The sequence below is a fragment of the Indicator indicator genome, chromosome 34 (genome assembly GCF_027791375.1).
Source record: "Indicator indicator isolate 239-I01 chromosome 34, UM_Iind_1.1, whole genome shotgun sequence".
Lineage (NCBI taxonomy): Eukaryota > Metazoa > Chordata > Aves > Piciformes > Indicatoridae > Indicator > Indicator indicator.
In genome coordinates, this window is record NC_072043.1 from 3,875,315 (window position 1) to 4,017,318 (window position 142,004).

The following is a 142,004-nucleotide window of genomic DNA, read 5'->3' on the forward strand; positions in this document are numbered from 1 at the left end:
GGGGGAGGAGGGGGCTGTGCTATTCACTCACTCTTTTCTTATGCTTATCTCCTGTCTATCCCTCCCCTCCTAGCACAAAGTCATTGCTTCTGCTTTCAGTTCCCCAGTTTGTAAACCCAGATCCTGCCCTGCACTCCCCAAGCAGCTCCTGAAACTCTTAGAGCTCTGCAGATGACCCTGGGATTTGGGTGAACCTTCTGGGGCTGGGGTGAACTCTCCTTTTCCTCCTAGAGCACCTTTTCCTGGTACCATCCCTGCCAACTTGAGCATCCTGAGGCCAGGGTGAACCCTCCTGCTCCTCCTGGGACTTCTTCTTTGGGTACCACCCCTGCCAGATTAAGTGTCTCATGGCTGGGGTGAATCTTCCAGGTCCAGGATGAGCCCTCCTGCTCCTGGAGCTCCTTTTCCAGGTGTCAGTCCTGCCAGTTTGAGCATCTTAGACCAGAGGTGAACCTCCCAAAACTGGGGTGACTCCCACTTCTTCTCCTGGACTCCCTTTTCTGGGTGCCAGATGTGCCAATTTAAGGGCAAAGTCCCTTGGTCTGTGGAGGAGAAGTCAAAGGAGAGGGCAGCAGCACTCCCAATCTCACAGGAGCAGGTATCCTGGCATCATCCCTGCTTTTCCCTTCCTTTCCACCCTGCCAGCACAGGTCTCCTCGCTTTCCAAACAGATTTCACACAGCCATAACGTTTGTGGTGGAGCACAAAGGAGCATATTCATGGAAGCACAAGAGTCTGGGTGGCTGGAAACAATATTTGGGTTGTTCTTGCGTTCACTCTGCTTGGAAAGTTGACAGAAGCCCTGAAGAGAGAAGGATTTTTGTTTTGTTTTGTTTTTTAAGGACAAAACAGTGGAATTTTCTTTGGAGCAAGCAGCACTGACAAAGCCTGACAGGGACACATTATCTTTCCCACCGAACAGGTTGCAAGGGAAGAATATCCTGTTATTCCATGGTGGGGTTTTGTGCAACAGGGATGATGCCTGGTGAATAAGCCAAGGGGAAAGTGCAGCAGAAGGACCTGTGCCCATCCCACAGGTGTTCAGGGATGCTGGGAGCATGTGGAGCCGACCCAAACCTGCTCTTAGGAACAGCTGCAGAACCTTAGCTTGGTAGAAAAAGGGAAAACAAAGCCCCAAGGGACTGGTTTTATCTCAGCTTAGCATTTCAGCTCCTCCCACCCTGGTTTGGGAGACCTGGGAGCCGGCACCTCCAGAGAAGGTGGAGTTTGCAGTAGCTCTGTGAGCTCTTAGGTCGTGATGATTAATCGACTCCTTTTCCTTTCCCTTTTTTCCTTTGGCGCTCGTTTCTGGAGGCAGAAAGTTGTTGGACTTTAGCAGGTCGTTGATTAATGCTTTGTGAAAACTCGGGACTTGAGGACTTAGCTCTTGTTTGCACCTCCCTCTCCATTTCAAACAGAAAAAAAATCCCTTTCCATTTCCCACTGTCCAGCCAATCCTGCCTTTCCCCCCCACACTCCACTCTTAACGTGAGGAGGGGCTGGAATCGTTTCATCCCCTCTTTACCTCCAAGACGCTGCTTGGATTTGCCCTCTCCCCATGCTCGAGGTTGGAAAGGGCTGGGCTGGATGCTTACCTCTTTTACTTCCAGTTGGGATTGTGTGGAGAAGAGGGAAAAACGTTGTTTTCCCTCCTGGCAATGCAGCATGTTGGAGCTTTCTAAAGGAAACCAGGCTCTGGGGCACAAAGGGTGAGCTTTTGGAGTGCCTCTGCCTTTAGACAGCAGCAACCAACTCCCTTCCCCAGCTTCTGGCTCTGTTTGTAGGAAAGCACCCCTGAATCCAGGAAATTTCATGGAATCATTTTGGTTGGAAAAGGCCTTTAAGTTTATTGAGCCCAACCATTCTCTGGCTCTACCAAGCCTGGTGCTAAACCATGTCCCTCAGCACCACATCTCTGCTACGCATTCCAACTCTGTGTCTAGAAAGAGAGGAGGGAAAGGGTAGAAAAAAAAAAAAAAAAAGAAAAATTAATTCTGAGAGGGGGAATTTAAAAAATCTTCCCTGCAAATAGCTGAAGTCTGAGGGATCAAATTCAAAGCAGGCTTGGAGGCCTGAAGAAGAGAAGTTGGAGGGAACGATTCCATTCCGTTCAAGCGCATCAAGGGTCTCGCTGGAGTCCTGTTTAGCTAAGGTCAGCCGGGACTGGGCTTCTCCAATAAAAATAAATCTCAAATTAATTATGGCCTCAAGCGAGGGGCCAGACATTCAGAGTGAGTGTGCTGCAGCCTGTTGGGTTTGTGTGGGGTTCTTTTCTTTTTTTTTGGTGGAGTTTCTTTTTTTTTTTTTTTTTTCCTGGCCTTCCAGTATTTTTGTTTGTTCAATAATTGCAGGCTGGGGGAGGAAAGGAGGGCAAGGGGCTGGTTTGCTGGGACATGGAAGCTCAAATAAAACCAGCCAGGATGCTGCCTACCCCACTCTTTTGAGAGGCAGCTTCAAAGCATCTTCTCCCCACTGCTTTTCAGACGTTATGTTTTGCTTAGTAGTGATCAGCAGGGAATAACTTCCCAGCTTGAAGCTCTCAAATCCCATGGGTTGTTCCTGTAGGTCAAGAAGCTGGAGGGACCCAATCCTTCATTTGTGGGGCTGGACAACTCCACTGCTCCATTTTAGTGCTCTAGCAGAGCAGAGGTTTGCCCAATTAGTTTTGTTTAGAATCAAGATTCATTTCTGTGGATCAGATCCCAGAACTGTAGGTTTGGGGTGATTTGTTTTGTTGGTTTTGGTTGTTCTGTTTTGTTTTGCTTGTGAGAATGTGAGGTTTAGAAAATAAACAAAACACATCGAGTTTTTCATTCCACCACGGAGCTGGTGCTGGAGGAAACTCAGATCTGAATGTTTTAAATGTTTTCTGAAGCTGGTGGAGTAAAGACTGGAGCAGAATAGACCCTGACCTTCTGAAGATACAACTCTGCGTGTGTGAGGGAATGATGGTAAATATTGCAAATATGATTTAGATGAGACAATATATGTGAGATTTTATATATATATATATAAAATACACACACCATATACCTAGCACAAGGTATGTAAGTGCCTGTATAAAGAAAACTAATTAAGAAAAGCACATATTTTGTCCCACTTAGTGGCTGATTAATGGGAAATGAGCCATTTTCTAGCTATATAATCAAGGTGTGGTTGGTTTCTGGGGCTCCCCCTCCCTTATTCACCCCCTTAGCTCAAACCACAGTCCCAGGCTGGGGGTTAATCAGAGCTCAGCTGGTGCTGTTTGGGTAAGAAATAAGCCAAACTCTTTTCCCATCCTCCGAAAAGGAATCTTTCTGAGCTGCAAGTGAAGCCCGGCAAGGTTTGCATTGATGTTTGTTCCACTAGAATAAGTAGTCTGCTTTAATTATGACGTGATGATTGCTAATCCCGCCTGAATTGGTGAGGGAAAATCCACATCTCTGAGTTTAGGTAGTCCCAGGAAGGGCTGAGGTTGAACTACACCGAGAAATTAACTCCTTTGATACTGGATGTGAAGAGTCCTGGGTCAACCCCCCCCCTAAAATCCTTATTAATTTCAGTCTGGTGACACAGATCCAGCGGTTTCATCTCCTCTGTGTGAGGCTGCATTTGGTGTAACACAATGAACAGGAGGTGGGGACGTTGCCAGATCTCCGGCTAATTGAAAAGGTGGCTGGAGGATTTCGTTTCATTCATAAACGGAGTGAAAAACAATAACAACAATTGAGGACTAACCGATTCCTACCAGCCTGTCCCAGTGGAAGCGTCTGAAATCTTCCGTGGCTGCCAAGATCAAATGGTTTCCCAGATGTCTGGTGGTAACCACATGAAACAGATCTTGATTCCTTTACATATGCATCCCAAAGTCGGGCACTGCTCAGCATCCCGTGCCCAGCCACGGTTTTTACTCTCCCCTCTCTCTATTCCCTCCCACTCCAACAGTTAACTGCCCCAAATCACCCAGCAATCACCTTGCATGATTCAGAGCTTGGCACACGGAGGTTATGAATATTTCAGCCTTTCCCAAATAGTCTGAGATAAGGATTTCTTGTGTGTGTTTTTTTTTAAGGCGAGGAAAAGCTGGAAAGATGAAGCAAAGCTTCTATTGTTCCGTTATTTGGGAGGCAAACAGATTGTCTGATACAGTGTTTAACAGCTCCTCTCGTCACCTTATCTCTTGGACTCGTCGCAAACAATATTTTAGACCAAGCACAAGAGGTAAAGCCGGGATCAGTCTCGGCGGACCCCATAGTCTAACAAGCGACCCGAGGTCGCTTCGTTTCGAGTCATCCTCAGACATGCAAAATACCCCGCAGGGGGGTCAAGGTGCCCGTCTGGCTATAAAATGCAGTGTTAGGTTCCTTAAAATATCTCTAGGTGGGCTGGAGAGGCGGGGGGTGTCTTTTTGACATCTTCCAGCCTCTGGGATCCACTGGGCTGGAGAGGCGGGGGGTGTCTTTTTGACATCTTCCAGCCTCTGGGATCCACTGGGGATGCAAGGCTCGGGCTGGAGCTGGGAGAAGAGGGTTTGGGAAAGCTTGGGCACGTTTTCAGGTGGCTTCTCCCCCACTTCCATCCCACCCAAGATCTGTCAGTCACACAGCCTAGCCCCAAAAACCTTCTGTGAGGTCCAGAGGCTCCTTCCAGGGTGTATTTTCCTTTGGTGGTTAAAATTCTCAGCCTGTCCTCTCCTTCACCCCCCCACCCCCGTTGTTTTTGGGGTTGTCTAGAGAGGAAACTATTTGGGGTTTGAGAGGATGCGTTTCACTCTCTTCCCTTTAACCTCTTTGCTTTTCTGCTTGCTGCAGCAGCCTGCCATGTGGTAAGGGTGGAGGGGGAGTGGAGAGGAGACTATTTACAGGGGGTGGAGGGGAAGGGGGACGACGACGACACAGAGAGCAGGGGAAAAAATAAGAAAATAGTAATGAGGAAAGCAAAGGGTTAACCGTGATTTCTTTTAATTGAACTCCAGTTCTTGTGGCCCTAGGCAAGGGGGGGACCTGACCCCGCTAGCAGCATCCAGATGTGCTGCTCTCCGGGGACCCCAGCGCAGACCCCTGGATTGTAAAGCAGACAGGGGGGAGGATGAGGAGGGGACGCTGTGGGGGAGGGAAGGAGGGAGGTCGGGCTGTCCCCTCTGCTTCATCCCCCCCCAATTGCCCCCCCCTTCTCCCGCCCCCCCCATCTCCTTTTCACCTTCCTGGTTGCAGACGGCCTCAATCGCTGGCAAGCAGCAAAAACCCCAAACCTCCAGGTCTGGTCACGTTCAGTCCCCGTGTCTGCAGCTGAAGTTAAAAATTGTGGCTGAATTGATGAGGCTAATTTTGGAGAAAGAGGGGGGGGGGGGGGGGGGAGAGGGAGGGAAAGAAGGGGAGGGGAAGGAGGGGCGAGGGGGATCTACAGCTCTCTCCTGCCAGCGTCGGGCTGGGAGAAATCAAGTTATTAATACAGCATCTCTGCCGCAGCCGTGTTAGAAACACTAGTGGCATTATTGCATTTCCCTTTTTGAAGGGGCGGGTGCAAGATAACTTTGGATATAATTTTTATCCCCCACCCCCTCCCCCCCACCTCCATTCCCCGCTTCCCCTTTTCCCCTCCCCGTTGTTGGACTAAAGACCAGGGGGGAAACAAACAAACAAACAAAAAAGCCTGGACACAACTGGCACTGGACAAGGTAATCCTCTCCCTCCCCCTCCTTGAGATATTTGCCGTGCAGGGGTGTCCTCCTCCTGCCTCGCCACTTTTCTTTCCTTTCCCTTCACCCTGCTTTTTCATCCCACCCTCTGCTCCTCTCCTCGGGCTCTTTGCAGAAGTGAGGAATAAAGGACGCCCAGAGCGTTGCACGATGTGTTCCGCTGTTATTTTTGCAAAGGGGGCGGAAGGGGGTGAGCTGGACAGGCGGGTATTGTCTCCTTTCCTCGCGTCCTTTGGAAGGTTTCAGCTTTTCCCGGAAAAGAAAAAAAAAAGAGGAAAATGAGGGAAGCGAGTTGCTTTGCTGCTGGTCGCTCCCGTTGGAATGGGAGAGCAGCGCCCGGCAGGGGCTTCTCCAGGTCTAAAGTGAGATTTAGGAGCTGGTGATTGGGGTTTTGCTGCTCCCATTCTGACGCTGCAGCCGCGGAATGCAGCTGATCGGACATTTTCGGTCATTTTTTGGGTTAGAAACTTTTTTCTTTTTTTTTCTTTTTCCTTTTTAATCTCACCTCAGTGGGGTTTTAACAGCTTAGCGAGAACCTTATGAGAGGAGGCTGGGGAGAAGCACTCCCAGCCCTGAAAGCGAGATGGATGGACTTCTAGGATTCCATCCACCCACCTCCTTCAGAGCCCGATAGCCGAACCCGGGGGACGACTGGAAGTGCAGGGAGTGGGATGAGAGTGGAGAAGACCCTCCACTAGCCCTCAGCCCCACTTCCAGCCTGGGTTCTAATTGCTGGGGCCGTTTGTCTGTCCCGCATTATTGCACTTACCGCTCCTTTCTGGCAAGGACCGGACGCTCCTGACTGGGAGGCATGAAGGAGAGGGGTTGAAATATGATTTAAATAAGGTTTTAATCGCCAAACTTCTTAATTTTCGCCTGCCGCTACCGAATTGTATTTACGGGCTTGTGGTTTGTTGGGTTTTTTTCCCCCTCTCCTTGAATATATATATATATATATATATATATATATATATATACAAAATTTCTTTTTTTTGCCTGCGACTGGAAAACGCATTAATGAAAAAATCTGTGGGAAGAGACGGAAATTCAGTGAGTCAGGCTAAAGCTGCTCCAGCCAAAAGAAAGTTAAAAAAAAAAAAGGAAAAAAAAAGCACAACCAAACCAACAACAACAACGAAAAAATTCCTCAAAAAACCCACGTTAAAATAAAGTGTAGGATGACACATAGCCCTCACTAATACAGTTTTGGGGGGCAAAGCAAAAGGTCTGCGTTGGGCTGGCTGCTCCGGCGACAAATAGAGGTAGTAGCTATTGTTCTGCCCTTTTCTTATCTAAATGGAGCAAATATCCTGTCTGTAAAATAGATATATATATTTATTTAATTTTTTTTTTTTTCACCCAGAAGGCAGGACCAGCGGAGGGACGAAAGTTTCCTCCTCGAGTGACTTCACTTCCCAAAATTAGCAGAAAAAAACGTTTCATCCGGTTAACTGTCTCTTTTTCGCTCCGCTGCGAGAAGCAGAGTTTAAAAGAGAAAAAAAAAAAAAAAAAAAGGAGAGAGAGAGAGAGACCCGGAGGGAGAGGAAGGAGAGAGGAGGAGAGGGGGCTACAGGGAGGAAAGCAGAATCTCCGGCAGGGCAGGGAGGGAAGCGAACAGGGAAAAGAGGGATAACAAACTTCAGGAGGCTTCGGTTGCAGGCTAAACCGGGTCAATGTGTGGAATATTGCTGGTACCCGCTGGAAGTTGTTCTAGATGGACGGCACTATCAAGGTAAGCGGGGAACAGGAGGCCTTGGGAGACCCCCTCCAGCCCATGGCGGGGGGCTGGGGGCTGCGGTCCGGCTCCGTTCCCCCTCCCCGAAGCGGTCGATCTCTTCTTCCTTCTCCTCTTCCTCCGCTGCAGCATATCGAGGGGTTTGGGAGCTGATCGACCCGCTCGTACTCTGCTTGTAGGGGGGCAATGTGTGGTCAGCAGCCTGCCTTCCCCCTTTCCCCCCCGCGAAATAAGGATCCGGGGACCTGTCCGGCTCGGCGGTGACAGCTCCTGCCCCGGGGCTCTGCGCTGCCCCGGGTTGAGAGGGGGAGCAGCTCGCAGGAGGCAAAGCGGCTCCGAGCTGGCCCCAGCTGTGAGCCCCTGGCTCTGATTTCCTCACCCCAGCCCTGCTTAAAATTCATTGCTGGTTCTGGTGGTCGCCACTGTGTTTCCTCCAGTAGCAGTTTGGTTGTTGGCGTTTTGTTTTTGTGTTGTGTTGTGTTTTGTTTTGTTTTGTTTTGGCGGGGGGAGAAAGCAAAGGACGAGAGAGGTTTGGAGGAGAAACATCACCCCAAGTTGGGGCGAGGCAAGAGGAAGGGGAAGCAAAGAGTGTGGCAAAAAAACCACCAACATAACCAACCTCTGGTGGCCTTGAGCAACCGAGGACGCTGCTGGGGCTTGGAGAGTGGTTCCCCCTCCTTTCCCCACCCCGCATCCAACCGGCTGATCCTTCAGCCTCTGCAAAGCTAAACCAGGCTTTTCCCAAGCACCTTGAGGTGGCTCGTGGTGATTCTCAAAGCCCAGCAAGCTGAGGGCTGGCTTTCTTGGGGTTGAGGGGGGACCCTTGTGCAGCCTGCACAGGCTCTTCTTGAGGGAGCTTTATGGTACAAGAAGAGAAGAGGCTCGAAGCGAGAGAGTCTGTGGGTGTGTTTGGGCTGGAGGATTTCGAAAGATGCCTATCGCCTGGGTGGGGTGTTGATCTCTTCTTAAAAGTCTTCTGGTTGGTTTGGGTTTGGGTTTTTTTTTCTTTGTTTTTTTTTTTTTTTTTTTTTTTTGGTTGGATTATTTGTTGGTTTTTTGGTTGTGTTTTGTTTGTTGGATTTTTTTTTTCTTTTTTTTCTGCTGACCTGGGGAGAAAGAAGCTGCAAAGTGGCAGGAACTGAAACTTTCTCTGTTAGGTTGCTGCTTTCTGACAAGTGTGCTGTTTGGAAAGGGTCTAAGGAGGAGGAGGAAGGAAGGAGAGTGGCAGGAAGAGAAAAATGGAAAAAGGAAAGAAAGAGGGTGAATATCAGAAAGGAGGAGAGAAAGCAAGCAGCTGAAGGCAAAAGATTTGGGAGGTATGGCAGGAATAGGACATTTCCCTCTCAGATGTGTAGGCCTCAGGGTATGATTAGTGCACCACAACCTTCATTGATTTGTGGAGCCCTAAATATTTTGTGGTGAAAGTGGGGAAATCTCCCATCTGCACCTTTGCTGCTGGTGCACACATGGACTTGCTGTTCTGCACAGGCCATGAGAGCCCTGCCTCATCCTCTAAAAGGTGCTGGAGTATTCCTGTGATCCATGGAGCTCATGGTGCCTACTGGGAGCTCCTCCTCTCCCTGGTCCCCCCATGCTGCAAAGTATTATAGTTAACTCCCTCTTTCAGCTCCCCCACCCTGGGTTTGGAGATGAGGAACTGCAACACTTAGCAGCCTGGCCTAGAGTCACGTTGGGGAGGCTGTGGTGAAAGGAGGAACTCAGCCACATCCCAGGTCACTGCCCCAGCTTCTGGATCTGCCTGCTGGCTGCTCTGCAGCCTTTTCTCCTATTGTCCTGCTTCTCATGTAGTCCAGGAGTAATTTCACTGTTTGAGCTAAGAGAGATGGGATCTGTGGACTCCCAGCATGGTGAGGATTGGAAAGGACCTCTAGGGATCACCTAGTCCAAATCCTCTGCTGTCACCCACAGCAGCTTGCCCAGGATCACAATGTCTAGGTGGATTTGGAATTTCTCCACTGAAGGAGATTGCACAACCTCTTTGGGCAGCCTGCTCCACAGCTCACAGCAAAGAAGTTTCTCCTCATCTTTAGATGGAACCTCCTGGGCCCCTCAGCATCATTCACAGCCTCAGCTGGACTCTCTCCAGCACTTCTAGATACACCAGAGTCTCCTCTTTTGTTCATTTGCTGAGCAGTTCCAGAATCATCAGCAAGTTGCTGCAGGTCCCCACCTCCCATTTGCCACCTCCTCTGCTTTACCCTTTTCTGTACCAGGCATTGAGATCAGTGCCCTTGGCATTAGCTGCCATTTCTTGCAAGTTTTTTTTTTTTTTTTATTAGTCAGAAAAAAAAAAAAGTAGGTTTCAGAGGAGTGTCAGACCCACACTTTGACAGGTTTGCTGCAGTTCACCACCAGAAGGAAGGGGTTAGGCCACCTTGCTTGTCTCTGGTGAAGGGCAATGAGAGAGTATGTGGCTTGAGAGGCTGCAGCGTTTTTTTGGGGTGCTGAGCTCTCTCCATAAGCTGTGCTTCAGGGGAGATTTTCCAAATTCTCAGGCAGAGGAAAGCCAACCTGTGCTGCACCCAGAGGAAAGTGAGCTTGAAAGTGGTTGTACCCTCAGGTGTGCTCTCCCAAAGGTTGGATGCATTGATTTGGCCCAAAGCTGTGTGTTTATGTTGGGAAATAACATGACAGAAAGATGCTTGGAAGTGAGTAGAGAGCACTGAAAACACGAGAAAAATCTCTTTCATTATCCAGAGTGAAAACGTGGGGAGGGATCAGCTGGAAACTGTGTGTTAGCATGGTTAAGAAGTTCTTCCCTCCCCAAACTCAAAAATACATCTGGCTGTAGAAGATGAGTGCTGTGCAGCACAGAATAGATACAGGAGAGGGCTGTGTGTGATTCCTTTAACCCAAAGAGGTTTCTAACTCAAAGCTCAGGGAATTCCAGGGATATTGAAGTATATTACAGGCTGCCCAGAGAGGTGGCAGAGTCTCCACCTCTGGATTAATTCAAAACCTGCCTGGATGCCATCCTGTGCAACCTTCTGTAGGTGAATCTGCTCAAGTAAGGGGAGGTGGACTGAAGGATCTCCAACCCCTATCATTCTGTGACTCTGTGCTTAGTTCAGGACTGTGAGTTGTCTTTCTCCATCATGCACTGACTTAGGTCACAGGTGATGTTGCACCAGGTCTAGAACAGGTCTTTATTTCATCAGCAATACTTATTAATTACTTATTTTGCTGCCTTCTGGAAATAATCTCTTCAATTCCTGACATGGGAGCTTGAAAAGCGACCACCAGAGAAATGCTTTGAAGGAGTTTTTCTTTGGAGGAGAGAAGAGCAACAAATCTTTGCTTTTATTAGTTCATTTCCATATTCAGTTCACATTCTGTGAGTGATGCAGAAGGTGGTCTGGAGCCAGTGGAACCCATCACAGCTTGTGCTTGCACTAATTTTAGTTGAGAACATTTTGAGTGTATGCCTCCAGATACTTCAGCTCACATCTTCTTTGGGTTGGCATCCCACTTGGGCTTAATTCATACTGGGGTTTGGGGGGTGGAAGGGGAGGGAGGGGGATTTTGAGTTTTATTGCTTCAGATGAAATCAAAAAAGGGCACAGCTAATCTCAGCAAGATGCCCAGGTGCGGGCTTCCCTCCTAAGAGCAACTGGTGCAGTTTCAAACTGCTTTAATTATTTCAGTTCCACTTTGCATGAGGACAATGATTCAAGCCAATGCACTTGCCAAAGCCTGGCTACTAATTAAAAAAAGCTCCTTGTGTGTGCAACTGCTGCCTTCCTTCCGGGGGAATTTATTTAACCTCATGCTCTGGATATTAGCTGTGGCCCATCTGAAGGCCACTCAGTGACAGTTTTGCCTTGTTCAAGTAGGTGGCACCCAAATGTGTCTCCAGCCTGTCTGTTGGTGTTGCTGCAGCAAAGGGTGGGGTGGGGTTTCTACTGCAATCTCTGTTTCTTGTCGGTTGTGAGCTGCAGGCATTCCCCTCTCACTCTGAAACTTGGCCATCAAGATCTCCACCTAAGGGCAGGTTTCCTTTTTTGGGCCAGTTTAAACACCTGCTTTGCCATTTTTAAGTTGCCCTGGCTTTCACCCTCTGGAGGTGGCTTTCCCTGGCAGAAAGGCTTTGACTCCTAGGGCTAAGGCTTTGCATCACCAGATTGAAAAGAAGAACTCAATCACAAGGATGTTTGCTTGCTGGAGACTTCCCCAAAATTCCCTCCAAAGCAATTTGGAGCAAAACCATCTGGAATGTTGAAGGCATAAATGCAGATATTCCTTGGTACTCAAGTCCTTATTCAGGAGATGAAAAGGTTGGAGAGCTGGGGCAGAAGAGCCTTATGAAGTTCAAAAGGGCAAGTGTAGGGTGTAGGGTCCTACCCCTGGGCAGGAATAACCTCCTGCACCAGTACAGATGAGGGAGAGACCTTCTGGGGAGCAGCTCTGCAGAGAAGGACCTGGCAGTGCTGGTGGACAACAGGTTGCTCATGAGCCAGCAATGTGGCCTCATGGCCAAGGAGGCTGATGGCCTCCTGGGATGCATGAAGGAAGAGTGTGGCCAGCAGGTCCAGGGAGGTTCTCTTCTCCCTCTACTCTGCCCTAGTGAGGCCACATCTGGACTGCTGGGTCCAGTTCTGACCTTCCCAGTTCAAGAGAGACAGGGAACTAGTGGGCAGAGTCCAAAAGAGTTGATGAGGGAACTGGAGGGCAGAAGGCTGAGATCACACTGTGGTGATGCTGACTCAAGGTGTTCTACACTAACTCCTGTTTGCCTCAGAAGTAAAAGACTTGGAAAGTCTCTCCAGAGCTGGTGAAGTGAGTAACCCAGTAGTAGAATTGTCCTTGCTGCTGGAAGGAAGACAAACTAATACGCAACAAACCAGCACCAACTGCTTAGATTTTAGGCACTTGGGGTTTCACTCAGAGGCTTTAAAGAGGTGCTGAGAGCCTTCTCTAAGTTCTTTCTACCACTGTGGATTTTACCCTAACAGGATGTGGTCACTTTAAGTAGTAGCATGCGAGCCTTGAGGATTTCATGTTTTTATTGAAGTTATTTATCTTAATTTCATGATAATCCTGCTGTGAGATGAGGGTGGGAGGAGGCTCAGCTCCTCGCAGCTTTTCTTCTAAGGAGAGTTTTGCTGGAGCTGTGGTGTGTGGAAGTGGAGCCACTCACAAGAGTGCTATGAGAAAGGGGCAGAAATCAAGAGGAGCAAAGGTTGCACCTTGAAGTGAGGTCTGATGTGAAATGCTGATAAGGTGAACTGTGCTGGGGGGGGAGGGCACTTATAGCAACTTTTGCAAGAAAGAGAGTTCCTTAGCTTCAGGTCTCTCTTTGCTGCTCTTACAGAAGGCTTTCTTCTTGGTTTCTCTTCACATCTCACAAAGATCAGGCCTAGAACTTAGAAGCACACAACCAGAGCATCTTCCTTTCTTTTCTCCTTGCAAAACCTCAGTGTGTGAAGTTCTTTTCCAGCACCTCATAAGCTGCCTTTGAAAACTTAAAGTTTCTCCTTCTCCTTGACTTTACTTGACCACTTAAAGAAAGACCCAATGTCCCCTCCTGGCACAAACATAGATGAGCAGGCAAATTAAAGGAGCCAGGGGAGCCTTAACGTCAGCTGTTCAGGCATTTGTGGATTTGCTGAACACCTCGTGCTGCAGAGGCACAGTGTGAGAACTAGAGTGTGCATGAATGTGTGCCTGGCTTGCTGGGAAAAGACTGGCCTAATACATTAAGCCAAGCTCTACAGCTGGGTTTGGAGCCAGTTAGCATAGAATCATAGGATTGTTTCAGTTGGAAAAGACCTCTAAGATCATCAAGTCCAACTGGTTTTTCCCCTCCTTAAATGCAATTTGCTTGAAGTTTTTCATTCTGAGTCAAACAACAGATCTTTTTCCAGTGTCTGTGCCTCCCTTGCCCATGAACATGAGGGCACCAGGCACGTGTAGCACTGGCATGCAAAGGCAACTGCCTGCCAAGCCTTGCCACGCTTCCATGGGAGCTGCCCAAGTGCATTTTGTGTGAATAGACATTTTCTTAGGAGGCTGTGAATGTCTATTTATAGCTGGTTTTGCAAAGCAGACTAAAATATCACCAGCAAATGTGGCTTTCTGCCTCCTTCACCTGATGGTGGACCCAGGTCTTTGCATCCTGATCAAATAACTTCTCACCGACCTAAACTGTACAGACAACAACCTGCAGCACAGGACAAGGTGGAAACCACCCTTACAGAGTTGCAAATATCAAAGCCTCCAAAGCATTGCTGCATCTACTGCTTGTTTTCTTTCTTCCTCTCCTTACCCAGGCCATGTTATTACTGATGGGTATCTGCACAGCTAGTAACACTGCTCTAGAAACCTGGCTCTTGTAGTAAAGCCACAAACGTTCCCTCCCTCCTCCCCCACCTCCCCCACCAGAAGCTTTTCCTTCAGCTCTAAGACAGAGACCTAAACAAAAGCAGTGCACATTACTCTGTGCTGCTGCTAAGGACATTTAAGTGTGTCCTGATAAAGCTCCTGTTTTTATTTTTTTTTCCAGTGACAATCAGCACCAAAAGCAAAATTTTGGGACAATGAGCTGCCAGGGAGCATCAATATTTGATACCAGAAACACACTAATTCTCACTGGAAATATGTGGGAGAGGGAAGGCTAAATCCCACAGGCAGGTTGTGAAATCATAGCCTTCTCTTCAGCACTGGTCTGATGCTGTGAAGAAAATGACCCTGGCTCTTTGTGTCTATCTTTATTTTCCTAATTTTGGACCAAAATGTAGTCAGAAATGCAGCTCAGTGGAGGCTCCTGCAGTGGATACAGCTAAACTTGCTGGTTTATTGCCACCTCTATGTAGTAGAGGGCAACTGGCTGTAAGTGGCCCTGCAGAGGTTCCTTCCAACCTTCTGATCTTAGAGTCACAGAAATGTTTTGGTAGGCAAATACCTTTAAGATCATCCAGTCCAACTGTTCTCTAACTGCCACAAGGCTGGTGCTAAACCATGACCCTCAGCATCACATCTCTGCAGCTTTTAAGCATCTGCTGGGATGGGGATTCAACCACCTCCCTGAGGAGCCTGTTCCAGGCTTTGAGAACCCTTTCAGTGGAGAAGTTTCTTCTAATATCCAACCTAATTCTCCTCTGCTGCAACTTGAGGCCATTTCCTCTCATCCTGTCACTTGTTACTAGGCAGAACAGAGTGACCCCCACCTGGCTCCAACCTCCTTTAAGGGAGTTGTAGAGATCCAGAAGGTCTTGTTGCTCTTCTTCCAGCACAGACTAACCCAGACCTCAACCAACCACAAAGGACTGAGAAACAAAATACTTACAACCCACCCCCACTCCAGCTGGACACAGGAACCCCCAGGAACTGAACGTTAAGGTGCTGGCTCCATCCTGCAAAGGGAGTGAAAATCACACAACAAGCAGGAGAGGCTTTAATTAGTCATTTGCTGACTTCTCACTCAGAAAAAAACGCCAAAGAAACCAAAACCCTGCCCTTCTTAACTGGTTTTGATCTGAGGGGAGGAGATAAAAACAAGAATCCTTTTTTTTTTTTTTTTTTAAACTGATGAGTGAAAAAGAGAAACTGGAGTAAAGGTTGGTGGGGTCAGTGGAAGGTGTGGTGAGTTCAGCAAACTGAATTTTGCACCATGAGAAAATTCTTCTTTGGCTGTTTTTGATAGCAGCTTTCTTTTAAAACAAACCAAACCAAAAATAAATAGAAGATAAGAACAGATTAGGAGTGGTTAAAATATCTCTTTTACAGCTAAAAGCAGAATTTGGTGCTCTGGTTGCTCCTGAATAGCTCTTCTTGTTGTTCCACGCTTGATTGACTTATAACTGCATCTGAACCAACCTCACATCAGTTCCTTTTTATCAGCCAAAGTGAGACTTCCTGTGCTCCACAGTCTGGTTTCCTGATGTGTTTCCTTTTTCCTTTTAACAGAACAAAGGAAACTGTAACTCCTCCACTGCTCCTGTTCCAAATCTCCTTGGGACTTGGTGTGATGTTAGCATCGAACTTTTGCCTTTTGTGTGGTTCTTTGCTGCCCAATCTCTGAGTGGAGCTGCTTAGAGTGACAGTGCCCTCTTCATACCTCCTTGAGTTTTGTATTGCCAGAACCCTCTTTGCAGTTGAAATGGAGCAAATTCCAGAGCAGCAGGGCAGCCACCAAAGTAAAGCAGAAAAGGAAAATCTTTGGCCAAAGGCTTTGCATGTTACTGGAGAGAGAGGATTTTTAAAGGTTCTGCTGAAAATTAAGTGCTGGGATCACATTGATTTGCATGGGCTCCTATGTGTGAGCTAAATGTGGTAGCTGAACTTGGGGGTGGAATTTTGGGTCCTAAACTAGGTATGAATATGAGCCAGTGTGTGCCTAGGGGGCCAAGAAGGCCAGCAGCATCCTGGCTTGGATCAGCAATGGTGCAGGACAGGGATAGTTGGACACTGGTAAGACCACACCTTGAGTATTGGGTTCAGGTTTGGGGCTGGAGCATGTCCAGAGAATGACATTGAAGCTGGTGAAGGGTCTGGAGAACAGGGCTGGTGAGGAGCAGCTGAGGGAACTGGAGGTGTTTAGTCTGGAGAAGAGGAGGCTGAGAGGAGATCTCATTGCTCTTTACAACTCCCTGAATAGAGGTTGGAGCCAGGTAGGGGTCAGTCTGTTCTGCCTAGTAACAAGTGACAGGATGAGAGGAAATGGCCTCAGGTTGCAGCAGAGGAGGTTTAGGTTGGACATGAGAAGAAAATTCTTCACTGAGAGTGTTCTCAAACACTGGAACAGGCTCCTCAGGGAGGTGGCTGAATCCCCATCCCAGCAGGTGTTTAGAAGCTGCAGAGATGTGATGCTGAGGGCCATGATTTAGCACCAGCCTTGGTACAGTTAGAGAATGGATGGATTGGATTATCTGCAAAGCCTTTTCCAACCAAAACAATTCTATGATTCTGTGTTTTTCTCCCAGCTGTTCTTCCCCACGTTGTACTGGTTTGCTGAGGTGCCACCATGCTTTTGTAATCTCCACATGTCAGAGCTGATGCTTTTTCTTCACAAGAACCCCAAGTTCTTGTTCTCCTGAATGAGAAGATTCACTTGTCCTGTGATCTCAGGTCAGGACTGAGTAGAAGCCTAGAGAAGAGCTTTGGAACACAATTAAAAGCAGCTACAGAAGCGTGGAGTATGTTAGCTCAGAGTTGAGTGCAAAAATGAGCCTGATTCTGAGGAATATACAGTGGGGAGCAGCAAATTCCCAGGGAAATTGGTGCTGTTTGTCCATGGTTAGGGTTTATCCATTTATCCAAAGCAGCAGAGCTCAGCAGGCTTGGATGGGAGTGAGGGAACTGCAGGTTGTGCTGCTGCTGGCTCTGCCTGGCTGCAGGTTTCAGTGTCCTGCTTTGAGATTTTTTTTCCCCAAGTCATAACAAAACCCCAGGCCTTTCCTTTAGGAAAAATGGCATTTTTAATCCCACAATTTCAGATTACCTAGGGAAAGGTACCAGCAAATCCTCTCCCTCCTGCAAAATCCAGGGCAAAATCTGGGAAGTTTGGCCTTTTTTTTTTCTGCTGCGTTCTGTTTATGGAAAGATTTCTATACAGTGTAATTGAATTTCCACAGAAACTCCATTGATTTAATCCCTATTAAATGCTGAGGATTTGTCCAGGAGGGTTGTGTTGCAGATCAGCCTTTAGGACTGACTCCTGATTAGAACCAGAAGTCATGACTGGTGTGATTAATTCCTGGAATTATGGCAGTTGTCCCCAGAGGCTCCCACCATGCCGAGGCATGGCACGTAGATGGAATGAGAACCCCAAATCTAAGCAGGCAGGGGGGAGGGAAAAAAAAAAACCCTCACAACAACCAAGAGATGAAATGCAGGAAGCAACCAATCACTCAGCAAGTCACCATCAGAGCTGCAAGGGGTTCTTGTGCTTCACAAGTCCCTGGAGCTGGAGTTGCCCAGGGATTTGTAGGGGAGGGTAGAACTTAACCTTCGATGAGTTTTGCCACCAATAAAGAGCAACATTGGTAAAGTCAGAAATGATTGACTTGTGTGTGAGCTCAAAAGTCACATAGATCTCTCAGCAATTGATCCCAAAAGTTGTTTTGAGGAGGTATCACGGTCGCTCTGGGTGGTTTTGAGGTGTTCTGAGGATCTCAGCTACGGTCTGTGCAACTCATGGTCCTTCACAGGCTGTTTGCTGCAGCAAAGAATTTTTCTGCTAATGACCCTCCTAACCTGAACAGGCTCTTAAAATCCATGTGACATAGAATATCAGAATGGTTTGGGTTGGAAGGGGCTTGGAAAATCATTTATTTCCAATCCCCTGCCTTGAGCAGGGACACCTCCTCTGAGACCAAGTTGCTCAGGGCCTCATCCAAGCAGGCTTTTGAACACTCCCAGGCTTGGAGTCTTCACAGCTTCTCTGAGCAACCTGTTCCAGTGCTGCACCACCCTCATGGGGAAGACTTTCTTTCTAATATCTAAGCTAAATCCAGCTTCTTCCAGTTTGAAGCTATCAGCCCTCACCCTGTCACTTCATGCCTTTGTACAAAGTCCTTTTTCAGCTCTCCTGTGCCCCCCTTCAAACACTGGAAGGCTGCTCTCAAGTCTTCCTGGAGCCTTCTCTTCTCCAGGCTGAACATCTGTGGTGACATCCTTTGTTAATTAGCTCTAACATGCAGGGGTCCATCTTTGCCCGGCACAACTATTTATGTTCTGGTGATATTTCAAAGAGCCATGGACAAGAACTCTCAGAATCCCCCCAAATTGTCTGCTCCAGCTCCTGGGACATGTGGGTTCTGCACATCAGTGTTGGAAAGGGCACTGACCTCTGTCTACTTTGCCTGATTTCTACAGGGCATCCAAAGCTCAGCTTTTGAAGTTCTAGAAATCCTTTGCCCTCACAGCACATCCAGAGGGGTAGGTAAAGGTTTTAGCAAAGAAAGAAGCAGGAAGGTGCTGAAGTTCAAGCTTGCTTCAGTGAATCCTCAGGATTTGCAGCCTGGTGCCTGGGAGCAGATGTTTTGTCATCCTCCCAGAACATCAGGTGGTCATTAATGGGTGGAATAAGGCTGCAGTTAGTTCTCTGCTCTTTGTTTTTTGGTGTTCTCCTGTGTCATCTGCACTTCAGGAAGGATGTAATTATGGTTGATGTAACCATATGAAGTATTTGTGCTACAGTAGCACCTGGAGACCAGAGTGCTCTCTGTTGTGCTCAGCGCTGTATGTAACGAGAGATTCCTCCTCAGAATTCCTTCGGAGTGAAGAAAAGTTAAGGCACTTAATTGGAATTCCAGAGTGGGAGCAATTCTTGAGCTCCTCTGTCTGCTGTCAGACATGTCCATGCCCCTTCATTCTTCCCCCAAACCCTGCAAGGTTTCTGGAAAGCAGGGATGGGGTTTTCTCTCCACCACCACTGCTCCCCACTGGAAAGGACTTCTGCACCTACCTTGTTCTGAGCTTCGAACACTTCCTTCTGGTTTTGGACTGACATTTGCTCATGGATGATTTTTACCTCTCTCATGCCAGCACTACTCACTTAAACAACACTTTTTCTTCCCTGACACCATGTCCTGGTGTATCTACAGACCACTTCCATAGCTCTCTCTGTTTTGCTGGGAAAATGAAAAATACTCTGATTTCATAGAATCATAGAATGGTTTGGGTTGGAAGGGACCTCCAAAGGTCATCCAGTCCCCTGCAGTCAGCAAGGACATCCTCCACTAGAGCAGGTAGCTGAGAGCCTTATCTGGCCTGATCTTGAACATCTCCAGGGATGGGACCTCAGCTACCTCCCTGGGAACTTGTTGCAGTGTTCCACCACCCTCATGGTGCAGAACTTGTTCCTAACATCCAATCTCAATCTGCTCTTCTCTAATTTCAAACCATTGCCTCTCACCCTTTCACTGCAGGCCTTTGCAAACAGTCCCTCTGCAGCCTTCTTGTAGCCCCTCCAGGTACTGGTAGGTCATTATTAGTTCTCTCTGAAGCTTTTTCTTCTCCAGGCTGAACACCTCCAGCTCCCTCACCCTGTCCTCATAGCAGAGGTGATCATTTTTGTGGACCTCCTCTGCACCCTCTCCATCAGGTCCATGTCCTTCCTGTGCTGAGGTCTCCAGAGCAGGATGCAGTGCTCCATAACTCCCCTTCATATCCCTTTTCTCCTGGGTACTCCTCAGCCCTCAGCTGCACCTGTTCCCATTTGAATTTCCCTGTTCTCAGCATGAGTCACTGGAGTGGCACACACTGTTCCCAGCCCTCAGCACTAACAGACTGGAAGAAGCCTCCATGATGCAACTCTGGGAATGCAAAGCCTTTTTTTTTTTTCCCCTTTTCTGACTCTGGTGAGTCAGAAAAATCTGTGAGCAGTTCATTCACTCCAGTCTTTGTCCTCAGCAGTGCCCAGCTTGGTTCAGCTGTTTCTTCTGCTACAGGGTATCTGTATGAGTTCAGACACTCCACCTCCTCTCCCTGTATCTCAGTTTCTCATCTCTGGAAGTCAGCAAATGTTTCCCTTCCTCTCTGCCTTGTCTGGTCAGTTTGAAGTAAAAGTTGAAGTAAAGGACTGACCTTGCTTCTATTCACAGAACCACAGAATCCCAGCATCGTGGGGATCAGAAGGGACCTCATCTGCTTCAAAACCACTCCTAAAGAAGGGTAATCCAGATTGAATCTCCTGGCTTCCAGTTTGTGCCCATTGCCCTTGGTCCTGTCCCTGGGCACCACTGAAAAGAGTCTGGCTCCATCTTCTTGCCCTCTGCCTTTTAGCTCTTGCTGAGCTTTGGAAGATCCCCTCTCAGGCTGCTCTTCTTCAGTCCCAGGTCTCTCAGCCTTTCCTCCTCACAGAGATGCTCCAGACCCCTCACCTTTTTTGGTGGACTCTTCAAGGGGGAAGCCCAGAACTAGACCCAATATGGCCTGACTAGGGCAGAGTAGAGGGGAGGAGAACCTCTCTCCACCTGCTGACCACACTCCTCTTCATGCCCCCCCAGCAGACCATTGGTCTTTTTGGCCTCAAGGGCACATTGGTGGCTCAGGGGCAACTTCTTGTCCACCAGCACTACCAGGTCCTTCTCCTTGGAGCTGCTTTCCTGCAGCATGTCCTGCAGTGCCATGTAATTGAGCAGAAAGAATCCCAAAGGTTCTTGCCATTATGTTTTTCATTAACCTTCTGCCATGTTCCTGAGCTACAGGTACAGCTCCCAGGCTTTTGGGTCAGGTTTTTATTTGTTCTGTGGGTTTGTAGCACTGCAGCTGTGTCAGGCAGGTGTTTTCCCTTAGATCAAGCTGTCCAGAAGGAGTAAGAAGGGTGTGAAGTCCACTAAGTTTGCCAGATCTTTGCTGCAAGTGCTCTGGGTTGCCTGGTGAAGGAGTGGAGCAGAGTATGTGTGTGAGGCTCCATTATCCATCCACAGAGCTCCACACACACACACATACAGTTTCAGCTGGTGCTAAACACCAGATGGCTTCTTCATAAACTCAACTTTTATGTGTCTTACAAAATAGCAGCCAGTACACGTGGTCAGGAACCCACTCAGGTTGTCCAGTTCTTCCTCTTCATTCATTTCTTACCTCCTTTCAGACTTTTGCAGCTCTAGATTGGCTGCTTCAAACCCAGCAGCTGCAGACTTACAAAAAACAACAAAGAATTAATTAGTTAGCATAACCCTGAACCACGGAAACCCAATCTGGTGAGCAGTAGCTTTCCCACCAAGCTGTTCTGTGCCCAGTCTGAAGGAGCTTAGCCAACACATCGTGTTTGGAAGTGTGTGTGATGTGGAAGGTGTGTGGAGCCCAGCAGAGAGGAGAAATGTGTATGATACAGGTCTGTGTAGTCAAGGAGCAGAATCAGAGCTGGCTGTGAAAAGAAATCCTTCTGAGTCCTGAGAGACCACTCCCCCAGGTGCTGCCAGGTCTTGCTTTACTCAGATCTTGTCCAGCTCTTTCCTTACCCAATCTTGCCCAGATCTTTCTTCACCCAGGTCTTGCCTAGATCCTTCTTTTTCCAGGTCTTGTCCAGGTCTTCCTTTACCCATTTCCTGCCCAGAAAATGACTCAAGTGTCATCAGCTACTTTCAGGTCCCAAGGGCTCAGCTCTTGCAGGACATCCCTCCCTTCTTGAGATGAACCTCCATGGTAGGGACGTTCATGCTCCTTTTACAGCCTCTTTTCCACACCAGAACCACCCTCACATCCCTGCTTCAAAATGTGTCTTTCCAAGCCATCCTCTACCTGGCACATGCACACATCCACAAATCCTCTCTACCTCCACAAATCCTCTTCTCTGCCTCTGTGAACTTTGACAACAAGAACAAGCATGTGGGTGTGATTTTTGTAACAGATATTGGAGGTGGAGGTGATCACAAACTGGCCAGAAGGCACAAGCTGTGCAAAACCTCCAGAGCAGGTCTGCCACAGTTTTAATGCAGGTAGCCAGGCCCAAAGCTGTCAGGAATGTAACTGTGTGGAATGGGCTGTACCTGAGAGCTGGGTCCATCTGCAAAGGAGCTTTGTCCAAGAGGCAGAATTTGATCCAGCTGGTGTCAACACAGGTGGTGGTTTGTTGACCCAAGGCTCAGTGAATGTGCAATACCCCCAGCAAGCAAAGTGCTTTGGAGTATCATCAGCCACAGGGGATAAAAGCAGTGAGGTGCTTCTCTTCCTCAGTGTAAACTGCAGGTGAAACTGATGGAGCTAAGCAAACAGCTGGACAATGGATCTGGCTCAGGCAATGGTGATTTCATATATCTGTAAATATACATCTCTGACACCTTTGCTGTTCCACTGACCTGGATTCAAAGTGGGGCCAGGGGCTCACTGCTTATCAGGATCGATTCCTGCCACGTCAAATATTCACAACTCATTTTGCAGGACAAGTCCTTGGCTCTAGGCTTTCATTCTGCACTCCTGCTTGTGTGCAGAATGCTTCATCTGCAGCTGAGAAGGTGTTGAAGTGGGGCAGGATGGGTAGCCTGAGGGAATCCTGCAGGGGAGCTCTGAAAGATGATTTTGCTGTAAGAGCAACAAATATGTCAGGAAAAAAGCAACCCCAAACATGACATTTTGTGCTTAAAACATGAGATTATGACCCAGGACACTTCCAGTTTTGCCTCTGTACAACCACAGGAAGCCACTGAATGCCAAGCAGGATGGATCATTCCCTGTTTTCCTGTCTTGCCTTCCAAGACCTTAAGCTCTTTGGGATAGGAACCATCCTCCTGAGTGTATTCACCCAGCACTAGTGCAGGGACAGCTCAAGGTTTGCTCCTCCTGAGTACTTCAGCAGGAATTGTGTCTAAGACATGAAGTCAGTTATTCACTCTAGGTTGTGACTAACAGAGTGTGTTATGTAGATAAGGCTACTTCTAGAAAAGACACATGTTCAGAAACCTGAAATGATCTGTAACAACGTTCTCTCAGCATCTAAGATCATAATCACTCATCTATTATTTAGTAAGAAGAGGAAAGATCTCTCAGCTGGTATCTGCTCAGCAGATAACAATCACCCTCACGTGTCCCCTCTCTCCAAAAAGCTAAACTGCTAAAAGCTGCTGCTCAGTCATTAGAGCAGAAGCCTAGAAATGAAGTATCCTTTGCTTTATTCCTCTTTCTTACCCAGAAAATCTGAGCAGAGGTTTGTCTGCCTTGATTTCATAGAATCATGGAATTGTTTTTGTTGGAAAAGACCTTTCAGATCATCAAATCTAACCACTCTCTACCTGTCACAAGGCTGGTGTTAAACTGTGTCACTCAGCACCACATCTCTGCCTCTTTTAAACCCCTCCAGGGATGGGGATTCAAACACCTCCCTGGGCAGCCTGTTCCAGTGTTTGAGAACCCTTCTGGTGAAGAAGTTTCCTCTAATATCCATATTAAACCTCCCCTGATGCAACTTGAGGCCATTTCCTCTCATCCTTTCACTTGTTCCTAGAGAGAAGAGACTGACCCCCAGTTGGCTCCATCTATTCCAGCATCTCCCATGCTTTGTGGAATTGTAAAGTAGCTTTCCTGCCTGAGTGGCCTTTCCACCCAGCCCCACTTGCTTGCTCACCAACTTGCTCTCTCAGCGCCGTCATTGTTTGATCTGCCTGCTGAGACAGGTGCAGATCTGCTTCCAGCTCACACTCAGACACGTGGCAGGCAAATTTTCATTAGAGGCCACAATAACAAGCAGCAGCTCTTGTCTCTCAATGCTCTATAGAACTGGGAACCTCTTCTGCAGGCACCTGACGGGGGCTGGCTCGCTATAGACAAGAGCTTTCCAGCTAGCGGGGGGCAGGCAGGGGGCTCTGCACCATTTTCTCTCCTCAGCCAGTCATTTAGCAAGTGCCAGTCGTTGCAAGCTGATTCTTCCAAAAACAAAGGGGCAGAGAAAATGCACTTTGAGATGAGTTTTGCCTTTTGAGCAAGCTCAGAGCCTTGCCCTGCTGCACCGAGGGCGGTTGGGTGTGGGGGTGTTGCAGGAGTGGAAACCCTGAGGGTAGAGGTGAAGGTTTTGCTTAGTGAGGCTGGTTCCTTACTCCTCTGAATCAAAAAGAGGCAGCAGGTAAATAAAAGGTGCAGAAGGCAAATAAATTGATGCAGAAGGTAACTTAAAAGGTGCAGAAAGTGAATAAAAAGGATACACCAGGTAAATAAAAAGAGGCACCAGGAAAGTAAATTGATGCACAAAGCAAATAAACAGAGGCAGAAGGTAAATAACAAGATGTAGAAAGCAAATAAAAAGAGGCACTATGTAAATAAAAAGAGGTACAAGGTAAACAAAAGCTGTAGAAGGTAAACAAAAGATGTAGAAGGCAAACAAAAGATGCAGCAGGTAAACAAAAGATGCAGCAGGTAAACAAAAGATGCAGCAGGTAAACAAAATGGCACAGAAGGTAAACAAAAAGGTGTAGAAAGTAAATAGAAAGGTGCAGAAAGTAAATGAAAAGGTGCAGAAGGTAAATGAAAATATACAGAAGGCAAATAGGTTGATTCACAAGGTAAAGAAATTGACTCAGAAGGTAAATAGAAAGAGGCATAAGATAAACAAAAAGGTGCAAGGTGCAAGAGGTAAATAAAAAGGTGCAGGAGGTAAATAAATTGATTCACAAGGGAAATAAAAAGATGCAGAAGGTAACTGCCAGGCAACCTGAGGCATGGAAGGCTTGATATGGTCATTCACCTGATCTGAGCATAAGAATTAGGCTGGTTTGGATGTGTCCTCCTTACCTTACTTGCTCAAGGCACTTCAGGTAGTGCAGGAGCTGAGCAGTGTGCTTGGAGCCCAGTTTTTCTCTCTCTATCTGTACTTTAGTGGGGTGAGGCAGGGTGGGATGACTTGTGGAGGTGTTAGGGAAATCAGGTGAGCTGTAGCTTCAAGTGTTGTAAAACCATTCTGGTGAAGGCAACAAAGATAGCCTGGGGTTTGCCTCCTCTGTTTGTAGATGGACTGATTAGAGGTATGGCAATCAAGGAAATGAAACATGGAGAAAGAGCTGTGTGAGTGGAGTAGCACAAAGAGACAAGGGAGATGCCCCTGAAGCAAGCAAGCAGGAAGGCTCTGCACTCACCCAAAGGTTAAGAGGGCAGCCCTGGAGGGGCTGAGGGCCCTGGGACTGCTGAGCCTGGAGAAGAGCAGGCTGAGAGGGGATCTGATCAATGCAAGCGCTAAAGGGCAGGGGACGAGATGATGGAGACAGACTCTTCTCAGTGGTGCCAAGTGACAGGACAAGGGGCAACAACTACAAACTAGAATCCAGGAGGTTCCACTTAAATATAAGGAGAAACCTCCCTATGAGGGTGCTGGAGCCCTGGAGCAAGCTGCCCAGAGAGGCTGGGGAGTCTCCTTCTCTGGAGAGATTCCAAACCCACCTGGACATTGTGATCTGGAGCAAGCTGCTGTGGGTGACCCTGCTTTAGTGGAGGGGTTGGACTAGATGATCCCCAGAAGTCTCTTCCAACCCCTACCACACTGGGATTCTGTTTCCTCTTAGCCAGAAAAGCCCTCAGCAACTGAACTGAGGATCAGGCAGGTGAAAACAGCAAACAGGGCCCATGCAGTGGTGCACTGCCTCTGCTCTAATACCCTCATGTCACCAAGCTGGGCTCACAATAAACACTCTGTGTGATACCAGAGCATGTGTCAGAGGCATTTGGTTCTGGCTACCACATGGGCAAGGAGGCTCTGAGAAATAGCAGTGTATGAAAGAGAAGCAAGCAACAGGATGGTGTGGGGCTAGATGAGATCCTTTGGTTCACAGAGCTGGAAATCATCTCCTAAAAAGGTTTAAAAAAAAAAAAAAAACAGAGTTCTAAATACAATTAGACCTTTCAAGAAGACTATGTTCAATTGAAAGGCTTTTGGTGTATGTCTCCATGGGCACTCCCAGCTATTCTGAAAGCACTGAAGTGTCAACCATGATGCAGAAGGTCTTGTGCTGGGGCTTATTACAAAGCAGGGATATTGCATGAGCTGAGATGTTTGCAGACCTAAGGTGGTAAATTGGGATGGCACTGCTGGGAAGCATGTGGCTGTAGACCAAACCCCTTCATTGCTTGCTGTGTACATCCTTCCCCTCCTCCTCTTCCTCCTCCTCCTCCTCTTCTAAATTGCTAGCAGGACCAGGCCAGTGACCTTCCCCCAGTAGTGGGTACTGATGAGGACAAACCTTGAGTGCTGGGTTCAGTTTTTGGACAGCTACAACATGGAAACAGGGTCTAAATACCAAGGCTGTGCAATGATGGCTTTAAGGGTTACAAAAAGATCCAAGCAGGTCCAAAACCAAAAGAGCTGGGGCCTGCCTTGTGCTCTATCAGTTCACATGCTGGAAAAAGAAACCTGAACACAATGCCACCATGCCAACTTATCCTATGGGTAAGGTATGGGGAGGGGAGGACATGGAAGTGATTTAACAGGTAGGGGTTGAAGGAGAAGTGGCATGTGAGCTCCTCAGCTTAAAATTAAACCTGGCACAACCCCAGGCAAAGCCTTTTTGGGAGATGAACTGGGAGAAGTCATTTTGCACCCCCCTTCCAGCCCATTCCATTTCTATTATTCCCTCTAGCACGCAGAGGATAAAAGGAGGAGGGGGTTGAATCATGTTTATTAATTCAGAATGACAATAGGACACCTGGACCAGCACCTGTCAGAAGATGATGCAAATGAGCTGGGGAAATCTGGTCTCCATCAGTGCAGCCATAATGAAGCTGATAATGATTTTGAACAGTGCTCACAGGAAGAAGCTTCGCTGGGCTGTGGGCTCGGTTGCATTAATTAATGTGGCACACATGTTGCTCCCATTCATAAGGACCTCCTGATGCTTTTCTCTTGCTGTTTGTTTTTCAAACAGGCAAACCCAGGGACTTATTATATTTGCAAACAAAACATCACGGAGATGGCTCTGATTTGCTGCAGAGATAGGCTGGGATGCTGTTTGGAAGCTTGAATTCGAGCAGGATTTCCTTCTGCTGTCTCAAAGGAAAAGTTAATATTTGCTAAGAAGTGCCAGAGGCTGCCAACTGCCTAAATGTCATATGATGGAGTTTGTTTCTGATTGCTTTTGATCAAGGGTTTTAGAGATCATGGGGTGTAACACCAAAATGAGCTGTTCTGGAGTGGAACAAACCTCAGGAGATGTGACTGAGATAAGGAGGAAAGAACTGCTCTGACAATGAAGTAATAGCAGGTTCTTTGCTTCCTGAGTTGCACCATTCTTTTATCACCATCATTTGAATGTTGCTCCTTCTGTATCTCTCACTGAGATAAACTGGTCTGAGCAGATGGATGTAGGCTTGCATAGGTTTTTGTGGGGTGGGTGGAGGGTTTGTTACTCTGCTGAGATATTAAGTTGTTATGTTATCTATTTCATCTCCCATCTGCATTGCTTCTGTTCTCCTCCATCAAACTTCAAGCCAAATTCAGATGATGGGCACAAATTAGAAAAGGTCTCAACGTTGTTCAGATCAGCAGAAAGGTGGCAAGACTGAGGCTGGGAACATGTAGATCATCCTTCCATGAAAATTGTTTTTGCTGAATGTCTCTCTAAGAGAAAGGGAAAGATGGAATTCATGACCCCACCTGAAAAGAAAAGACACGGAAGTGATTATCCACACCCAGGTGTAGATTAATCTGTCCTGAAGAGGCAGCCCTAGGTGATGATAAAAAGGTTTTGGTGTCTTGGTGTAGCATGGGTGGCATTGTGCAGATGCAGAGCAGTCTGAGAAGTGGAGCCTGGAGCATCTCTGAGGAGGAAAGGCTGAGACCTGAGGGTGGAGAAGAGCAGGCTGAGGTAGAATCTTCTCAAGCAGGAACTAGAGTGCTGAGGGGCAAGAGGATGGGGCCAGGCTCCTCTCAGTGATGCCCAGGAACAGGACAAGAGGCAGTGGGCACAAACTGGAACCCAGGAGGTTCCATCTGAACATGAGAAGGAATTTCTTTGGTGTGAGGGTGCTGGAGCCCTGGAGCAGGCTGCCCACAGAAATTGTGGACCCTTCTTTGGAGAGATTCCAAACCCACCTGAACAATGTGATCCTGGGCAACCTACTGTGGGTGACCTGGCTTTAGGAGTAGGGTTGGACTGGATGATCTCCAGAGGTCCCTTCCTACCCCTACTGTTCTGGGACTTGGGGATTCTGTGAAACTCAGGACCACTGATGTGTGTGGATTTGGTTTTCTTCTCATGACATCTCACTGTGGATTTGTAAATCTGGTAAAACAAATGGGTTTAGGCCACACATTACTGGCTACCAGGGCTGCTGTTTGCTCGGTGGAGGGTGGCCCTTAGTGTCAGCTGCAGAGACATCTCACTGCACAGCAAGGAGAGGTAGAGGGTGGACTATGGAGGTGTAGCAGGGAGCAGTCTGGGTGAAGTGCATGCAAATGTCCAGCTGACACAAGCTGTGTCCTCTCCCACGAAAAGCTTCATGGTAATCTGTGCAGAACATCACTTGAGGATAAACACAATAATGCTATAAATACCCCAGGCCATTTCCTGTTGTTCTTGCTGCAGCTCACCCAAGGTTTGTGTCTGCCTGAGGGTGTGACTGTAACCCACATTGTGACACACACGTTAACCTTCTTCTCTGCTTCTCATGCTGATGGGTTTAGGAGCCTTGAGTGAAAAAGTGGTTTTCTTCCCCAACAAATCCATTCTTTCGTAGTTAACTTGGCCTTTGGGCCACGAGGCAGAGCATCATTACTTTGGTGAGGCATTAAAGAGGCTGCCCAGGGAGGTGGTGGAGTGACCATCTCTGGAGGTGTTCAAAAACCATGTAGATAGGGCACTTCAGGACATGGTTTAGTGGTCATGATGGTGTTGGGTTGATGGTTGGACTTGATAATCTTAGAGGTCTTTTTCCAACCTTAATGATTGATTGATTACTGAATCCAGCAACATTCTCTTCTTTCTGTAAAGAATCTCTATGTTAAGGAAAAACTTTCTCACTCTGAGGGTGTTGGAGCCCTGGAGCAGGCTGGCCAGAGAGGTTGTGGAGCCTCCTTCTCTGGAGACATTCAAAACCTGCCTGGATGTGTTCCTGTGTGACCTGCTTTAGGTGACCCTGCTCTGGCAAGGGAGTAGGACTAGATGATTTTTCAAGGTCATCAAAACCTGCCTGGATGTGTTCCTGTGTGACCTGCTTTAGGTGATCCTACTCTGACAGGGGAGTAGGAGTAGATGATCTTTCAAAGTCCCTTTCCAACCCTTAGCATTCTGTGATTCTGTACTTCAGGGCAGCCAAATGATAAACTCTTGTGTGAGTGAGCTGATGAGTTGACCTGAATATACTGAGTCACAGTCATCCTTCTTCCTCACACTTTCCGTCCCACCTTACTGCATTTTATCTACATTCTTGATGTCATCTCTCAGTCTTAAAAGGAATTAAACTCACCTTCAGTCACAGAACCTGCTGGGATTCTGTGAGAAACAAACCTAGATTTGCCGAATAGCTTACACAGGAAGGTGGTGGAGTCACCATCCCTGGAGGTGTCCAAGAAATGTGTGGACAAGGCACTTGGGGACAAGGTTTGATGGCCATGGTGGTGTTAGGTTGACAGCTGGACTCTTGGAGGTCTTTTCCAACAGAAACAGTTGCATGCTTCTGTGATTATTCAGATCTCCTCAAGTCAGATTTCTTTTCCAAGCACATGGTCAGTTTTATCCACTGAGCCAATCCCATCTTCATTTGACAAAAGCCATTGTAAATGATTCCTTCACTTTATATGAGGAAATGGTAAAAGAATCTTTCTAGGATCACTTCAGATGGACAAATTGAAATGAAACTGCCCCATAGAATCATAGAACAGTTGGGATTGGAAGGTACCTTCAAAAGTCATCTAGTTCCAAGCCCCCTGCAGTCAGCAGGAACATCCTCCACTACAGTAGGTTGCTCAGAGCCTTGTCCAGCCTGACCTTGAATACCTCCAGGGGTGGGGCCTCAATAACCTCCTTGAGCAACCTGTTGCAGTGTCCCACCACCCTCATGGTGTAGAACTTTTTCCTAAAATCCAGTCTAGATCTCCTCTTCTCTAATTTGAAGCCATCTGTGAAAGCAGCCAGCATCCAACAGCTGATCCATTTGCTAATGTCCATGAGAAGAGAGAAAGATGCTCAGAAAAAAACCCAAAGACATGTTTCTAAAAAGATCATTGGAAAACTACTCGCTTGCAAATGTGGACAGAGGAGGTGGGGTGGGAGTGTGCATGGTTAAGTTTCATGTGAAAGGCAGGGAAGGAAATGGGAATAGCAGGCAAGTAGGGGAGGAAAAAAGTCCTGATGAATCAAACAGAGCCAGAACCACTCTGCTCCTGCTTCTGGAGATTTTACCTCCCTGCAGTTTCTGTATTAACTGAGGGAAGGCAGAGGTGGGGGCGGTTTCAAAAGCTTTAAATGAGGGCTAAAATGTATCTCACTTGTCTGGTTTGTGATTTGAAGGTGTCCCTCAAGAAAACACTTTCCTCACATGTCACACTGTAGCTCAGCACCTAAGGCAGCATTGCGAGAATCCACAGATTTCCTTTCTTAGCCTGATTTATTGCAGTTGTGCTGTTTGATCTTCAGGGAGTAATGTCTTTGGGTCTTGTTTGATACCCTCTTAAGGACCAATTTTTCCTCAGCTGAGAGAAGTGATGTGAAATCTGCCCCTTCAGTAGGTGAGCTAAAGCAGCACAGCATTTTGCCATGTTTCCCAACACCCACCAAACATTTTTCTTTGATGATGCTAAAAAGTTTGCTTCCCTAGTGGTTAACCCCAAGGTCCTTTGGCATTCCTAAACATGTGATGTCTACTGTGACATGAAGAAGCAGCAGGAGTGTGTAGAGCATCTGTAATTACATCACTGTAAGTGTCTTGTACTCAACAGTGGTGAGGACACATCTTGAGTAGTGGGGTCAGTTTTGGACTCCCCACTCCAAGAAGGACATCGAGGTGTTGGAGCATGTCCAGACAAGGGCAACAAAGCTGATGAAGTGTCTGGAGAACAGGTCTGGTGAGAGGCAGCTGAGGGAGCTGGGGTTGTTCAGTCTGGAAAAAAGGAGGCTGAAGGGAGAAATCTCTGAAAGGAGGTTAGAGCCAGGTGGGGGTTGGTCTCTTCTCCCAAGGAACAAGCAATAGGATGAGAGGAAATGGCCTCAATTTACACTGAGGGTGGTTTAGCCTGATCACGAAAAACAATTTCTTTATGGAAAGGGTTGTCAAGCCCTGGACCAGGCTGCTCAGGTCAGTGGTGGAGTGACCCTTCAGGACAAGTCCCCATCCCTGAAAAGGTTTCAAAGCCATGTAGATGTGGTGCTGAGGGTCATGGTTTAGTGGTGACCTGGCAGTGCTGGGTGAATGGTTGGACTTGGTGATCTTAAAGGTCCTTTCCAGCCAAACCAACTCTAAACAGCAAGACAGAAGATTGGCTCACACATCACCACAAAGACAATGGCAAAGCTTCCACTGGTTTTGCTGACATGGTGGCAAGCCCAAACCAGCTCCATTTGGCCCTGTTTCCAAAAGTTGGAACAGAATTCACCCTGTGTTTGTATCAGGAACATATTAAAGAAGGTTGATGTTAGATATGATCTGACCCTTTTTTTTTTTTTTTTGGCTTGGTGTTTTTTAATCAGAAAAATGGAAATTTATCAGAGTCCTACCTTTTCACTGGAATTGTTGGACAGTTTGCTGCCAGCACTGCTTGATTTCCATGCTTTGCATATTTCCATAAACTGCATATTTCAAGTTTTCCACATTTTGCTTTGAAACTCCTCTTTATTTATTAACAGCACAAAAATAATTGCAGGCTTTTAACACAACTGAATAACTTACACTGCAGGGAAATGTTCAGAATACCTGAACCACAATATTTCAGTTCACTTAAGGCAATCATTTTAACTTGGTGTCCAACAGCAGGAACTTTCATAGAATCATAGAGTCATAGAATCAAGCAGGTTGGAAGAGACCTCCAAGATCATCCAGTCCAACTTATCACCCAGCCCTATCCAATCAACCAGGCTTTCTTACAGTCTCCATAGTTTTCTCAGAGTAGGAAAAGTACACTCTAGGTTTGTCCATCTCTTACCCTGTATCCCTGACAGCCACTTTTACCCTCCCATTTTACACAGAAAACTTGAGCTGAACAAACAATTTCCCTTCCTACACAATAAATGAGCCCAAACTTCCCAAATATCAGCCTGCTATTGAAACCCCAGGGCCATCATTTCTGTGCTTCCTGCATGCTTCCTGCTGACTTGGAAGCTGAGGAAATGAGGTATGTTGAGGTGTGAACATTATTAGTGTGTTTGTTTGTGTTGGGGAACCACTAAGAAGGCAGAGATACAGAGCATGACCAAATATGGACCAGTACACCAAGGTATTGGGCTCAGAAAAGGGAAAAACACCCCTAAAAGCCCATTCCCCTGAGATATTTGCAAGCCAAATGTTAATCAAGCAGCAAAATAATCCTTGCACTGCCTTTTCTGTCTGTGCAGGTAGTGCCTGAAACTCTTAGTCAGGGCAAGACATGAAGTTAGGGTTGGTTTGGGACTGTGCCAACGTCTGCCTCAGTTTGTTTTCTCTCTCTCTCTTTTTTTTTTTAACTCTCATTTCCACTAACAAATCAGCAATGTGTCTTTGAAGCGTGGTTGGGTTGGGTTTATTTCTGCAGTGCTCCCATTTTCTTCAGAGAGAAGTGAGCAGAAGACAAGGGCAGAATTGTACCTGGCTTTGAGCCAGCTAAAGACAGTGTTAAAACAAGCACAACAGAGATGGCACCCAAATTCCTTGAGCTGCTGGGAAAATTCCAGCTGGATTGATATGCTGAGTATGAGCCACTGTGTGCCCAAGTGGCCAAGAAGGTCAATGGCATCCAGGCCTGTATCAGAAACAGTATGGCCAGCAGGACCAGGGGAGTGATTGTCCTGGACACTGGGAAGGTCACATCTTCAGTACTGGTTTCAGTTTTGGGGCCTTCCTCCAATAAGGACATTGATGGCCTGGAAAGGGTTCAGAGAAGGGCGACAAAGGTTGTGAAGGGCTGGTGAGGAGCAGCTGAGGCACCAGGAGAAATGGAGGCTGAAGGGAGACATTCCAGCTCTCTGCAAGTCCCTGAAAGGAGGCTGGAATGAGGTGTTGGTTTCTTCTCCCTGGTGACAATTCATAGGGTGAGCAAAACAGCCTCAAGTTGTCCCAGGTAGGACATTAGAAGAAGCTTCTTCACTGAAAGGGTTCTCCAACACTGGAACAGATTCCCCAGGAAGGTGGTGAAATCCCCATCCCTGGATGGGGTTTAAAAGCCACAGAGACGTGGTGCTGAGGGCCGTGGTTTAGCACCAGCCTTGGCAGAGTTAGGAAATGGTTGGCCGGGATGATCTGGAGGGTCTTTCCCAGCTGAAAGGATTCTGCTTGCCTTTTTCCAGTCCTCCCATGAGTTTTAGCAGCGAGCTAAGGCAGGTCCCCGCTCTGGCCCGGCAGCGGCGATCGCCTCTCTGCAGGGTGGCTGCCTGCTGGGCAGGGGCAGCGGGGGTGCGCTGAGGCTGCTTGCCGAGCCGCTGCAGCCCGATTGATTTATGAGAGCAGAAACCTCCGGCTCGCTCCGGCCCAGGTTGCTCTCCAAACGCAAACTCCATTTCACTTCGCGCCCGCCGGAGGAGCCCCAGCGCCGCTGCTATGAATAGGCCTCTTTGTTAGGCGGCGAATCGACAAGACAGACTGTTTAGTTCATGTCTGTACATTAGCGAAGGAGGACGGGGTCTGGGAGACAGATGTGGCCTTTAATTGCAGGGAAATATTAGAAGATCGTTAAGCCCTTTCTGACAGGGCTTTCCTCCGGCTGCGGGAGCAGAGCCTCGTCTGAAGGGAGGCGCAAGCGGCAGCCCCTGTCTTGCCGGCCCCACAAACACAACCTTGTCCTGCTCCCTCACCCTGGTGCTAAACAAAACCAGAGGAGATGCAGTCAGAAGCCCAGCGCTGCAGAACTCCGTCTCAGAAAGCGCTCTCTTGCAATTGCATCTGATAAAAGGCTTTTCAACACAACTCGGGGGACTTGCCCGGGTAGAGATAAGAGCAGCCCCTATCAGCCCTGCTAAGAACATGGAGATGTGCCGAGGGGCCTGCTTCTTATTTATGTTAGCATGCTCTGAGTGCAAGAAACCCTTCAGCAGAAGGAAAACACGCTGCAGTTGTTTAGATTGGACATGAGAAGAAACATCTTCACTGAAAGGGTTCTCAAACACTGGAACAGGCTCCCCAGGGAGGTGGTTGAATCCCCATCCCTGGAGGTGTTGTCAAGATACAGATATGTGATGCTGAGGGCCATGGCTTAGCACCAGCCTTGGTAGAGTTAGAGAATGGTTGGACTGGATGATCTTAAAGGTCTTTTCCAAACTAAATGATTCTGTGAACCTCTGGAGATCATCCACTTCAACCCCCCCTGCTAAAGCAGGGCACCCACAGCAGGCTGCCTAGGTTCACAATGGCCAGGTGGGTTTGGGATCTCTCCAGAGAAGAAGACTCCACAACCTCTCTGGACAGACTGTTCCATAGCTTTGCCACCCTCACACCAAAGAAGTTTCTCCTCCTGTTTAGATGGAACTTCCTGGGTTCCAGTTTGTGTCCATTGCCTCTTTGTCCTGTTACTGGGCACCACTTAAAGCCACTATATCTCAGAGGTGTGAAAAACTCTCCCTCAACACAAACCTTGGGGTAGCATCAGCAAGAGACTTCATTTATCTAAGCAAGGCTCAGTACCATGTTGATAACACCAACAGACTTTCTGTTAATGGTTACTGATAAGAGATTTTGATATTTTTTTTGCTCAGCCTCAGAGGAGAGCAAGTTTTGGGTTTGTCTAGCAGCTCTAGCCCCAGGATAACACTTGTCACCTCTATGACCTCTTTCTTCCCAAGGACATTAGAAGCACAGAATCTTGTTGGTCAGAAGAGACCTTTAAGACCATCAGGTCCAGCCCAGCACTGTCCCTCAGAACCACATCTCCACAGCTTTGAAACCCCTCCAGGGATGGGGACTCCACTACTGCCCTGGGCAGCCTGTGACAGGCTTCTTTTGGAGAAGAAATTGTCCCTCATGTCCCACCTAAACCCTTCCTGATGCAATGTGAGGCTGTTTCACAAGGAGGCTCTTTAACCTCTCCGAGCAGCCTGTTCCAGTGCTCTGTCACTCTCAAAGGAAAGCTTTTCCTCCTGGGATCACCAGGGAGAACAGCACCTCGCCAGCTCTTTTTCTGTAGTGATGTTAACTTTGGGTTCCAGCCCAGGTGCCAGTGTGGCATTTAGACCTCTAACTTTTTGTGCAAGAGGTAAGAGCGATGGCTGTCCCCAAAGCCTTTCTTCTGCACCGAAAGGAAAACATCAGTGCTTCTTTGTCAAGAAATTAAAAGCTCCTGGGAACTTCCAGCGGTGTAAACTGGGTTTTCCTGTTCAAACCTCTCGATTGAGATTGACAAAGAAAATATCTCAGTGCAATCCTGCTGAGCTGTTTTCCTTGGAATGCCATGGGCAGGCTTGTTCACAAAATCTCTGCTTTTCCTATAGGCGTATGCAGAAACAATCTCGTCACTGGAGCCGCAGGGGCTGGGCTCGGTGCACAAGAAAAACACAGCTCCATGCCATCCCAGCGGGGTGGCAGCCTTCAGTTCCACTGCCAAGCAGAGGAGACCAGTTGGGAACTGGATGAGGAGCCAGCAGAAGCTGGGGACGCTGCAGAAGGCATCAATGCATGGCTTTATTTAAGGGCTCAGCTGGGCAGTGATGGCATCTGTGTTTGCAGCCAGTGGGCAAAGGCAAGGGAAAACCTGGTCTGATATTGTTTTTTAACTGCTCCTCTTTTTGCTGGTCTGCCTCATGGGGTTTAAATCTAATATTTTTGAGGGATTCAAGAGACTGTGGCTCCCAACCGCTGCTAAATGTGAGCGTGATCTGTGTAACTTTAGCCTCTGCTGGAAATCTCAGCCTTGGGATGTGTCCATGCCAGTAAATGCCAGCATTTTCTGGTTAGAAGGCATTTTCCCAGCATCCTATCAAGTGTATGCAGATGCTTCTTGGGGAAGAAGTAGGTTCCTACAAGTCCTGAACCACCTTCCCTTTACTTCTTATCTCTGTACTTCATGTGACGCACTCTTGACACCCAGCCTGAATAACCAGCTCTGGGCTGAAACACTGAAATTCTGCTGTGAATATCAGGAGCCCTGAGCCCCTGAACACAGATTTAATCCAAACACAGCTCAGGGACCGGGGCCAAACCCAGAACACAAATAGACTCGAGCCCTAATGCTTGAAATCTCAAGCCACATCTGGTTTAGGATTCAGCTGCATGACTACGTTGGGCTTGTGCTTGCCCAACTCTGATATAGTGTCCAGCCCCTGCAGTCTGCACCGTGGATGTCAGTGATGGATGATCCTTTTGATTTCCTTTTGGCTGAACCTTTCCATTCCCTAGGTGAGAGGCGCTGAGCCTTGCTCGGTTCTCCCCAGCCCCGTTTCAGGGGTGAGCACACAACTGCTGGAGCACTCTCTTGGAGAACTCTGCTTTGATTCTTTCACGCTGTTGTTTTTCCTTCGTCTGGAATAAAGTCATCTTGGGCTGAAAGTGCATGTTTTGTTCTCTGCGGATGGAAACATAACAGCACCCGGTGAAGGTTTCCTGATGGGCTTCCTGCGATTGTGAAGGGAATGGTGTCAGAGAACAAAACAGGATACTGAGCGCCCTGTTTGTGAATGCAGCGGGGACAATGGTATCAAAGTGACATGGAAAGGACTGAATGGGCATTGCTGAGGTGGTGAGTCAGAGCTCAGGGGAGCCTGGAAGATTCGGGGCTCTCTAAGCTGCCACCTCCCAGGTGGCAGATTCCTGGGAGAACAGGGTTTTCACCATTTCCAGTCCATTGCTAGCAGGAACCTAAAGGGAAAAGATAAGATTTTCCCTGGTCTAGTGGGAGGTGGCCCTGCCCATGGCAGGGGGTTGGAACTAGATGATCTTTAAGCTCCCTTCCAACCCAAACCATTCTGTGATTTTTGTGGTTTGAACCTATTCTTTCATGCTTTCCAGTCTCCACTTTACCCTCTTCCAAAGCAGCCTGTTAGAGAGGCAGGTTGTGACAAACATCACAGATGTTGACAAACAAAGACATGACAAACTGTCTCTTGTCACAGCCCCTCCACTGCTTTTGGGCTTCTCCTTTTATTGTTTTCCTTTCTGGGATGAATCAGCTCTATTGAAAAGATTCGATTGCTCTTTGCACGTGGCAAACAACCTCAGCAGGATCATTATAGAGCCTCATTTTCTAGTATGAGTAAAAATACCACCAAAACCCTCCTCCTTTGAGTGGCAAACACAATTTAAAGCAGGTTTTCTGAAGCAAAGTGCTTGGTCAGTCTGCAAGCTTCTGATGAAATAGCTGCCTCTGAAAAGCAGCCTCTGGCATGACATCAAGGAGAGGAGCTGTGCAGTGGGTGCTTCAGGACAAAGCTGAGGTCAGCACAGAGTTTCTGCATAGCAGTGGAGTGCATTCATTCCTCAGGATAGTTTGGGTTTGTCAGGAAGCCAGGCTCTGAAACCATCTCTCCCTTTCCCTCCATGTGTCTTCAGCAGAGACAAAAAAAAAAAAAAAAAAAAAAAAAAAAAAAAAAAAAAGAAGGCCATAAAAACGCTACAATAATATTTACCAGAGTGTGTATGTTCGCAGTTAGATCCATGTGTCTCTGTTTACAAACACATCTGCTCTGCACAAGGCTGTTTCACAGGGCTGAGGGGAAACCAAAAAAAAAAAAAAAATCAAAATCAAGAGGAAGGTGAACTAGAGCTAGGTGGATTTGACTGCCCAGCTCTGAGAGCAGTCACCCACGCAGCAGCAAGTTATTCTTGGTGAGCAATATCGGAGCAGAAAAGCCGTGGGCAGAGATCAGCGGTGATAGGAGCACAGCAAATTGCTTGAGGAGAGTGTTAAGACACAGCAAAGGCTGAAAAGATTTTGAGAAGATCACATAGTCCTCCTGCCACAGCAGAGCCACGCTGATTAATTTGTGGAGGCGAATCCTTTTGTAGTTAAATTAGCTGCCAAAAACCCGAAAGCTGGCTCAAGCCCTGCTGATGGCAAAGCTTCCAGGCACTTTAAACAGGCTCTGTGTTGCACACCTAAGGCTCAATACTCATCCTAAATCATCTCACTTGCCTTGGCTGGTAGAACTGGGGAGGAATTCCCCCAAGCCCTCTAAGAACAGAAGGCAGAAGTTGGGATTTGTCCCTCGTTTGCTAATGGACAGACTCCCAGCATGGATCAGTAGGACAGGGTATGAAGTACTCAAGATGGGCAAAGAACTTAGGGACATCCTTGTCTATAGGCCCAGGGATGTTCCCTGCTCCAAAGTACAGCTGCTGAGGTCTTTAAAGGAGGAGCTGCAGCACACTTCCAGGATTTAGGAACTTAGCTGATGGAGCTGTGATCATCTATCAGACATGTCCAGTCTCCCTAGGCTCACATGTCACCACATTACTTTCAAGAGGTCAAGAGGCCACAGCAATAATTTGGGCTGCTGGTTCTTTCTTTTCCTTCTCTCTTCTTCTCCTGGTCCTGTGGTCTCCCGTGGGAGGTTTCCTAGGAGCTGGTGGCCCTAGGCTTCCTTACCACCAACCATAATACAGCAACTTGTACTGTGTCCTTGCAATTCCCACTTGAGATTTAGCCTGAAACAAATCAAGATAGGCTCTGGACCAATATATGTGAAGATTAGACTGAGGATTATAAAAAAGAAAAGAGAAAGTTGTTGGTCCAGATCCCATAAACATGTGCATGAAGTGCTCTTCTGAAAAGTGAAGGAGAAAAGCAAGGTCTAATTTTTGTTTCCTTTTTGAGTCAAGATTTGGGAATCTTGAGATCAGAATAGCAAAGCATCATTTAGCAGCCTTCTTTTATCCACTCAAGATGAAATTTAATGGGAATAACAATCATATAAAAATAAAAATAATTTTAAAAAAGACACTTCCTTATGAGAAATTTCAAAAAATCCTTTTTGCTCTCACATTATTGTTGTGGCCCCCTCTGGCCTCACTCCAACAGGTTCATGTTCTCCTTGTACTGAGAGCTCCTGAGCCGGACACAGTACTCCGAGTGAGGTCTCACTAGGGCAGGTGCTGCCTTTTTCTTAATCCTGCTGCTGCAGCAGGGAAAACAAGACCACATCTCCTCCCTTCCCTCCTCCTCAGGGCAGGGAGCACTCTGTGGCACAGACTATCAGCCTTTGGGTTGCCACAACCCAAATGCCATCAGTTTGGCTGGAAAATGCCATGAAGAGAGTGGTTTGTCTTGTTGCACAAGTAGCTAGAAGAAATAAAGACCAAAGTGCTTGGCAGCAGCAGCTCTCAGCCTGCTGCTTTCACTGCAGCCTCGTGATGGATCTCTGGTGCTCACTGCAGCCCACAAATCCTCAGCTGTAGAAGCAGGATGAAATTGATTGTGAAGGTCACCAGATTGGATTGTGGTTGTTAGCAATCAAATGCTTGTGATTGTGATTTTCCAGTGGGAGTTCTGTGGACTCCCTGCAGCAATCACATAATATCCTGGAAGGAAGGTGGAGCAGTGAGCAAATCTTAAGTGTGCTGAAAAAAAAACTGTGGAGGGTCTTTCTTTTTGTTCTGTGAGGAGTGTGGAATTGCAGTCCAGGTTTTGCTTTGATTTGTCCAGAAGATTCCTGTTTGTGTTCCAGTAACAGCTCTGGATGAGGGCTCTGTGCCCCATATGGTGCACATGGATCAGGGTAACAGCACCAATGGGAGAAGAAAGGCAAGAAGAGAGCTGTGCCAAAACTCAAAGGCAGGGATGATAATAACACTCTGCCTCCTAATCCAGTGCCCTAATCCATCCAAACCTGCTGCCCTGAGATCAGCACAGGCTCTGCTGCTTTTTCACCTTGTGACTCAGGTGGGGGTTGGTTACTTCCCCCTAGTAACAAGTGGAAGGACAAGGGGAGGTGGCCTCAAATTGCACCAGGGGAGCTTTAGATTGGAGATTAGGAAAAATTTCTTTGATGAAAGAGTGGTCAGGCCTTGGAACAGGCTGCACAGGGAGGTGGTGGAGTCCCCATCTCTGGAGGTGTTTGCAAAGTGTGTAGACACAGCACCTGGGGACATGGTTTAGTGGGCATGATGGTGTTGGGTTGATGGTTGGACTGGGTGATCTTAGAGGGCTTTTCCAACTGAACTAATTCTATGATTCTATGATATTTGACAAATTTTCATGTAAGTCTGATGTCATCTCAGTTCTGCTTGTGTGAGAGGTTAGCAGCAGAAGTGCTGACTTGTAGAACTGCAGTGCCAAAAGTAGCACTATTCAAAGAGTGGATCCCCTCTGCTAACCTCAAGCCATGTCTAAGGTTAATTGCTGCTGGTACCTCATATTCTGGGGCTTTGCATCCTACTCCTGGGCTCTTCAGGTGTGTTGGTAACTTCCCCTTGACAAAAATATTTCAGGAGTGATTTTTCTTACTGGATTAAAAGTGCTAAAAGTATTTTATTGGTAAAAGGAAAGAACTAAAGGAAAAAAGTCCCCCTCTAAGGTGGAAGTAATCTTTCCATGCATGGCGTGATGGTTCAAGTGCTCAGAGCTTTCTTCTCTTCTAAGCCAGACTGTGTGGAGGAGGATGAAGCTTTGATCTTTAGCAGTGCCCTTTAAATGTGGTTACAGCCAGAAAAGTGAAAGAAAGAGCTCCAAGTCAATATTCAGTGAAAACTCATTGTCTACACCTAGAAAGAACCTGTAGATGCTGGGATGACAGCACTGACTACTGCCACCTCAGCAGCTCTTCTTCTCAGGACCTTTCTCCCAGAGCCAAACTCAGGGACCCGGGAGCTTCTAGCTTTATCTACCCTTGGATAAAGCAAAAACCCTGAACTTTTAGGTGCCTTTTCCAAAGAAAACTTTGAAAGGCTAGGAAAGATATGTAAAAACCCTGAATATGTAGGTGCCTTTTCCAAGGAAAACTTTCAGAGGCTGGAGAGGATGCTTGGATGTCCTTGGGCTAGCTCTGCTGCTGGTGCAGTCAACACAACCAGGATTGTGTCAGGGACTGTGAACACCGAGATAAATGATGATGTTTTGCCTCATCTGGGCTGCTTCTCAGGCCCATTCTGTTCCTACATTGGCTCAAAAGTCCTGCTTAATTCATTAAATAGGGGAATAAAATCCAAGTGTGCCTCAGCCTGCTGCAGCACTCAGCCCTGGGTCTAGCCTGGCTTGTCTGAGTGAAGGAGAAACTGCAAAGCCACGGGCTGCCGTAGACAGGACTGGCCACATTTATGCCAGGAATGTGATTAAAACCTGGAAAAACTGAAGCCAGCCTATTCCCTGAGGCAATATAATGTAACATATACACCAGAATAATACACACAAGACCCCTGTCTCAGACTCAGTCTGGCCAGCTCAAGGACACAGCCCAGGAGGCAGCAGGGTGGGGGGATCCCTGGTGAGCCATGGCCTGTCTGGTGAGGTTGTGTTAGCACCTTTGAAGTCTCCATGTGTTCGCCCAGTTGCCAGCTCTCGATTCCAGGGGGGAGGAATTTGCCTTTTGGTACTCAGTCTAGATCTCTTTCTTGGCCAGAGCTGAAGCCAAACACCTCCTGAGCAGACTAGTCCTTCGAAACTGAAGCTAACCAAGCAGAGCCCTGATAGTGAGTAGAGAGATGGTTGTACACATCCCCACCTAGGTCTGTAGTCTGAAACTCTGGCAGGGCCAGCAGAGCCCAGGCCTCTCCCAAGAGAGTTAAACCAAGTCCCAGTTAGCCCTCACTGCTAGGACAAGTGGTCACCATACTCTGGCCCACCAGCTGAAGGCTAGCCAACTTGCTGCCCCTTTTTGGTTTCTCTGGAGCTGTAGAAGTTCACACCACAACGAAGCTGGTTGTAGCAGGGCTTGGCAAGGTGCCACCCAACTTCCCTTGCATTCAGCCAGCACCACTGGTTTGCAATTTGCATGCACACCCCCCCGGGGTGGCAAGCAGGTGTTACAAGCTGCTATCTCTGCATGATCTGCTCTGTGCTGCTTCAGTTCCCCCAGAGCCTTCAGCCTGCAGCTCTTGTGGCTGTGACTAACTCAGGGGGTTAGCTCAGATGATCCCTGCTTGAGCAACTCCTTGAGCCTGCTGTGATGGCAGCCATCACATTTGAATTTCTTTTCCTCTGTGTGTGTGTGTGCAGGGCAGTAGAGGTTTGCAGGCTGAACTCATTCAAGCAGCAAAATGCAGAGCTCCCGGGTGCAACTGCTGCCTGCCTGTGGGATTAGCATGCTCCCAGTCAGACCAGTTGGTGCTGTAGGCAGCACCTAGCAGCCTCTTTGTCTTTCAAGGAAGATCTTTATCTGAGGAGCCAGGCTTCTCCATCAGATATTTGGTTTATCAGAGATAAGCATGCACTTGGCTGTGTGTGTAAAGATAACTGCACTTGGATGCAGCCCTAAGCATTGATCCTAGGCTAGGGCTGTTCTTTAGGGTGGATTCTTGGAGGTTTTTATTGATGGGTTAAGCCAGGAAGATCTCTGCTTTCCAATTTATTTATTTTTCTCCATCAGAACCTTTCTTCAGAAGCAAAATGGCTGTAGATAGAAAAAGCATTTTCCCAGATATTGTTTCTCCCATAGCAAGGCACTGGGACAGATTGCCTGAAGAAGCTGTGGACGTTCCAAGCCCAGAAGTGTTCCAGTCCAGGTTGGATGAGACATTCACCAACCTGGTCTAGCAGGAGGTGTCCCTAATCATTGGCAGGGTGGTTGGAACTGGATGATATTTAAGGTCCCTTCCAACCCAAACCATTCTTTGATTCTGTAAAGAAAAAAAAAGTCCTAACTTTGTCTGTGTTTGCAGACTGGCAATCTGCAAACCCAAGTATTTTCAGATGCAATATCATCAGTTTGCTGTGGCCATGGTTTTCTTGTCTCTGACCAGTGAGGTGCATAGCTGAGACTGGTTTACAGAGTTGTAAGTCAGATATTGGGGGTTCTCCTACCACTTCCTGCCATAATCACAGAATCATCAAATCGTTTCAGTTTCAAAAGTCCTATAAGTCCTAAAAGTCCGACCATGAAGCCAACACTACCAAGTCTGGTGCTAAACCATGTCCCTCAGCACCACAGAACCCCATAGGTTTTGTACTGAGAGGAAGCAGAGACTTGCAGAAGATGTGTGATTTAGGAAGCCCTGCTTGACATCCTGACTTCAGTGAATGGGGGAAGCAGCAAGTCACTACATCCTTACCTCTGATGGAAGGGCTTTTCCTCTTTGAAGAGCTGTCACCAGAACTCTTGTTCTTGTACCTTTCTATAGCCTGGAGATAGTCTCAGTTCCTTTAAGGAGTTTCTGACACAAGGCTGTGATCGTGCAGGATTGCATCACAAGAAGTTCTTCAGAGGGGCACCTTCCGCTCCCTGACCTACTCTAATTCAAGCAGAAAAAGCGAAGGTTGTGTATCCACCAAGAAAGAGCTGGTGGAAAGATTGACCACAGTCTGAACTCCTTCCAACTCTCAGCTTCTGGCCAGTGTGAGGTAGAAGATCTCATTTTTGTTGTTTCAAGGCAGTAGCCATCTCTTGTCCTAGCTGTTACTTCAGCAGGACATAGGCAGATGTTTGAGGGTTCCTCTGAATTCAAGCTTAGCCAGGCCTGCTTGAATTGAGGGCTGCTCAGGTTTGGGTTTTGTTAGAGGATCTGAGATAGAAATGGCTGAGCCCTGACCTGGCTCTTTCTGAGTGGGTCCATTTCAAGCTGAGAAGGATTCTCAGTAGAGTCCAACTAGTGACATTTTTGGTGATGATTTCACCAGCCTGGTAACATCTGATTCGTGCTCAGACTCTCCTGTAATTCGAGGATTCCAGCAGCTGCACTTCTTTTGAGCTTTCAGAACTTCTGTTTCCCTTCCTGGTTGTGGAAGAATTTGCAAAGCTAACCTCAGAAATGGTTGCAAGGGCAGGGAGAAGGGAGAGAGAATTTATTGTTTTTAACAGCTCATGATCTGGACTCTGTCCTGTGAATTCTGAGTGCTGGGAGGTTAGCAACACACCAGCTTCCAAAGCAAAGAGTGTCTGAACGTTCATCAGCAACCCCCTGCTGCACTCAGAGCAATATTTAGGGTCTTTGGAATGCTCCACAGAGTAGGTGAGTCTGCCTCTGCTTTTGTTTTTTGGAGGTCTGCTCCACTAAATCATATTGAAGTAATAGAAGCTTTCAGTTTGGGAGGCTCCTGGTGCACTTTCTACCTTGCCAGACATAATGGCAGCTGTGTTGTGTGTGGTTAACTCAGCTGCACAAGGAACACACAGACCTTGTCAGTTGCTGGAGCAGGTCCAGAGAAGGGCAATGAAGCTGGTGAAGGGTCTGGAGAACAGGTCTGGTGAGGAGCAGCTGAGGGAACTGAGGTTGTTGAGCCTGGAGAAAAGGAAACTGAGAGAAGACCTTCTGGCTCTCTACTACTCTCTGAAAGGAGGCTGGAGTGAGGTGGGGGTTGGTTTTTTCTCTCAAGGAACAAACACTAAGAGAGGAAATCACCTCAGGGTTGCACCAGAGGAGGTTTAAGTTGGACATGAGGAACAATTTATTTCCTGCAAGAGTGGTCAGGCCTTGGAAGAAGCTGCCCAGGGAGGTGGTGGACTGATTACCCAGGGAGGTGGTGGACTGATTACCCAGAGAGGTGGTGGACTGACTACCCCTGGAGGTGTTCAAAGACTGTGTAGCTATGGCACTGTGGGACATGGCTTAGTCTCCATGGTGGTGGTGGCTTGATGGGTGGGCTTGATGATCTCAGAGGTCTCTTCCAGCCTTAATGATTCCATGCACTTTGAATAAGGCAGGGCTGTGCCAAAGCTTTTAGGTGCCTGTCACAGGTTTCATTTAGAGACCTCAGGCACATCCACACAAGCAGATTGATAGTCCAAACCTTTTGTCAACATTTGGAGGTTTAGCAGGGGGGGAAAAAAAAAAAAAAACAACCAACCAACCCAAAACCCAAAGGATGACAATTTCCTGTTTTTAAGCATTTCTAGAAATGCAGAGTTTGGTAACTCATCAGCCTTGCACTTCCCACAAAACAAACAAAAAGTGTAAAGTAATGCATTTTTCATCCCACCACTAACACCCATTACTCTGACCTGCACTGACTGCTTCTCCTTCACCAGTAACCTCAAAATATAAACAGCACACAAAACCTTCTGCAGGGAGGTGTGGAGACCTTCAAGTGACACTCCAGAAGTGTTACACACTCCACATCTCTCTTGAGGGAGAGAGACCTGGGGAAGTTGAGCTGGGACAAGAGCTAAAGGGCCCTCAGGAGGCAAGAGGATGGGGCCAGACTCTTCTCAGTGGTGCCAAGTGATAAGACAAGGGGCAGTGGGCACAAACTGGAACTCAAGAGGTTCTACCTGAACAGGGGGAAAAAATTCTTTACTGTGAAGGTTCCAGAGCCCTGGAGCAGACTGCCCAGAGAAGTTGTGGAGCCTCTTTTTCTGGAGAGATTCCCACATGGCCATTTTGGTCCTGGGCAACCTGCTGTGGTGACTCTGCTTTAGGAGTAGGTTTGGACTGGATGATCTTCAGAGGTCCCTCCCAGTTCCCACCATGCCAGCATTCTGTGACTGTGGGCAGGTAACTGTGTGAGACTGCAGATGAAGCTGGGCAATGAGGATGACATAGCATCCAGCAGCCACTTTGCTGTTTGCAGAAGTGAAGTGAAGTGAAGCTTAACTCCAGCCCCACCCAGAGCAACCCGCTGGTTTTGCATACGGGTTGATGGACCCCAAAGAACCTGATTCAACCTGCAATCCACACAGATGGCAATTTCAGACAGCCCTGGGCAGCTGTGGGGCCTTTGCAGGTGCTCACCAGCTCAAAGAGAGACTAAGAATGGAGTTGCTGGTTTAGTCATGACTCTGAACACTTGGGGTTTTTTTCTCCTCAGGAGGCTCTGTCGGTGGTGAGCGACGACCAGTCCCTCTTTGACTCCACGTACGGCGCTGCCACTCACCTCCCCAAGGCAGACATGACAGCCTCAGGGAACCCTGACTATGGCCAACCACACAAAATCAACCCTTTGCCTCCTCAGCAGGAATGGATTAACCAACCTGTCCGGGTCAATGTCAAAAGGGAGTATGACCACATGAATGGCTCAAGGTAAGGCAAGACCCTGTCCGTGTCTGTTGTACCTTAAGTGAAAGCAAAGTGCTGATTGCCCATCTGTGCTCTTGTCCTGCACATCAACAAACTCCTCACTTTGTGCAGGACCTGCCCCTGCTGAATTTGTCATTATTTAATGGCCTGAGGCTCTTGTTCTCACAGTTCTGCAGCAGGTGTCTCTACCAGGCTCCACAAACATTGGGCCAGGAGGCTGCCAGGACAGAGTTCTTGCTGCAGACCCTGTGGTAAATGGCACATCTCACCCCTTGGTTCTGCATCCCAAAAATATGCCATGGTTCAAGAGGTTCCTGAAGAGGGAGTTGGTTGTGAGGTCGTCTATGGCAGCCTATGAGGTGCCCTGGACTCTGCCTTGGTGAGGCTGCATCTGCAGTCCTGTGTCCAGTTCTGGGCTCCCCAGTTCAAGAAACACAGGGAACTACTGGAAAGAGACCATCAATGATGATGAGGGGCCTGGAGCATCTCTGTAAGGAGGAAAGGCTGAGAGCCCTCTCTCTTCTCCTGGCCTGGAGAAGAGCAGCCCAAGATGAAATCTTCTCAATGCTCAGCAAGAGCTAAAGGGTGGAGGGCAAGAGGCTGGGGCCAGACTCTTATCAGTGATGCCCAGGGACAGGACAAGGGGCATTGGGCACAAACTGGAACCCAAGGGGTTCCATCTGAACAGAAGGAGAAACTTCTTTGGTGTGAGGGTGCTGGAACCCTGGAGCAGGTTGTGGAGTCTCCTTCTCTGGAGAGATTCCAAACCCACATAATGATCCTGAGCAACCTGCTGTGGGTGACCTGATTTTAGGAGTGGGGTTGGATTGGATGATCTCCAGAGGTCACTTCCAACTCCCACCATGCTGGGATCCTGTAACAAAGCAAAAGGCTTTTGTATGAGTATGTGTGACCAGTGGTGCACAAGAGAGTTCAGGAGCAGATCTGAGCAGTGGGACCATCGAAGGAACATTGCTTATTTTACACCTTGTATGTCTGTTAGCCAAGGAGGTAAGAAGCCTGCCCCTGGAAACAATTCACCTTCCTGGATGAAATCTTCTGGAGTAGTCCACAAACACCTCTAGCATTTGTATGACGTTAATGCAGAGCAGTTAAGCAATGAAGGAGTCCTTTCCTTCAAGGTTAGTTCAGAGCTTCTCTACCAGCCTGTTTTCCTGGTTTCTGAGAAGCCAGCAAAGTGCAGAGCATGAAACAGAAAGCAGCCTCACACTTTCAGGCCTCTCTAGTGAGCTGCTGGTGTTGAAGGCTTCAAACAGCAGCGTGGTTTTTTTTCCTTGTAAGTGTACAGTAGATGCTGATTTCACTCTAAGATAAAGGGCTCTGCGTCAGTTGGTCTTTGATGGGAATCATTTGTAGGCTGGGTTTGATCTTGCCTTGGTTGTACCTTAGTATCATTTCTGGATTTCATGAGAGCTATGTGGATTTTTGCACCAGTGTTTCCAGTCTCAGGACTGAGGGTGAAACATGGGAAAATCAGTTATTTCCTGAAAAAGGTCATTTCTGGGTAACAGAAGCAAAAGGATAGATCTTGAAAGTACCAGCAAGTTGGGGGGTTTGGTAGTCAGGAAGTCTACCTTTAGCACCCAGGGTTCAAGAGTGTGATGAAGAGTGGGGTTTGGACATGGTGCTGTGCAGATCTGACCTCTCCAGTGATGAGAAACAAGGTGGCAGAACCAACCTCACCCATGGCACAGGCAGCAAGGCTGTGAGGCCATGTGGGGAAGCATCAGGGGCTCACACCCATCATCAGACCAACACACACTTTCCTCTCATCATACTACTTGTCTGTCTCACTCAAACAAATTTTGGAGGGCTGAGGGAACAAGTGGTCCTGTCACATCTGCTGAGCTACCACAGGCAGCAGAAATTTGTGCTTTTCAGGTCCTTCAAGCACATGATCTGTGCAGATTCTGCAGGTGTGGGTACTTGTACCTCCAGAAGTCAATGTAGTGTTCTCGTTGTATGTGTTGCATGTACTTGGGAATGAAAGGGATGGATGGGGTTGTCCTTCTGGTGTGATCTTTGTGTTCCAGTTTCCTCATCTCCTCAGAAAAAAAAAAAAAGAGGAAACAACACTGCTCTGACAAACTGATTTGGTAACTGTGAGGGCTCAGATCCCCGTGGAGAAAGGCCCTCCAGAAGTGTGGTTGTTCTGGGCAGAAAGGAAATCCTCCTTTATGGGCTCGCTGAAGATGACAAGGTTCTTAGTCAGAAACAGATTGTCCCTCTAAAAGAGGGGTAATGACTTCCCACCCTGTTAGGAAGAAAGAAAATTCTGTTTTGGAGATGTCTTCCAGCCTTGCCTTTGACACCTTGTTAGCACAAGACCTCCAATCCACCCAAGAACTGACAGCATTCACCTGACTTACCCATCTTCTCCTCTTCATGGCTAAAAATGTGCCCTTTCCCCACATGTCCATCACAGCTCATTGTTAGATGTTGGGCCACTCCACTTGCCTGTTCCTCTGCCCATCAGCTGCCTGGCAAAACAGACACCTGATCTGAGCAGCAAACCAATACAAATTCAGTGTGGGTTGAATAACAAACCCTCTTCCCCCTCCCTGCCTCCCTCCCTGCCTCCCTCCCTGCCTCCCTCCCTGCCTCCCTCCCTGCCTCCCTCCCTGCCTCTCCTTCTCTCCCTTGTTTTTCAAGCACACTCCTGCCGTAGTCCAGCTGCCTTTATTCAGGGAACAGCTTTCATACTCTGCTTCACCTGGGCTTGAAGTGCTGGGTGCTTGGTGGGAGGGTGGCTTATGTACTCTAGGGAGTGACAAAGCTGAAGGAAAAGTGACAGTGAAGGGAGCTGGGTGACAGCAAGGGACAGTGTCCAGCTTTTCTTCTCCTTTTAGCAGCTGTGTGGTTGACACAAGCTGTGCAGGGAAGTGGTGGAGTCACCATCCCTGGAGGTGTCTAAAACATGTGTAAACCATGTTTTAGAACTTTGGAACGTGGTTTAGTGAGCATGGTAGTGTTGGGTTGATGAGTTGACTTGATGATCTTAGAGGTCTTTTCCAACCTTAATGGTTCCATGATTCTATGACTCCATAATTCTATGATTCTAAGAGTTGGTTTGGCCCTCAGCAGGGTTGGAGAAGGAGTCTTGCAGAATCTCTCCAAGGCTGTTTTGCAAAGCCCTCCAAGTTGGTGAAACACCTGAACAGGTTGCTGGGGAGGTGGTGAAGGACCCATCCCTGGAGACATGGCTTGATGGGCCTCTGAGCAACCTGAGCTAGTTGGAGATATCCTTGCTTACTGCCAGGGGCTTAGAGTAAACGACCTTTAAAGGTCCCTTCCAACCTAATCCATTCAAAGGTTTTATGATCCTATGATTATCAGAGCTGGCCACAGTACATGGCCTCAAAATCTCTCCTTGTCTTCACAGGCAGCTGCTTGTTCAGAGCCATCCCCAGTGTTACTCATTTTTGGACCAAGCAAAGGGCAGTTAAAATCCAACAGACAAAAATCAAAGCCTTCTGCGTTTCTTACACCCCCTTAGGCTTTGGCAAAGGGAAATGATCTTATTTGTGGTCTTGAATTTGGAGCACTGTCCTTCTGCACACAAAAAACCAGCAAAGCCCAGCTCTTCCATGGGTGTCCTGGAAGATGCTCTGTGCACCTTTAATCTCATTTTACATCCATTCAAGGGACTGGATGTATAAATAATGAAGTCAGTGCCTTGCAGTTGCTTTGGGGACATTCTCTTCCCACAGAATACTGAAATAATCTAAGGCTCAGGGAACTCAGAACATTTAAATGCCACAATAATACTCTCAAAACAAAACAAAGGGACTATCTATGATGCCTAGAAGAATAAAAATCCCCTTTTAGAAGCATGTGAGCCCTCTAGTGGGATTTGCTGCTGTGGTCTAGTCCCAGCTACTATTTACTTTTACCTGTATGTGGTAAACACAATTCTCCTAGAGCCTGCTGAGCTTCTCTGCTTTCCTCATGCAGTTGGAGCTTTGTAACCTGTGTGTCTTTTCCCAGCCTTTTTACACCTCTCTTAGCCTTCTACACTCCTTTCCAGTGTGAACCTCCTCCTGAGGCACTGCTGAGAGCAGGGTTCAAGTCCACTTAGGTGGAGGAGCAATGATTCTCCCCTGATGTCTCTGTTCATTCCCTGTTCACTCACACTCTGTTCTTAGATCCTTCACTGAGCAAAAAGAAATATTAATTATATCTCATTTCAAGTGTAAAGATTAAAACCGAGATGACTCAATGGGGATTTAGACCAAAAAGGGGCAAACAGAGACAGGGAAAAAAGGAGGAATATATAAGGGCAGGAAGATATGGATAGGAAGGAGAAAATATCCCACTGAGCACAGCTAAGTCAGGCTCAGAAAGCACTGAAATCCCTCATTTTGCTCTTTCCAATGACAGCCAAAGGTGATTCCTAGACAGAGGCCCTGGGACAGTAATTGCTTTATTTCCAGGTACCTGGAACGCAGGCTGGAGCTGTACAGAGAGCTTATTAGTCAATGCCAGGCTAGCTGCTTGTCCATTTTGGCCAGTCTAGCATAAACCAAGCTCTTGGCATCCCCAGAGACTGCTCCTGGAGCTGCTGGAACGAAGAGTCTTTGGAGAGGCAGTGGGAATGAGTACAGCTTCATATTCCTTGGCTTCTGTCGCTGCCACAGTGAGGAGATCTTCTGAAAGCAGCCTGTATCCAGTACCTTGCTAGATCCACGACCTTTTCTGCCCAGAACCTGAGTGAGTCCAGCAGTCTGAAAGGCTGAAGGCTCTGTGAAAAGCCAAGGATTAATCTGGCATCTGAAATCTCCTCACATAAACCAGTCCAGATAATGAGGAAACCTTTGTATAGATCCAGGGCTGTTTGTGGGTGACTCCTGGACTAAGAAAGGAGCTCCTTCAATGAGCACACTGTTCATGGCTCACAGCTCCCTCCTGACACTGGACTTGTTCCCCACACTGAATTCTTCTTTTGTCTTGCTCATAGCTACCTCTACCTTCTGCTGGGACACTGTTAGATCTCTCATCTTAGGCTGGAGTAGAAGGGTCATGGAGCTGCGAACAGGCATGGTTCAGGAGGTGCAAAGATGGTTCAGTCTGGCTGAGTCTGTCTCATTTCCCAGTGAGGGGCTCCATTTGGATCTGGACTGGGTTACAGAGAACACAGAAGTAAGGATCTGAGGGCTGGAAATTCTCTGCTGTGAGGACAAGCTGGGAGAGTAGGGGATGTTCAGCCTGGAGAAGAAAAGGCTCTGGGGAGACCTTCTGGTGGCCTTTCAGGACTTAGAAAACTCTGGGGACAGACTTTTTAGCAGGGCTGGTTGTGGAATGACAAGAGGTAATGGTTTGGAACTAAAAGAGGCAGATTTAAACGAGATCTAAAGAAGAAATTTTGACAGTGACAGTGGTGAGACCCTGGCCCAGGTTGCCCAAAGAGGTGGAAGTTGTCCCATCCCTGGGACCATTGCAGGCCAGGTTCTTTGGGGCTCTGAGCAACCTGCTCTAGCTACAGACATCCCTGCTGACTGCAGGAGATTTGGACTAGATGATCTTCAAAGGTCCCTTAACCCAAACCATCCCCTGGTCCCCTTCTATGCCTTAATGATCTCTCCACTTGCTGCCACTGAAGATTTCAGGGCATTTTTCAGAAGCACAGCTCAATCTCCTGCCCAGTTAAATTCTGGTAACTCTATTCCCAGTGAGGTCTGTGCTCCTGCTATCAGATTTCCACTGGGGTTAGCTCTGGATCCAACCACCCTGAAAACTTCCACAGAGGGAGGGAAGGCATCTGTAGAGCCACATGGACACAACCATCAGGTACATGGAGCATGTTTAATGTCCTCTAGCATTAACAGAGTGGCTTCTGATCCCACAGTGGCAAGTCAGTGGTTGGTGAGGGCACACTCAGGGGTGTCTCTGATACTTGGCTGTCTGGTTTTGGCTTCTGGGACAAAGAGAGCAAAGCAGAGGGCAGGCAGGGAACCTAACTGCCAAGCCAAGAGTCTGCAAAGTGAAAAATCATCACAAAACCACTGAGGAGATATCTTGGTGCTGGAGCTATTTTGGTAGCTGGCTGTATCGGTCATGTGAATGTGCACAGTGTTTAGCAGAGAGAGCAGAGACAGCCAAGGGCTCTGTGGTCTCCTCATGGGTGTCATCTCATGCCAGTAGAAAGCATGTATGCTCCTGGGCAGATAAGGGGCTTAGGAGCCATCTTTATCTGAGAGCCTGGATATAGCTTCTAGTTCCACATGAGCAGTACACAAGGAGCTGGTTTATCACATACTGGGGGGTGAGAAGCCTATAAAAAAGGTTTATATGAAAGATGGGGACAGTCTTTTTAGCAAGGTCTGTTGTGACAGGACAAGGAGTGAGGGTTTGAAACTGGAAGAGGCAGTTTTAGACTGGATAGAAGGAAGAAACATATGCAATGAGGTTGATGAGACCCTGGCCAATGTTGCCCAGAGAGGTGGGAGATGCTTCACTCCTGAAACCATTCCAGGTCAGGTTTTCTGAGGCTCTGAGCAACGTGAAGATGTCCCTGTTCATGAAGGGTAGGTAGGACTAGATGAGCTTTAAAGGTCATTCCAACCCAATCTGTGACTCTATGATCACAGTGTTTATCTCAGCTCTGGTTTTTTGTTTACCAGGGAACCTCAATGGCAGGGCAGAGAGGCGACAGTGAGCCCCTTAGGAGGCAGGAAGTTGTGCCAACACTGCTAGCCCCTGGGACATGCTGAGTGCAGGGAATGCCAAGCAGATTTGACTGTTGTGCTTGGAGGAGGGAGAACTTCCCCCCAAAGATGGAAATCCACCTGTGGGGATTGTGCAGCTGTCCTCACCACTTAAAGTCAGCACCTGGTGTCCGAGTGAGGAGGTCAGCCACTTCCCAGGGCCAGTGAGCACTCAGCTGAGCAGCCTGGACACCTTGAAGCAAGGATGCTCTTGCCATTTCACCAAGTCTTCTCAGGACAGCCTGTCCCTCAGGACAGAATAAGATCCTTTGTGCTTGCCTCAGGGCTTTTTCTCTGGCAGAACAGGCAGCGTTTAACACCTGACACAGAGGCTTTCACCAGAGAGCTAGGAATGATCCCTGTGAAAACTCTGCTGTCCCAGCTCAGGCTCTGCCCTGCCTGCCACGGGGACATGAAACCTTCAGCAGTTTGCCTCTCTGAGGGTGGATTTTGGTTCCCTGCCTGGAAAAACAGTAGGCAAAATAGTAAAACCTTAAATTCGAACATGTGTAACTTATACATCTTATTTCCATTTTCAAGCAACGTTCCCTCAGCAAGACATGAGGAAAAAATTACCATCTGCCTTCCAAGATCTCGGTGGAGCATTTATCTCCCAGCCATGATAACTGAACTTCAGTAATTTCTCCCTCCCCCTCCACCGTTCGGATTAAGAAACAAATTTGTTTAGTGTCCAAACTGGGAAGGCTTGCCAGCTGAACGCAGAGGGTGGGATTTGGTGGTGCACTGTCATAGCTCTCACCCTTCAGCAAATGGTTTCCTCCCAGGCTGTGTTGCTTCTGGCAGGGAAGAAGGATGGTTGTGTGATTAAAGCCTTGGACTAGACTGCACTGGATTCGAGCTCTGAGCTGGCTGTGCTTGGAGGCTGCATTACTGCACCCTTGTAAGTTCACTGCAAGTAGCCAAAGAGGTCACCATGAGCCAGCAATGTGTCCTCGTGGCCAAGAAGGCCAATGGTCTCCTAAGGGGTACAAAGAGTGTGACCAGCAGGTCAAGGGACGTTGTCCTCCTTCTCTGCTCTGTCCTAATGTGCCACACCTGGGAAACTCTGTCCAGTTCTGGGCTCCCCAGTTCAAGACAGACAGGGAACCAGTGGGGAGAATCCAACAAAGATGCTGAGGGGCCTGGAGCATCTCTGTGAGAAGGAAAGGCTGAGAGCTGGGACTGTTGAGCCTGGAGAAGAGCAGGCTCAAAGGAGATCTTCTCAATGCTCAGCAAGAGCTAGAGTGCTGAGAGGCAAGGGGATGGGGACAGACTCTTTACAGTGGTGCAAAAGGACAAGGGGCAATGGGCACAAACTGGAACCAAGGAGGTTCCATCTGAACAGGAGGAGAAACTTTGCTGTGAGGGTACTGGAGCCCTGGAGCACGCTGCCCAATGAGGTTGTGGCATAGTCTTCTCTGGGGAGATTCCAAACACACTTGGAGACTGTGATCCAGGACAACCTGCTGTTGGTGACCTGGTTTTAGGAGTGGGGTTGGACTGGATCTCCAGAGGTCACTTCCAACCCATGCTGGAATCCTGGGATGATGTAAAGGTGAGGGCAATAAGGATGCCCTTCTCTGGTGTGTTCTTGAAGGCTGTGCTGTGCCCTGTGCCTGTGGCAGGCTGTGGATTAATATTTTAAGTGATCTCCAGAGCAAAAAGCTTGAGTTGCTACAACAGCTGGAGAAAAACAAAACCTGTGCTTGCTATCTGTGGTTTGGAGGCTCATAATTCTCTCAGAGCAGGACAGAGAAAGCCTACTGCTTGCCAAGGGTTTGTGTGTAGTCCAGGTCTCAGCACAGTGCCACCTGAGTTGCTAATGTTCCCTCCTCATCACTCCATCAACTCAGAAGTAAAACTGGAGCCAGAGCATTTTTTCACACAGTTTCTGTGGTCTGAAGTTCTTGACTCATGCCTAAGGCACTTAAGATTTCTAGATTTCATATCCAAGAAGCAGACAAGCCTGGGACTGCTAAGAAGAAGAGAAAATTAGTTACATTTAGAGCACAAGAATTGTGAGTAGCATCTGGGGGAGCTGGGTTTGTTGAGCCTGGAGAAAAGGAGGCTGAGGGGAGACCTCATTGCTTTCTACACCTCCCTGAAAGGAGGCTGGAGTGAGATTGGGGGTTGGTCTCTTCTCCCTAGCAATGTTTGATGGGATGAGAGGAAATGGCCTCAAGTTTCCAGGGGAGGTTTAGATTGGACACGAGGAACAGTTTCTTCCCTAAAAAGGGTTGACAAAGCCTGGAACAGCCTGCCCAGAGCAGTGGTGGAGTCCCCATCCCTGCTGGGGTTTCAAAGCCATGTAGATGTTGTGCTGAGGGACATGGTTTAGTGATGGCCTGCAAGTGCTGGGTTAACTCTTTGCTCCAACTGGTTTCATTATCAGACATCCATTCCATGAGACTCGTGGTTCACAGACCACATTGCGACATAGGAGGATGCTTAGGGGACTTGAGCATCTCCCCTGTGAAGAGAGACTGAGAGCCCTGGGGCTGTTTAGTCTGGAGAAGAGAAGGCTGAGAGGGGATTTCATCAATGTGTATTAATATCTGAGGGGTGGGTGTCAAGTGGAGGGGGCCAGGCTATTTTTGGTGGTTCACAGTGATAAGACAAGGAACAATGGGTTCAAACTTGAACAGAGAAGATTTCAGCTCAACATGAGGAGAAACTTCTTTACAGAGGGTGAGGGTGACAGAGCCCTGGAACAGGCTCCCCAGAGGGGTTGTGGAGTCTCCTTTGGAGACTTTCCAAACCCACCTGGATGCATTCCTGTGCAGGCTACCCTTAGTGATCCTGCTCTGGCAGGGGGGTTGGACCTGATGACCTCTGATATACTGTGAGACTGTGGCAGTGTGATTCATGTGACATGCCAGGAATGGCCTGTGAAGAAACTCCCCTTAACTTTCCACCATTGGGACCCTCTCCATTTCTGCAAGCCAAACCTCCCTCATGCTGCATCAGGTCTGAAAGGTTCCTGACAATGAGAAGTTCACCTCTTTCCTTTCCTGTTTTCAGGGAGTCCCCTGTAGACTGTAGCGTGAACAAATGCAGCAAACTCGTCGGAGCAGGGACAGAGTCCAACCCCATGAGTTACAGCACCTACATGGATGAGAAGAATGGACCTCCTCCCAACATGACCACCAATGAGAGGAGAGTCATTGTCCCAGCAGGTACCATCACCCCTAACTTGCTCTCTCACCTTTCCTTCCTCTGTCTTCAACGTCCAAGCTGAGCAGATGAGGCTTTGTTTAGCCACTCTGAGCCATAAACTACAACAAGAGTAGGAAAATATCAAAGTTTTGGGCTAGTGGGGATTTCCTGTGCCCCAAGAGTAAGAAATAGATAGTTAATGCTGCTTCTGGTTTATTTTGGCTTCTTTTTTTTTGTTGGTTTTTTTTTTTTTTTCCTGTGGAATGGAGCCTTGTGTTGGTGTGTTGAACCAAATCCATCCCCTGGCATGTGTCAGAGGAGACTCTGCAGTGCTTCCTGGGACACGTGTGCTATGATCAAAGAGCCACAGTTCACAGGCAAGAATAAGCATGAAGTGGACCCAAATTATAACTCTCTTGATGCTCTGCAGGGTCCAGATGCACTTTTATGTCATATTGATTCAAAATGAGCTATTTTGTTTTCATTTCTTTCTTAGAAGTAGAAAACCAGAAAGTGTCTATTTTGCAGCAGCTATGTTACATGAGCCTTCCAAAAAACCACTCCACAGAGACATTCCTGCCCAGTTCTGCTTCTCTGGGATATCCACGTCTGCAGGCTGAAGCTGGCAGGAGGCTTTGGGATAGTCAAGGATGAGAGCTGTGGAGGCAGGCAGCTTGGAATGAGAAGGAATCTTTTCCCTGCCAGCCCAGGAACCCAGGATGGTGTTTGTAAACTTAATGGAGACATCATGAGCCAAGTCCTGGTCCATTTTACACCCCCAAATCCCCACTGATTTTAAGGGGTACAGCTTTTAACCTTGGGGCTGTGAGGGTTTCACCAAGGGTTGTAGCTGATTCAAGCAGATGAGCTGTTGGCAGGAAGAATCGAACTCATGGAATTTAGCTCTGTGTTCTGCTCGTGACTTGACCATGAACAGATGACAGCTCCCAAGCATTTGTTTGCCATTTGGGATGAAAAGGAAGGGCTTGAACTGAACATAGCGAGGGGAGGGAAATAAAAGTTGGACAGCAAATCTCAAAGTACTGCTTGTTGTTAGGATCTGCTCGGAGGGCAGGCTGGTGACAGCATCAGGTATGTTTGCAGCATCAACACACAGGCCTAGAAAGGTGTAGCTGATACCAACTGTCATTATTTTACTAAAGATAGTCAAGGGAACGTTTATTCTGCTCTTCACTATGGTCTTCATGTATACTTGAAGACCAAGGTTAGGCTTCCAGTACCTGAAAGAGGCCTAGAAGAAAGCTGGGAAGGGACTTTTAGCAAGGGTTTGGAGTGATAGGATGAGAAGGAATTCATTGAAGCTTGAGGAGGGCAGATTTAGACTGGAGATTAGGAAGAAATTCTTTCCAGTGAGGCTGGGGAGACACTGGAACAGGTTGCCCAGGGAGGTTGTGGATGCCTCCTCCCTGGAGGTGTTCAAGGCCAGGTTGGATGAAGCCTTGAGCAACCTGGGCTGCTGGGAGGTGTCCCTGCTCACGGCAGAGGGTTGGAACTGGATGATCTCTGAGGTCTCTTCCAACTCAAACCATTCTAAAGCTTAGTGTTGTTGCTGAAACAGGGGAAATGAGTTTTGATGCCTTCAGTGGAAGAGAAGGTTTTAAATCTTCTCTTTGAAAGAAAATGGAGAAAAAAAAAAAAAAAAAGACTGTTTTCCCCTCCCCATGAGCATCCACAAGTCAAACCTCTGAGATACTTGTGAAATAACAGTGGCTTTGGAAGACAATAATGAACCTCATCCCAGATCTCTGCATCTGAAGCCAAACTTGTCCAAGAAAGGCATTTGGAAATCTTAATGTAATCCAGAGTAAAGATTTATAGCACTTTAGGGCGAAGATAGGCGAGAATAATGTCACATTAGGCTTGCAAATGTCATCATAATGAACTCAAAGCCATGTGTCAAGAAGGGCCCTTTTTCAGAGGCCATTCAATGTCTTTCACGGTGATAAATCTGCCCAAGGAAGAGCTGAAATTCAAAAGTGTTTGTTTAAAGGAAGACCACAAACTCACTCAGCCCTCAAAATGTTGTGCTTTTATTTTTTTTTCCCCCCAAAGCTCAAGACAAACAACTCTTTCAGTTAGAACCCCCCAAGGATCCTCCCTTGAATACTTCCATTGTAGCATTCACAGTCTTTTGCCAGTGCTTAGAAAGCAGAAATTAAATTGGCTAGTGCCAAAATTGAACAGGAATCCGTCTTTCTATCCCAAAACAGACTTGCAAAGGCATGGAGTTGTAAGACCCATGTTTAAGATTCAACTTTAAGCAGTTTGATTTAAGTGGAAATTCAGTGAGGGAACACCACAGCTGCAATTTCCACGTCCCTTGGCCTTGCTTCTCCATTTCACGCTGTAATTCTGGAGCTCAGGAATGCACCAGGTACAGCCACTACCTGACCTTTTGTCTCCAGGCATCCCTGCAGCCCCAGCACAGCCAGTCCTGAGCCCACACATTATTTGATCCACCATAAAATGTGTGGCAGAGGCATTTCTTGTCCCTCCCCAAAGCACAACCTCCCAGCTGTGCACCGGCTGCATGTTTCAGGTCCTTTTTCCCAGCTGCCACAGGACCTGAAGTGTTTGAGGCTGAGCTTAGGAGGAATGTCCCAGCTCTGATGGACAGGTTAAACACCTCCAGAGTTTAAGCTTGACTTTGCTGCAATGGAACATGAATTTGCAGCTTCTGTTTCCTGCTGGGATACATGAGGTTGAGCTTAGAGGAATGTCCCAGCCCTTATGGACAGATCAAACATCTTCAGAGTTAAGGCTTGACTTTGCTGCAACAGAACATGAATTTGCAGCTTCTGTTTCCTGCTGGGATGCATGGGGAGAAGCTGCACAGGAAACATCTGAAGGCACAGATATGCTCTGAAAATGACTCTGTAGGAGTGGTATCGTGGCACAAATTCTTGCTGGGCCCGTCTGGTCTAACGCTCTTTTGGAAGCTCAAAGGAAGGTTTCTTTTTTTAACTCCTGATGCAGCAAACCATCAGCATGGGGGCTGAAACTCCAGCAGGCTTCAATCTCTCTCTTACGTCACCACCAGTAATAAAGATTCCACAGCTGGAGCTTTGCTGGCAGTTGATAGTGATGCATGAGACAGTACAAAATCCGCACTGCCCTCCAAGGGCTGTGCTGGTTTCACAGGGCTAGCCGAGGTAGAACGGTGCTCCTGTCACAGATGTGACTCAGAGATCCATGGCAAGCTGCTCTGGTTAAGCAATAAGAGACTTTTCCTTCATTTATTTATTTATTTTATTCAGAGTCCCTTTGCTGACCCTAAATACTCCAAGTTTCAAACGCCATCTGTTGGGACTTTGTCATGTGCTTATGAAGGATGGTGTGACTTCTCCAGAGCTGATGTAATTCTGCAGCACTGCAGGCACGAAGCTCTGACAGGCATCCCCTTTTTCAGTCTGGAGTATTGTGTCCAGAGAACTGCTGGAGAGAGTCCAGCAAAGATGCTGAGGGGCCTGGATCATCTCTGTGAGGAGGAAAGGCTGAGAGCCCTGGGGCTGTTTGGCCTGAAGAAGAGCAGCCTGAGAGGGGATCTGATCAATACTCAGCAAAAGCTAAAGGGTGGGAGGCAAGAGGATGGAGCCAGACTCCTTTCAGTGGTGTCCAGTGACAGGGCAAGGGGCATCAGGCACAAACTGGCACCCAGGAAATTCCATCTAAACAGAAGGAGAAACTGCTTTGGTGTGAGGGTACTGGAGCCCTGAAGCAGGCTGCCCAGAGAGGTTGTGGAGTCTCCTTCTTTGGAGAGATTCCAAACTCACCTGGAAATTGTGATCCTGGGCAAGCTGCTCTAGGTGACCCTGCTTTAGGAGTGGGATTGGCCTGGATGATCCCCAGAAGTCCCTTCCAATCCCCATCATGCTGTGTGATTCAAAGGGATGAGTTTGCTTTTGGAGGCTTTCTGCCAGAAGGAGAAAAGCAATAATCAAATATCACTAATATTTTTCCCAAGCTCAGGTATAAGATTCAGGCAGGTGGGAGAGAGTCAAGAGAAGTCACCCTGCCAGAGGGTCAGTGTGATCAGTCTGAGTCCTCTTATAGGCCAGCACTTGTCCACCCTGGCAAATTGCATTGGAATCAGTAGATTCAATCCATTTGCTGTGGAAAGAGTGGTTAATGCTTTGATGGCACTGCAGTGAGTGCTAGAGGCTGGAGGGTTCCATGTGCTGTTACCATCCTTTGTGTTCTTCCTGCCAGATCCCACGCTGTGGACCCAGGACCACGTGCGCCAGTGGCTGGAATGGGCTATAAAGGAGTATGGATTGATGGAGATTGACACCACCATCTTCCAGAACATGGATGGCAAGGAGCTCTGCAAGATGAACAAGGATGACTTCCTCAGAACCACCTCCCTCTACAACACAGAAGTCCTCTTGTCTCACCTCAGTTACCTCAGGGAAAGTAAGTGCTGCCCTGACTCCTCCCAGCCCCTGACACGCTGACAGACTGAGCTTCTCCAGATCTTCTGGCAGGATAAATAGCAGCAAAGGTGAAGGAAAGAGAACAGGGAAAGGCAAGCAGAGAGAGCAAGCAAGGAAGGGAAGGACAAAGAGCCAGAGGGCTGGAGCATCTCTCCTATGAGGACAGACTGAAAGAGTTGGGGTTGTTCAGTCTGGAGAAGAGAAGGCTTTGAGGAGACCTGATTGTCACCTTCCAGTATCTGAAGGGGGCTCCAAGAAAGCTGGGGAGGGACTTTTTAGGATGTCAGGTAGTGATAGGACTGGGGGAATGGAGCAAAACTAGAAGTGGGTAGATTCAGATTGTATGTTAGGAAGAAGTTTTACACCATGAGGGTGCTGTAAAACTGGCACAGGTTGCCCAGGGAGGTGAAGCCTCATCCTTGGAGATTTTTAAGGCCAGGCTGGATGTGGCTCTGGGCAACCTGATCTAGTGTGAAGTGTCCCTGCCCATGGCAGGGAGGTTGGAACTAGCTGATCCTTGAGGTCCCTTCCAACCCTAACAATTCTATGATTCTATTCTATGATTCTATGAAAAGTGGGTTGGAAAGTTAATTTTAACTTAGATGGAGTTAGTGGTGCTATCAGGGAGGTGAAGAACTCAGCAGGACTCTTGAGAAGATTAGATAGTCTTACAGATAATAAAAACATCTGTGGCTACATGATAAAAAGGCATAAATTTGCTGGGGTGATTAAACCAAACATTAACTGATGGGTCACAGGCAAATTATTCCATAACTTTGAAGTTAGAGGGCTGTGTGCTTTCCATCAGGGTTTCTGGTAAAGGCTGGAGATTTTCTATGTGCCTAGAGGCACAGAAAGAGTTAAAAAGACAGGAATGATTCCCCAAATGTAGGTGTGCAGAAGTAGACATCATGTAAAGTTCTGCTGGACCTCTTCATTGCTACTATGACCCCGCTAGAATATCTGGTGGATCCAATCCTCCTCTTTGCTGCCTTAAGTTCCTAAGAAAGAAGCTGTGAGCCCTTTTCTGAGCTCTTGGTGCTGGGAGGCTTAGATTCAAACTTTTCTAAGATGTTCTGTTCAACCATTAGCATGTCCATAGCTTCCAGACACTTCCTTGTCATCTATGAAATAGAGGTAAAAGCATTTTCTCCCTTCACAGAGATGTGCTAAGTACAATTGCATTATGGTGAGGCCAGAGAATGTCTGGCCATATGGTCCAATATTTTTTTTTTAAAGTGAGACAGCTTTGATGGTAGTATAATTATTTGAGGACTGAAAAATGATGGTTGGACTTGATTTTAGAGGTGTTTTCCCACCTTAATGATTGTATTCTCTCAATTCAGGAGAAAATGCCATAAAGCAAGGTGTGAGGGCAAGGAGAGAAAGGAAAAAAAAAGTCGTCTTTTCTCCACTGGGAAGTCAAATTGTGATGTAAAGGCAGCTGAAGGTGTCTCCATCTGGCCAGTGCAAAAGAAAAGCAGCACTATAGGATTCATTGAGGGTGTTTCTTCAAAGCTGCTTAGCACTGGTCTCCCCCTGCCTCTGCTACAAGCAGTGGGAGGTTCACAGATTACAGTGGGACAAGAGTTAGCTCCCAGCTCCCAGTGCCTCTGTAAGCCCCACCTTTATTTTTACAGCGAGGTCAAGCCAAGGAAATGATTCACAACCTAGAAGCAAATGGTTGAACAGTTTTTGTCCCTCGTGGGGACAACTTCCCAGCCAAAAGAAGCTGCAGATTTCACCCTGTTTCATCAGCAAGTTGCTGCTGGTTCACAGAACATCTCGAAGCTGTAGCAGACACCGAGGAGCTTTCTAGTTTGGGTTTCCATGTGGAATTGCACACTTGGATGGGAAATTGTAAGGCAGTTGGTGAAGCTGATGCTGCCTTGGCCAAACCTGCTGACTTTGGCAGGGCAAATCAGACTCTTTGTAACCGGAAACGTTTCTCCATTCCCACAAGATAAATCCTCAAGTGAGACACTTGAACTGTCTTATTGATAAGATTTGAGAATTGACAGAAGCAGATGAAGGAGTTGTATGGCTTTAGAATCAAAGGACCAGGCTGAGTTTGAATGGGTTGGCAGAAGAGTTGAATTCTTCTGTTGTTTTAGCTCCAGACAGCATCTCTGGCTCAGCCCAAGAGTTAGGTATCATAGAACCAGAGAATCACAGAATTGTTTTGGTTGGAAAAGACCTTTAAGATCATCAAGTCCATCCATTATCTAACTCTATCAAAGTCTGCTGCTGAACTGTGTCCCTCAGCACCACATCCCTGTGTCTTTTAAACACTACCAGGGATGGGAGTTCAACCACCTCCCTGGGCAGCACGTTCCGGTCTTCGAGAACCCTTTCAGTGATGTAGTTTCCTCTAATGCCCAACCTAAACCTTCCCTGATGCACCTTGAGCTCGTTTCCTCTTGTCCTATCACTTGTTCCTTGGGAGAAGAGATCAACTTCCCCTGGCTCCAACCTACTTTCAGGGAGTTGTAGAGAGCCAGAAGGTCTCCCCTCAGCCTCCTTTTCTCCAGGCTGAGCAACCCCAGTTTCCTCAGCTGCTCCTCCCCAGCCCTGTTCTCCAGACCCTTCACCAGCTTTTTTTGCCCTTCTCCCTGTTCTCCAGACCCTTCACCAGCTTTTTTGCCCTTCTCCCTGTTCTCCAGACCCTTCACCAGCTTTTTTTGCCCTTCTCTGGACCTGCTTCAGCCTCCAGTATTTTGAGGCATGACCTCACCAGTGTGCCAAGTGCAGGGGGATGATCTGTGCCCTAGTGCTGCTGGCCACACTCTTGCTGATGCAAACCAGGATGCTGGTGACCTTATGGGCCACCTGGGCACATGCTGGCTGTGGACCAGCACCTCAGGGTCCTTTTTTTGCTGGGGTATCCCATGACTTGAAGTGACCAAGGAAAGTACCAGCAGTTGTATCTTGCTGATGTCCACATGGAGAGATCTTGGGCAGCCTGCTGTGGGTGACCCTGCTTTAGCAGGGGAGTTGGAATGAATGCTCCCCAGAGGTCCCTTCCAACCCTTACCATTGTGTGGAAACCCCAAGGACTTTGCTGGATTCAGACAAATCAGTCATTCCCATTTTACATGGATACATGCAGAAGGAGGATTCAGTGCCAGCCCATCCCCAGCTCGTGGGGCTGAGACGTCATGCAAGCTCTGTCCTTATTAAAACAAGCTCCTGTCTGCGTGGAGGCTGGGCAGGCTCTGAGGAGCATTCCTTCCCCTGCAGCTGCTCCTTGCACTGCCTAATGACAGTCTGGTTTCTGGATTGCTGGTTAACTCCCTCATGGAGTAACGCCTTCCAAAGGAGCTGATTGTTTTTCCAGACTGATTTCCAGCGGATGTTTAGGGCTGAGCCCCTGAGCTCAGTGCCACGGGGAGATGGGCTTTTATTCAGCAAGTTTCCCCTCTTGTGAGGTTGGTTGTTTCAGAGGCATCCAGCTCTGCTTCTGCAGAGTATTCTCCTGCTTGGAGAATCACAGACTTGTCAGGGTTGGAAGGGACCCCAGGGTTCTGACCCCCCTGCCATGGGCAGGGACACCTTCCACTAGGTCAGGTTGCCCAGAGCCACATCCAGCCTGGCCTTAAAAACATCCAGAGGGATGTTTTTAATATGTGATGGCAATAAAACACAGGAGAACTTTTGGGAATTGCAGAGCTATAGCTGGACTATAGATCCTTCATCTTCCCAGGATTTGAAGCTGGGTATGTGATGAGTAGTGAACCCTCAACCTTGGGCTTTGCTTCCCAAGGCTGATCTGAGCTTTCTGAGCCTGTTTGCCAGAGAGAGGTTGTGGAGTCTCCTTTTCTGGAGACTTTCAAAAACCAGCTGGACATTGTGACCCTGGGCAACCTTTTCTAGGTGACTCTGCTTTAGCAGTGGGTCTGGACTGCATGATCCCCAGAGGTTCTTTCCAACCCCACTGCTGTATGATTCTGTGATCAGAACCTTGCAGCTGTTTCCTGCTTCCGTAACCTATTGAAGCAGTCAGGAATTCAGACATCTCTCATCTTTAGCTCTCAGACTTGCAGAACCCACTTCTGCATCACTCTCTATCCTATAGATTCTCTCAAAACACTCCTAAGAGGATTGTTTTTCAGGGAATTTCCTGTCCATCTCCTCCAATCATCTTTCTTAGTATTTCTTCTAGTTTCCACTCCAAGATTGTGAAGGATGCCCTGGCTTTGTCTTCTTCTTGCTCAGCCCCCTGGCACCTTCACCTTCCAGAGTGGCTGTGCTCTGCTGATATCTTTTTCAAACACAATTTGCCTAGTGAACCTTCACCAGCAGAAGGGAGATTTGAATGTTTTCATGCTGTGTTTAAGATGAAAATCAAAAGAAGCCAGAACTATCACCTCCTGTCCTTTTCCTGTCTAGTTATGGGGGTCAGTTGCGTGTGGTGTGTTCAGATGAGAAGAGCCTGAAGGGGAAAGAATGAGACTGTGGTGAGAAGCAGAAAAGTGCTTTGTGGTTTCCAGCCATACATTAATGCCAAACAAAACTATACTGCTAAATGCAGCAGAACCTTGATTCCACCAGGAGACGTGGTGGGAAGGCCACGTGGCCTTCAGAAGGTGAGGATGAAAAGGACTTCCAGATGAAACAGACTTGAAGATTGTGAAACCAGCTCAGAAGGATGAGCTGCCTTGTGAAAAGAAAGGGTTTACAGGGAAAAAAAAAAAAAACCAACAAAACCCTCTCCTGCTCTGTTTTTCAGTCGTTTTCCATCATCCTCAATGCAAGGGAAATAAAAGAAGAAAGGAAAAGGGAGGAGGGAACGACCACAAGATAAGATGTTTAGTATTCATTATAGGAGAAGAGTCCTGCACTTTATTATTAATAAAAACAGTGTTTCCAGAGGGAGTTGATTTAATCTAAGCTGTCACTGACCCAGTGAGGGGCAGAGAGAGTAAGAATGAAACAAAAAATTCATCCCAGCCAAAGTTTTGCCCGAGAACGAGCAGCCTGGCTTCTGTCTGTCTGTCTCTCTGTCTGTCTGCTTCTCTCTGTCCTGATCTCTGTCTCTGCCTTTCTCTCTTTCCCTCCTTCACTGAAAACCCTTTAATAGGAAACACATTTCCTTTTCTGTGGTGTTCCCACCAGAAACCTCAGACTGTCGGGCAAAGGTGAGAACTTTCAGCAATTAAACTGGGGGGGAGGAACCATCACTTTCCAGTGGCTTGGGCTGCATTTTTGAACCTAAAGCAGCTATAGGTTGATCTGACAGGCTTGTTCAGTGCTATTCATCACCCCACCCCCTCAGCCCATCAGTGCAACCAGGCATTTGCAGCCTATTTAGTCATAGAAATCCCTGTTTGTGAATTCTCCAGCACTTCCCTGTCTGGCTGGGGTGACCCAGGCTGGGCATTGCGTTCAGGACCTACTTCTCATCACCTGAGAAGGAAAGAGTGCTGAACAGGAGTTTCCCCAAAGATACCCAAGAGAGAAATGTCAAAACTAGAGGATTTAGGTGGACAGAGCTGCTGCAGCAGCAGCAGACCAGCCACTCTCTCAATATTTGAGTCAATCCCTTTGGCTATCTGCAGCTTTCACAGTCAAGGTGGCCTTGGGATCCCTTTGAACTCTTTCCCTCCTAGTCCCTTCAGTGCTGTGTCCAGCTCTGGAGCCCTCAACACATGGACATGCACCAGTTGGAGTGGGTCTAGAGGGTCTAGAGGAGACCACAAAAATGATGTGAGGGCTGGAGCAGCTCTCCTACAAGGACAGGCTGAGGGAGCTGGGGTTGTTCAGCTTGCAGAAGTAAAGGCTCCAGGGAGACCCTAGAGCAGCTGTCCAGTACCTGGAGGGCCTACAAGACAGCTTGGGAGGGACTTTTTACAAGGGCTTGTAGCAACAGGATGCCAGGGAATGGATAGAAACTGTAGCAGGGTAGATTTTGATCGGACAGTAGGAAGAAATTCTTTATTATGAGGGTGGTGGAGCACTGGAAAGGGAAGTGAAAGTCCCATGCTGCAGACATTCAAGGTTGGGCTTGAAGGGGCTCCGAGCAACCTGATCTGGCTGAAGCTGTCCCTGCTGTCTGCAGTAGATGACTTTTAAAGGCTTGTTCCCACCCAGTGCATTCTATGATTCTAGTTTACCACTTTATCCCACCCAGGTCTTTTGAAACATCCCATCCTGCAGCATCTAGTAGCATCCCTCCTCCCTCTGAGCAGGCTTTGTTTTCCACCACTTTCCACCTCTCTGTGCATGCTGGCTTGTGCAGGTCTTTGGCTTTGTTTGCATTCAGGGGAGAAAATCAATTCATAGGAAGACAAAGGCAGTGAGAGCCAGCACCTGCAAAGGCTGTTGCTTCTGGCAGCTCCTACAGGAAGGCAAGTCCTGCTGTGAATGCTGCTGAGGGGCAAGTGAGGTCAGAGCTCTTTGGGATCATGAGGATTATGGGAATGTGGCTTGGTCACAAGATCCTAATCAGTCTGTATTGTGGCACCTGCAGAAGAGGTGTTCTTAGCCTTGCCAAAGAACACAGGGATGCCCAGGGGCATAAATCCATGCTGTTTCCACTCCTTTGCTGAGGACCAAGTACCCTACATGGATAGAATCTCCCTGAGCAGAGGGCTGTGCAGGTACAAATAGCAGAAAGTGTCTACAAAAGCACTTCTCCTCCATACCCACCCATGGCCAGGTTGGTGCCCTGCTCCAGTTCACATCATCAGTCCCCACAGAGAAAGGTCCTCTGCCTTGTTAGGAATGTCACTGCCTGATGCAATCAGCTGTAGGGCAAGCACATCTAACTAGACAGCCATGAAATGTCCATTACATGCTGGACTCCACAACAACTCCCAGGGCCTCTTCCTTCCATTTCCACAGGAGTCTACAGGAGAACCAGAGTACAATGATTAGAAAGCAACATTTCCACCACAGAATGGGCAAAAATAAGACCCTTCCACTGGCCTCTTTTTTGTGCTTCTCTTGTTTCAAGTGGGGCTGGATGGAAAGGCCACTCAGCCAGGAAAGCTACCTCACAATTCCACAGAGCATGGGAGATGCTGGAATAGGTGAAGGAGATTGGAGCCAGCTGGGGGTCAGTCTCTTCTCTCTAGGAACAAGTGACAGGATGACAGGAAATGGCCTCAAGTTGCACTAGGGGAAGTTTAAGCTGGACATTAGAAGAAGCTTCCTCACTGAAAGGGTTCACAAAGACTGGAACAGGCTGCCCAATTTGGTGTTTGAATCCCCACCCCTGGAGGGGTTTAAAAGCTGCAGAAATGCGGTGCTGAGGACTATGGTTTGGCACCAGCCTTGGGAGAGTTAAAGAATCGTTGGACTGGGTGAGCTTAGAGGTCTTTTCCAACTGAAAGAATTCCATGATTCTATGATAGCACTGAGACTTTTGCAGCTTTTGGCCCAAAACCAAACATGTGACACTCTGAAAATGTTCAGATCCTGACAGTGCAACTCCTGTCACTTCTACTGTATGTTCCTTTAAAAAAAGGGGAATTTCTCTATCACAGCTAGAGAGAAAGGCTTCTTCCTTAGTGATACAATCAGATTCACAGTGCAGATTCATAGGATGGATTAGGTTGGAAGGGATCTTTAAAGGTCATCTAGTCCAACCCTTCTGCAATAAGCAGAGACATCCCCGACTAACTCAGGTTGCTCAGACTCTCTCAAAGCCTGACTTTATTTTCTAGAGGCTTTGCTGTGACAGAGATTGTACCTCTATAAATGTCTTACACATCCAGACTGCAATAACTCCCTTTCTTTTCATCACAGGTAGCTCACTGCTGGTCTACAACACTCCATCCCACACAGAAACCTCCTCACGCCTTGCCACCAAAGAAGGTCAGTCTTGGCTTCCTCTGCTCTCCTGGGGGTTTTGGTGGAGTTAGAACGAAACCTTTTACATTAATCCTTGTTCTGATCTGCACAGCATGGTTAAAACTGAATAACTCACAATTTGCAGCCCTACTGATGCTGGAAATCACATCTCCACTTGCCCAGCCAGCCCTGGGGCATACGATGTCTGCCCCTTTCACACTGGGTTGATGAACTGGTGGGGTGTTTTCTGTTCTATGTGTGAAACAGTTTGAAAGCTCAGCTCTACAGCAAGGACTGAGGCACTATTTCTCTCTCTCTCAGCGAGTTGAAAGCATAAAATTGTCTCACAATAAATTCCACCTCTGAGTAAAGGCCACTCAGACCTTCCAGAACCACTCATGGATCTCTCAGTAAGTTTCAACCAGGAAAAAAACAATTACATCTCCATGATGGAATATTTTTAATTTCTTTTACAGAGAATCCCAGATTTCTAATCTATTGCAAATTCAGCTCACGTAGATAGAGCTGAGAAACCCTGAAGTTTAAAAGTTTTGAATTGAGGCTCCTTCAGGCTTTTGGGGTGTTTGTATGCCCTCCAGTCAGGTTTTTAAGGTTTCCCTTTTTCATCTTCAATGCAGAAAAAAAAAAAAAAAAAGAGGATTTTCAGTTGTGATAAGATAATGAGTGTTGGTGTGATGGGTATGAAACATGTTCCTTGAGTTGGTCTGATGGGTTAGAAGCACAATCCTTGAGCTGGTCTGGTGGGTATGATGCACACACCTTTAGCTACACAAGACAAGGTCACAGTTGAATTGCTAAAGGATGGTAAAGACCCAAAATCTGCTGTTGTGCTCCTTTACTTACCATGTGGGACAAGGAGCCTTGAGTTTGGTTCTCCTTTCCTTGGTGTAACTGCAGAAACATTGATTCCCTTCACCAAACAATGTTCAGCTCCTCCATTTGACATGGAAGACCTTGAAATCCCCTGTCTGCCATTTGAGATAAGCCACCTAGAAGCAGCCTGCTCTCACACCAAGGCAGTTTCATACCCAAACATGTCCATGCTTTTCAGGAGCACCTTGAGGAGCCACAAGCTGCATTTCAACAAAGAGTGGGAAAAGGCAGAAAGTTTTTCATTTAAGCAGCTGTGGGAAGAGTAAAAAAAAAAAAAACAAACAACAAAACAAACAGAAAAACACCCAAACAAAAAAACCCCAAACAAACAAAAAACCACAAACAAACAAACAAAAAAAACCCCAAACCTTTCACTGAAAGGCTCCAGCAGACATCCTACATTTGGCAGCTTCTACAGGGTGTGTCTGGCTGCCCCATGGCCAAGCACTGCTCTTACAGCCAGTGCTTCTCTCTCCTTTGCACCATACTTCATTTCATCTCCAGCATCTCAGACCTTGGACACACTGCTGGGTTTTCACAGCAGCTTCTTTTCTCCAGCATCTAACTCTCCACTTGAGCTGCTTGGTTTTGGTGTGCTGCTGGCAAAGCATTAGAGGGTTAAAGCCATTCAGGCTTCTCTCTGACTGCCCACTTGGATGCTCAGTCAGCTATTTAAAACAACTAAGAGCTGGGCTGGCTCCTGTTTGAATTAAGCAGGCACACACATGTGTCCCTCCACAACCCCCCCCTGAACACACACATCCAAGACTGTGCTCTTTCTGTCTTGGGCCAGGTGGCTGCTAAAAATAAAGGGAAGAAAGCTGTGATTTTGGCTGCTAAAGAGAAATGCTCTGTGTCAAATTGCACTCCTCTGAATTTGTAATGCCCTTTATCTCTGCACGTTGAGCCTGAAGCTGCTCAGGCAGGACGAAATTTGAGGGAGAGAGAAAAAAAAAAAAAAAAAGAAAAAAGTTCCTCCCCCTCCGGTTTTTTTACTGCCCTCGAGTGTGTTTCTTTGAGTGCAGAGGTTTGCATTTGATTTCTGTCAGTCAGGTGATTTTAACTTCACCTGATACTTTCATCATGTGTCAATAAAGGACTAAACACCCCCCTGGGATGGGCCAATAAAAATTAAGAGCTAGCATGGAAATGTTGAAATCCCATCTACCCCTCTGCCATTTCTTCCTCCAACGCATACATTTCCTCTGCCTTTTTTTGATGCCTGCCTGCTGCTCCAGGCTGAACCCACCCACTTCAGCCTTCTTTAACTGATCCATGCTCCAGCCACCAGATAAGGTGATGGGGTAAGAGACACATGAACATGACAGGCTGACAGATAAGGAATTGGGGGAGCAGAGTGAAGTGTCTTGTCCAATATCACAGCAGAAACTCACGATGAACATAAAACTGGAGCTGGAATTTCTCATCCCCAGTCTAGTCTGTTAAGCAACAAGATTTTCCTTGCTCCCTTTGAAGCCTTTTTAATGGGCTTCCTTCAGCATGATATTACAGAATCACAAGATCACAGGATGTTAGGGGTTGGGAGGGATCTCTGGAGATCATTGAGTCCAACCCCCCTGCCAGAGCACCACCACAGAATCCATCATAGGAATGCATCCAGATGGGTCTCCAGAGAAGGAGACTCCATAACCTCTCTGGGCAGCCTGTTCCAATGCTCTGTGACCCTCACAGTGAAGAAGTTCCTCCTCCTGTTGAGGTGGAACCTCCTGTGCTGTAATTTATATCCATTGCCCCTTGTCCTATCACAGGGTGTAACTGAGAAGAGTCTGTCCCCTCTCTCTTGACCCCCAGCCCTTTGGAAAAGGAATTTCAGGTTAAAAATCCTGGGGTTTAAGAAGTATTTCCTTGTCTCCTGAACTTCTCAAAAGAGGAAACCTTTTTCTTTATGTTTACACTTCCTGAAACCACTCATCCTGTAAAGATTTCTTCTCCCTGAACCTGTGAATAAAAACAGACCAAGGAATTTTTCTAACCACCTTCCCTTGAGGGTTCAAAAGCAGGAGGAGGTGATGAAATAGTACAATACATGCCAGAGAGGGAGAGAGGAAAATTGCTCTTTTCTTCCCTCCTCCTGTTAGTTTTCATGTATGGTGTCTAAGATCACACAGCTAAAGCAAGTAACTTGCTTGTGGAAATCCCAGGGAGAAGTAAATGCTCTTAGCTTTATTATGCAGCATATTCAGAGACATGGTGCTGAGGGGGCATGGTTTAGGACCAGCCTTGAGAGAGTTAGAGAATGGTTGGACTGGATGATCTTAAAGGTTTTTGCCAGCTGAAAGGATTCTGTGATTCTATGATTTTAGAGGAGGGCAGAAATTTTCATGGGATCAGATGAGCACAGATGCAGGAGAGGAATCAAATCTGGGTTTCCCATGTTTGTGTTTGCATCACTGAGGTGTTGGCCTCAACAATAAGGATGTTTGGGTAGAAAGTGTGTTTGTTTGGCATGTTTTGGTTGGGCAAATTCAAGAAGATCAACAAATCAGTGAGCCCTGAAACTCACACAGTTTGGTCTCCTGTGTGGGTTTGTGGCCATGCTCTTTGCGAGCCCCTAAGGAAGAATTTCCTCATCTTGATGCATTAATAAAATCCTCTCCTGCAGATTCCATGGTACCTAACAAGATATGAGCTTGTCCTCTGCTTTTCATAGAGTAGCAGGGGTAGGGAGGGACCTCTGGAGATCACAGAGTCCACCACATTCCTAAAGCAGGGGCACCCACAGCACCTTACCCAGGATCACAATGTCCAGGCAGGTTTGGAATGTCTCCAGAGAAGGAGACTCCACAACCCCTCTGGGCTGCCTGCTCCAGGGCTCCAGTGCCCTCGCACCAAAGCAGTTTATCCTTCTGTTCAGATGGAACCTCCTGGGTTTCAATTCGTGCCTGGTGCCCCTTGTCCTATCAGTGGGCACCAATGAGAAGAGCCTAACCCCATCCCCATGACCTCCACCCTTCAGCTCTTGCTGAGCCTTGATCAGATCCCCTCTCAGGATGCTCTTCCCCAGGCTCAACAGCCTCAGGGCTCTCAGCCTTTCCTCCTCACAGAGATGCTCCAGCCCCCAGTTTTCTTGCCGTCAGGGCCACAATCTCTCTCCTCTTTCCCCAGCAGTTCCCTTTACATTAACAGAAACTCTTTGAAACTCATCTCTCAAATTCAGTGAGGATGTTGGGAGACAGGTTGAAAAGTTTTGAGAGCTGGAGAGAGAGGGGGAGAGTGACCACATGGTTGCATAAGCACAGCTCCCACAGGCAAACAAACTCCTGCATAAAGTTCTCTTGAGAAGACTATTTTTCAGCTCTAAAAGGTTGCCACTGAAAAATATTGACCAATGTCACTAAACTCTTCTTTTGAGGGTGTCAGGAAAGCCCCTTGCTCACAGCAGAGCTTCTAAACCCTCTGCTTTTTAGCCGTGTCAGGGAAAAAGCAGCTTCGTGGCCTCTGAGCTGTCTGCACAGGCTGAGAAGTGTGGCCATGATCCTTCTGTGCTTGGTGATGAAATCTCCCATTTTTAGCTGCAGAGCAGAGGGAAAAAAAAAAAAGGTGGGGGGGGGAGGGGGTGGTGGTGAGGCTTTTTTGGTGCTTCTCTTATTGCAACTGTGTGGCCAAAGCAGGGATTTATGATTTCAGAAGCGACAGTAGCTACTGCTCTTGGATTGCTTGGGGTTTGTTTTTTTTTTTTCCCCTTCCCCTTTCTTTTCTTTTCTTTCCCTTTTTTTTTTTTTTTTTAATTGTTTTCCTTTGAAATTCCAGAGTTAGTGTTTTGTCTGCTTTCTCCCTGACCCTCTTCAGAGGCAGGCGTGTGTTTTTTCACCAGAAAAACTGGAAACAAAGAATCGTTGTCTTGAAGCTGTAGCAGGCAGGAAACCCAACTCACAAGGGATCACCCCCGAGCCAGTGCTGTCCCAGAGTAGACTCCAGCTCTCTGAATTCAACCTGACAGCTTGTCTGGAGCACTTTCTAAGTAACCATTATCCTTCCTTTTTCTCCCAGAAAAAAAAAAAAAAAACCAAAACAACCAAAAACTGTTTGGTCTTTTTTTTGCCTAAGGTGGGTGCATTGCAAGCAACAATATTGCATACAGAGGAGGGGGTTAAATGTTTGCCCTCCTGTGGAAAGCTCTTGGAAGAGCTTTGGCTGTTTCCTTCAAGTAAATTTGTTCCCTGATAATGAGTTAAATGCTGTTACAATGCAGTGCCTGCCCCTCTCTGTCTTCCCTTTTTCTCTTATGTCTGTCTTGCTGTGCTTGGCTTTTTTTTTTTTCCCCTCCACCAATATGTGTTTCTCTCCTCTTTACTTCTGCATTTGTTGTTTTTTTTTTTTTTTTTCTGTGTGCAAAGGGTGCTTCAGAAACCCTGTGTTTCAGAATGTGCAGCTCTGTGGCTGTGTTTTTTCTCAGCAGCACGTCTGCCTGCATGTCATGAGCCAGCAGTGTGCCCTCCTGGCCAAGAAGGCCAACAGTGTTTTGGGGAGCATGAAGAAAAGAGTGGCCAGCAGGTCAAGGGAGGATCTCCTCCCCCTCTCCTCTGCCCTAGTGCAGCTGAACCTGGAGTCTTTGGTCCACTTCTGGGCTCCCCAGTTCAAGAGAGACAGGGAACTACTGGAGAGAGTCCAGTGGAGGGCCATGAGAATGCTGAGGGGCCTGAAGCATCTCTGTGAGGAGGAAAGGCTGAGAGCCCTGGGGCTGTTGAGCCTGGAGAAGAGCAGCCCCAGAGGGGATCTGATCAATGCTCAGCAAGAGCTGAAGGGTGGAGGTCATGAGGATGGGGCTGGTGCCCAGTAATAGGACAAGGGGAAGTGGACACAAACTGGAACCCAGGAAGTTTCACTTGAACTTAGGGAAAATGTTCTTTGCTTTGAGGTTGCTGATGAGGAACAGAAGTTATTTAGGAATGGTTCTGCACTCAGATGGTTGCTCCCTCTTAGTGGAGTGACTTAGAGTGGCTTAATTCTGCGTGGTGTTCTTGAGAACAAGGAGCAGGACTTTGTGGTCTTGAGGCTGAAACTAATGAGTTTGGTGCTTGAAGGCACTGGAAACTCTTTTGCAACCATGAGAAGAGTCATAGCACTGCTGGCTGTGAGTGACATATGGAATACGTGCTCAGGGAGTGTTTAAATGAGCAGTAAGAGTACAGTGAAAAGGAATTCACTGCACACCACCACTGGGGGGGAGATTTTGAGGCCTCAGTGTACACAGGAATGGCTCTCATGTAACTCATGTGCCATAGGGCTATATGTCATGGGAACCTCATTCCTGACTTGCTGCAGTGTGAGCAGCAAGATGAGGGAGGGGATTCTGCTCCTCTGTGCTGCTCCCAGGAGACCCCACCTGGAGCACTGCATCCAGTTCTGGTGGCTCCAGCATAAGAGAGACATGGAGCTGCTGAAGAGGGTGCAGAGGTGGCCATGAAGATGATCAGAAAGAGATGGAGAACCTTCCCTATTGGGACAGGCTTGAGAGAGTTGGGGCTGTTCAGCCTGGAGAAGAGAAGGCTCCAGGGAGACCACAGAGCAGGTTTCCAGTACCTGAAGGAGACTATAGGAGAGCTGGGCAGGGACTTTTGACAAGGGCTTGTAAAAACAGGGTGAGGAGAAATGGATTGAAGCTTGAGGAGGGGAGATTAAGATTGTAGATTAGGAAGAAATCTTGAGAGTGAGGGTGGTGAGACACTGGCACAGGTTGCTCAGGGAGGTCATGGATATGTCCTCCTTGGAGGTGTTCAAGGCCAGGTTGGATGAGGCCTTGAGCAATTTGGGCTGGTGGGAGGTGTCCCTGTCCCTGGCAGGGGGTTGGAACTGGATGATGTTCAAGGTCTCTTCCAACCTAAACCATTCTATGGATCTGTGAATCTCTTGCAGCCCTTTGCAAAGGCAAGAGTACTCCTCATACTCTGCTCTGCTCTCTTCCACCATCTCAGCCACACAAATCCTTCTGCAGACACAGGACAGCATCCAAACCCTGCAGAGCTTTGTGCTAAGAAAAATTCCATCTAAGCAAGTCTCTTGCTGCTGACATCATGAGGTTTAGCACCCTGTGTGTCGAGCATTTAGTACCTGTACTTGGAGACAGAAAGGGAAGAACCTTACACTCTCTACAACCTTTATGTTTTCTGCCACCATGTAAAACAATGAGTCTAATGTTTCTAGGAGCTGGAGGTGGTTTTGGCTTCCTTGCTCCTCCAGAAACCCACAGTCTAGGTTTCTTCTCTCCAACTGGCTTTAAACACAACCCCACCTTTTCTATGTGATCTCCAGGAGGTTAAATGACTGGAGTGTGAGGGCTGGACACTCAGCAGCTTGGCAGACCTTGCTTACATGTTTGGTTTGCAGCAGTAGTGTTTTTTGTTCCCATGTGCCTATGTTGGGACTTTTCCAAGACACCAGAATAGTGCCACCACACACAGCCTCACTCTGGGAGGAAAAGCAGTGAGGTCCTGTGCTCTCCTTTCTCTCTGTCCCTCCCTCTCTCTCTCTCTAAAATCCTTGCCACAAAATAGACCCCAAGTGACCACTTAGGTTAATCACAAGTCTGGATCCCCTAGGACACCTGGGTCTGCTTTCCCCATTTTGAGAAGCTAATTTAAATTCCAGCCACCAAGCCAGGATCCTTTCTTCCTCCTGAAGCTGAAGGACTCGTTGCAAAACCCAGACTGTGCTCTCCATGGAGGATCCCATGGATCCCATAGCCCAGCTCAGACCTTCAGCCTTCTCCTTCCCCTGATTTGCTTCACTGAAATTCATTGAGACTTGGGAAAACCACCTTTATTTTCTTCCTGGCTCTGTCTCCATGACTCAGGACAAGCCACTTTTCATCCTCTCTATGACTAATCTCCTGGGAGGTATCAGCTCCAGCAGGCAGTGACTGGAAGGCTCTGTCTACTGCTTAGCACCATGCAGGGGAATCTCAATGCCTCCACAAGTTTCCTGCCTCCATGTGTGCTTCTTCAGACACCTACAAAAGCTGAGATTTCATCTCAGGGGATGAAATCTTCCTGGGAGGTTTGCAGCCATGCTCCGGTCTGTGACAGGACTCCTCACCAGGGAAATGGGATAGGGACAGTGTTTGGATGCTTCTGTGTTACCTGTAGTATTAGGTTTCAGGAGGCTCTTCAGTTTGGACATGCAGTCCCATGGTTGTTAACCCAGGGATGACACTGTCCAAAGGTCTGACAAGAGGGAGATCATGTTCAGAGCAGTCACTCTGCAGCTCAACAGTCAGCCCCAGCACTTCATAAAGCAGCCTGGCTGGAAAAGAGCTGCTGCTGCTTCTTCTCCTTCTTCTTCTTCTGCTGCTGCTGCTGTGGTGATGCCATGAATGTGACAAGCAGGTTGTAGTGAGCTGGGGGTCAGTATCCTCTCACAAGGACAAGAGGAAATGGCCTCTAGTAGCATCAGAGGAGGTTTGGGTTAGACATGAGGAACAATTTCTTCCCCCAAAAGGTCACCAAGGCCTGGAACAGGCTGCACAAGGAAGTGGTGGAGTCTCCATCCCTGGAGAGGTTTCAAAAGTGTGTAGATATGGTGCTGAGGGACATGGGTTGGTGGTGACCTGGCAGTGCTGAGTTAATGATTGGACCTGATGATCTGAAAGGTCTCTTCCATCTCCAAGGCTTCTGTGACTCTGTGATAAATACATGATGGGGTTGGTTCCCAGCCTTGCTTGCCCTTCAGGGTACTACAGCAGCAGAGATGGCATTTCAGGTAAGCATTTAGTCCAGAAATGACCCAGCCCCACTAGAGCAAAAAGGCCTGAAAAGAGGGAGATATCAGGAGCCCAGTGCCCATCCTTCTCCTTACCAAGGCTGGTAGTGCAAAATTGTGTCTGAATCTGGTTTGAACTGAAAAATCTCCTACAGAGAGAGCAGGATGAAGGGGCTGTCAGCACTCACCGAGCAGCTCAGGAAGCACAGGGACTGTGAGCCTATTGTTCAGTCAAAATCCCCCCCTCCCTTCATTTCTCCCCTCCATCCCAAGCTCTCAGATTTCTAGAAAACCGTTAAATTAAAAAATTAAAAATTAGGAAGTTTTTCAAGCTTATCAGAGAGGGTTTGCTCTCTAATCCATCATATCTTAAACACAGATTCCCTAATGGCTTCCTCATTGGACTGTGTTCAAGCTGAGAGGACTGCTAGGCATCTGGGATGGGCTCTGCTCTGGAGTGGAAATCTCCTCATGGATTTTTTTTTAAGCCCAGTTTCCTAAGGGAAATGAGTCTGTGCCTGTCTGTCCATCTGCCCCTAGCCCACAGCACTATTGAAGCCTGTTAGTCTGTTTAGACTCGATATGAACCAGAGATGAGGGGAATGGGAGTGAAGGAGCACTCAGGCTGGGAGAGGAGAGCAAGGGGGGGCTGTGAAGGTGGGGCTTCAGTGGAGCCTGCCTTATCTTCCCAAGAGCAATTCCATGTGTCCTGCACTTCCACAGCACCATGTGCAGTGCTTCTAATAGAGAATGACAGAATCCTGGTTGGAAGAGACCTTTCAGATCATTGAGTCCAGCCATTAGCACAGCACTGCCAGGTCACCACTGAACCATGTCCCTCAGCACCACACCTCTGACTCTTGAAACACCTCCAGGGATAGGGCAGTCTATTCCACATCTTGGCAACCCTTTTAGGGGAGAAATTCTTCCTCATGTGCCACCTAAACCCCCTTTGCTGCAATTTGAGGCCGTTTTCTCTTGCCTTATTGCTTGTTCCTTGGGAGATGAGACTCACTCCCACCTGGCTCCAACTTCCTTTCAGGGAGCTGCAGTGGTATTCCTTTACCTCCAGAGATACAGACTTCAGTTCAAGGCATTTTCAGAGCAGGTACAGGAGCAGGAGATGGAGCTTTTTCTTTTTCAGGGACATTCTAGTGTGAGGTGTTCCTGCCCATGGCAGAGGGGCTGGAACTAGATGATCCTTGTGGTCCCTTCCAACCCTGACTGATTCTATGATTCTATGATCTTCCTCATTGCTTCTCCTCATTCTCCTCCTTCACATCCCAGAATCTCAAACAGGGGATCCCTGGGGCTCGCTCCTCTTTTTCTTTCCCTTTTCCTGTTGCACCTGACAAGAAGAATCTGTGGAGGATTGGATAACTTCATCCATCTCTTGAGCTTTACAGGCCAACCTGCCTAATATCCAATCTTGATCTTGACGATTATGCCTTTTCCCAGCCTCCTGCATCTCCTAGGAGGCTCTTCCACTACTGTGCTGATTCTGATTTGCATCTAATTGCAGAAGAATCAATAGATCTTGAAAGGGGAGTTTGGATAGGAACTTCCAAATGACACAGAGGGTGGTGAGTTAGGAGCTGAAGGAGATTTGGGGTGAGAAAGTCTAGACCAAGGTTAAAAAAGGTGCAGAGATCAATTCTATGCAACCTTCTCACTGCAGCCTGATCTCTGGGAAAGCCACTTCATGCAGGAAAGGCAGCTTAAAGCTTGAGGAAAGCGCATTTATGCATCCAAATAAATAAAATCATATTTAACCTCCTTCCCAGGCTTGCTGTGAGTGTGAATGTTTGCAAAGCTGTGAGATCCTCACTTGAAAGGTGCTGTGAAAGTGCAAAGCATTATTAATATCCTCTACCTTGCTCCTAATACAGCCCACATTCATTCTGGGGAATTTCTGGACATAAACCAGACAGCTGCAGAATGACATTTCTTGAAAGCATCTATGATTTATTTTCTGCTCTTTAATTCCATTTTGTATTGAACACACATTTGTCAGAGAGCTGTAGTTCCACCAAGCTTTTAAAGTCAAAACCAGACTTGGGGGACCTGATCCTGGTAGAAACTCACCCCAAACTTCAACTGATCTACACCAGAAGAGGAGCTCAGCCCAAAGTTTTTTGATTGACTTCCCATAGTGTGGCAAGTTGTGGTGTCAAATCCAAGTGGTTTTAAGGACAGATAAGACTCTGCCTGTAACTAACTGTCTGGCTGGAGTTCTGTAGCATCTCTTTAAGCCACTGGGAGTCAGATCCTGGGAATGACATTGTTTTTGCAGAAACTCGACTCTCTGGATAGCTTCCCTGGCTCTGCCTTTGCCATTTTGCTTTAAACACGTTCAGCTTTAGAAACTGGAAGACTGGAAGAGCTGGGAGGGCTGGGGTGGTTCTTTCACATTGCATGGATTTTTGGGAACACAAAACAAAAATAGCTTGGTGGATTTGGAGAGGGAGAGGAAGAGCTGAACTGGCAGTAGCTGAGTGAACACGTTTCAAGAGCAACAGCTGTATTGCTAAAGATGATATTTAACCCTCCTTACCATCACAGAGCCACCCTTAGAGTTAAGTCTGATGCTAACAACTCTCTATATATGCTCACACTTAGGTCCAGATGAAGCAATGAAGATAGTCAAAGAATTGGAGCACTTCTCCTATGGGGAAAGGCTGAGAGACTTGGGGCTGTTCAGCCTGGAGAAGAGAAGGTCTCCAAGGAGACCTTAGATCAACCTTCCAGTAGCTGGAGGGGGCTGCAAAAAAGCCAAGAAGGGAGTTTTTACAAGGGCTTATAGTGGCAGAATGAGAGGCAATAGATTGAAGCTTGAGGAGGGCAGATTTAGACTGGAGATTAGGAAGAAATTCTTTAGAGGGAGGGCACTGAGACACTGGAACACGTTGCCTATGGAGGTTTTGGATGCTCCCTCCTTGGAGGTGTTCAGGGCCAGGTTGGATTAGGCCTTGCTCAACCTTGTCTAGAGGAAGATGTCCCTGCACATGGCAGGAGGATTGGAACCAGATGATCTTTAAAGTCCCTTCCAATCCAAACCACTCTATGAATCCATGAATCCATATAATATAGGGGAAACTGAGGCACAGGGACTCATCTGAGATTCCTCGAATGAAACCCAGGCTGAGTCACACATATCATCCTTCCAAACTGATATTTTATGTCCTAAAATATCCAAGGAAACCCATTCAGAGAGGTTTTGAGGGAGAATTTTAGCCAAACTTCCCTAGAGAAGCAGCCTGGATGCTGTAAAGCCCAAGCCCAGCACATCTGAGTGTAATAGTGTCACTTAGTGGTTAAAAAAAAACCTCAGAAGATGCATTTTACTCTCTTTCTGTGACAGCAAAGCAGGCTCCTCCTCTCTGACAGCATTTCTCCATCTGGAGGAGGAGAAGGAGGATCATCTCTCTAGATGATGGTCTAATTATTTACTCGGAGCAGGCTGCTGCATCTGCATCAAGCAACCCATTTGTAGCAGTTGTTTCACTTTGGGCAGTTACCAGACCCCAAAGAATCAAAGAAAATGGAAAGGAGATTTTTTTTTGTTAGAAAAATTAAGCACTACCTTTCTTCTTTTTCTTTTTTCTTTTTCTTTTTCTTTTTCTTTTTCTTTTTCTTTTTCTTTTTCTTTTTCTTTTTCTTTTTCTTTTTCTTTTTCTTTTTCTTTTTTCTTTTTCTTTTTTCTTTTTCTTTTTTCTTTTTCTTTTTCCTTTTCTTTTTCTTTTTCTTTTTCTTTTTTCTTTTTCTTTTTCTTTTTCTTTTTCTTTTTCTTTTTCTTTTTCTTTTTCTTTTTCTTTTTCTTTTTCTTTTTCTTTTTCTTTTTCTTTTTCTTTTTCTTTTTCTTTTTCTTTTTCTTTTTCTTTTTCTTTTTCTTTTTCTTTTTCTTTTTCTTTTTCCTTTTCTTTTTCTTTTTTCTTTTTCTTTTTCTTTTTCTTTTTCTTTTTCTTTTTCTTTTTCTTTTTCTTTTTCTTTTTCTTTTTCTTTTTCTTTTTCTTTTTCTTTTTCTTTTTCTTTTTCTTTTTCTTTTTCTTTTTCTTTTTCTTTTTCTTTTACTTTTTTTTTCCCCACAGGATCACCATCTAAGTGAAATTCCCCTTAAAATTACATAATAGCAAAAGCCTTTCTGGCTGAGCTCACCAAAAAGTACCTCAGCACAGAATCCCAGAATCACTTTGGTTGGAAAAGACCTTTAAGACCAAGTCCATCTGCAGTGGGGGACATTTCTTTTTTTTCTTTTACATTTCCCTCTCCATGCAGAACTCCTGTTCTCTTCAGAATACTTCCCAAAACGTTGCTCTAATAGCTGGAGTTGTAAAACATCTGAAGGGCATCCCAGGGGAGAAATGAAAGCCAGAGACTGGCTGCAAAGAGGACATGGGAAAAGCCAGCAGTTACCTCAGACCTCATCTCCCTTCTCCTGATTTCAGTCAGTGATAAAGCAGCAGCCCAAGCTCTGGCTGTGCTCAGCTGCAGTTGGGATCTGCAGGATGGTTTTCCAGCAAGGAAAATGCCATCCATGCAAAGAAAAACTTATTTACAATGATGACAACTGCTGAGCACTGAGCCTGAGGATAAAGTTCCCTGGCAGCACCAAGCTTACAAGCTGGTTTCCAGCCCTGCTGCTCCTCACCCAGCCATGGGAGCAGGGAGAGGACTTCCTTTGGGGGACAGCATGGCTGGGGGCTGCCACCTCCTTGCTTCAGAGATGTCCAGTTGCACCCTTTGCACCCAGCTGAAACCGTAGTGGTTTGTTTTTCAGTCTCATTTATTTGCAGTGGGGTTTGTGGTTTCTAGTAAAAAAGGGGGGAAAAAACCAAAACCCCCAAAAAACAAAAACTAAACCAAAAGCAATCAAATAAGAAAAATAAAAATAAAAGCAGGCAGATTACATGAGATCTATTTTCCCCCATCCTCTCTCCTCCCTCCTCCTTTTTCCCTCCCTCCCCTCTCTGTTTTCCTTTTCATGCCAATAACTAAAGGCTGTCATTTCAAAGCTGTGGAGGCTTTCCCAGCTCCAGGAGGAATTTGCAACTGCCTGGGATGTTTCTGCAGGCAGCTCTGCAGCCCAACAGGGCAGGAGGCAGTGCTCACCCCTTCCCAGCAGCATGGTCCAAGGAGTGTTTGGAATTTCATTTCAGAGGATGCTTTTGCCCCTTTACCCCCTTCTTTAAAATAGCTCCCTCATTGTGTGTGGCAAGTCTCTGGCTTCTCTGAGTTTTCAGTTCTCATTTGTTTTCCTTGCAATAACAAAAGAGTTCATCTCTTCCTCCTTTTCTGCCCATGGGCTTCTCTCATCTTGGGATAACAGGAAGATCTCCTTTTGGATGGGATGAGGTGCACTCTAAACTCTGCTGGCTGCAATTATATTTGTTCTTCTTTCCAAGGAACAAGTGATAGGATGAGAGGAAATGGTCTCACATTGCACCAGAGGAGGTTTAGGTTGGAGATGAGGAACAATTTCTTCCTCAAAAGTGTTGTCAAGGCCTGGAACAGGATATCCAGGGCAAGGGGGGAGTCCCCAGGATGGGGCAGTAATAAGAATTCTGGCCTCACCAGCAGTAATTTGTCCCAATGGGAATAAAAAATTCTACAAGGGAAGGTCAAAATGAGACTGGGGGAGAATGTGTGCATGGCTGGTTTGAGTTCTGAGCATCAGTTAGAGTTTTCTGATGTGAGGAATCATACTAAGAGGAGAACCTGAAGTTGTGGTAAAAGACAGAAAGTCAATGAAGTATCTACCCAATACTTTTTTCTTTCCTTTACAGTGATTTTTAATCTCTTAAGTTTACAGAGCAGTTTCCAAAACACCAGCTCTTAGGCTGAGAAAACCTTTCCCCTCACAGTCACTGTTATTCCTGCTCAATGTTTCTTGTCTTCTTCTTTTCCTTTGTTCCTCCTCTCTGTTCCAGTACATCAAAGACCTTTCTCTGTCTTTACAGGCCCTCCTGTTGCAGGGACACAGAATGTGAACAAGACAACAGAACAGCAACGACCCCAGCCAGGTAACTGTTGCTTTTGTCTCCCCTGGATTTGCTATCAGATTTCTGCTAGGCTGGGTGAATGGATGTGTCAAGCTGCACCAGCTGCGGGCACCGGACAGGCAGAGCCTTACAGGGAAGTCACAGAGCAGTGAGTCAGCTGTGACCCAACAGTGACAGTGATTGTTCCAAACTCTGTCTGCTTTACTGTGTTCACCTTCCCCATTCAAAAGCAACATCCTTAGAATCATAGAATCATGGAATTGTTTTGATTGGAAAAGATTTCTCAGATCATTCAGTCCAACCATGCTCTAACTCTCCCAAGCCTGGTGCTAAACCACATCTCTGCCTGTTTTAAACTCCTCCAAGGATGGGGATTCAACCACCTCCCTGGGCATCTTGTTCCAGTGTTTGAGAACCCTTTCAGTGAAGAATTTTCTTCTAATATCCAACCTAAACCTCCCCTGGTGCAACTTGTGGCCATTTCCTCTCATCCTGTCACTTGTTACTAGTGCAAAAAGACCAACCCTCAAGTGACTCCAACCTCACTTCAGGGAGCCAGAAGGTCCCCAGCCTGGAGCATTCATTGGGTTTGCTGTGACCCAAGTGCAGGACCCAGCACTTGTCCTTGTTGAAGCTCATTTCACTGGCCCTGGCAGTTAGATCCCTCTGCAAAGCCTTCCTACCCTCCAGAAGATCAATGTCCCTCCCAGCTTAGTGTCATCTGCAATCTGACTGAGGGAACACTCGGTCCCCTTGTTCAGCTCTTTGACAAAGATACTGAAGAGCTGCAGCCCCAGCAGTGAACCCTTGCTCCACAGGAGTCCCCTGCAGTGCCAGCAGCAGTGTCACCTCCTCTGAAGCCTGGTGACACTCTGGGTAGCAGGTCATGAGGCAGTGAGAGGCTGTCTGTGCTGCAGCAGTGGAGGGGCTGCTGGTCACCTCTTCACCTCCGTGGCAGGGGTGCTCAGTGGAAGTACCTCCAAAGAGAATCCACAGGGCTTCCCCTGCGTCACTGAAACCCACACAAGAAAAGCAAACCCTGTTGGGCAGCAGGCAGCAGAGTTTCCTGCTACTTCCCCAAGGGGCCTTTGAAAAGCTAAATCCCACCTTCCCTGCTTTGCACAGCTGCTTTCTATCCCTTCCTCTTTTTTACATTTTTTTTTTTAGGGGGTTGGTTCTTTTGGCATGGATTCAATCCACGAGCAAATACTAGAGATCCAAATCACCAAGACCAGGAGAAGTGTAGAGATTAGGGCTGAGGAGGCCCCACAAAAAGGGCAGGAATTCATTCCTCATAAATGCATCGTGGGGTTTTCAAGAAACACTCAGCCTTCTTGGAGCCAGTGACAGGACTCCTGTTACTCTCATTTGTCTAACCCTCTGTTTGCTCAGTGAGGGAGAGTTGGGTGAACATTTCATTGACCTCAGAGGGAAGCAAACTCAACTGCTAACAAGTGAACTTGGAAACCTCAGCTGCTCTTCAGCTCTTTTTATTAGGAGAACTATATTTACTCCTGGTTTCTAACAGTTCTGCTGTCCCACACTTCTTGTTCTTTCAAGGTTTGTGTTTTCTGGTTGACACAGAAGCATAGGGCATGTCCAAAGAGGTTACACAGCTTAGGAGCAGGCAAGTCTGAAACCAGTACCAGGAAAACTGTGCCACAAAGATGCTGAGGGGCCTGGAGCATCTCTGTGAGTAGCAAAGGCTGAGAGACCTGAGGCTGCTTAGCTTAGAGAAGAGCAGCCTGAGAGGGGATCTACTCAGTGTTCAGTAGGAGCTAAAAGGCCCACCCAGAGCAAGAGGATGGGGCCAGACTCTTTTTAGTGGTGCCCAGTGACAGGGCAAAGGGCAAGGAGCACAAGCCAGAACCCAGGAGAACACCTGAACATCAGGAGAAACATCTTTGATGTGAGGGTGCTGGAGCCCTGGAGCAGGCTACCCAGAGAGGTTGTGGAGTCTCCTTCTCTGGAGAGATTCCAAACCCACCTGGACATTGTGATTATGGACAGTCTGCTATGGGCAACTCTGCTTTAGCAGTGGGCTTGGACTGGATGACCATCAGAGGTCCTTTCCAGCTCTCACTGTGCTGGGATTCTGGGATTTTGGGTTCCATAACTATCTGGTAGTGGTTTGCTGAAAAAGAAATAAGGAACACATCAGGTCTGACCCAGGCCCTAGGGAAAAGAATTTGGAGGAATAAAGAGAGAAAATGAGAATGTGAGCTGGTGTCTAGGAGAGCCAACAATGATCTGTTGTCTCTAATGAACTTTGTTTCTAATGAACTTTGTTTCTAATGAACTTTGTTTCTTTATGATGAAAAACTTTTTAAAAAATATCTTTCTATCTATCTATCTATCTTTTGGTGTTGTCTTTTTCAGATCCCTACCAAATCCTGGGGCCCACCAGCAGCCGTCTTGCCAATCCAGGTGAGTTCATCTTTCCCTTTCATCCCCCCTATTACCCAAGGGAGCAGCTTTCCTTCTGATCTGCTGCTCCAGTCTATACTGGATGAGCAGCTGCTGTCCTCTGGGGTAGGCTGTGAGAGTCAGTGAGCTTTGCAGTCCTGCTCTCACCAATGCTTTTACAAAACCCTTTATAGAAAAGCAGAGAAATTGGTGAAAAACCTTATCAGGACAAAAATCACCATCCCAAGCCTTCTTACCCCAAAGCAGGATTCCCCAGGAAGAGTTTTATAGAGCACTTAAACTCTAGTCTCTCAGGTTTGCAGTGCAGGTTAGGTTTTCACTGGCTGCTGTGAGTGGAAGGCACAAAAACATCTCTGAAAGCCACCACATAACAACTGTCCCTAGCACGTCAGCTGCAGAAAGCAATCCCTGACTTGGACCTGGAGCAAATCCTGCTTGAACTAACCTTGTATAAGTTGAGTGCTTGTAAGGAGACATCTGGATGTGTTCCTGTGTGACCTGTGCTAGATTCTAGGGTCCTGCTCTGGCAGTGGGGTTGGACGCAATGACCTTCAGAGGTCCCTTGCAACCCCTAACATCCTATGATCCTGTGATCCTATGTGATCTGTGCTGGATTCTATGGTCCTGCTCTGAGAGTGGGGTTGGACTCAATGACCTTCAGAGGTCCCTTCCAACTCCTAACATCCTATGATCCTGTGATCCTGTGTGATCTGTGCTAGATTCTATGGTCCTGCTCTGAGAGTGGGGTTGGACTCAATGACCTTCAGAGGTCTCTTCCAACTCCTAACATCCTATGATCCTGTGTTCCTGTGTGATCTGTGCTAGTTCTAGGGTCCTGCTCTGGCAGTGGGGTTGGACGCAATGACCTTCAGAGGTCCCTTCCAACTCCTAACATCCTATGATCCTGTGATCCTGTGTGATCTGTGCTAGATTCTATGGTCCTGCTCTGAGAGTGGGGTTGGACTCAATGACCTTCAGAGGTCTCTTCCAACTCCTAACATCCTATGATCCTGTGTTCCTGTGTGATCTGTGCTAGTTCTAGGGTCCTGCTCTGGCAGTGGGGTTGGACGCAATGACCTTCAGAGGTGCCTTGCAACATCCTATGATCCTGTGATCCTGTGATCTGTATAATGTTCTTTACTATGAGAACAACCACAGGGAATAAAACCAGGAGTCATCTAGTCTGGGGAATAAATAACCTTATGTAACTCAGCTCATCAGCTGTAGGTATCCAAAACAACGTCCATGGTAAACAGCAAGCAAGCGAGAGCTGAATTATGCCGTGGTGGCTACTCAGGGAAAGATCCTGCAGAACAGTTTGCTCTGCAGAAGGCCTGTTTATGCCCAGCCCCAGGATTTGAAGGCCAAAGATGACCATTATGGAATCTAATCTGACCTCAAACCCGGGAGCAGAACAAAGGGTTGACTAACTTGTTTGCTGGGAACAGTTTATCCATTCCTACGCAGGGCTTTCTAAGGCTTGAAGGAGCAGTTCCCAGCAGAGATCGAGATAGTCCTTCTGTTTCCTGCCTTTGTCTTGGCTCTGAAGCAGGAAGCACCGTGTCATTTCCTTTCCTCTATGGCTTGCTCCCGGCAGGCAGCGGGCAGATCCAGCTGTGGCAGTTCCTCCTGGAGCTCCTGTCGGACAGCTCCAACGCCAGCTGCATCACGTGGGAAGGGACCAACGGCGAGTTCAAGATGACAGACCCCGACGAGGTGGCCCGGCGCTGGGGAGAGCGCAAGAGCAAACCCAACATGAATTACGACAAGCTGAGCCGGGCCCTCCGATACTACTACGACAAGAACATTATGACCAAAGTGCACGGCAAGAGGTATGCCTACAAATTTGACTTCCATGGCATTGCCCAGGCGCTGCAGCCTCACCCCACTGAGTCGTCCATGTACAAGTACCCCTCGGATCTCTCCTACATGCCGTCTTACCACGCCCACCAGCAGAAGGTGAACTTTGTGCCCCCTCACCCTTCTTCTATGCCTGTCACCTCATCCAGTTTCTTCGGAGCAGCTTCACCTTATTGGACCTCCCCTGCAGGAAGCATTTATCCGAACCCCAACGTCCCTCGCCATCCCAACGCCCACGTATCTCCACACTTGGGCACCTATTACTAGATGCTTTTATCTCCAAGTGGCCTTTATCAGTCTGGTTGGACTTTGTCTTTACTTCTGGGATTTTTATGGGCTTTATTTTTTTTTTTTTTCTCTTGGGGGGGAGGGGCAGGGACGACCCTCGATGGATAATTGTGGCCTTTCTAAGGGAAGAATTAAAACTGGATATTGGTAATGCCTGGATCAAACCTTTCACTTTGGTAACTTTGCCTCTCGTGTCTTGAACTGAGAGATGGATGCTTCTTTGGGCCAGTACTCTGTGTTTCCTTTGGGGTTTAACCCATATGTCCTCTGTAGGAATTGACTATGAAGATTGTTCACCCTTTCCTGGAGTGATTCTTAGCTTTTTGATGGAAGAAGTTCTGAAGGATTCAAAAAGCTTTTGACAAGACATAGATCCAACTGTGGGTCATAGGCAAAGGTGACTACACAGTTGGGTTTTGATCTCGCTGTGGAGAGGGTAAAGCAATTTGACCATTAAGTGGAGGCCCTTGGGCGGCAGGGGACCACAACTGGAATCTTAGCTTTAAGGCAGATGAGGATTTTTCACCCAACTGGAAATAAAATATATATATATTCATATATATATATATATATATATATATGTATATGTACATGTATATTTGAAGAAGTAAAGGGCATTGAAGGAACTCTTCGAGGCGTGCAGCTTCATTAGGCTGGGTATTAACTCCGGAAACATCAAAAACCAGAACAACAAACAACAACGACAGTCACCTAATGCCAAGCACAGACAATTCCTTGAAAGGGAAAATAAATAAATAAATAAATAAAAAGATTAAAGTGATGGAAAAGAAATGACAGCAGATCCCCTGAGCTCCCTCCCCCCAACCCCCCAAGAGCCTTCAGGATCGCTTACGTGCTACCGATTCGCGAACGCTGTGCGTTTGTCAGACCGTCATCCAAAGGGTCAACAAACCAGAAGGCAAATTACTGTATAAATTATGCAGAGTTATTTTTTGTTTGTTTGTTTGTTTGTTTGTTTGTTTGTTCGCTGGGTTTGTTTTGTTTTCCCTATATCTCACAGTTTTAAAAGAAATATTAAATAAATGAGAAAAAAAAATGAATGAAAAAATAAAACCCAAACGAGTTGACCTCGGTCACAAATGCAGGTTTTGTTATTTCTTTTTTTTTGTTTTGTTTTGGTTGGTTTTATGGTTTTGTTTTGCCTTTTTTTTTTTTTTTTAATTACTGTCAGCTCAGTTGTTTGTGGGTTGGTTTTGGTTTGTTTTAATGTAATTTGTACATCTTCTTTTTTTTTCTTTTTTTTTTTTTTCCTTCCAATCTGTACATTTGGGCTGTAGCTTTTGTGCTTTGTTTTGGTTTGGTTTGTTTTGCTAAAAAAAAAAAAAAAAAAAGAAAAAAAAGAAAAAAATTAATAAAAATTAAGACATGAGTAATGTATCTATTGGAGACAGGCCTTGGTCCTGCAATTGGATCCATAGTTGACCTCCAAAGTAGCCAGAAACCTTCCTGATTTCCTTGGGCTTGTCTGGAGTAGAGTTTTTCTTCACCATAGTCATCGCTGTCTGCAATTTCACAGATTGCACTGGGTTGGAAGGGACCTTCAAAGGTCACTTTGTCCAACTCCCCTGCAGTCAACAGGGACACCTCCAACTAGATCAGGCTGCTCAGGGCCATGTAGCTAACATGTTTGTGTTGAAGCTGATTAAAACCACACCTTGGCCTTTCAAAGCAACTCTTTCATTATTTTCTACTTCATTGTCACCAAAATATTGAACATTGGAAAGCTCTTAACCACTTCATCGATAAAATGATCAAACACAACTCATGGAAAACTTTCCCAGAGGGTTTTCCCCACTGAAATTTTAACCACTCAGAACCTCTCAGCCATCTCTGATGGTGCAGATGTTAATTTGATGTTCCACAAACGGCGCTTTGGGTGCCATAAACAGAAGGGTAAACCACAAGCATTTGTGCTTCAGACCAGATGCCTACAGAGGGTGGGTGAGCCATGCACAACCTATTAGCTAACTTGTATTAACTGGCAACCAATTAACAGGATCACAACTATCTCAGTCTAGATGTAAACCTCTGGGAGTCTGGGTGGGTGCAAGATTTGGTCCACGTGCATCCCATTGCAGGAGGAGAGCCTGAAACCAGACCATTAGAGCCTGCTCAGAACTTTAAACAGAAGCACTGATGCCATTATTTAACAATGGAAAAGGAAGATCAAGCTAATCTCTCTAGGTCTTAGTGCTTTTGGGGTGTTTCTAAGTAACATTACTGCAGTAAAAACAAAAACAAAAAAAAATGAAAAGAGAATTAAGGATGGGGAAATAACCCATGGAATTTGGGGCTTTTTGCTACTATATATATGCAATGTACTTTTTGGATATTAAAATATATATAATTTTGCAAGCTATCTTGGTGTTTTTTAATTAAAAAAAATGTATTAAGTGTTACCACGAAACTGTTGTATGAAGAGGATGATGTAAAAAAAAATGTGACAAAATAAATGGTGGTTTTCTCCTCTAAGGCATCATATTGTCCCACTCTCTCCCTCCTCTCTCAGACCTGCTAGATGAATTTTGCCTCTAAATCACTTTCAAAAAGGAAAACAAAAGCAGCTCTGCACTGGTGGCACTCAATCCTTATCACCACAAACAAGTCTTGACCTCTTATTCCACATCTAGTTGAGAATGCCCCTGCTCGAGGGGTTTGGACTAGATGACCTTTGGAGGTCTTTTCCAACACAGACCATTCTATGATTCTCTTTCTATGACTCTATGATTCTATGTTTCTATGATTCCATGATTCTATGACTCTATGATTCTATGTTTCTATGATTCTATATTTCTATGATTCTATGACTCTATTATTCTCTATGATTCTATGATTCTGTTTCTGTCATTCTATGACTCTATGATTCTATGATTCTGTGTTTCTATGACTCCATGATTCTATGACTCTATGATTCTATGTTTCTATGATCCTATGATTCTATATTTCTATATTTCTATGATTCTATGATTCTATGTTTCTATGATTCTATGACTCTATGATTCTTTGTTTCTGTGACTCTGATTCTGTGTTTCTATGTTTCTATGACTCTGTGAAAATTTGACTCTCTGGTGCCAGCATTTATCAGACCTAATGTAGCTATTGAAGAGGTTAAAAGAGGAAGCCAGCCTCCATCTTCTACTCATGGAGAGAGGGACAGAAAGCAGTAGAGCAGCCAAAGCTGGAGGAGAAGTGTCTCACATGAGGACAGTGCAGAGCTGGGAACAGCAATGGAGTCCTAGCACTGTGCCAAGAGCCAGGACATGCAGACTCCTCATACCTGATCTAGAATCATAGAGCCATAGAATTCTTTGGGTGGGAAAAGACCTTTGAGATCATTGAGTCCAACCATTGCCTAATTCTACTAAATCTGGTGCTTGGGTCCTCAGCACCACATCTCTGAGTGTTTTAAACACCTCCAGAGGTGGGGATTGAACCCCCTCATGTGTGTGTGTTCAAGAAGCCACTGGCAGGATGTCTATGTGCAACACTGTGCACAATACCAGGCTGCTCATGGTTCTCACCTCTCCCCAAAAAATTCCAAAGGGAAAGCTCCAAAGCCTTCCTGAGCTGGAGTCAGAGGCTGCACAAACAAGTGCTGCCAAGGAATCTTTGGAGTGTGTCTAAAGGTCAGGCAAAGGCACTTCCTGTATTTTTGCAGACACATGGTGGTCCTGAGAGACAGCTCAGTCCCTGCCACATCCATGAAGAACATCCCTTGGAAGAACACAACTGCCCAAGCACATTGTTTGCTTCCTCCAGGCACAACCTTTTGTTGCTATGTTGCTAGTACAATGCCTGCTACTACCTTGATTGGCAAGGCTGGGCTCTGAGAAAGGGAGATGTTAGCATGTCCAACCACCACAGAGCTGTCCCCTCTGTGTGTCCAACTGTAGGTGCCCAAGAGGTGCTCATAAAAGTGAAGTGTTTGGTCCTCATCTCTGCTGTGTTTCACTTTGGTGCTGCCCAGACTCATTGTGTCCATGCATCACCAATAGAAATACCATTTTCTTTTAATAGTGCCCCTGCCCAGTTGCCAGTAAAAGGAAATTATGAAGAATCAGGTGGTACAAAACCATCTAAAGGCAGCATCTGAAGGCTGCCAGAGTGCAAAGAACCTAAAGGTAGGATCTGAAGGCTGCCAGAGTGCATAGAACCTGAAGGTAGGATCTGAAGGCTGCCAGAGTGCAAAGAACCTGAAGGTAGGATCTGAAGGTTGTCAGAGTGCAAAGAACCTGAAGGTAGGATCTGAAGGTTGCCAGGGTGCAAAGAACCTGAAGGTAGGATCTGAAGGTTGCCAGAGTGCAAAGAATCTGAAGGTAGGATCTGAAGGTTGCCAGGGTGCAAAGAACCTGAAGGTAGGATCTGAAGGTTGCCAGAGTGTAAAGAACCTGAAGGTAGGATCTGAAGGTTGCCAGAGTGTAAAGAACCTAAGGTAGGATCTGAAGGTTGCCAGAGTGCAAAGAACCTGAAGGTAGGATCTGAAGGCTGCCAGAGTGCAAAGAACCTGAAGGTAGGATCTGAAGGTTGCCAGGTGCAAGAACCTGAAGGTAGGATCTGAAGGTTGCCAGAGTGTAAAGAACCTGAAGGTAGGATCTGAAGGTTGCCAGGGTGCAAGACCTAAGGTAGGATCTGAAGGTTGCCAGAGTGCAAAGAACCTGAAGGTAGGATCTGAAGGTTGCCAGGGTGCAAAGAACCTGAAGGTAGGATCTGAAGGTTGCCAGAGTGCAAAGAACCTGAAGGTAGGATCTGAAGGTTGCCAGGGTGCAAAGAACGTGAAGGTAGGATCTGAAGGTTGCCAGAGTGCTAAGAACCTGAAGGTAGGATCTGAAGGTTGCCAGGGTGCAAAGAACCTGAAGGTAGGATCTGAAGGTTGCCAGAGTGTAAAGAACCTGAAGGTAGGATCTGAAGGTTGCCAGAGTGTAAAGAACCTAAAGGTAGGATCTGAAGGTTGCCAGAGTGCAAAGAACCTGAAGGTAGGATCTGAAGGTTGCCAGAGTGCAAAGAACCTGAAGGTAGGATCTGAAGGTTGCCAGGGTGCAAAGAATCTGAAGGTAGGATCTGAAGGTTGCCAGAGTGCAAAGAACCTAAAGGTAGGATCTGAAGGTTGCCAGGGTGCAAAGAACCTGAAGGTAGGATCTGAAGGTTGTCAGAGCGCAAAGAACCTAAAGGTAGGATCTGAAGGCTGCCAGAGTGCAAAGAACCTAAAGGTAGGATCTGAAGGTTGCCAGAGTGCAAAGAACCTGAAGGTAGGATCTGAAGGTTGCCAGAGTGCAAAGAACCTGAAGGTAGGATCTGAAGGTTGCCAGAGTGCAAAGAACCTGAAGGTAGGATCTGAAGGTTGCCAGAGTGTAAAGAACCTGAAGGTAGGATCTGAAGGTTGCCAGGGTGCAAAGAACCTGAAGGTAGGATCTGAAGGTTGCCAGAGTGCAAAGAACCTGAAGGTAGGATCTGAAGGTTGCCATGATGCAAAGAATCTGAAGGTAGGATCTGAAGGTTGCCAGAGTGTAAAGAACCTGAAGGTAGGATCTGAAGGTTGCCAGGGTGCAAAGAACCTAAAGGTAGGATCTGAAGGTTGCCAGAGTGCAAAGAACCTGAAGGTAGGATCTGAAGGTTGCCAGGGTGCAAAGAACCTGAAGGTAGGATCTGAAGGTTGCCAGAGTGTAAAGAACCTGAAGGTAGGATCTGAAGGTTGCCAGGGTGCAAAGAACCTAAAGGTAGGATCTGAAGGTTGCCAGAGTGCAAAGAACCTGAAGGTAGGATCTGAAGTTTATCAGAATTGCAAAGATGCATTTGATAGCAAAAGTCACCCAAAATTTGGTGACAAAAAAAAAGGCTTTTGAGAACAATTGACATTTTCAGAAGCATCTCTTTCTGACTGTCCAGTTGGAACATCTTAAAGGAGCCCAGACTGAGGTGGAAGGTGAGCAGCAGCATGCACAACTCAGGTTCTTTCTGGCTCTTTCCATCCCTCTCCTCAGGGAACTCGTTGATATGAATCTGTGCTGGTATTTGCTAATATTTCTCTTTAGCCACAGTTTGGTGCCCACTGCAAGCTGCATTCCCATGGAATACAGAGATCCTGGAGTAAAGAGGTCTCATAGCAGCATGCCAGACAGCCTCAGACTGGTGGGATACTTCCCAGGCATTTTTTTAGCATTTTCTTAAGAACTTAATGGTTTCTATTCCTCAGGGAGAGAACAAGCAACACACAGACCCCCATTTGTACCCCCTGACACCAGCCTGACTTTGCCATGCTGGGTTGTTAACAGGGAGATCTCCCCTCCAGAGCCTATTTCCTGGGACACACTGAGAGAAAACAAACAAGGAATGTGACAGTGCTAATGCTACTTTTTGGCTTTTCCCAGGAGGCCAAGGCAGATGGAATTCAAGTGCTTCAGGCTTAAATCAGAAAGTTCACCCAGCAGATGGTTGGGATCACATGGTTGTGAGCTGTGAGTCAACCAGGACAGCAGAAAATCTTCTCTGCCTCCAAGCTCAGCTCCTCAGGATACTCAGCTTCCTTGGAAACAAGGGGGAATGTAGCTGTTCATTTCTAGTGGTCACCAAGCCTCTGGTGGCCTTCTTTGGACATGAATATATTATGATTTTCACCTGTGAAAGCAGAACTGGTTTGCAAATCAAGCAACTTGACAAGGCTGGCCCTGAGGGGACCCAGAGAAGGTTGCCTTAGAGGAGAGAAGCTAGCTACAGGGAGGAAAGGATGAAGATCTGTACTTCTTCTTGCTGAAGGAGGAGGAAGGACAGCCTGGGGACTCTGGCAGTTTGCTGCTCAGCTATTTCAACATAAGACCTTGCTTCTTCCTTTCCAGGAACTGCTGCAAACTTGTTGTTTGCTTTGGCTTTTCCTTGACTTTCTTGTCTCCTGGAGCTGTAAAGTTTGATGCTGGATCTCCTCTACCCTCCCTGCTGTTGCAAAGCCTCCTGTGTGAGCCAAAGGGATCTCCTCTGCTGCAAGGGCAGTACTGGTGCCATTGGTCACCCAGGGTCTTGCATGAGATGTTAACAGTTGCCTCCCCTCAGAGCCTCCTGCCCAAGGTGAGTAGCTCCAGTATCCCTAAACTGCATTGGTCAGGGGATTTGTCACCCCCCTGCCCCCAACTTGCCCTATGACCCATCTAGGGTGAGGGAGCCCTGGCCTGGGCTCTGACCCATGGAGTTTCAGGTGCTCAGTGCCTTGTGTGTGGTGTGCTGAATTGTGACAGGCCTTGGATGGCTGAAGCTGTGAGTGCTGGAGGTATGGGGAAGGGTTGGTTCTACTTGGGGTTGGAAACAAGAGGAAAATTCTCCAGGCCTGGGGCTAATGGTCTCTTGGTGTTTTGGAGGAGTAGCCCTGTAGGGATTAACAGGCTGAGAATGGTGTTTGCAGAGCTCCTGGCTCAGGAGCATGATGGGATGTAATCTAGGGCTTCTAGATACTGTGAAGTGATAGAATGACTTTCCAAACACGGCTGTGGTGGCAGCAAATCCTTTGCATGACTTTCTGGGGGCTCTGTACTGTACCAGGAACACTTCCAAGTCACAGGAGGGCTTCAGCTGAGCAGACACTTTTGGGCACCGCTGCAAAACTAACACAGAGTTGGGTCTCAAATCCTCTCCGAGGTGGCTTTTGGTGTTGCTTTTTTGACAGCTGGGGAAACTGAGGCTTAAAGCAGGGAGCAGGGAGCTGCTTGAAGTCACAGAATAGCATCACCTATGGAATATAGGTCTCCCCAGACCCACCCCACCTACTGCAGACTCTGTTAAAGGTGCTTTAGATGCCACTCCAGACGTGATGTTTACAACTCCCAGCCCTCTACTTACACATCCACCCCCACCCCCCCCCCTCCAATTCAGTCTCCCAACACTTCTGTGAGGTGGCTAAAAATATCCAAGCAGCAGCAGCAGTGCTGGTGCCAAACCCGAGTCACTAAAAGCATTAAACTTCGTGTAATGAAATAAGGAACAGTCCCAATAAATTCCTGCTCTGGGCTTTCAAGACCTCCAGAGCTCCAAGTGTAGTTTGCTGCGCTGCCAAGGTGAAGGTTGCGGTGATGGAGCTGGGGGCTGGATCTGGCGGTGAGGGCTGCCCTCTAGCGGCAGCAGGAGAGAAGACACCTTGGAGATCCTGCTGGCAGCACCCCAGCAAGGTCTCAGCATCCTAACCCCTGCAGGGTTGTCCTGCCAGGGCCATGCGGTCCCTGCAGAGCTTGCCTGGAGGGCATGGGCTTCGGTACTTCAGATTTGGCTAGCAGCGTGTAAACGGTGTGGGAAGGTTGAGGTTGGGCATGAGGAGCGATTTCTTCCCCAAAAGCGTTGCCAAGCCCTCCATAACAATGCCCAGGGCAGTGGTGGAGACCCCATCCCTAAAGGGATTTCAAAGCTAGGTAGATGTGGTGCTGAGGGACATGGTTTAGTGGTGACCTGGCAGGGCTGGGCTTGAAAATTTTGAAGGTTCCTTCTAACCAAAATGATTCAGTGGTTCTGTGAAATTGAGATGTAAAAGGAGATTGCCTCATTTCCAGCCTCCCCTTGCTTGTCCACCTCCCTGTGGTAGGGACAATTGATGCCTGTGAGCTGGTTCAAGTCTTAAGCTTCCCCAGACAGATGCTTCCACCACAGGAATGTCAACTTGGCCTCAGGAAACATGTTTGGTTTTCTAGCAGCCATGGAGAGAGGGCTTTAGCCTTCCTCACTCTTGTTCCAGTGACACCATCACAGGGTGCTTCTACATGATTTAGGACCAGTGATGGCGTTGTCACAGAGGTTCCTCAGGCTGCAGCAAGAAGCTGTAGGCACAGATCCACCAGGGGGTTGAAGAACTTGCAGAGCTTCCCCCAACCCTGCCTCAGTGAAGGCCCTGCTCATGTTCCTCCTGTCGTGCTGTGGTTTCTCCTTGCTTGTGTGGGGAGCAGGAACTGGGCCAGCACTGTGACAGCTCAAGGAGGGGGTGAAGTGAAGGGGGCAAATGACTCTCAAATAAAAGAGAAACGGGGAGAAAGCTCTTCCCAGCTGAATTCTCATGGGTCTAACCACGCCAGTTTGTCTGGGGAGAGGGAGGAGGATATGACACCTCAGCTGCTGTCACTTCTGTTGGGGCTTTGCATGCTGTGGACTGGTTTATGGGTGAGGAGCTGAGTTTACAAGGAAGTGTGTGCAGGCAGAAGTCATCCAGGAGCTAGTCAGCAGTGCTCTGCCCTGCTCCAAGCACTTGAGCCCACGTCAGGCTCTATGCAGGTTGAGCTTTCTAAACTGCTGTCATTACTCAGGGGTCTCTCTTCACCAATTACTACCCAAAACTGAGTGGAGACAGCTACCCAGCACATGTCACTCCACTCCAAGCAGTGGTTTTAATTCATGGCCCTTTCTCCAGCAGCCAGCAGGATGCCTTATTCATCTGCCAGCGGGAGGGTAAAACCCTCTTCCAACTGATTGAAATATTATGCACAGCTTGAATGAATCTTTAAAAGAAAGACAGTAGAAGAAACATGATGTTTGTGAAATGAGAAGATAAATTAGGTTTAGTGCAGACATGTTATTCCCAAGCCTGGCTGCTTGGTTAAATCTTCCACAGCTACATCCTTCAGACCTTAATCCAGCATTAAATGCATGGTCTGATTTCTTCTCCTGATTTCTTCTTCTTCAGCCCTCTGCTAGCCTGGTGATCCTCTTGCATGGTCTCCTCAGTGGAAAGAACTAGTGGTGGCTGCACCAGTATGGGCAGCCTGCAAACTGGATGGACAGGGAGGGAGAAAGATAAATATCAGGCTTGGGAGCAGTGGAGATGTCAAAATGAAACCATGTCGTGGTTGGAGGAACCAGGCTTTGTTTTCCTGTGTCAGGTCTGTGGTTCCCTGCAGCCACTTCTGCTCAGCAAGATTAAATTTATTTTCATCCTCCCAACTGAACTTTCTTTTAATGGCACTAGGGGTGACAGCCCCCAAAATAGACTTCCTCTGGAGGCTGTCCTGCATGGCACAGCGTGTGGCATGTCTCCTGATAACCCTTTTTTCCCTGCCCTGGTTCTTTATCTCTCTGGTGACAAACAGCTCTCTCTGGACAGCAAGAGGAAATTCCACTCATTGTTCTCCTGCTGCTGGGCTCTGACTACAGGCTCTATCTCCTGCTTGGTGCAGGGCTGGCAGACGTTTCCTGAAGTGACAATCAGCAAGAGGCTCATGGGTGGAGGGCTTTGGTCCCAGATTCCCAGTTAGGTCCCAGTGTGGTCTCCCTCTACGCTTGATAGCTCAGCCATGGCCATGTCAACTCACTTCTGAGGCAGGTGGAACTCTCAGGACAGGATGAGCAACAGGTGGCCATCCTTGCAGTGAGCTGGAGTATCTTGTGCTTGAGTTGTTGTGGCACTTGGTACTTCTAGACATAGAATCATGGAATTGTCAGGGTTGGAAGGGACCTCAAGGATCAGCCAGTTCCAATCCCCCTGCCATGCCCAGGGACACCTCACACCACAGCAGGTTGCTCACAGCCACATCCAGCCTGGCTGCAAAAACCTCCAGGGATGAGGCTTCCACCACCTCCCTGGGCAACCTGTGCCAGTCTCTCACCACCCTCATGGGGAAGAATTTCTTCCTAACATCCAATCTGAATCTATCCATTTGTAGTTTTGTTCCACCCCCCTCAGTCCTATCACTCCCTGACACCCTCAAAAGTCGCTCCCCAGCTTTCTTGTAGCCCCTTTCAGACACTGAAAGGCCACAAGAAGGTCTCCTCAGAGAGAACACCTCTCCATGCTTGTGCTGTAGAGACATAAGGCAAAAGGAAGCTGCCCTTGCAGGCAGATGTTTGGACTAGATGATCTCTCCCATCCCTTCCAATCCAAATTACTCTATGATTCTGTGAAGAAATTTGAGGTTTAGGATTTTGAGGAGGCATTCCAAGGAGAAGGCCTTGAAAGTGGTTTATTTAGGGATCCTTTAGACCCTGGAGGGTGTTGCACCAGCTGCACCACCTCTTGGGCAAGCACTGGAGTAATAGTTGCTTATTTTTTCTTCCCCTAGCACTAACATCCCAAACCAGCTTTACCTAAAATAGGAATCTTCCCCATTTCCTTGTTGCATAGCTGGGTTTGACCTTTTAAATGGATTTCCTCTTTAGTTTTGCACAGCACAGACATCTTTCTACTTCTATTAAGAGCATCTTGGTGCAGCTCTCCCCCCCAGGGGTAAGAGATATAACTTCTAAGCCTTGAAGACCAGCAGCACTGCTTTCTAGGGAAGTCACAGACAGGGCAGCCCTCCAGGAAGCCTATAAAGGAAGTGCAGCAGCAGCTATGGGAGGACTGCTGTAAGAAAAGCATTTTTACAGTTGAGAGTGTCAGTTTGCAAGGCTGCAGAAGCAGTGCACTCAAAACACTGGGAGACAGCTGAATTACCTTGAAGGTTTCAGCTGCTGGTCTCGTCCCAGCACTCCACAGCTCTAGCCCTAGTGCAGCCCTGGTGATGTGGGATGAGAGCAGACATCTCTGTGCTGACTTTTCCATCTAGGAAGGGAAGAAAGGTTTTCAGTGGTGCACTGAAGAGAGGAAGGGTTGCAATGGCTTCAAGCTGGTTTATAAAGTGCTTTAGTGACATCAGTGTTCATAACATGTCTCCTTGTACAGCAGTAAGTACTTTACGTCCCGTCATGCAGATGGCAAATCTGAGATACACAAAATCACAGAATCACAATCACAGAGTGGCAGGGGTTGGAAGGGACCTCTGGAGTTCCCCCAGTCTGACCCCCATGCTAAAGCAGGGTCACCCACAGCAGGTTGCCCAGGATCACAATGTCCAGGCAGGGCTGGAATGTCTCCAGAGAAGGAGACTCCACAACCTCTCTGGGCAGCCTGCTCCAGGGCTCCAGCACCCTCACATCAGAGAATTTTCTTCTTAAGTTCAAGATAAACCTCCTGGCTTCTAGATTGTGCCCATTGCCCCTTGTCCTGTCACTGGGCACCATCCACTTGCCCCCTACCCTTTTTTGAGCACTGATCAGATTCTCTCTCAGGCTGCCCTTCTCCAGGATAAACAGCCCCAGATCTCTGAGTCTGTCCTCAGAAGAGACACTTCAGTCCCACCAGCATCCTTGTGGCCCTCTGTCGGACACTGTCCAGTAGTTCTTTGTCCCTCTTGAACTGGCCACAACACTCCAGGTGCAGCTTCACCAAGGCAGAGTAGAGAGGGAGGGAGAGAGGCTCCTTTGACCTGCTGGCCACCTTCTTCTCCATGCCCCCCCTTCTTTGCCATGATGCCACACTACTGCTTCCTGGGCAACTTGTTATCCATCAGCACTCCCAGGTCCTCTGCAGAGCTGCTTTCCAGCAGGTCACCCCCTACCAAAATGATTAGGGGTTGATGGGGGCTGAGACCTGAACACTTGGTTCCCAGAGCTTGATTTCCACACTCCCACTATGTTCACTTGCAGAATAGCTTTACCTTGACCTGCTTCATTCTCCCCTTTCAAAAACTGCTCAGCTCAGCACCTTTTACCACCAGGTGGGAAAGAGATGAGCTGAAATGCATCACTAGGAAGAACTCCCCCACCCCCACCTCTTTCTTTGGTCTGCAACTCGAGCTTGACAAATGAACCAGTTGGGGAGGAGGGGGGAGAAAAAGGCTGTGAGGAAGTGGAACTTCACCCCAAAAAAAAAAAAAAAAAGTTGTTGAAGTCTCTTGTTGCTTGTGAAACTTCAGTGCTAAAAATGGCACATGGAAAACATTCACTACAACTGATCTGCCACTGAGCAGAGCACATTTCTTGTAGGGTGTGCACTCAGCTGGGGTGAGGTGGACAGTTTGGAACTGAATCTGGTGGGAGGCTCCTGTGCTGTGTGTTTTTGTTTTAACAGAGCCTCCACACTTCAAAGCACTGTGGGGGTGCATCTAGAGCTGCGAATTTCCTCTCTTCTCCCAGTGGACTGCTCCTCTGCCAGGTGTGAAGCCATCAGTGTGTTCTTCATCTCCTCACTGTGGCTCATTTCTGGGCAGTTGTCTTCAAATGTTTCCTAATTTCACAGTCAGCCAGCTCCTGGCAAAGCAGAGAGAAGAGTATCTGAAGGGTGAGACAGGAACAAGCTGCAAAATTCCTCTTCTCCCACAGCAAGTCTCTACTTTTCCGTGGGTTTTTTTCCCTTCACTCCTCTTTTGGCTTTTCCCTAAAAGGAATCAAAGGCTTTCACAAAGGAGGGAAGTTGTGTTTTACAGAGTTCTGAATGGCCCAAGCTTTGTCTTTTCTAGCTTCCTAAGCATGTAGCTTGGCTGAAAGCTCCATTTCTGGAGATGTAAAGGCATCAGAGAAAGAAGGAATTGGTTCAAAAGTGCTCAAGTGCTCTGGAGCCAGACTCTGCTCTCATCAAGGGCTTTGGCAGCCAGCAACAGACATTTATTTTGAGGTTTTTTTGGCTCAGAAGCTCCTCAGATTTCTTTAGCTTTACCTTCTGTCTCTCCTCTTCGTGCTCTCCTTCCAACAGCTGTGTGTCTTTAACATGTCCTGAAGTTTCTCCTCACCTTTCCAGGCTCTTTAAGAGACTTCCATGCCTCTGGGAACTTAAGTGAGTTGGCTGTTCCAACATAGCAGCTTCATAAATCGTCCCACAGGTATAAAAATAGAAAGTCTATGGAATATAGAGAGAGAGTGGAGTTAAATAGTGGTCTGGAGATCACTGGTATTCTGCTTCCTCTTTGATTGGAGGTTTTTGAGAAGAAAAATGCTGCTTTTAGAGCAAAAAAAAAAAAGAACCTGTTTTATTTTTTGTTTTATTAAGTTGTTAATCCTCTCATGATGGTAAAAAAAAAAAAAAAAAAAAAAAAAAAAAAGAAGAAGAGGCAGTGCCACGAATCTCTGGAACTACATTTTGGTGTCAGTGGTTTCATTAACTTCTGACAGGACAAACCCAGGATTGTCAAACCCTTTCTTCTCCTTGGCTTTAGCTTCTCTCTCGTTGTGGAGGCAGAAGGCACAGTGGGGAGTCTCCACAGCCACTGTCTTGCTGAAGTTCTGGAAGTCTACTCTGTATTTCCCTTCTTTGGTCTTGGACACGATGGGAGCAAAGCGATAGCCCCAGAGCACCTCCTCTGGGATGTAGGATGTCCTCACTTGGCAGGTGGCACTGGTGGCTTCCACAGTGCCATCTAAGAACACCACCAGTTCAAAGTCCTGCTGCAGGATGGTTTCTGCTGCCATGTGGAAGAAAGGGCTGCTCTTGTCTATGACGTGGTAAATGGTTAGGGGGGAGATGAAGAAGAGGTTCTCGTTGCCAGCATCAACTATAAATTCGATGTTGACCTGGTCCAGAATGATTGTTTCTCCTTCTGGGGTGATGGTGGTCCTCAGGAGTTTGCCATAGATGTGGCTCCCGATCAGCAGGCTCTTCCGGAGGTTTGCCACCCGGATCAGGAGGCAGAGCTTCCCCCCACGCTTGCTGATGACAGCGTTCTTGCTGAAGGTGATGGTCTTGGCCCTGTTTTTGGACCTGGAGATCTTGGCCAAGATGGCACCACACATGAAGGAGTTGATGATCACCCCCAGGATGGACTGGAAGATGAGGAGGAAGATGGCCGTGGCGCATTGCTCTGTGACGCACCGGAAGCCGTAGCCGATGGTCACCTGGGTCTCCAAGGAGAAGAGGAAGGCTGATGTCAGGCCGTTGATGTTCTCCACACAAGGAGTGTGGTTGATGGAAGGGTTGAACTCTGGCAGGTCTTTGTGTATGTATGCCACCAGGTACCAGAGCAGACCAAACAGGAACCAGCTGCCTAAGAAGGCCGAAATGAAGATAGTCATTTTGTATCTCCACCTGAGATCCAGGATAGTGGTCCATATGTCAATCAAGAAGACAAACCTCGACTGCTCCACGTTGCCAAACTCTATGTTACACCTCCCATCCTTGGAGACCAGCCGGGCCCTCCGCCGGCTGCGCTCTCGGAGGTGGCTGGAGAAGCGATTCCGCAGGTAGCTGAACATTGCCTCTGCCGGCAGCGTTCTGCAGAGCAAGGAACAACAAACACTGTCAGAAACACAGCCTTGGGCTACACCTGCAGGCAAGAGGGAAACTCTGATGAGGTCTCAAGACACTTGTTGAGGGGGGAAAGAAAAAAAAAAAAAGAAGTTGTATGATTTGCATATTTTCCCTCAGCTGATGGGGGAGGAAAAATTCCAGTAAGCATGAGGAAATTACCAGTTTCTTGCCTAAGGAGCATTCCAGCCCAAAATAATCATTTGGGCTTGCTCAGTAAGCTTTGAGTCACTGTTAATGCTGTCTTCTGCTTGGTTGAGTGAGGGGAGACAGAAGCAGGTAGCTTCATCATAGACTGCATTGGGTTGGAACTGACTTTTAAAGGTCATCCAGTCCAAGCCCCCTGCAGTCAGCAGGGACATCCCCAACTAGAGCAGGTTGCTTAGAGTCCCATCAAGCCTGGCTTTGTGGTGGTTTGCTGCTGGGACTTTGCTGCATTACCCTTCCCTGTAGAAGGTGACATTGAATGAGTTATTTAGAGACAAGCTAAAGATGAGCAGCTGAGGGAACTGAGGTGGTTTAGTCTGGAGGAAAGGAGGCTGAAGGGAGACCTCGTTGCTCTCTACAGCTCCCTGAAAGGAGGTTGGAGCTAAGTGGGGACTGGGCTCTTCCTTCAAGGAATGAGTGCGAGCACAAGAGAAAATGGCTTCAAGTTGCACCAGGGGAGGTTTAGGTAAGATATTAGGAGAAATTTCTTTGCTGCAAGAGTGGTCAGGGATTGGAACAGGCTGCCCAGGGAGGTGGTGGAGTCCCCATCCCTGGAGATGTTCAAGAAATCGTGGGCATGGCACTGTGGGACAGAGTTTAATGGCCATGGTGGTGTTGTGTTGATGGTTGGACTCAATGATCTCAGAGTTCTTTTCCAACCTTAGTGATACTATAAATGACAGAATTCCCTGTGACAGTCTTAGAGCTGACTCCTAAGTGACAGTAAAGGAAGTGTGTGGACCCTCTGAGGTTTTATGAAGCAAAGTTTTATGAAGCAAAGACCTGCTGACTGGCAAAGGCTTTCATTTGCAGGCATCTTAATTAACTTAGAGGAGCTACCTAACCTTTTAGTTGGCTGCAACAGAGATCCTTCCATTAGACATAGCTCCAGGAGCCAGAGGAAACCTTTAGCTATGACCAGCAGCAGCAAATGAAAACATTGAATTATCAGTGATGGAGTCTGAGTACAAATTAATCACATTTTGCAAAGCCAGAGGTAAATTCTATTATTTGATGCCCTTGTTTGTATCAAGCAGCCTTGAGAATGAATTTCTTTGTCTCACCCTCTTGCTTTCTTTCTCCACTTAAGCTAGAACCACTTTTGTGCTCTGCTCATTAAAATTAGGAGGGGAAAAAAAATAATAAAAATGAAGGTCACTTTTGTTGTAAAGCAGCTTTTCACTGTTTTAAACTTCTGCTGCTGAATTTATTGGTTGGGAATGGAGCTGGCAAAGGTTAAACTTTAAGCACATATCTGGGGGGGGAGGGGGGGGTTGGGGAATGAGGTCACTTTCTAAACAATCCTCAGGTTTTATTCTCCTGATGCACTTTTAATGTGGTCTTGTTACTGCAGAGTTTGAGTAAGCATAAAATATCCCTGTGCAATGCACTCCTTGAAGAACCTTTCCACTGTTTAACTTCTAATGTCCCTGTTAGAAGGTCCAAGCTTTCTGGAGATGTCAAGATTCTTTTTTTTATTGGGGGGAGGGATGGGGAGGAAGTAGTTTTGGCAATGTTGTATGCTTCACACTCTCTTAATCCTCCTCCAGAAAGCAAAGTGATGGGATTAGCTCTTCCCAAATTAACTCCTCTTTTGAGCTTCACCATTCAAGCTCCAACCTGAGAAATAAATTTAAGATGGAAAGAAAATAAATAAAAAAAAATGTTTTCTAGCCCTTCACCAACCCCAAACTCATCAAGATCCAGCAAATCTGAGCACATAGTTATGGTGGTAGAATTAAAACCACAGTGAGGGATGCACAAGGTTTGATGGCAGTGGTGGTGCTAGGCAGGTGGTTGGACTTGATCTTAGAGGTCTTTTCCAACTTAACCAATTCTATCAATGCAAAGCATGCAGCTTCAGCTGGCATCAGCATTCATTTTGTCCTTTTCCACAAGGAAACAGTGTGGGAAATGTGACTCTGCCCACCCTAAGCTGCACACACATGCCTTTGGCACAGGTGAGCTACAGCAGATCATAGATCATGGAATGGTAGGGGCTGGAATGGATCTCTGGAGACCTAGTCCAGCCTAGTGAGTAGATGTCAAAGGGAGAACTCTGAAGGCACCTTCTCATGCTAAAGGTGATGATGAATTGCTGCTGCTTTTCTGGTAGATCCAATTCAGCTTTTAATGGGAATTTTTGGAACCCTGACCGTGGGTCCAGACAGATAAAATCACAGAAGAGATGAGAGGAAATGGCTTCAACTTCCACCAGGAGAGGTTTAGGTTGGACATGAGAAGAAACTTCTTCACTGAAAGGTTTCTCAACGAGACTGGAACAGGCTGCCCAGGGAGGTGGCTGAATCCCTATTCCTGGAAGTGTTTAAAAGCCACAGAGATGTGGTGCTGAGATGCATAGTTTAGCACCAGCCTTGGTAGAGTTAGAGAATAGTTGGATTCTATCTTAAAGGTCTTTTCCCACCAAAATGATTTTATGACAGCAAGTTAATCAGCATGGTCATAAGACTGCAACCTTGAAAATAGATCCCCCAACCTTCCCCTTCCCTTCCTGCCTCTTTAAACCTCACAAGCCCTCCTCAGAGGCAGCTTTACAAGCCCTGCTTAAGCTACCCCCAAGCAGATCAAAGAGGCAGAAGAATTACACCCTTCTTCAGGCAGCAGGACAAAGGAGTTCTCCCTTCAACAAATCTTTTTTGGCTCCCACACACAACTGAAGTGTGTTGATTTGCTTCAGCAGGAGGAAGAGCAAAAAAAATTCCCTCCTGCATCAGCCTGCTGCTAGCACATCACAGAGTGTCTGGAGGAGGTTATGTAAAGCCAGTTATATAATGCAGCACTTGAAGTCCTTTCAGTTCAAATCAGCAAAGGTAACCCAGCTACATCTTAGCTAATATTTACCAGGATATGCTTCCTGTCAGGCTCCAATCAAGACAACGTTGCTCTCTCATGTGAAATCCTGGGCTGCAGCACTTAGCAAAGCTGCTGCAGCTGCTGCTGCTGCTGTTCCCAGGCAGAATGTGTTTGGAGAAGGTGGGATGTCCAACCCTGGGGCATTTACCATGCAAACGACTCCATGAATGAAGATTGTATGTCAAGGTGAGCCATGAGAACAAGGAGTTTCCACTTCCCCATTCCAGGCTTGTGTTCCACAGCCATCAGCAGAGTAAGCAGAGTTTTCAGGGGTGCTCAGTGACAGGCATGAGCTTGGACAGAGGAATTTCCATCCAAACGTGAGAAGGAACTTCCTTACTTTGAGGGTGCTGCAGCTCAGAACAAGGCAGTCCAGAGAGGTTGTGGAGTCTCCTTCCCTGGAGGCATTCAAAACCCATCTGGATGGTATGGTCCTGCTCAAGCTGCTCTGGATGGCCCTGCTTTAGCAGGAGGGTTGGACTGGATGATCTCCAGAGGTCCCTTCCAGCCCCTATCACTCTGGGACTCCATGCTCAAATCCCTTATCAAACTCATCCCTCAGTCCCTCCACCCAACACGTTTGACCAGTGCCCACACATTCAGTTTTTTAACAGCTGCGTTTCTGCATTCTCCTTTCTCCGAGTTCCTGCAAGTCTCTACCAACAACCATTCCAGTTCCTGATGGCTACATACCAGCTGGAGCTCCTCTGCTCACCCAGAACTCTCACTGAGTGCTTCTCTTGGCTCTCACTTGCTTTCAATTATTCTGGGAAGGGACAGGACCACGACCAGATGCTTTAATTGTTCTGTGGGCAAGCCCTTTGTGCAGAGCACATGAATCCAGGGAAATGGCTTTAATCCCAGCCACGTGCAGCTCTTGAGGAGATCAGTGAGGGTAGGGGTTTAATGTTTGATGGGGGCCTGACAAGAACAAAGTTCCCTCACCTGCTATTTCACTCAAGTTCTGATACCCTGGCTGCTTTTTTTCCCCTTCAGCAGTGCATGAGCAAGGCTGGCAGAACCAGAACATGAGGGAGAGAGGCAGGAATGAAAAGCAGCCCACTGAACCCCCAGCTTTTGTTGGAAATACATCTTTGTTAGGGCTTCAGATGAAGTTCTAAGAAGCTTAGGGTGAAGAAAGGGGGGGGTAGAGAATTAAAGGATTATTATGGGGTTTTTTTCAGTCCTGTTCAGGTCTTTTCAAAACTCAGATCTTCTTTCAGCCCTTTCTTTTGGATGAACTATCTCTCAGAACAAAGTGTGTGAGATCTCCAATTCCTAATACCTCATAAAACCCCTTTTTTATATATATGATTAGGAAAGCAAACTAAACCCTGCAGTCTCATGGTTTAGTAGCTGCTGGCTGCTTTGCTGCCAAGACCTTTGGTTGGTACAGCTCATTTGCTCTTCACTAGCTGCCCTGGGCAGAGCAGGAATGTGCCTTTTGGGAGGGGATGAGGGTTGCAGCATCCTGTCTAGCTGCTCAGATCAGAATCAAAGACTGACAAAGAGAGCTGGGCTTCTACTGGCTTAATTGTGAGTACAGCAAGAACATCAGCTTGCCTAAAGTCCTCTGGTTACCCCCAGATTCTGATTTCCATCATCTTCCATGCCCACTTTATGTCTCTGATGGACACGTCAGCAAAGGGACCAGACCTGCTGCCACAGGCAAACTTTCTCCTTGGGCCTGGCCAAGTCATCATTAAGTGTTTATTTCTGCCAGCAGATCTGAGCACTCTGGTTGTGCCTGCAAAGTGTTGCCTGAAATGCCAGTTCCATGTGGCAAATATCCTTCAATCCACCTCAGCAGGCTAATCTGGGAGTCTTGTCACTGCTCCAGTACAAGTGACTATGTTTTGCCAGCTCAAAGCCCAGATGGAATTTCCAGTGGATACACCAAAGGATCTTATCCCCTGCCTTGCCCTCTCTTTTAAGTAGAATTTCTGTCAGATCTTCAAGAGCTGCCCTTTTTTGATGCCATTTTTCAGCAGGAGAGGCCAAGTGGTACCTGCCTGTGGGTTGTGCACTGGTTCACATCATCCCCTGGGAATGTGGAGCATCTTCAGAGCAGACAGAATGTCTTTCATCTCAGATTACTCTAAGCAACCCCAGCAGTGAGGTAACAAGGGCATGTTCTATACCCTCCCTTGCTTCCCCCATGCCCTGATTTTTAAGGGAAGGACTCTTACATGCTCTGGCATATATAGAACCACAGAAAAGACCTTTAAGGTTGAGTCCAACCATTCTCTAACTCTACCATGGGATGTGTAGACCCTACAGGAGCTCTTAGGGGATGAAGTCACCCCAGGAAGACTGCTGCAATACCTCCCCAGCCTTAAGAATCTTCTCATTGTTTGTATGTGGTTGGTTGAGTTTGCTACCTGGCGTGTGCTCCTGCCAAGCAGAACACTCAGCAAGTTCCACTTCCAGTGTGGTTTCTGTGATCACAAACAGCAGGACAGGGAGGAGAAATTTCTTTACTTTGAGGATGGCAGAGCGCTGGAGCAGGCTGCCCAGGGTGGTGGCAGAGTCTCCATCTCTGGAGTCATTCAAAACCCACCTGGACACTATCCTGAGCAGGGGATGAGAGGTGGTGCTGAGGGACTTGGTTTAGTGATGGCCTGGCAGTGCTGGGTGAGTGGTTTGGGTTGGTGATCTGAAAGAACTTTTTCCAACCAAAACAATTCTGTGAGCTATGCAGTCATGTTGGGTACCTCATCTCTGGAGCACAGAGAACTGGGAGCTTGAAACTTGCTAGAGGAGAGAGAGAGGTTTTGTCTGGTTACTTTTCCTCTCCATCACCAGAAACAGCTGCTGCACTGTGAATGTGTGAGAAAATCTGCAGTGGGTTCTCACCTGGCTGGCTGTGAGCAGAAGCTGTCTGTAACCAAAGAGCTGTGCTGCAGTACAGCGTGGGAAGGGGAGGCAATGCTGCCTGAACACCTTCCATAAAAGTCACCAGGTGAATGGACAGAGTCATGTGAGCCACTTCTGCCTGTCCTCTCACTTTGTTTTTCTTTGCTGAAGTCTTTAAGGGGTTCAATCATTAACCCACGATTTGTTCTCACAGGTTGGCAATGTCAAGTCTCAGTCACCAGCAGCAACAGGACTTGCTGTGGAAGCCCCAAAGGTTGAGAGGCAGCTGACTGGGGCACCAGCCAAGGCAAGAGCAGCAGTGGAGAGAGACAGTTCTGACCCTGCTCTAGCATCTAACCCCAAGGTATATCAGTACTCAGCCCAAAAGCTTCCGTTCCCATGTGCTCATCCTTCCCAAAGCATGGTGAATTTACACCAGCAGTGGCTTCATGCCACCCCAAAAAGGATCCAGCTCTGGGTGTGGGCAAGATTGCTGACAGCAAACACCTAGCACTGCTGCAGTAGCTTGTAACATGGCTGGGGAAAGGGTTCTTGCTTACTCAGTGTCCAAGAAGAGCATGAAGATGTGCTCTCTGTTGTACTAAAGGAACCAAAGCAAGACAATGCTGCTATGGTTTAAGGTCTTCTCACAGTAGTTCACAGGGAGTAGCTGATTCCAGCCTCAGAGGGTTCTCAAACATTGGAAAGCCTCCCAAGCTTGGTGTTTCAATCCCCATCCCTGGAGCTGTGTGCAGAGATGTGGTGCTGAGGGACATGGTTTAGCCCCAGCTTTGGTAGAGTCAGAGAAGGGTTGGACTGGATGATCCCAAAAGGTCTTTTCCAAGCCAAACAATTCTGTGATCCTATGCCCACATTTCACCAGCAGAGCTTTTCCTGCTCCAAACCTTCAGCTCCTTCCCTGCCCCTCATTATTTATACAAGTGTAATTGACTTGCAAGCCATTCTTGGCTTTCAGTATGCACTGAGTGAATTATTGAGCCATCACATGGGGCACTGCTGTGAGGAGACGTCTGAACAGCCTGGGTGCCAAGCAGGTGCTTTGCATCCTTAATAGCAAGTGTAAGCCATTAATAACTTTGCTGCTCCATGCAGCCAGAGCCTGCCATCCTTTCAGGCTGACATGCACATGGCTGAGTTCATCCTGAGTGTACTTTGGAATTCATTGGCCATGGGCTTCATCTCCTCGTGCTGCTTTTAAAATCCCTCCTGCCTTGAGATGTGCTATGCTAATTCCAGGGCTGATGGCTGACTTGAGAGGTTATGCTGGAAAAATTCAATTTAATTAAATCAACTCATTAGTGAGGTCAGAGATCAGTATTCAGCACACTCTATTTCTTGATATTTCAGAGGGAAAAAGTGATCTTAATGAGCAGATTTGGTCTCAACCCACAAGCAAACTGATCCACCCTGATGAGAAGACTTCTGGCTGCACAACCTAGGAAGCAGTCCCCGAAAGGTCCAAATGTGTGAGCCCAGCTCCTGGCTTTTCACATTTTTGTGTGTGCTGTGGGTCAAATGTTCTCCCCTTTGTGCCTGTTTCCTTGGCTGCTCATGAGATGGAATTGAAACCAAGAGTGTTGTGTGGATGCATTCAATGACTACAAAAAAGCTTTGGGACCTCTTGAATGAGTTGCTGGATTCTGGCAGCTTGTTGCAGTCAGAGTTTCAGTGGAGCTCAGGTTTTAGGAGAATATAAAGATGCCAAGTTGCTGTCTTGGCAGGAACCTGTCTGTTGTCTAAGGAGAAAAGCTTCATGTGCATAATATCTTAATATTCTCAGCAAGGAGTGAAGCAGAGGGGAACATATGCTGCCTTTTAGAGATGGACATCCTGTGTTCAGTTTTGGGGCCCTTACTCCAAGAAGGACACTGAGAAGCTGGAGTAGGTCCAGAGAAGGGCAGCAAAGCTGGTGAAGGGTCTGGAGAACAGGGCTGGTTGAGAAGCAACTGAGGAAACTGGGGTTGTTTCACCTGGAGAAAAGGAGGCTGAGGGGAACCCTCACTGCTCTCTACCACTCCCAGAAAGGAGGCTGGAGTGAGGTGGGGGTTGGTCTTTTCTCCCTAGAAACAAGTGATGGAACAAGAGGAAATGGCCTGGTGTTGCACCAGGGGAGGTTTAGGTTGGATATTAGAAAAAATTCCTTTCCTCCAAGAGTGGTCAGGGATTGGAACAGGCTGCACAGAGAGCTGGTGGAGTCCCCATCCCTGCAGGTGTTCAACAAATGTGTGGCCATGGCACCTGGGGACATAGTTCAATGCCCATGGTGGTCTTGGGTTGATGTCTTGGACTTGATGTTCTTCAAAGCCTTATCCAACTAAAATAATTCTATGCCTCTGTAAACCAATCTGCAAATTGAAGTCTCAGGTGCAGGTTTCTCATGAGCTCCTACACTGTGCAAGGCTTTGTATTTAAATTACTCTATCACTGAGTGCCTGGTGGCTCTTTGTGCCTCTTATTCTTCAGCATCTAATACACTTCCTGCAGGAGGTCCTTATGTTCCAGGCAAAACCAGGCAGAAAAGAAAAAGAATGATGTTGAATTCTCAGGTACCTTTTGAAATAGCTGATGGGTCTCATTTCCAGTGGAAAATAGTTTAACCTCCACAGGCATCTCACATCTCTCTTTTTCGTTTAGGAGCTTGGTTTGTCAGGAATTTTTTCTGGTGCTGATTCATTCCACCAGCCTGAGGGAACTTACTGAAGTGGCCACTTCAGTTGCCCCTGCAGAATTCCTCTCAGCCATCAGCAACTGGCATCTCAAGGTGAATTGCTTCCAGCCAATTATTTCCTCCTGAATGTACCTTTCTCTTCAGCTACACCAGCAGCTCCAGCTACCACAAATCCTATTTTCAGTTGTTTCTGCTTCTGTTAAGTGCTTCATTTAAACCTGCCACTAAATTACTTCCAAAAGTGAGGCTCTTGTATAAATAATTAGGGACTAGACAAGGAACTAAAGAAATGGAGTAGGAAAAGCTCTGCTAGTGAAATGTTACCATAGAATCACAGAACTGTTTTGGTTGGAAATGACCTTGAAGATGGCCCAGCCCAACCATTCTCTAACTCTGCCAGGGCTGGTGCTGAACCATGTCCCTCAGCACCACAGCTCTGTGTCTTTTTCTTGTATTGGTTGCTCCTGTTCATGCAGAATTCAGTTATGTAGCAGACTTCAGATGCCATTTATGATTTGAGAGACCTAGTAAAGTGGCCTAAACCCTGTGAAGGATTTACTCTCACCTCATGTTACCCCTCAAACTGCTAGAGAAACCCAGGCAGCTAATTTAAGAGAGACACTCAGGGGTGTATGAGGACTGGAGGAGCTGGTCTTCATGATGTCCCACCTCACTTGTTCATCACCAGCTTGTCTGACCAAGCTGGGTGACAAGATTAGAACCACAGAAGCTTTTTGGTTGTAAATGATCTTTAGGATTGAGTCCAACCATTAGACACAACCTTGAAATTTCAGATGAATAAAGGAAGCGAGCTGAACTTCCTTGTCTTATCTCTTGATGTGAGCAAACACAGAGTGGAGGTTGAGATCACAGTTACTCCATCCTAGGTGCAGGTGTCACTTATATAGCTGCTTGAGTTTTGGGACAGAAATTCCTAAGGCTTCAAACAGCTTTTTAACCATTCTGTGGTTCTCTGTGTCCATCTCTCCCTATGGCACAGAAGGCAGCTGAGAGAGTTTAGCAAAGCAGGAGCCATTTGGGATTAATTTGCATTCCTCAGGGGGTGCTGCAGAAAAGAAACAACCCCACTGATGTGCAAACCTTGTGTTGTGAAATGAAGAAATGAATAAACCTACCTCACCTCTGGGAGGACTCAGTAGGGACTGTGCAAACTCATCAGCCACTGGCAGCCTGAGGGGGGTTCCAAGTGACCTGTTCTGAAGAAAAGGCTTGTGAAAGGCTTCTGTAGGCAAGACTTTGGGGGGCAGCTAACAAACTCTGAACTCCAAAGCACCCTTTCTCCAGTGTGCAGGGTGAGCTGCAGTCCTTTCCCATGGGCAGACCTCAGGATTTGCAGTGCTTGTCTGTCTTTTGGGGGATTATGCTGCTGAGGGAGTGGGCAAGTGGCACTTCAGCAGCAGCTGGGCTTGGATGGGAAACCCACACTCCCATACCAAGCTCCCTTCACTCCCAGTGTAGCCCAGAGACTTAAGGATGCACCTTAGTTACTCAAGGTGAGCTGATGATAACAGTTGAATCACAGGAGTAGCTTTCAGCAGCAGGATGCTCTGAGCTCCATGGCTGGAAAATGTTTTCCCATGGTCTAACACCACACACACACACACACACACTCCCTCCCCTTTCAAGAACCACCCAGGTGCCCCAGAATACCACCAGCCACCCCAGAATACCACCAGCCACCCCAGAATACCACCAGCCACCCCAACACATCACCACTTACCAGCTACAGGGTTGGGTCTACGGAGCTTCTGCCACCAAATGTGAATTCCCAGAGCTCTGCTCTCTGTCACATTTCTCCTGAACCAGTCAAGGACAAACAACAGATCTGGATGGAGCTGGAAAGCAGCAAGAAACTCAGGGGAAGGAAATGAGGCATGAGAGCCTCTTTCCACCACCTTGTCTTGCCACCACCTCCCAGCCCCCGTCCCCCTCACACCCAAACACAAATCCATGATTAAGGCTTAGTGCCCTTTGCCCTCATCCTTCCCCACTCCACACAGTGCTCCCACTAAACAGGGCTGTGTTTCCACGTCCCCACACACTCCCTCCCAGCTGCTTGCTGCCTGCTTTTCAACCCAAAAGCCCAGCCCAAGTGTCCCATGTCCTCTTCTCCTCCATCTCAAGCGTAGACCTCCTCAATCATGTGCCTTGAGCTTGATTGTTGAGCTTCCCTGTCCTCGGTCAGCAGCAAAATAGGAGCAGAATGCAGCAGCTTGGATTGTGCTGGTGTGCACACCAGCAAGCTGTGCTTGATCAGAGGTCTTGGCACATGCTGAGGCTCTTGTGCATGGGAGGAGAGTGTGTTTGCCCCTGCTGACACTGCCCAGCACGAGGCAACCGTTTGCAGGACTGTGCAGGGCACAATCCACTGCTCAGAGGGTTGTGGGGTAATTAGGTATTAGCTGGAAGGATCAGTCCCTGGGCACTGCTGTATCTGCATTGAAGCTGAGCTGGTCAGTGGCTGTTGTATGTGTGCAGTCAGATGTGGGGCCCTCACTAGCACAAAAAAAGACATTGAGGGGCTGGAGGTGCATCAAGACAAGGGCAATGAAGCTGAGGAAGGGTCTGGAGAACAGGGCTGGGGAGGAGCAGCTGAGGGAACTGGGGGTGTTCAGCCTGGAGAAGAGGAGGCTGAGGGAGACCTCATTGTTCTCTACAACTCCCTGAAAGGAGGTTGGAGCCAGGTGGGGGCTGGCTTCTCCTCCCTAGTAACAAGCGAAAGGATGAGAGGAAAAGGCATCAAGCTGCACCAGGGGAGGTTTTGGTTGAGTATCAGAAGGAACTTCTTCACTAAAAGGTTTCTCAACCACTGGAACAGGCTGCCCAAGGAGGTGGCTGAGTCCCCATCCCTGGAAGTGTTTAAAAGCTACAGAGATGTGGTGCTGAGGGACATGGTTTGGCACCAGCCTTGGCAGAGTTAAAGAGTGCTTGGACTTGATGATCTTAAAGGCCTTTTCCAACCAAACCAATTTTATAGTTCTATGATTCTAGGCAGTTACAAGGAGGCTCTGTGTCCTGGCTCTCAGCAAGGTGCTAGGACCACATCATTACAACATCTGTTGACAGCTGATGACCAAAACTCTTCTATGCTCCACTCGCTGGGCTTTTAAAACAGAATTTAAGATAAGAGAGGTAGTTATTAGACCAACACCTATGGGAAAAGGCTGTGGGATAGGAAATAGAGGCCAGCAGTACAGAAAGAGCACCTGTTACTTCCATGACTTTATTTTCATCATTGATTCTCTATCAGGGGGTTTCCCCCAGCCCACCCCACCCCATCTTTTGCAGCAAAGTCATATGATGCAGAAAATTGGTTTAAGTAAAGACCCTTCTGGTGTCTTTCCTCAAATGTTCTCAGAGAACACCACTAATAATTCATTAAAGGGGCCCTGTCAGCTGGAACACTTTTAATTACCATTTGCTGACAAGTCAACCCTTGAGTGCTGTGTTTTTAAATGTATTACTACCACATATGCAGAGAATTTGCTTTTCCCTTCTTCTTTTCTTTTTTCCCCCCTGCTGATGTTTATGCAGGTTGAGAAGAGTCATTGACTGTTGAGACTGAGGAAGCAAAGCTTGCACTACATGGTGTCAGACCTAAAATAGAAGAGGATTTCGGGGGGTGGGGGTGGGTTATTTAAGAGCAGTTTGGAGAAACTTGTTGCTGGGTAACCTTCGAGCATTTCAGTACACCTGAAGGTAGTGAACTGCTCTGTGCAGGGTACTGCTGTGGAACTGAAACATGTTGGACTAGAGGAAAAGCTGTGAAAATCATTAGATGCTACTTGTTAGCTCTCTGGGTGTGCATATTGAGCCTTCAAGCAACTACAAGGTGAAGACAGGCTGGTTGGTGCTACCACAGGGTTCAAACAGCAGTGCTGGCACTTACCACACAACAGCTCAAATGCTGTGAACTTGTGTCAGCTCATCCTCTCTGCTTTATTCCCATAGAATCCCAGCATGGTTGGGTTGGAAGGAACCTCTGGAGATAATCCAGTCCAACCCCTCTCTAAAGCAGGGGCACCCACAGCAGCTTGCCCAGGATCACAATGGCCAGGTGGGTTTGGAAGCTCTCCTGAGAAGGAGACTCCACAGTCCTGCTCCAGGGCTCCAGCACCCTCACAGGAATTTTCTCCTCCTGTTCAGAAGGAACCTCCTGGCTTCTACTTTGTGCCTGTTGTCCCTTCTCCTGCTCCTGGACACCACTGAGAAGAGTCTGGCCCCATTCTCATGACCTCCACCCTTTAGCTCTTGCTCAAATCCCCTCTCAGGCTGCTCTTCCCCAGGCTGAACAGCCCCAGGTCTTTCAGACTTTTCCTTTGTATTTCAAGCTCCTTTCAGCTCCATGTCTCTGTCAGAAACAGCACTCAGCACCCCTAGAGAAAAGTGATGCCTGAACTACCATCTTCTGCCTTCTGAGCTGACTGCAGCAGATGCAGAAGTTTTCTAAAGGCCCTTCTGTTCCACAGGAGCAGAAACTGAAGCACAGAACAGTCAAGAGGGTTGCCAAAGGAAAACTAAGTCAGGGAGCAGGCAGAGTAGAACCCAGACCCCCTGTTCACCAAAGAAAGGACAATTTTGTGCAGGAGGGACAGTCTATTTGGGAATACCATGGGGAAAACAGGATGGCATTGAGCCTCTTACCTTGTGTCTTAGGTGACTGCAGAGGAGAGGTGGGAGAAGAATGTGCCCAGCTTTGTGTCCTCTAGACCATGCAATTTCCACCGTGCTTTGGTCCAACAGATTCTGTCCCAAAGGAAGAGAGCCCAAGGCCCTCTTTGGCTTTTATGGGTGGCTGTGTCAGCTCAGACTGGTTGCCAGCTCATCTATATGCAATGGCTCATTAACATTGCAGCTCAGGATGTGAAAGGCAGATGAATGGCTGCTGGATGGACAGAACACCCAGCAGAAAGCAGTGCAGCATTGCCTGAAGAAGCTGATGTTACTCTTGAAGTCACCAGCTGAGTCTCTTGTCCCTTCCCACCAGCAGAACCACAACAGAGCCTTGATGCTTGTGAGCATCAGGCCCTTCTTTGCATGGAAATTGTGCTTTTGGAAAGAACCAGATGCCTCCTGACACCTCCCATGCTCTGCAGAACCCTTTGCACTTTGGTTTGCTTGGTCTGTGCTATGTTACACCCTGGGCCATTGCCCAAATTCCTGCTCAGGCTTTGCTTCCTAGAGCTGAGCTGAAGCTCAGAGTCCATCTGAGCTCTTTGCAGAGGACTGACTGCAGGAGGTAACTCATTGCTTTTACTCTCTCTGCATTGCTGTCATCTTGCAGCTTAAGGAAATGTGCATTGCTTGTATTTCCCAGCCCTTTGGTAGAGTGTCTTTACCTCCTGTTGATGAAGGATTGAGTGACAGAAGTCCTTGAAAAAGACCTTGAAAATCACCCAGTTCCAACCTCCTGCCATGGGCAGGGACACCTTCCACCAGCCCAGGTTGCTCAAGGCTTCCTTCAACATGGCCTTGAATACCCCCAGGGAGGAGGCATCCACAACCTCCCTGGGCAGCCTATTCCAGAGTCTCACCACCCTCATACTGAAGAACTTCTTCCTAAGATTCAATCTAATCCTACTCTCCCTCAGCTTCAAACATTCCCCCTTGGCCTGTCTCTAGACACCCTTGTGAAAAGTCCCTCTGCAGCCTTCCTGTAGGATCCCTTCAGCTATTGGCAGGCAGTTCTAAGGTCTCCCCAGATTTCTTCTCCAGGCTGAACACTCCCAGCTCCCTCAGCCTGTCCTCACAGCAGAGCTGCTCCAGCCCTGGGATCATCTTTGTGACCCTCCTCTGGACTCACTCCAACAGCTCTGTGTCCTTCTCCTGCTGGGGACACCAGAACTGGCTGCATAGTTGAGAATTTAAGGGATTTAGTTCTGTTAAATCTGATCCTCAAAATGGGGAAATTAACAGCAATTGGGCTTTTTTTTTTTTCTTTCTTTTTCCCTCTAAGACATATCTGAAGAACACATGAAGCAAGGACAGCTCCCCCCAGAAAAATTCCCTGGTTGAATTTCAACCACAGTGTTTAGAAGGAGTGTAATTAACCACTTCACCCAGTCTGAAGCCAGAAAATTCTTTCTATATTTGGCATGAGGGAAAAAAAAAAAAAAAAAAAAAGCAGAGCAGGAGGAGGGAAGCAAATGACCTAGATTCTAACAAGTGACAAATGACTCTTAGGTGCTCTGAGAAGCCTTAAACGGCAGTGATTCCTACAAAGGATGCTGCAAAAGGATTTATCTTTCTTATCTCATCCATAATTAGTCAAAAAACCCCCAAAACCCTATGGAAATCTATGCCCTTGTTTGTTAAAGTGATTATTTTATCCAGCTAGGATCATGTTGCATCCATAACTAAGTAATTAAATCCCATTTTCAGGAGTGAGCTCTGAGTGCCAGCAGCTCTCCTAGTTCACATTGCCCTTTGACTGCTGGACTTGATGATCTTAGAGGTCTTTTACAACCCTAATAATTCTAGGATTCCACTCTATGTTTCCATTCTATGTTTCCACTTCTATGATTCCATTCTATGATTCCATTCTATGTTTCCATTCTATGATTCCATTCTATGTTTCCATTCTATGATTCCATTCTATGATTCCATTCTATGTTTCCATTCTATGATTCCATTCTATGTTTCAATTCTATGATTCCATTCTATGTTTCCATTCTATGATTCCATTCTATGATTCCATTCTCTGTTTCCATTCTATGTTTCCATTCTATGATTCCATTCTATGATTCCATTCTATGATTCCATTCTATGTTTCCATTCTATGTTTCCATTCTATGATTCCATTCTATGTTTCCATTCTATGATTCCATTCTATGTTTCCATTCTATGATTCCATTCTGTTTCCATTCTATGATTCCATTCTATGATTCCATTCTATGATTCCATTCTGTTTCCATTCTATGATTCCATTCTATGATTCCATTCTATGATTCCATTCTATGATTCCATTCTATGTTTCCATTCTATGTTTCCATTCTATGATTCCATTCTCTGTTTCCATTCTATGTTTCTATTCTGTTTCCATTCTATGATTCCATTCAATGTTTCCATTCTATGTTTCCATTCTCTATGTTTCCATTCTATGATTCCATTCTATGATTCCATTCTTGATTCCATTCTATGATTCCATTCTATGTTTCCATTCTATGTTTCTATTCTGTTTCCATTCCATGTTTCCATTCCATGTTTCCATTCTATGTTTCCATTCTATGATTCCATTCTATGATTCCATTCTCTGTTTCCATTCTATGTTTCTATTCTGTTTCCATTCTATGATTCCATTCTATGTTTCCATTCTATGATTCCATTCCATGTTTCCATTCCTTGTTTCCATTCTATGATTCCATTCTATGTTTCCATTCTATGATTCCATTCTCTGTTTCCATTCTATGTTTCTATTCTGTTTCCATTCCATGTTTCCATTCTATGTTTCCATTCTATGATTCCATTCCATGTTTCCATTCCTTGTTTCCATTCTATGATTCCATTCTATGTTTCCATTCCATGTTTCCATTCTATGTTTCCATTCTGTTTCCATTCTATGATTCCATTCTATGATTCCATTCTATGATTCCATTCTATGTTTCCATTCTATGTTTCCATTCTATGTTTCCATTCTATGTTTCCATTCTATGATTCCATTCTATGTTTCCATTCTATGATTCCATTCTTTGTTTCCATTCTATGATTCCATTCTATGTTTCCATTCTATGATTCCATTCTATGATTCCATTCTATGTTTCCATTCTATGATTCCATTCTATGATTCCATTCTATGATTCCATTCTGTTTCCATTCTATGTTTCCATTCTATGATTCCATTCTATGATTCCATTCTATGATTCCATTCTATGATTCCATTCTATGATTCCATTCTATGTTTCCATTCTATGTTTCTATTCTGTTTCCATTCTATGATTCCATTCTATGTTTCCATTCTATGATTCCATTCTATGTTTCCATCCTTGTTTCCATTCTATGATTCCATTCTATGTTTCCATTCTATGATTCCATTCTCTGTTTCCATTCTATGTTTCTATTCTGTTTCCATTCCATGTTTCCATTCCATGTTTCCATTCTATGTTTCCATTCTATGATTCCATTCTATGATTCCATTCCATGTTTCCATTCCACGTTTCCATTCTATGATTCCATTCTATGTTTCCATTCTATGATTCCATTCTTGATTCCATTCCATGTTTCCATTCTATGTTTCCATTCCATGTTTCCATTCTATGTTTCCATTCCATGTTTCCATTCTGTTTCCATTCTGTTTCCATTCCATGTTTCCATTCTGTGATTCCATTCTATGTTTCCATTCTATGATTCCATTCTATAATTCCATTCTATTATTCTATTTCCTGACCTTGCTTCACTGTGTTCCTGGATATTTATGCTTTGAGAGCATCTCCCATGTGGAAAACCCCAAGACATGACAGAGCTAATATCTTCAGTTTCTTCTTCCAAGTAACCAGCAAGAGGACAAGAGGAAATGGCCTCAGGTTGCACCAGAGGAGGTTTGGGCTGAAGATCAGGAACAATTTCTTTACAGAATGAGTGGTGAGGCATTGGAACAGCCTGCCCAGGGAGCTGGTGGAGTCACCATCCCTTGGAGGTGTTCAACAATGGCACTTTGGGACATGCTTTAGTGGGCATAGTGGTGTTGGGTTGCTTTTTGAACTTGATGATCTTAGAGCTGTTATCTCTAACCTTAATAATTCTATGAACTAATCCTCTACAAACTAATATTAGCAACTCTTTCTTGTCTTCCAGCATTCTATTTTCCATGATAAACTCTTCCTTTGCTATAAAAAGCAAGTCCTCCACAGAAAGCCTCTTTGCCTCACAGCTATATAAATGTTGCTAATCTCCATTTTGTCAAGGATAAGAAAAAAAAATGAAAATGATTTAATGCCTTTATCTTGTGGAATGGTTATTTATAGAAGAGGAAGTCTCCCTAAGATGTAGAGATATTTCAAGTACAGCAAGTCAGCTCTGCAGGCAGTTGTTTATTCATTAACCTCAGTGTAGCTAGGCTGGCAGCCTCCCAGTGCTTGGTTACTTCATGCTTGCCATGGGGCCCATGGGATTTTCAAATCCACTTTGATTTTCTTCTCTCCTTCCACTCCTGTCTCATTTTGCATGAGCAAAATTCTGAGCATCTTCTGGACAGTAGTATGGCAAAGCTACAGCAATGTACAGCATGGCAATACAACAGCCACAAGAGGTTAGACTTGATCTTAAAGGTTTGCTTCCAACCAAGATGATTCCATGATTCTAAGAGGCTGAATATTCAGTTTGATGTATCTACAACTGAGATTCAGCCCCCAAACTTTCTTTTCTGTGAGTGATCACCACCACAGCTGAGAGAAAAGAGAATCATAGAATCACTGAGGTTGGAAAACACCTCTGAGATCACTGAGTTCAACCATCAACACACCACCACCATGGCCATTAAACTATGTCTCCAAGTGCCACGGCCACACATTTCCTGAGCACCTCCAGGGATTGGGGACTCCACCACCTCCCTGGGCAGCCTGTTCCAATCCCTGACCACTCTTTCTGTAGCAAAATGTTTCCTAAAATCCAACCTAGACCTCCCCTAACACAACTTGAGGCCATTTCCTCCTGTTCCATCACTTGTTACTAGGAAGAGACCAACTCCAACCTCACTACAATCTCTTTTCAGGTAACTGTAGAGGCCAAGGAGGAGTCATTGCTCCTCTTAGCAGGAAACATCACCAACACCCTTCCCTGAACAAACAGCCATGTAGATAGGTTTGAAGGAAATGTCAATCTCCAGGACAGGAAGTGGAAGAACACAGAAGAACATTGTAAGAGATGAAGTTGCTGACGTCCCTTCAAGCATTTCTGCTAATGAAAGTAGAAGATTTCTAATCACTTCAGCCTTCCTTCTTTGACAGCAGCCCATGAAGCTCTTGGCCTCCTCTGCTAACAGTAATGACAAAATTTAAATGCATAGGCTGTTTAAATTCAAGAGCAAAGCTGGCTTGGCAATGTTTGTGGAAACCTAGAAAGGCATCTCTGATGGTTAACTCCTTGCTGTCATAGTCAGAAGCTGAACAGCAACAGGGACCTTGTGTTGTCTGCCTTGCTCTTTGTAGAGCAGTGCAGGTGGGCTTGGAAGAGGGGAAAAGAGCATGAGAGAAAAACTTGACTGCCCACTGACCATGGAATCACAGAATGCTTTGGGTTGGAAGGGACCTTCAAAGGTCATTTAGTCCAACCCCCAGAAGATGAGCTGGTTTATGCCTTTTGGAGACATTCACACCCTTAATTGTTCAGAAGGCACAAGGAATTGGTGACAAGAGTTTAGCACAGTCTTTGTTAGACTAGAGCAGCACAGCTGCAACAAAGATTTCCTGGGACAGAGTGGCCTGGAATCTCCTTCAGCTCCTGGCAAGCCCCCAAGGTAGAACACCTCTGCTGAAAAGCCACCTGGGGAAAGGAGGTTTATGCAACTCTGCTCATGGAGGAAACGGTGCCAGCTTCCCAGTGGAAGGAGGAAAGCTCCTTACTTGTAATTCAGCTGCTTGGCAGGGCTGCTTAGTGCCAGGGAAGTCCTTACTTCCCCTGGAAATGTAGGGCAGGGGTGGACTGCAACAAAGGCACTTCACAGGATCACAGAATCCCAGCATGGTGGGGGTTGGAAGGGGCCTCTGGAAATCATCTACTCCAAACCCTGCTAAAGCATGTTCCTCTAGAGCAGGTTGCACAGAAATGCATCCAGCTGGGTTTTGAAAGTCTCCAGAGAAGGAGATTCTACAGCCTCTCTGGGCAGCCTGCTCCAGGCCTCCAGCACCCTCACATCAAATAATTTTCTCCTTCAGTTCAAACAAAACCTCCTGGCTTCTACTTTGTGCCCACTGTCCTTTGTCTTGTCACTGGGTACCACTGAGAAGAGTCTGGCCCCATCCCCTTGCCCACCACCCTTAACTCTGGCTGAGCATTGATCAGATCCCCTCTCAGGCTGCTCTTCTCCTGGCTCAACAGCTGCAGGTCTCTCATCCTTTCCTCCTCACAGAGATTCTCCAGGCCCCTCAGCATCCTCATGATCCTCCACTGGACTCTCTCCAGTAGTTCTCTTGAACTAGGGAGCCCAGAACTGGAGACAGTACTCCTGGCTGCAGTAAGCTGGGTGCTTAGCTGCCAGCACGGTGTAGGACCAGGAGCAGAGCAGCTGGATCAGGGAGCTACCAGCACCTCCAGGTAGACCTTGGCTGGATGCATTGTGTGTAACCACCCATGGAGAGCCCAGGGAGGAATGTTAAGTTCTGAGTCACTTCCTGTCTTCTAGTCACTGAAACCTCCTTTCAAAAGGCATCCAAAGCATCACACTGGCAGCTGTGTCCTTGTCACCTTGCCCCTTCTCTGCAGCACTGAGCCAAGCAATTTGCCATGAAAACGTGAGTCACTGCTCCAGGCTCTGACACTGGCATCTGAAATCCTTTTTCCTGCTTGAATCTAGGAAAACAGATGTTGAAAAGAAGGTTGCAGGGAAGTGTTTGAGGCCAGTGAGCAACTGGTGTCACCAGGTGACACCTGCTGAGGTCTTGTTTCTAGAGCTTCACTTAGGTTTTCCTGGTAGCATCAGGCTTCTGCATTATAAGAGAAGAAAAGGCTGAGAAGAAAGCTGGGGACAGAGTTTTTAGCAGGGCCTGTAGGGACAGGACAAGGGCTGAGGGCTTTAAACTAAGAGGCAGATTTAGACTGGAGAGAAGGAAGAAATCCTTCAGTGTGAAGGTGGTGAGACACTGATCCAGGCTGCCCAGAGAGGTGGTTGATGTCCCATCCCTGGAACCATTCCAGGTCAGGTTGTTTGGGTCTCTGAGCAAGCTGCTCTAGTTGCAGACATCCCTCCAGGGGGGTTGGACTAGATGACCTTGAAAGGTCCTTTCCCACCCAAACCAGGCTGTGATTCTGTGATTGGACATTAGGTCTCCCATCCTTCTGGTGTGTGTGATGGTGTTGAAGGTGGTAACCAGCTGCAGCTCAGTGACAAGGTTTATTGATTTGGAAGCAGAAGCAGCACAGATGTCTCAGGTGCACGCTGAGCTCCTCTAACAAGGTGGGGGTTGAGCTGCAATCCATCAAATGGTATGAAGCCCTACAATGGGATCACACTTCATTTCATCCTCTGCATGTTCCTCTCACGCTTCTGTAACCTCTCAAAAGGTGTCTGTGGCAGCTGAAGTTGTCCTCAAGGGCATGAGATGTTTTTAAATGCTGGTCTGTTGTAAGTGTTGTCCCTGTGTTCAACATCTGAGAGCTCCTGAAGCTACCAGGTCCATGAGCAGATGAAGAAGGGAGGAGTTCTGTGTAGCTACAACACTGCAATAATCTTTGCACAGCAGTGGCCATCCCTTGTGCTTCTGTCCTTGAAGGTCTCTTGACAACCCAACAAGCTGATCTTGCTGCTCCTCAAAGGCTCCCAGATATTACCATGCCTCTGAGGCAGCAGCTCCTGGATGGTGGTCACAGTCCCCTTGGGATGTATCTCTAAGGTTAGTTTTGGGGTCAGCTGGTGGCCATTTGTGCCTTCTCTTCCTTCCAGTTTTAGGAGCTCATTCCATCTCTTGTCTCTTCACCTGACAGTCCTCAGCTGCATTTTATAGACTGTTAGAGTCAGCATTTGTTTGTTTGATTGCTATTGGTGGTTTGATTTTGGACCATGTCCCAGTTGCCTAGCAATGTCAGTAGGTGCTTAAAAAGAAATAGTAAAGCATAAAGCTTTCTGCAAGGTAGAACATTATATTCTGCTTCACATTGAGTCTTTTTATCTGCAGGTCTCCATGGGCTCCATCAGCATTAATAAATGAAATTCATTTTACTTTGGAATGCAGGAGAGGGAGAGAAAGGTACAGCAAGCAAGCATCATCCTGCTCTTCAGAGATGATAACCAAGGCAAGCAGAGAAAGGCAAAGCAAGGTAGAAAGGCTGGGCTGATATCCTGACCCATTCAAGTCAGGCATTGATCTCTCTCAAGGGAGCCATGAAGACAGCTGGGAGCATATTGCTGGAAAGAATCAGAGCTCTGCTGAGCTCCTTCCCAGCTAATGGGCTGGATGGAGCCCAGAAGCTGGGCTGAGTAAGGGAGTGAGCAAGTTGTGTGGAGTGATTGTTTATTCAGTTTCTTCTCAGGAGTAGGAATATGGTCCCAGAGGCAGCACAGACACAGGGCAGGCTGGTGAAGGAAGCAGCACCTTCTCCTGTATGCTCCTTGTCCTGCTCTTTCCCTGGGGAAAGGGTTATTGTTGAGTGTTCCTCAGCAACTCCTGTCTGAGCTCAGTTCACAAGCCCATGGAGGAAGCCTTGGGGAATTTAGGGGTAAGGAGAGCCGGGGAAGGGTCTGGAGAAGACATCTGGTGAGGGGCAGCTGAGGGAACTGGGGTTGTTCAGTCTAGAGAAAAGGAGGCTGCTCTCTACATTGCTCTCTACAGCTCCCTGAAAGGAGGTTGGAGCCAGGTGGGGTTGGTCTCTTCTCACAAGTAACTAGTAAGAGGACCAGAGGATATGGTCTCAAGTTGCACCAGGGGAGGTTTAGGTTCGACAAGAGAAGAAAATTCTTCTCTGAAAGGGTTCTCAAACACTGGAGCAGGCTGCCCAGGGCAGTGGGGGACTCCCCATCCCTGGAGGGGTTTCAAAGCAGTGGAGATGTGGTGCTGAGGGACATGGTGTAGTGCTGAGCTGGCTGGACTCCATTATCATAAAGTTCTCTTCCAACCAAAACTCTTCTATGTCCCTGCAGGTGCTTCAGCTGCAGAAGCACAGTCAGTGGATGATCATGGAGCTTGCTTTTGAAGGTCAGGACTTTAGAAGTAGCCCTGCAAAGAATGCCTGCTTCACAGATGAGTGACCCCATCAAAATGAGTCACTTGGCAGGGTAGTCAGAACAGGCATGACAGCAGAGAGCTGTTACCACCCTTGGCAGTGGAAAGCAGCCTGAAGTATCAGCTACAACCTGCTGGCTGTCCGTGAGCAATGGAAATGCTTGGTGGTGTTTTCAGCTGTGTGAGGCTTAACAGGCAGGCTGGGAAAACCATGGGCACAGCTCTGGCTGGACTGTTCCTAGCTAAGGTTTGGACAAGTTGCTGTGGGCTCCACAGCTTCCTTCAAGAGGCAACTGGCTTGAGAACCTCTGTCTTGGTGGTGGAGAAGGAAGCAGGAATGTAGCCAACTCCAAATCAGGCTGGCTCCTTACCTCTCCTGGGCTGATAATGCCATAAGAGATTCCATGACTAGGTTGGGTAGCTGAAGACAGTCCCCTGTCTTCTAGGGAAGACTGTGCCCTTCCTCTCACAACATGTCCATGCAGTGAAGTCTTTCTGTCCTGAAGGTTCCTCTCTGCAATGTGTTTTTGTCGCGTTTGGTTCCACAGAACCAGGAGGTGCTTCTGAAAGGAGCTTGGTTTGTGCCCAGGCAGACACCTCCATCTCTGGTACACTTTATTTCAGTGCAGTTTCTGCTTCATTCTGAACTGTTGGCCTTACAGATAGGCTGGATGGTTACCTACTGTTTCAGAGAGATGTGTGGGTTCCCTCCTCCCCTGAGAAGGAGAAGAGCAAAGAACCACTGCGGCTGCCCAGTCCCCTCTACTGGCCTCTGCAGGGACTGCTGAGCTCATGCTGCTTCTGGGTGGGAGGAGAAAAACCCTTTAAAGAATGAAAGAAAAGGAGGGTAGGTGAAACTTTGGACTTCTGGTTGCACTTTCTGTTACTATTTCTTGACCATACCTGCTGGAGGACCACAAAGCTCCATCGTCCTGGTTCAGAAGGACCTTCCCTAGGACCAGGGTCATCAATGAACAAAAATCAGCCAAACATTTCCTCTGTGCCAAAATCATTTTGCACAGCAAAGAGGTGAAACCAGAGAGCTGAACCTCTTGTGGCTGTTTGGCTGCTTTTTCAGGGATGGGATGGCTCTGAGGAGAAGCAGGGGTGGTAGGAGCACTGTAGGACTGTTGGCTTTAGCAAGTCTATCTCACAGAATCATGGAATCATTAAGGTTGGAATAGACATCTAAGATAGATCAAGTCCAGCTGTCACCCCATCACCACTATGGCCATTAAACCATGCCCCAAAGTGCCATGTTTACAGTTTTTTTGAAGACCTCCAGGGCTGGGGATTCCACCACCTCCCTGGGCAGCCTGTTCCAGGGCTTTGAGGACCCTCTCAGTGAAGAGGCTTCTTCTAATATCCAACCTAAACCTCCCCTGGTGCAACTTCAAGCCAGTTTCCTCTTGTCCTATGGTTTGTTACTTGAAAGAAGAGACCAGCTTCCATATGGCTCCAACCTCCTGTCAGAGAACTGTAGCGAGCCAGAAGGTCTCCTCTCAGCCTCCTTTTCTCCAGGTTGAACTCTCCCAGTTCCCTCAGCTGCTCCTCTCCAGCCCTGTTCTCCAGACTCTTCTCCAGCTTTGTTGCTGTTCTCCAGACCTGCTTCAGCACCTCAATGCCTCCATTATGCTGCTGTGTCCCAAACTGAGCACAGTATTCATGCTGCAGCAGGAGCTCAGATGAGCACAACATCTGCTCTAGGTTCATGAGGGAATTTTCTTGGCGTGGGCTTCGAGTGCTGAATAAGCCTGGGATAAATCACCCAAGGCAAGGATTGCAGCCTCTCTGGCAGGATGGTTCCAATAATTTTCCAATAACTTGCTTGTCTGACAAGGTGTATGGAAGCTGTTAGCAGAAATGGATCAATTCAGAGGCAGTACCAAGCCTAGAGGCTCCATAGGTGTCCTTGTTCAACATCTTTGTTGGTGGCATGGACAGAGGCATTGAGTGCACCCTCAGCAAGTTTGCTGATAGCACCAAGCTGTGTGGTGCAGCAGACAGGCTGGAGGGAAGGGATCCATCCAGAGGGACCTGGACAGGCTGCAGAGCTGGGCACAAGCCAACCTCATGAGGTTCAACAAGACCAAGGGCAAGGTCCTGCAGCTGGGTCGAGGCAATCCCAAGCACAAATCCAGGCTGGGCAGGGACTGGCTGGAAAGCAGCCCTGAGGAGAGGGACTTGAGGGTGATGGTGGATGAGAAGCTCAACAGGAGCTGTCAGTGTGCACTTGCAGCCCAGAGAGCCAAGCAGAGCCTGGGCTGCTGCAGCAAGAGAAGTGTGGCCAGCAGGGCCAGGTAGGTGATTCTCCCCCTCTGCTCAGCTCTGGTGAGACCACACCTGGAGTACTGCATCCAGTTCTGGAGTCTCTGTTACAAGAGGGATCTGGACATGCTGGAAGGTGTCCAGAGAAGGGCCACCAGGATGAGCAGAGGGCTGGAGCACCTCTCCTATGAGGACAGACTGAAAGAGTTGGGGCTGTTCAGTATGGAGAAGAGAAGGCTCCAAGGTGACCTTCTTGTGGCCTTCCAGTGTCTGAAGGGGCTACAAGAAAGCTGGGGAGGGACTTTTTAGGCTATCAGGTAGTGACAGGACCAGGGGGAATGGAATAAAGCTGGAAGTGGGGAGATTCAGGCTGGACGTGAGGAAGAAGTTCTTCCCCATGAGAGTGGTGAGAGCCTGGAATGGGTTGCCCAGGGAGGTGGTTGAGGCTCCATCCCTGGAGGTGTTTGCAGCCAGGCTGGATGAGGCTCTGGCCAGCCTGATCTAGTGTGAGGTGTCCCTGCCCATGGCAGGGGGGTTGGAACTGGCTGATCCTTGTGGTCCCTTCCAACCCTGACTGTTTCTATGACTCTATGATCCCATGATTAGTGTGGAAACACCACGACCCAAAGCGATTTCCACGCCGAGGTGACCCAGCCCAGTCACCGTGCTGCGAGGATGTTGTGACACAGCAAAGCCTGGGGAGGCTGCAAGAAGCCTCACCAGAATGAAGGCTGTGTCCATATGGCATCATATTTCCTGGGAAAAGGCATTTTTCTGCTTTTTGACAAGCTGACAATTCTGCTGTTCTGCCTCATTTCCACTGGTACGTTCTGGGAAATGGAGTCAATAATTCCTGAGGTCTCTTACAACAGAGAGCAGAGTGACTCCTGGCCTCAGCTGAGTTATTGCTCTGGCTGGATCCCATGCTGAGAAGATATGGTAATGGTGTGAGATTACCCTGATCTGCTTCATCCCATGCTCAGGGAGATCAAACTGTGGATGTGTTTCACAGGGAACAGCAAAGCGAAGCAAATTTGATCCATTTGAGTACAACTCCAGCACTGCAATTATGCATCAAGTGGCAAAGGAATAAAACCTCAGGCAAATCCACCCAGAAAAGGAAGCTTCACTGAATGGTTTTAGGGTAAAGCCAACAGTTCTGCTGCAACTTCAGTGAGCTGCACAACTTACAGCATGCAGGAGAACAGTGTGATGAGCATGGCAGTGTAATTTGATTGCTGCTACACTGTTCCAGAGCTCAAAAAGCCCTTTTGAGGAAGCAGCTTCTTCTAATGTCCAGCCTAAACCTCCCCTGGCGCAACTTGAGGCCATTGCCTCTTGTCCTATCACTTGAGAGAGGAGACTGAACCCCACCTGGCTCCAACCTTCTTTCAGGGAGTTGTAGAGAGCAATGAGGTTTCCCCTCAGCCTCCTCTTCTCCAGGCTGAACAACCCCAGATCCCTCAACTGCTCCTTACCAGACCCTTCCCCAGCTTTGTTGCCTTCCTCTGAACATGCTCCAGCAACAGCAACTTTTACGGCTACCACATGGCACTGCCAGCCTACAATCTGCATCCCCCCCTCGATCAGGCTGCTCAGATTCCTGTCCCACCCCAGCGGGCAGCAAAGCTTTGCTGCCTCAGAAACGATGCCCTGCAACATGGCAGTCCCACAGCAAATGCTTCCTCCTCTGTTTGATGTGAGCGCTCAGGGCTGAGGAGCAGAAGGGAACCCAACCCCATCCCCTCCCAGGGCAGGGAGTGTGGGGGTGGCAGGAGTGGAAGGGCTCAGAAGACTTTTAGCACATTTTGTCCTTAGTGCTTCAGCCAGGCGCTGCCTGCAGTTTCATATTTATGAACCTGTGTCAGGGGATTGCTTGATAGGCCTTTAATTTCCTTTGGTTCCACTCTGAACAAGCCTCTCTGGGGACAGCAAGAACATTTCCAGCCTTAGTGAATGCCGTCCCTGCACACCAAACAGAGGAGAAATACTCAGATAATAACTGGAAGATGGATGGGGGTGGGGTGGGAGGCTTTCTGACTGCTGAGAGGGTTTTTTATTCTTCTGGTTTGCTTTCCCCCCCCCCCCCTCCCTGCCCTCATCTCCCCCCACTCTCCCACCCCCACCCCCGAGGAGAGTTTCAAGGTCAGCTGGCTCCATAGATACAAACACACCAAGAACAAAAAGGTAGGGATGCAGCAGGAGTCAGGGACACTGTAAGCACACCTGGAAGGTGGCCAGCACTGGCAGGCAGCTAGAGGAGCTCTCATCCAAAGGCACTTTATTGCCACTGTATGGAGATTTATCTTTCCTCTCCCTTGCATCACTAACCAGGAGTCGCTCACATTTGTGTGCTGAAGCCCACATTCAGCACAATCTTTTATTTGGAGGATGTGGAAAGGTTTTATTGATGGCCTGAAGAAGCCTAGAGCAAAATCTGAGCTTACACTAGAGTGGTGCTCCGAGGAAGGGGCTGGAGGGGAAAAGCAGAATCATTAAGGTTGGAAAATACCTCTGAGATCATCAAGTCCAACACGATCAACCCAACCCCACCACAGCCACTAAACCCTGTCCCAAAGTGCCCTGGCCATATGTTTTTGGAACACCTCCAGGGATGGTGACTCTACCACCTCCCTGGGCAGCCTGTGCCAATCCCTGACTACTCTGGCAGGAAAGAAATTGTTCCTAATATCCAACCTAAATCTTCCTCGATGCAACTTGAGGCCATTTCCTCTTGTTGTGTAGATAGTTACTTGGGAGAAAATTTCAACCCCCACTAGGCTCCAATCTCCCTTCAGGGAGTTGTAGAGAGCCAGAAGGTCTCCCCTCAGCCTCCTTTTCTCCAGGCTAAACACCCCCAGGTCCCTCAGCTGCTCCTCACCAGCCCTGTTCTCCAGACCCTTCACCAGCTTTGTTGTCCTTCTCTGGACGTGCTCCAGCAGCTCAAACTCAATGTCCTTTGTGTAGTGAAGACCCCAGAACCAGCAGACTGGTTCTTACCCTGATCCTGCTGCTGATTTTTCATGTAAACACAGAAAAAAATCTCTTATCATAGTTGGTTTGAGATCCCACAAACCCTACTCCTTTCCCACTTCCTTTTGTCAGTTATTTGCTTGAACTAAATATCAACCAGTCAGGCACCAATAAAATAAAACCCCCAAAAAAACCCCACAAACCCAAAAAAACAACAACCTGGGGATCTCTTCCTCTGGCAATCTTTGGCAGAGTTAAAACATTCATGCATTTCAGAGCACCCTGAGTTTTTATAGCTGTCAGTTGTTGCTGCTGAGGCAGGGAATTCCTTATGAATATTGAATGCCTTATAAATATTGAATTGTCTGGGGGAGGACAAAAAAAAATAAATGAGAAATGGGTCTCTCAAGCTCCCAAATGACTGAAAACATGCTGGAGGTCTTCCTAGATGTTAGTAAACTATGTGGAAATCCAAGAGCTCAGGAGTTAGCTAACTGTTACTGGGCTGTTCTTCTAATAAACAGGCACAGTTCTTGAATTACAGCAGTCCATGAAGATTATTTACAGGGCATGGATGCTTTGGGGAGGAATGCAGCAACTGGGTTCATTCCCAAAGATCTGTAGGGTTATTGAGTCCAACCAATAACCCAGCACTGCCAGGTTACCCCTAAACCATGTCCCTCAGCATCCCATCTCCACAGCTTTGAAGGGATAGGGAATTCATCACCTTCCTGAGAAGCTGAAGATGTCTCTGATGACTGCAGTGGGGTTGGACTAGATGGCTTCTGGGGGTCCCTTCCAACCCAGACTGCAAGCTGCTTTCATCAGAAACCTTTCTGGGTTCCAACAGCCTGGCAAGGGCATTGTTGCTGTGAATTTGCTGCCACTGGCAGTGCTGCAGCTACTGTGCTCTGCTGACTAGTTAGGGTTGGGGATTCGGTTGGACCTGATGATCTTGGAGGTCTCTTCCAACCTGGTTGATTCTGTGGTTTTGAGCTTCCAGGCACTTTGGAAGCTGGAGAGGTGGTTTATTCACCTAAGAGATGTCAATGCATCTGCAAGTCATGGAACCCTAGAATTATTTCAGATGGAAAAGACCTCTGAGATCATCCAGTCCAACCAGCAGCCTAACACCATGGCCACTGAACCATGTCCCACAGTGCCACACACTCCAGCAGTGCCTCTCACCAGTGCCTTCTAGCCCTGCAGCTACCATGGTCCTCAGTGGGAAGTTTAGTCTCTGGGTGCCCTTGAGCCTTAGATTCTCCTGTAAAGCAAGAACTTCATTAGTGCTAATTATAGCAGCAGCTCACTAAGAACAGGACTTGGGGGCAATCCCGAAGTTGAAAGAGAAGAAGGGCTGGGGGAAGAGGGGAGGGTGTTAGCTGGTGCAAGTCAGTGCCTGGTAATAGCCCCACGCAGCTGTGAGGAGAGCTGTCTCCTTCCGCAGGTTCACAGCAGCTCCTCATTATCATATCAAAGGACATGGCAAGCAGACTGCCCCACACAAGCTTCACCCAGGCAGGGGGGTTGGGGTTTGTTGAGGAAACTTTTCCTTCTCCTCCTCTGCCTCTGCTCCTGCTTGCCAGGTTTCATTTTGACTCTTGGGTTTGAACATGCCCCAAAACACCCGAGAGAGTCGAGACAGAGTGGGTGACTGTCCTCACAGCTCCATTCCCAGAGCTTTACTTGAAAGCTCAGCTGCCATTCAGTGCACCAGGGAACAGTGGAGGTGGATGAGACAATCTTAGAAGCTGTCCCCAGCACCAGCTCTTAGAACTCTCTTTTCTTCTAGTTGGGATGGTGGGGTAATGGCTGACAAAGCAGAAGAGATATCTCTGGTTCCAGGGATCAAATTGCACAATATATTAAAATGTTCCCTGAAGGCACTGTTCCTCCTCTGAATACATCTAAAGCCTCCACTGCTTTCAGAGCAAGCTACAGATTCTGTCACTCGTGCTCAGATTGAATCATAGAACCATACCATTTGTTTTGGTTGGAAAAGACCTTTAAGATCATCAGGTTCAACCATTACCTAACTCTGTCAGAGTGGGTGAGGGAACTGCAGCCTCTCTGTGAGGAGGAAAGGCTGAGAGCCCTGGGGCTGTTGAGCCTGCAGAAGAGCAGCCCCAGAGGGGATTTGATCAAGGCTCAGCAAGAGCTAAAGGGCCCTCAGGGAGCAAGAGGATGGCGTCAGACTCTTGTCAGTGGTACCTGGTAACAAGACAAGGGGCAATGGGCACAAGCTGGAACCCAAGAGGTTCCATCTGAACAGAGGCAGAAATGTTTTTGATGCTGGAACCCTGGAGCCTAGTTGCAGATGTCCCTGCTGCCTGCAGTGGGGTTGGACTAGTTGAGCTTTGAAGATCCCTTCCCACCCAAACCATTCCATAGCTGACTGGCAGAGCTGTGGCAAAGACAGAAGAGCATCAAAATTCTGTGGTGCTCATGACCTGGCAGAGCTTGTTAGTGGAGTGGTCTCTCTTTTCCAGCAGAAAAATACATGTGAGATGTGGGAGAAACAGGGTTTTCTGCAGCCTCCCAGAGTAGTAGGTGTGCAAAAATCCAGACTTGGCTTTGAACCCTCTCTGTGCCCCACTTCTGTCAGGGTTTGCAAGGAAATGGGTGGAAGGATGTGGTGCCAGCAGATGGCAGTGCCTGTCAGCAGAGTTTCCCTCCTGTCAGAGAAACAGGAGGCTGTTCCAGCTCTGGAAATGCTTTTGTTTTTTATTCTACTTTAGCACTCTCTACAACTCCCTGAAAGGAGGTTGAGCAAGGTGGGGCTCAGTCTCTTCTCCCAAAGGATGAGTGATAGGACAAGAGGAAATGGCCTCAAGTTACACCAGGGCATCTTTAATTTGGATATAAGGAACAATTTCTTCCCCAAAAGGGTTTTTAAGCCTAGAACAAGCTGCCCAGTGCAGTGGTGGAATCCCTGTCCCTGGAAGGGTGTCAAAGCCACGGAGAGGTGGTGCTGAGGGCTATGGTTTAGTGGTGACCTGGCAGTGCTGGGTTAATGGTTGAACTTGATCATCTTGAAGGTCTCTTTCAACCAAAACAATTCTATGATTCTATGATTAAGATTGCATGAAACCCATTGCCAGTTCCCACAGCTGAGCAGTGCTGTGGTGTAGCTCAAGGCAGGCAAATGGTGAGCACCAAAATGACCACACTCTGCACAGCTGGGAGAGCCTTCTCCTCTGAGAGCCTGTTGACTGAGAGCATTGTGGGGGAGATGGGAAGGGAGGCTTCTTCTGATGCTGACCCTATCACCCTAGCTTTGCAGCCTTGCAGAGACTCCTTTCCCCTAGGACTGCTGGCAGAAGAGCTTTTCTGAGCTCCCAAAAAATCATTCTAAATCTTATTAAAAGAGATTAAATGAAAGAAGAAGCGGAGCTGACACCTTTCTGAAGGTGACACTATCCTTAGTGCTGGAGAAGCAGCATCCTTAGCCTGCTCTGACAGCCAACAGCATGATTTTAGGAGGGCCTGAAACTCAACATAACTGTTAAAGATGCAGAGATGCGGTGCTGAGGAATGTGCTATAGCACCAGGCTTGGCAGAGTTAGAGAGTGCTTGGGCTTGGTGATCTTGAAGGTCTTTTGCCACCAAAATGCTTCCATGATTCTATGATTCCCCACTTAGCATTTGTATAAGGATAATTCTTGTGTTGCAGCCACCCTGCTGAAAGGTAAAGCAAATACTGCTAAAAAAGAGCACTCCTGGCAGCCATGGGCAGGCAGAAGATCGACCATAATTAATTTCATAGGATTTAATTAGCAGTTTATTACCATGCCTCTTGCTTTAATTGAAAACAGTTCCACTGCTGATCTGAATTGGTGTCCCCTGTGCTGTTTGCAGCCTGGATGGGGTAGCCCTGCCCTGATTCATGCAAAGCAGGAGCCAAACTGGCTTGTCTGCTCTGTCTGAAATGCAAACTAACAAGTGGAAAAGCCAAATTGGATCTGCAAAACTCCTTTTTAATGGCCTAAGTCCTTGGTCTGGCTCCAGATTCCTTCACCCAGCTGGCCAGATCCAGCCTTCACATACAGATCAAAGAACAAGGCTGGTAAAAAGTGCCACAGGCTTTAGTGATGTACAAAGTGATTTAACGCCTCAATAGGACTATTAAATCTCTTTCAGATCCAACAATCCTGACACATTTCCTTATAGAGATTTGGTTTGGAACAGCAAACCTTCTGTGAAGGCATTTCTGGTGGGCTGTGATGCTTGGGGTCCTGGAATGGAGAACTAGGGAAGAGAGGGCAACAAAGCCTGCAGGTAACCTGAAGTCACCAGGCAGATCTGTCTCTTATATGCAGCTGGTTTGACATTTGCTTTGCAGAAGAGGAAATATTTTGCTAAGCCAGGGAGCCAGGGTGGTGTTATCAATGATTACAAAAGGAAAAGAAAGGAAAAAAGGAAAGACAAAGAAAACCTCTGAAGAGCTTTGGGAGCAATCCCTGGGACCAGCTGGATCAAACAGCACAACTCAGGCAGCAAACACCATTTCAGCAGCTCGATGGTTGACAAGCAAGGGAAGGGAATCACCCTCTCCCTCCTCTCCTCTCCCTCCTCTCCCCACTTATCCCGAATTCCTTGATCCAGCCCGGAAGAGAATTTCCACACTGCTGCTGCTGAAGATGTAGATGTAAAACCTGCAGCTTCAGCTTTCTCCCTGTCCTCTTTCCCGTTTTTTTTGTTTTTTTTTTTTTTCTTTTTTTCCCCAACTGCTCTCTGGTTTGGTTTTAAAACAAGAACACAGCCTTCCCTTAAAAAAAAAAAAAAAAATCAATAAAATCCTATCCCATATACCGGGACAAGAGAATCCAGGAGAGAGGAGAGGCTGGCACGGGGAGGAGAAACAAAGCTACAGTACTTAGGGGTCTGCCAGGGAGGGTAAAACCCGAGGCGGGGGGGAAGGGGAGCAGACTGCCTGATTATCTGCGGGCTCCGAGCACGCCTCTTCCCCCCCCCGGCTCCAGCCTTTTCTGTGCACATCAGCAGCTCAAACCCCTCCCTGCCGGGCTTCCCTTCCCGCAGCCCTTCCCTTCGCTGCTCATTCCGAGCGGATCATGCTCCCCATCACATGCTCTCCTCTCCCTCCCCTCTCCCTCAGCCCTTTCCAAAGCCTTATCCCACCAGGAATGCAGACGCCGGACAGCCAGAAGTAGCCCTGCAGCGGTGGGTGAGGGTTTGAAGCCCAAGTGCCAGCTCTGAGAGAGGGAGAGAAATCAGGGACAGGCAGGGCTAGGGCAACCAGGGATACCCAGGGACAGGGCGTGTGCGTCCAAACCTCCAGTGCCACATCAATGTTTTCTAACAGCAGGCAGAGGGAAGAAGGAAGGGGAGATCCCAAGGACCAGAAGACGACCCCAGCTCCCTGGTGATGGCATGGACCGGACACTTCTCCAGCAGCTTCTTTACCTACCTCTCAGTCCTGTCACCATCCAGCAGCCCCGAAGCAGCACGGCACAAGACTGATGCAGAGCTGCTCTTAGCAAGTAAGTTACCTGGTTTGGGTTTGTTCTACCACTTTCTTCTTTTCTCTGGTTGCAAAGGACCAGGAGCCCAAGCAGCGGGAGGACAAGTGGCTGAAGTATTAGGTCGGCTCAGCACCAGAGTACTCTCCCCAGCCCTGCCAGGGTGTAAGCTGGAGATGTGCTGTTGTCTAACTTAGCAGCTGCTAGGGAACTCCTGGGGAAGCTGGGGGTTTAGATGCTGATCTTGGACAAAAGCACTGCCAGATCTGCTCAAGGTGTTCTGCAGGAAAAGATGTTTTAAATGATCAGCTGTTCAGCTACCAGATTAGTGGAGATCACTGGGATATAATGGGCAGGGGGAGACTGAGCAGTGAGCAGCCCTGAAATGCACAGAGCAACTCCATAATCCTCACCTAGAGTCAAAGATTAAATTCGTTTATAATTAAGATACTCACAGACAGAGTCTCCAGAGAATGAAGTTGCATCTTCAGCCAATTTAATGCACTGGGAATCTCTGGGAGGTTTTGTGGCTCTGGGAGGTAGAAACAAGACTGATTTTTATTTTTTTATTTTTTTATTTTTTAACCAATGTCCTGCTGCATCAGTCCATATGGTGCCCAGAGTTCTCCCTTTTGAATTAGGTTGGGAATGTCATGCTGGCTTTGATACAGCATGTGCCTTGTTTGGTTTGGACCTGAGTGTTCCAGGAACCAAGTGAGAACTGGCACAAAGTGTCCCTGTCCCAAAAAGCTTACCACTGGGCTTTGGGGGGTCTGTCATCCAGCAGCTCCTTCCTCCTTCCCCCTTTTCAATAGACATCTACCTTGGATTTAGAGCAGAGTAGCTCAGAGGGAAACCAAAGTGGCTTATCTCACTATTTCTCAGACCAGTTCAAGCAACCAGTGTTTTCTGTAGCATGCCAGAAGTGTGCCTGGCAGCTGGGGGAGTTATTATATATAAATATATATAAATAACTGGGGAGTTATTTCACTTCTGAGGTTCAGTTCTTTCCTCCACTGTTCCTACTAAGCTGGAGATAAAGGTTCAGGATCGTTTCTGCTTCCCAGGAGAGAAAATTCTCCATCTCTGAAAGGCTCCAACCCAGTTACTTAAAGATACTGGAAAAGGCAGAGTTTTGGGACAGATAATGTTTGGAAACAAATCTCTGGACATTTTTACATGAGTCACCCACTGGGGTCAGCAGAGCCTCTTGGACATTTGGGGTGAGCATAGGCACTTAACCAGCAGCTTGGTACTAGGTAGGTCACTTTTGACTCATCTTCTCCTGCCTGCACAATGGCTTCAACAGCACTGTTGAACTTTTTGGGGCAGAAAGAGCCTTTATTGGGTGAGTTCAGCTTTGAACAGCTTGGCTGCAAGTCACTGGAGAAGTGTGGAGTGGCATTAACATCCTTCAGTTGTATCTTTGGGTTACATGGTGATTCCCAGTTGCTGTACTGATGAAATATCCAAGCAGTGGAGATTTTGTGGGGTAGGATTTTCTCTTAGTATTGAGGTTCTGCTTCCCCAATGTTTGGTGTGTGTTTGTGCTGTGGGTGAGCAGCCAGTAGCAGGAGAAACAAGAGTGTCTCCTCCAGACAAAAGTGTCTCTGTCTTTGTTCCATCCTGCTGGATGAAAAGGAAAGGTCAGATTTTCAATGACACCATAAGGTCCCCCTAAAAATAGAGGCTGGGTTAAAAGGACAGAGACAGAGAGGCTGCAGAGTGCACCCAGGCAGAGTCACTTCTCTGGGAGTGGAAGGCTCAAACTGGTTGATTTTCAGGCTTTATCTGTTGGTAAAGAAAATCTAATCTGATGGTAAAGAAAATCTGATCTGTTCAAGACTAAGAAAAGCATCAGGAGTATAATATTGTGATCAGATCCTTTGCACATGGAATTTTCATGCTTATCTTCTTTAATTCCATGAAGTATAAGGTCATTAACTGGAAGGTACATGGATTTTACCCTCCCATCCTCCTAGGCATGGGAACTGTGGTGCATCACAACCTGAATGGAGGCTGGACTGAGGTAGGTGTTGGTTTCTTCCCCTGAGGAACTAGCAATAGGACAAGAGGAAATGGCCTCAAGATGCACCAGGGCAAGTTTAGGTTGGAGATTAGGAACAATTCCTCTCCTGCAAGAGTGGTCAGGCATTGGAACAGGCTGCCTGGGAAGGTGGTAGAGTCACCATGCCTGGAGGTGTTCAAAACTCCTGTGGCCATGGCACTTTGGGACATGATTTTAGTGGCCATGGTGGTGTTGGGTTGATGGTTGGACCCAATGATCTCAGAGGTCTTTTCCAACTGTAATGATTCCATGATTCTATCATGCAGCAGATATCCCTTCTGTTGTGGAACCCCCATGTCCTCCAATCCCTGACCTACAACAAATCCCTAGAGCCTGGGCTCATGATGATGTCTCATGAGGCATTTTCCAATTCTCAGCATTTTTTTTCAAGCACTTCCTTGTTCCACAGACCTTAATACATAAATAAATAACATTTTAAAAGCACATGATGCCTGTATTGAACACTGTGAGACATCTGGGAATGGAAGGAGGGGCCACATTTCCACCTCTCAACTGACAATGAAAGGGCTCAGGGATATCAGAGCTGTGATTATCCAGCACTGCTGGGGAGAAGAATAGATTGTGAGATAATTAGCAGATAAAAGTGAAGTGCAAATGTCCAAAAGCTCTGTTTTGTTTCGTATTAGCTTCCTACCCAGTGAGATTTTCTTACAAGATGTTTTCTTTTGAAGCCCTGAACACCTTCTGGTTTGGGATTTCTCAGCCTAATGAACTCCAAGCAGACAGGAGCCCTCATCAGCCCAGCTCCATAACAGGAACAAAGTATTCTGCTTTGTTCGCAGGTGTCTGGTTAATGATCAGTCACCCTTTGTGGTGTGATACCAGTAAGAGGCATCTTCCTACTCCAGTGCTGAGTTGGGTTATGCTCTGAACAGCAATTGCTGGTATGAGGGAGCTTTGGAACCACGTATTTATTGGTGGAGTGCCACAAGTCTCCCTCTGCCCTAGCTGAAGAGCCCCAGGACTCTCAGTCTTTCTTCCTCATAGAGATGCTCCAGGCCCCTCAGCATCCTCATTACCCTCCACTGGACTCCCTCCTCTAGCTTCCTGCCTCTCTTGAACTGGGGAGCCCAGAACTGGACCCAATACTCCAGGTATGGCCTCCCCAGGGCAGCACAGAGTAGGAGGAGAACCTCCCTCAGCCTGCTGGCCACACTCTGCTTAATGCACCCTAGGAGACCCTTGGCCTTCTTGAGCCCAAGGCCACAGTGCTGCCTCATGGACAACTTGTCCAGCAGCACTCTCAGGTCCTTCTCTGCAGAGCTGCTTCCCAGCTGGTGAGTCCTCACCTGTCCTGGTGCAGGGGATTGTTCCACCTCAGGTTTATTCTCCTAATGCACAAAGCCATGGACCTCAGGTTTGAAACAAAAACAACTCTTAGTTTTAGACAAACAATGACAAATTCCTAGCTCCAGGCTCCTTCTGCATGCCAGCTTAGACCTCTCCAAAAGAAAATTCAATCTCCACCTAAACTTGCATTTACTTCAGCAAGATCAGTGATGATTTAAGTTGGAATCATGGTCAGCAAAGGGAAGAAGTTTCTTGCAGACTTTTCTAGTTTCACCTTCAGCCAATTTCTGTCCTGAAGACCTGGAGCTATCAGGAGGCACAGCAGCTCTGTCAGGCAGAGCTTGTAGGCAGCTTTGCCAACCAATGCCTCCTGGAGACACCTAACCCCAGCTTGACTCTTCTTCAGCAAATCTCAGAGTCCTAAATGTCACCCTGTCGTCTGGGCAAAAGCTGAGCAGCAGCAAGCCTGATGAAAAGGCTCTCTGCAGGGTTGATAATGCACTGACTCACCTCTCCTTTAGCCTCTCCAAAAGCAAAGCAACGTTGTACAAAAGTGACATGTTAATGATCCTGGCCTCCTTTAACCAAAGATGGTAAATTCCAGTGGGACAGGACAGTGCCTGTGACTAAAAGAACAATTTCACCTCATGGATCTCTTGGCTGTGAGCAGTGATTTACAAACTGAAGCCTAAATCTCCATGAGGTGCTTGCATGGAGATGCCATCACCTAGGAGAGATGTTTCTGCTGGAGAGCAGTCAGTGGCTGTCTCTTGTACAGTGAAGGAGTCAACCAAATCCTTCTGTAGCCACCATGCTTCATTTGTAGCACATCTTCTCATTTCTGCTGAAGTTTCCCACAGCAGTTACAAATGATAAGGGATTGACAGCCAATTTCCTAGAAGATTCCCATACCTAGAACTTCCCAGACCAGTTTTATCCATACCACACATTTTTTAGAGCTGGGGAATTAAAGCAAAGATTTATCTGCTTAATTATTTTCAATAGCCACATACTGAGGTTGTGCTTATGATGGGAGAGCTGAAGGATATGGATGTGCTGGAGCATGTCCAGAGAAGGGCCACAAGGATGATCAGAGGGTTGGAGCTCCTCTCCTATGAGGACAGATTGAGAGAGTTGGGGTTGTTCAGTCTGGAGAGGGGAAGGCTCTGAGGAGACCTTCTTGTGGTCTTCCAGTATCTGAAGGGGGCTACAGGAGAGCTGGGGAGGGACTTTTTAGGATGTCAAGGAGTGATAGGACTGGAGGGAATGGAGCAAAACTAGAGATGGGTAGATTCAGATTGGATGTTAGGAAGAAATTCTTCACTATGAGGGTGGTGAGACACTGGCACAGGTTGCCCAGGGAGGTGGTGGAAGCCTCATCCCTGGAGGGTTTTGCAGCCAGGCTGGATGTGGCTGTGAGCAACCTAACCTAGTGTGAGGGGGGTTGGAACTAGATGATCATTGAGGTCCCTTCAAACCCTAACAATTCCATGAATCTCTGATTAAATCTTAGGAGAAGTCAAAATGCCACCAAAGCTGTCAGTAAAGTTCACATTCAGCAGGAGTTTTCCTGTTTTAATGGACCATGGTAAGATCTTTCCGAAGGTTTCCAGGAAGATCTCCCTTGACCTCTTGCTAAAGATCAATAGCATTAGAACTTTGATGCTGCCAGTCCCTTGAGTGATTTTTGAAGCAGCTTCCACCACATGCTCATCAATCACAGTGATATTTCTAAGGATTTATGGCTTTTGGATTGTTTTGGGTTTTTTCCCCTTCTGTTCTCTTCTTTTTAAGACGTTTCAAGATCTTTGTGGTTTCTCTGAGTCTAAACCACGAAGCCTTCCACTACAAATCCATGTCCTGAAATCGATGGTGCTCTCTCACCCAGTGTAAACAAAACTCAGAATCAAAGATCATTTTAGAATGAAATCAGCTTTGGAACAATTCTTTTTACACTGACCACGTGCACCACATGCCTGCTTTTGCTTTCCTGCACAGACTGATCAAAAGCCTTTTACAGAGTCACAGATTGCATTACATTGGAAGGAACCCTCAAAGGTCATCTTGTCCAATCCTCCTACAGTCAGCAGGGACACTTCCAACTAGATCAGGCTGCCCAGAGCCACATCAGGGCTGATCTTATTGGTCTCCAGGGATGGTGACTCCACCACCACCCTGGGCAGCCTGTTCCAGGATTTCACCACTCTCATGGTGAGGAACTTCCTGCTGACGTCCAACCAAAATCTCCCCTGTCCAGTTTCAAACCAGTTCAAAACTTTGAGTCCAAATGGAGTAATTTCAGATTAATCAGAAGGTACACAGACCAAAAGTAATATTCTAAGGGTGGTCAGGCATTGGAACAGGCTGCCCAGGGTGGGGGTAGAGTCACCATCCCTGGAGGTGTTCAAAAACATATTGACATGGCACTTCAGGACATGCTGTGGTGGACATGGTGATGTTGGTTTGATGGTTGGACTTCGATGATCCTTGAGGTCTTTTCCAACCTTATTGATTCTGTGATTCTGTGACTTTATTTTAGAGGTCTTTTCCAAACTTAATGATTCTGTAATTCTATGATTCAATTCACATCCCACCTCCCTGGGCAGCTTGTTCCAATGCCTGACCACTCTTGCAGGAAAAGAATTGTTCCTAATCCCCAACCTAAACCTCCCTTGGCACAATTTCAGCTCGTTTCCTCATGTCCTATCACTTGTTACTTGGGAGAAGAGACCAAACCCTACCCCACTCCAACCTCCTTTCAGGTAGAACTGGCAAAGCTCTTTGCAGGCACCTGGCTCCAATCTCCTTCCAGGGAGTTGTAGAGAGCAATGAGGTCTTCCCTCAGCCTCCTTTTGCTTTTCTCAAGACCTATTCTCCAGACCCTTCCCCAGCTTTGTCATCCTTCTCTGTACCCAGTCCAGCCCCCTGTTCTTGCAGTGAGGGTCCCAAAACTGAATCCAGTACTCAAGATGTGGCCTCAGCAGTACTGAGTACAGGGAGGCAATCACTTCCCTGCTCCTGCTGGCCAC

General features: G+C 47.3%; 2 protein-coding genes across 2 annotated transcripts; one reads left to right on the plus strand and one right to left on the minus strand.

The window, feature by feature from the left end:
- The first annotated feature begins 7,250 nt into the window (after positions 1-7,250).
- FLI1 (Fli-1 proto-oncogene, ETS transcription factor) lies at positions 7,251-87,855 on the plus strand. Its single transcript, XM_054395509.1, has 8 exons — positions 7,251-7,412; positions 45,802-46,013; positions 55,757-55,911; positions 60,122-60,325; positions 68,095-68,163; positions 82,710-82,772; positions 85,131-85,178; positions 86,776-87,855. Exons 1-8 carry the CDS (start codon positions 7,395-7,397, stop codon positions 87,303-87,305), a joined length of 1,299 nt encoding a protein of 432 aa, XP_054251484.1. The 5' UTR covers positions 7,251-7,394; the 3' UTR covers positions 87,306-87,855.
- A 13,334-nt stretch (positions 87,856-101,189) lies between these two features.
- KCNJ1 (potassium inwardly rectifying channel subfamily J member 1) lies at positions 101,190-102,305 on the minus strand. The gene has a single exon (XM_054395663.1). It carries the CDS (start codon positions 102,303-102,305, stop codon positions 101,190-101,192), a length of 1,116 nt encoding a protein of 371 aa, XP_054251638.1.
- Between the last annotated feature and the right edge of the window lie 39,699 nt (positions 102,306-142,004).

Coding starts and splice junctions, on each gene's coding strand:
- FLI1 (XM_054395509.1), top strand. Junction 60,326..68,094: donor CCTCAGTTACCTCAGGGAAA/GTAAGTGCTGCC, acceptor TTTTCATCACAG/GTAGCTCACTGCTGGTCTAC. Junction 82,773..85,130: donor ACAGCAACGACCCCAGCCAG/GTAACTGTTGCT, acceptor TGTCTTTTTCAG/ATCCCTACCAAATCCTGGGG.
- KCNJ1 (XM_054395663.1), bottom strand. CDS start 102,305: ATGTTCAGCTACCTGCGGAATCGCTTCTCCAGCCACCTCCGAGAGCGC.